At 32.9% G+C, this 144179-nt stretch overlaps 10 protein-coding genes, 1 long non-coding RNA gene and 2 pseudogenes across 12 annotated transcripts in view; 7 read left to right on the top strand and 6 right to left on the bottom strand.

The window, feature by feature from the left end:
• Positions 1-1197, top strand: part of LOC130495783 (uncharacterized) — a gene marked incomplete at its 5' end in the record, with an annotated part of 3612 nt that extends 2415 nt beyond the window's left edge. Inside the window, 4 exon segments of the mRNA XM_056987295.1 lie at positions 27-146; positions 225-401; positions 489-728; positions 811-1197. Of these exon segments, the coding sequence (XP_056843275.1) occupies positions 27-146; positions 225-401; positions 489-728; positions 811-1068 (795 nt within the window). The 3' untranslated portion in view covers positions 1069-1197.
• An 11667-nt stretch (positions 1198-12864) lies between these two features.
• Positions 12865-13644, top strand: LOC130495782 (secreted RxLR effector protein 161-like). Its single transcript, XM_056987293.1, has one exon. The coding sequence runs from the start codon at positions 12865-12867 to the stop codon at positions 13642-13644; it is 780 nt and encodes a 259-aa protein (XP_056843273.1).
• A 13936-nt stretch (positions 13645-27580) lies between these two features.
• LOC108807108 (indole glucosinolate O-methyltransferase 1) lies at positions 27581-29141 on the top strand. The gene is made up of 3 exons (XM_018579362.2): positions 27581-28157; positions 28252-28624; positions 28711-29141. The coding sequence occupies exons 1-3, from the start codon at positions 27709-27711 to the stop codon at positions 29017-29019; spliced, it is 1131 nt and encodes a 376-aa protein (XP_018434864.1). The 5' UTR covers positions 27581-27708; the 3' UTR covers positions 29020-29141.
• Positions 29142-35174: 6033 nt separating this feature from the next.
• Positions 35175-37006, bottom strand: LOC108809877 (early nodulin-like protein 9). The gene is made up of 4 exons (XM_018582014.2): positions 36654-37006; positions 36437-36552; positions 35530-35922; positions 35175-35426 (listed from the first exon to the last, which is right to left on the bottom strand). The coding sequence occupies exons 1-4, from the start codon at positions 36811-36813 to the stop codon at positions 35361-35363; spliced, it is 735 nt and encodes a 244-aa protein (XP_018437516.1). The 5' UTR covers positions 36814-37006; the 3' UTR covers positions 35175-35360.
• A 22043-nt stretch (positions 37007-59049) lies between these two features.
• LOC108809090 (protein MIZU-KUSSEI 1-like) lies at positions 59050-60221 on the bottom strand (annotated as a pseudogene).
• Positions 60222-72234: 12013 nt separating this feature from the next.
• LOC108809572 (uncharacterized) lies at positions 72235-73100 on the bottom strand. The gene has a single exon (XM_018581713.2). It carries the CDS (start codon positions 72992-72994, stop codon positions 72395-72397), a length of 600 nt encoding a protein of 199 aa, XP_018437215.1. The 5' UTR covers positions 72995-73100; the 3' UTR covers positions 72235-72394.
• Positions 73101-88577: 15477 nt separating this feature from the next.
• Positions 88578-93750, top strand: LOC108809932 (protein VACUOLELESS GAMETOPHYTES-like). Its single transcript, XM_018582066.2, has 2 exons — positions 88578-89148; positions 92921-93750. The coding sequence occupies exons 1-2, from the start codon at positions 88737-88739 to the stop codon at positions 93463-93465; spliced, it is 957 nt and encodes a 318-aa protein (XP_018437568.1). The 5' UTR covers positions 88578-88736; the 3' UTR covers positions 93466-93750.
• Positions 93751-98633: 4883 nt separating this feature from the next.
• Positions 98634-98757, bottom strand: LOC130497243 (5S ribosomal RNA; annotated as a pseudogene).
• A 1894-nt stretch (positions 98758-100651) lies between these two features.
• On the top strand, positions 100652-102527 carry LOC108806728 (cyclin-dependent kinase B2-2). Its single transcript, XM_018578913.2, has 7 exons — positions 100652-101006; positions 101152-101293; positions 101368-101541; positions 101646-101739; positions 101816-101885; positions 101961-102099; positions 102193-102527. Exons 1-7 carry the CDS (start codon positions 100777-100779, stop codon positions 102286-102288), a joined length of 945 nt encoding a protein of 314 aa, XP_018434415.1. The 5' UTR covers positions 100652-100776; the 3' UTR covers positions 102289-102527.
• A 7279-nt stretch (positions 102528-109806) lies between these two features.
• Positions 109807-113165, top strand: LOC108807130 (AT-rich interactive domain-containing protein 6). Its single transcript, XM_018579382.2, has 14 exons — positions 109807-109952; positions 110138-110390; positions 110488-110621; positions 110708-110747; positions 111082-111134; positions 111241-111286; positions 111492-111584; positions 111664-111786; positions 111869-111917; positions 112010-112073; positions 112188-112254; positions 112341-112391; positions 112683-112775; positions 112859-113165. The coding sequence occupies exons 2-14, from the start codon at positions 110142-110144 to the stop codon at positions 112952-112954; spliced, it is 1158 nt and encodes a 385-aa protein (XP_018434884.2). The 5' UTR covers positions 109807-109952; positions 110138-110141; the 3' UTR covers positions 112955-113165.
• A 5038-nt stretch (positions 113166-118203) lies between these two features.
• On the bottom strand, positions 118204-119767 carry LOC108806960 (AT-hook motif nuclear-localized protein 27). 2 transcript variants are annotated; one of them, XM_018579178.2, is made up of 2 exons: positions 119494-119767; positions 118204-119371 (listed from the first exon to the last, which is right to left on the bottom strand). In XM_018579178.2, the coding sequence occupies exon 2, from the start codon at positions 119258-119260 to the stop codon at positions 118358-118360; it is 903 nt and encodes a 300-aa protein (XP_018434680.1). In that variant the 5' UTR covers positions 119261-119371; positions 119494-119767; the 3' UTR covers positions 118204-118357. The 2 variants fall into 2 exon arrangements, with proteins under 2 accessions (XP_018434680.1, XP_018434681.1); XM_018579179.2 differs by having other exon boundaries at positions 118204-119350.
• Positions 119768-128923: 9156 nt separating this feature from the next.
• Positions 128924-131631, bottom strand: LOC130496585 (uncharacterized). The gene is made up of 2 exons (XM_056988777.1): positions 129592-131631; positions 128924-129486 (listed from the first exon to the last, which is right to left on the bottom strand). Exons 1-2 carry the CDS (start codon positions 131594-131596, stop codon positions 128939-128941), a joined length of 2553 nt encoding a protein of 850 aa, XP_056844757.1. The 5' UTR covers positions 131597-131631; the 3' UTR covers positions 128924-128938.
• A 9668-nt stretch (positions 131632-141299) lies between these two features.
• On the top strand, positions 141300-143641 carry LOC108809730 (uncharacterized). The gene is made up of 4 exons (XR_001942882.2): positions 141300-141603; positions 141757-141828; positions 141921-142023; positions 143530-143641. It is a non-coding gene; the product is annotated as an uncharacterized LOC108809730 (long non-coding RNA).
• The last annotated feature ends 538 nt before the right edge of the window (positions 143642-144179 follow it).

Raw genomic sequence — 144179 nt, 5'->3', positions numbered from 1 at the left:
TACTAATCAGGTTTTGTTTTTTCCAGCAAGAGTTCAACTGGCATCCGGATAACACGACGTTCATCCGCAACGCCTTCATCCACAAATGTATGGATTCATATTCCGGGCAAATATATGAATGGAAGCAGAAGTGGCTAGCGGATAAGGTATTTTCTTTTTTTTTAACTTTATTAATATATTTTTTTAATTCTATTTAACTTTAAAAATTTTTTTTTCATTATAAGGTCCCAAAGTGGATCAACATGACCACTTGGGAGGAGTTGTGTGTCCATTGGGACAAGGACTCGACGAAGCAGGTCTCTAACACCAACTCCGCCAACCGCAAGAGCGATCGTGGCGGGAAGGGCATGTACAAGCACAATTTGGGTGCTCAGTCTATTCCCACTCTCGCAGACAAGATGGTAAGTTCAAACTCCTTTTCTTTTTAATTGTAAATTTTTAATTTTTCTGCTTTCTAATGTTTTTTTTGAATTTATGTGTTTTCCTAGGCGCAAGAAAATGAAGGTGAGCCCGTGGGTGATTTCCCTTTGTACAAGAGGATCCACACCAACAAGACCACGGGCCAGATTGATGACGGTCTTGCGCAGGAGGTTGTCTCCCTGGTGGACAGTATGACACAAGACGAGGAGGCCCGTCTCTCCCAGATCCAGGCCGATCTCGATCTTGACGCCACATCTACTGAGTCCACTGCCCTCTCTCAAGTCCGAATCAACGAGCTTCTTGAATCGGTAAGATATTTTGTAAATATCAATTTACTTATTAATTTTAAAATTTTTTTCTATGATTAAGATTTTAAATTTTCTTTTTCAGGCGATTCCAAAGAAGAAGGGACGTTTGGTCGGTTTGGGTCGTCGATCCAAATCGGTTCCTCCTACGTCTCAGGTGCCAGTTGATCCTACTCTGATGGATCAACTGAAGGATAAGGATGAACGCATCCGTCAGTTGGAGGAGAAGATGGCGGCTCAAGAGAGAGCTAGAGAGGCAGACAGGAGGCGGAGTGAGAAGATGATGGCGGCCTTCATGAGGCAATTCCCGGACCAGAACTTCGACGTCGACGAGGACGAGTAGTTCTAACTTTAATTTATGTTTTAAACTTTATTTTTATTTTCTGTTTTGTATGAATATTACTTTTGAACTATTTATATTATGTTTTTTATTTTAATTTTCAATTTAATAATTAATTTTCGAATTTAATAATTAATTTTCCAATTTAATTAATAAGAAATAAATTAATATTTATTTATTAATATAAATTATATTTTACGAAAATTCCGAGGAACGAAGGCCCTCGGAAATTTCCGAGGGAAGTGTTCCTCGGAATTTTCCGAGGGAGTCTTCCGTCGGAAAATTCCGAGGAACATTCCCTCGGAAAATTCCGAGGAACAATTTCCTCGGAATTTTCCGAGGGAATATCCCTCGGAATATTCCGAGGGAGAGTTCCTCGGAATTTTCCGACAGTGTTTTCCGAGGGACATTCCCTCGGAAAATTCCGAGGGATATTCCGACAATGGGATCACCGTAGGTGTTCCTCGGAATTCCCTCGGAAAAAGTCTCCGTCGGAATTTCGTCACAAATTTCCGAGGGAATTCCGACGACTTACGTTATTCCGACGATATTATTCCGACGGATCATTTCCTGGGTTTGTCGTCGGAATACGTGAATTCCGACGACATTCCGAGGATATCTTCCCTGGGAATCGAGCAGTTTTCTTGTAGTGTATGTGTATACCAAATTCAATGGCTGGAGATGATGAAGTGAGCTGAAACTGTGAAGAGGAAATTTGTTCTTCAGTATCCCTAAAGGCCTAACAATACAGTATATATATGTTGATCGGTCGTACAATTTATACATTTTCTACATAGAGTAAGACATTTTCTTTAACAAAAATTAGATTGGCATATTTCTTATCTTCGTAAAATTGAGTTTCTTTGTTACGGTTAGACCGATCTATACACCGACGAATTATGAGCTCTATTCGAAAATGAATTTTAAAATATATATCGTGTCTTAAATATAATTAGAAACGCTATATAAAATGGAATTAGCGTAATGATGGTACCTTCCTGATTACTAGTATTACTATTGATATTCTTATTCTCACTGCTGTCTTGAATGCATAGACATTGATTAGATAGAAATTAGTGTAATGATGATACCTTAGCATTCTATCAATAGTACTAATAAAATTAAATCATGATCAATTGATAAAAAGTTACGTTCAATTTATTTAATAATTTTATCTAAATTATTATCTAAATATAGCATATAACCAACTTTAGTTATATACAAATTTGATTAAAACAACATAAATATAATAAAAAAAATTCAATTTTTAAAAACGAGATAAAAATAAAAATTATATCCGCCCTTGAAATCTAATTTTTTTTTTTGAAAATTAGAATATTGAATTTAGCAAAGATCTAACCGTTTTGGCACAGTGATTATATAGTTTGAAATGAACAAATAAAGTTTTAGAAATAAAATTAAAGTGGATTTCCGCGTACGATTGGTAAAGTGAAAAGCATACGATACTTAGCATAAATATACCCTAAAACCGATCTCAAAATTTTATTTTTTATTTTTGCAAAAATTTGGATCTCAATTGAAACGAACTACTTTTCTAGACAAAAAGATAATAATATTAATAATAATGGAAATACAACGGGAAAGAAATGTGAAAACCGCGTGCACGCACATTTGTTTTCTGGTTTATGTTTTTCTCAGGGATTTGTGTGTTTTGCCTGTTTATTTTATTCGCGAAGGTCAAAAATAAATAAACATGTGAGACCGAAAGGGGTATGCATACTTACAATATGAATTGTTCTAGCGTCTTCATGATTCATAGCCATGAATGAATCATGCACATGTCTTCTTGAGAGAAGATAAGATACACATTAAATAAAAATGAAATCCCAACTTCTAAAACTGTGACCTACCGGTATACGAAGTCTGTTGACCACTATTAAAAGTTTGTTAAACATATAATGATTTAGTTCATCATTTTCTCATATACTACCAAATACAAATATATGACAGGCTTTCTTTTGGCAAGTACATATTATCATATTGACTCAAAGCACAATATTCAAATTCCGAAATGCTTTAATTAATTTTTAAAAATTCAATTGAGCAAAAATATTCAGAAAGTGTATATTAACGTAAAATAAAAAGAGTTTCGTATCAAAGTTCTTACTTTGTTTTAAATTGTAGAATTTTAGTCGGGTTTGATTGGTGGTAAATCCACTTTTGCCTACAATAAATTTAAGAGCTTTCTAAAAGTTTCAGATTTTCTCATCTTTTACTAAATAAAACTGGTGATAACATTTTTTCCTTCGTTGTTTAATTCTCAAACTATTATTCATTGTGATGCTTAACTAATACAAACTTAAAAACATTAGTGGTCGGCTGATTTATTTTTCATCTATTTTTTTTTCCTTTTTCTTACCACACGGAACCTGTGAAAGCGTTTTTCTATAAAGAGAAAATCAACTCTGTCTTCCTTTTACTTTTCTGTTAGTTGCTTTTGTTCTCGACAAAGAAATGAACCCCAAACAAAAAGAGATAATCAAGCACACACACATACTGTCTGTATTATTTTGTTAACCGTTCTCAAGTTTCTTAGTGTTTGACCAAAAGTGATCAATGGATAATATACACATACATTTTGATAGGGCACTGGTTAAGTGTAATCATAATCTATTCAATATATATTTAACAAAAGATGGATTCATTATGAATGGATTAATATATACTGCACCACTACGTGAAGACGGACACATAATGGACAATTTAAATATCAAACAGTATAATCCGACTAGCTTATTATATGAAGGGAATCAAATTTGAATCAGATGCTTTTCACACTAAAAAACTTCGACCCAGCAATTAGAGCCATCTGCAAGCTAAAATCATAAACAACAAATTGATAGTAACCAGCGGGGTTGGCCTGGTGGTGTTGAGAGAGCTTCGGCCCCAATACGCACCCGGATTCGAACCGCTGGCCAGGTAATTGGGGTATCTAATTTCCCATAGTACCAAATGGTCCGCTTCGCGCCGAGGGGTTGGCCTCTGGGGGTGGAAGTCCCTCCAGGTTAATCAAAAAAAAAACAACAAATTGATAGTAGATAATGAACAAAAATATTACTTTTTCTTGATATATATAAGATACATAAAAATAGATGGATTGATGAATTGGAGAGCACTGAGAAATACATTTTGTATGGAGATAAAATAATGGAAAGAGTAGGATATATAATATAAAGAAAGAGGGAAGAGTGTGGTTGCCACACGAATAGCACTGCACTTCACCATCATCATCACTTGTTACAAATCTACGTATTATGTTTCTTGAGATGTATGCATGCATACGTAGTCGCCTACGTACATATATGCCAGCTCATTTTACCATTCGCGAATATTGAATTTGTATAACGAATAGTCCAAAAGGATATAACACATATATCAACGAACCCAACGGCTAATGGTTTTTGATTTGATAAGAGGACAAGGCGTAAACTCATTCAACTACTACCGAATACAAAAACACGTAACCCTTTCTAAAAAAACGTTGTTAGGCATATTCTGGAATTAGTTAGGGTCATGGCCAGATCACTGGAATTGTGAGATATATTCATAAGTCTTGTTATGTTAAAGAATATATATATTCATATCATCATTTATCTATATGAGCAGAAATTTGTTATTTATTATCTCTCACGTACCGCATTCCAATTAATTGTGGATAGTATTCGGCATGCTTATATTGTAAAAATCACTAAATCACAAAACAACAAGACCGCATTTTTATTTGATTCTGAATTAGGACGAATTTTATACTCGAAGTGTTAGGAAATTTTAAAATCAGGTACATTACAAATATGAAACATACTGATCCTAAATAATGTGAACGGTGAACCTGTACTGATCCCTTATTCCCCCCCACTGTAGTGAAAATGATGTTATTGTGCATGCCTTTTATATCGATGCCGATGGATATGGATTCCCAACTTTTACTCGTGTGGTGTTTGTCCAAGCTCTACTGAAGATGCAAGAAGAACTTGCAGATGTCAATAGTCTTCCGTGACTAACTAGGCGACGAAGTCACTGATGTTGGAGGCATTAGTCGTTACTACATAAGGCATGCGGAGTGGTGGGTTACCATGTAGATGTAAGAATATGCTGAGATGGAGAAGAATAAACTGAGGGTTTATGTCTTGACGTAGTCGTTGAAGTAGTTACTGATGCAGTGTGTGTCAGAGAGTGAACCAGGAGGCATGCGGAATGGTGGAGACCATGTGGATGCGAGATGCTGAGCTGGCGTGGGATAAACTTGAGGAGCAAGTTTATACCGTGGAAAAAAGGCAAGAGATAAACTTGGGAAGCAAGTTTATGCCTTGAGGAATAAGTACATTCCAAGAAAAGGAAAGTGTACTTATTAATATGGAAGTTGTCCATATATCCATGTTGCCTTGGAGACTAGGGTTTCAGGAACGTGGAGATCACTATAAAAGAGCTATGGAGTCGTGGGTATTCCAATAAGACACTGGGGCTATTGTTATAGAGGAAGGGTGAAAATCCCTTAGGGTGTTCTTGGGTCGTGCCGAAGCAGTTGCTGAGGTACTTGACGGTGGAGAGACATGAGCGGGTAGCTTAGGAATTGTTCAGTGGCGTGTGTTAGGGTGTAACACTAAACGTGTAAAGCTGATTAAGCAGAACTTGTAATTGAGTTGTACAGGGCGATTTCTAATAAAGATATTGGTGTGTGCTTGTGTATTATCTCTCTGATTTACCTTCTGCATTACTTAATTGTGGTGTCATCTTTGCACTTACAGTTAGTATCAGAGCGGGTCACCTAAGTTACTGGTGTGATCCTGAAGGTGAAGATGTACACGATTGTTTGATGCAGAAGACAATCATGTTGGATGATGGCTGGTGGTATGGTCATTGAAGGGCGCACATGAAGCTGTTGGTTTGAGGAATCAAGGAGCGTGCGTGGATAGCTGTGAAGACTGGGTGGGAGGAGCCTACCATATTTACAGCAGAGGGGAAGAAGCCGAAGCCTAAGGAGCCAAGACAAGGAGTGGTTCGAGAGGTAGTTCGAGAAGTAGTACGGCGGATGCGTCAGAGCCTGATGCAGTACTCATGAAGAAGCAGACGGGTGTGTCTGTGATGTTTGTATTGACATCTAAGCATCTGTATTTTAGCTTAGTATGCAATCAAGCAGGGGGAGAAGTGGTGACGTTCTGGTCCAAGGAGTGCATATCTCGTGGGGGAGAAGAGCATGGTGATGGACGTCCTGATGTAGATGGTGCATATCTCGTGGGGGAGAAGAGCATATCTATGTATGAAGATGAAGATAGTGCAAGTCTCGTGGGGGGAGAAAGGCATATCTAATGTGGAGGTTTCCAGGTGAGGAAACGTGGTCGTTGAACCAGAAGGGTTTTGTGCTTGATTGGCACACAAAGCTAAAAGGGGGAGATTGAAGATGCAAGAAGAGCTTGCAGATGTCAATAGTCTTCCGTGACTAACTAGGCGACGAAGTCACTGATGCCGGAGGCATTAGTCGTTACTACATAAGGCATGCGGAGTGGTGGGTTACCATGTGGATGCAAGGATATGCTGAGATGGAGAAGAATAAACTGAGGGTTTATGTCTTGACGTAGTCGCTGAAGTAGTTGCTGATGCAGTGTGTGTCAGAGAGTGAACCAGGAGGCATGCGGAATGGTGGAGACCATGTGGATGCGAGATGCTGAGCTGGCGTGGGATAAACTTGAGGAGCAAGTTTATACCGTGGAGAAAAGGCAAGAGATAAACTTGGGGAGCAAGTTTATGCCTTGAGGAATAAGTACATTCCAAGAAAAGGAAAGTGTACTTATTAATATGGAAGTTGTCCATATATCCATGTTGCCTTGAAGACTAGGGTTTCAGGAACGTGGAGATCACTATAAAAGAGCTATGGAGTCGTGGGTATTCCAATAAGACACTGGGGGCTATTGTTATAGAGGAAGGGTGAAAATCCCTTAGAGTGTTCTTGGGTCGTGCCGAAGCAGTTGCTGAGGTACTTGACGGTGGAGAGACATGAGCGGGTAGCTTAGGAATTGTTCAGTGGCGTGTGTTAGGGTGTAACACTAGACGTGTAAAACTGATTAAGCAGAACTTGTAATTGAGTTGTACAAGGCGATTTCTAATAAAGCTATTGGTGTGTGCTTGTGTATTATCTCTCTGGTTTACCTTCTGCATTAATTAATTGTGGTGTCATCTTTGCACTTACATCTATTCATGCTTTATATACTAAAGTGCAAGTATTTTTAAAATTAAAGAAAAAACATAAAACGCAATAAAACATTTTCGTTCGGTTATTTATCTCTGAATTGATTTTTATTTAAAACTACATCATCCTTGAAATTTCTCACACTATCATGATTTCACTATCTTTGGAACCGTTAATTTTTTCTCTATATATTTATAACTCACGATGCCATAAACTAAATCCATATCTATTTTCAGTCAAAAATTATAAATTCCAAGATTCTGTGAAAAAGTTCACGTCTCTCTGTAAAGTGTGATGAAAACTTCATATATACATACCTCTGGTTCAGAGAAAAAAAACCTCTGGCCAAACTGGCGAGTCTACAACTATAAATCCATATAAGCATAACCTCAGCAACAGTCATATAGAAAAAAAACTTTTTTCAATGAACTGAAAACACACAAATTTTCTGTGGACGGATAAGCGGAGCCTCCGATGAACTTAAAGTCCAGGTTAGTAAGATTGAAAAGCCCGAACGCTGCATGTTCGAATAAAATTTGTGTGTTGTTGAATTTATTTTCATAAAGCTCTATCCCTTCTAGTCTATTTTTTTTTCCTTCTTTAGATATTGGCAAAAGCTAAGTGATAAGGTAAATGTAAACACAATTCAACAACATTTCAAAAAAGGCCTAAACTGATTCTCAATTTTGTTAGAATAAGTTTATTTATTATGGTGGTGATAATTCAGGGAGGGAGAGTAAGAGTGACTCATTTTAAAGCACTCTTTACAAGGTCCTAAAGAAACTTCCTTTTTTTAAAACAACCTAAATAAACTTTGGAAGCAACACAAGAAGAAGAAAAATCTTTTGTCAAAAAAAAAAAAAAATCTGAAAAGTTGTGTTGTGGTGAGAACTAGAAGGTAACAAATAGAGCTTAATGCTTTCGAAAAAGAAGAAAAAAAACAAATAGAGGTTAAGAAGCTCGGGTGAGAAGAGAGACGAGAAAAGATTCATGTTTACTCTCTCGATCAAGACTAACCTAACCAGGTTGGTATTTCTTATATTTTATTTTATGTATTTATAATATTACAGAAATGTGGTGATATTGTTTTATGTTTACTTTCGGATCAACATGTTTTAGTTTTCTGTTTATGATTCACAATGGCAATTTAAGATTAAATAACAAATTTCAGTTTTCTGTTTATGATTCACAATGCCATTTGTTCACTGTAAATCCTCTATATATTTAAAGTATATATATATATATAAACAACGTATGCGTAACACGGGAAATATACTAGTAAAACGCTAAATCACATAAATCAGTATATTTATTGTTTTTTTTTGTCGAGCAGTATTTTGTTTTTTGAACACATGGCCGAGTAGTATATCTATATTATTAAAATAGAAGTACACCTATAAAATATCTCTAAATTTTCAATTTATTTACAATAGTATACCACTGAAGTAATTAAATGAATTTATCTTTAAGGAATCTTTGTCTTTTCTTAATTATTGAACCATTTCCTAAATCAAATTTAGCTTAATTTTGTATTTAATATGTTTCTTTAAAAAAATTTGCTAATTTTTAGGAAAAATTTAAAATCAATTTTAAAATATTAAATTTGGATAATGTTACCATTAATTATTTAAACAAATTCAAGTTTAAATTCAATATTAAACAATATTATGAATATTCCTCAAATATATGTTTAACTTACTATTAATTATTTTGAAAATAAAATATATATATGCTAAAATTTAAATATCTTTAAACAACTTATAGAACAATATGGAATATTTGTAAGTGAATATTATTTTTAATATAATCTCACCTATGATTATATATATTTCAAAAATTTCTAATATATACGTTTAATCATTTCTGTTACTATTAATTATTTTCAACAAGAAAATTTTAATGTTTATAACCAAATACTCTTTTTATAATGCATCTAAATTCACCATATAGTTCATATCTGATCAAAATATTTAAAATATAAACCAATAAACATTTAAATAATATTCATTTATATAAAAAATGAAAATACCTATCTGTGCGGGCGCACATATTAAGTTCTAGTTTATTGTTATTAGTTAAGACGGCACTAATTAAGTTGAGTATAAGTCAATAGTTAATATGTGTTTCACATAGATGGTACTTGAATAGATCAAAATTGTAGGCTTGACAAGGTTTTTCCCAATGATTAACAATATTTCCATTTAAATCTTAAATAATCAAATTACAGTTCTTTAATTTTCAGGTAGACAGAAAACTTGAAACTTAGTTGGGACGATTCACAAATGGGCTTATTATAAAATGGGCCGATCTTATGTGGTGGTGGGGATGATATACGAACATAAATTAAGCAATGGAAAATTAACCATTTTTAGAGGAGGGACAATAAGCCCTAGCAAATCACTCCATTCTAAGGCGATCACAAAAACAATAATAATATGTATCTAGTTTATTTAAATAGAAGTATAAATAAAAATTATTCCTCAATTTTATCACTTATTTACAATAAAATTTTACTAAAGTAATTAATAACACATCTTTAATATTTTTGTCTTTTTGTTCTATTGATGTATTTTTCCTAAATTAATTATTACTCAAATTACACATCATAATCTTCATTTTTTAAACAAAAACTTTCTAAGATCTAAATTACTGTTGAGAACCGAGAATATATGATCGACATAATCTCTTATTGTTATCTATAACTAATATTGGTACTTATCTTATGGTTAGATAAGTATACGATCTATGTATATATACTACTCTCTCTTTATGAAAAGACCACGCTTTCTATAAGTTACATATCACGTTATCAGCTCGTTTGCTCTGTGAAACCCTAGCTACGAGAAGAAGCCGCTTGCGACGAACCAGTCCTGCTCCGACGAGACCGATCAACCCTTCCGAGATCAAAGAATGAAAAATGGAATGGACTCATTTGTGGTAGACAGTGGTACCAGCCATACCATCCTGAGAGACAAACGATACTTCATAAATCTGATTAATAAAACAGCCGACATCACAACCATAGCTGGTACAACTAATCTAATCGAAGGCTGCGGCCAAGCATGCATTTTATTGCCTAATGGTACACATCTAGAGATAGATGATGCATTGTACTCACCTAGCTCTAATAGGAGCTTGTTAAGTTTCAAAGACATAAGACTTAATGGTTTTCATATTGAAACCAAGGGTGAAGGAAATAAAGAATTTCTTCAGATTTATAATATCACCCAAGGCAATAAAAGAGTCCTTGAGACTATACAAGCATGTGGGACTGGACTTTACTATGTTAAGACTAGTCTGGTTGAGGCTAATGCCGTGATGAACAAAGAACTCAAAGAAGAGTTCACTCTTTGGCATGACAGGCTGGGTCACCCCGGTTCAATGATGATGAGGAAAATCATAACAAATTCAAATGCCACAATTGGAAAAATAAAAGAGTTATCCCTAAATACCTCACATGTGAAACATGTTCACAAGGAAAATTAATCACTAGGCCATCACCAGCCAAAGTGAATAAGGAAATGATAAATTTTCTGGAAAGAATACAAGTTGATATTTGTGGACCAATACACCCACCCTGTGGGACTTTCATATATTTTATGGTCTTAATTGATGCATCTACAAGATGGTCACACGTTTGTCTCTTATCAACTCGTAATCTAGCACTTGCGAGGTTGCTGGCTCAGATTATAAGACTTAGAGCACACTTTCCAGATTTTCCTTTAAAGACTATACGTCTTGACAATGCTAGTGAATTCACTTCCCAAGCTTTTAATGACTACTGTATGTCCATGGGGGTAAGTGTGGAACATTCTGTAGCACATGTCCATACTCAGAACGGTCTGGCTGAATCTTTTATAAAAATAATCCAGTGGATTGCCCGATCACTCTTAATGAATACTAAACTCCCAATATCAGCTTGGGGACATGATGTGCTACATGCAGCCGAGTTAATTAGACTCAAGCCATCAAGTGAACATAAATACTCGCCATCCCAACTAATTACGGGTCATGAGCCAGATATTTCCCATCTAAGAGTTTTGGATGTGCAGTCCAAGTGCCTACAGCACCACCACAGAGAACAAAGATGGGACCTCAAAGGAGGATGGGAGTATATGTTGGATACGATTCCCCCACTATTATTAAATACCTAGAGCCAACAACTGGTGATTTGTTTAAGGCTAGGTTTGCGGATTGTCATTTTGATGAATCTAAGTATCCAGCATTAGGGAGATATTTTGGTAAGCTGGAAAAAGATATAAAATAGAATCAAACCATCCTTAACATGGCAGGATCCTCGGACTAGAGATTGTGATCTAGAAGTCCAGAAAATAATATATTTGCAAGAGCTAGCTAATAAATTGCCAGATTCCTTTGCTGACCCAAATAGAGTAACCAAATCATATATACCAGCTGCCAATGCACCGATAAGACTTGATGTCCATGAGGGACATAATCAAGCTGCTACTACGTCTAAACCACAGTTAAAACGTGGTAGACCATCAGGTTCCAAAGACAAAGAAGTTCGGAAAAGAAAAGGTGCAAAGAAATCCGAATCCTTTGAAACCCTAGACATGGAAAAGGAAACTCATGTACCACCAAAAGAAACTTGGGACGCCAAGGATCAAGGTATTGAGGTCCCTGACAATAATGAGATCTCAATAAATTATGTCATGTCTGGAAGGGAATGGAACAGAAAACATGTCGACATGGATGATATATTTGCATACAATGTAGCACTTGAATTGATGGATAATGAGGATCTAGAACCCACATCTATATATGAATGCATGCAACGACCAGATTGGTTAAAATGGAAAGAAGCCATTAATGTGGAGTTAGAATCATTGAAAAAGAGAGGTGTATTTGGACTGATCATCCGGACGCCCCATGATATAAAACCAGTGGGATACAAATGGGTTTTTGTGAGAAAAAGAAATGAGAAAGGTGAAGTCGTGAGATATAAAGAACGACTTGTTGCACAAGGATTCTCACAAAGACCAGGAATTGATTATGAGGAAACTTATTCCCCTGTGGTGGATGCTACGACCTTGAGATTTTTAATAAGTCTGACTATAAGAGAAGGTATAGATATGCGGTTAATGGATGTTGTAACTGCCTACTTGTATGGTCCACTGGATAATGAGATATACATGAAAATTCCAGATGGTATTGAAATGAAAAACAAAGAGAGTTCTCGAGAACAACATTGTATCAAATTGAACAAGTCTCTTTATGGATTAAAGCAATCAGGTCGAATGTGGTATAATAGACTATCTGAGTATCTCCTGAAAGAAGGATACAAAAACGACCAGGTCTGCCCATGTATTTTCATAAAGAAGTTCAATAAGGGTTTTGTAATCATTGCAGTATATGTAGATGATTTAAATATCCTAGGAACATCTGGAGAAATTTTCCAAACTGTTGAATATCTCAAGAAAGAATTCGAGATGAAAGATCTCGGGAAAACAAAATTTTGTTTGGGTTTACAATTTGAGTATGTGAAAGATGGAATCCTTGTGCATCAAGAAACATATACAGAAAAGATACTCAAGAAATTTAATATGGACCAATCTCACCCATTAAACAGTCCCATGGTCGTGAGAAGCCTTGGTCCGGACACGGATCCATTTGGTCCGAAGAAGGACGATGAAGAGATCCTTGGTCCAGAGGTGCCATATCTCAGTGCCATAGGAGCTCTGATGTATTTAGCTGGCCATACACGACCAGACATCAGTTTTGCTGTGAACTTACTATCTAGGTTCAGCTCATGTCCGACCCAAAGGCACTGGAATGGGATACAACATGTACTTCGTTATCTACAAGGAACGAAGGATTTGGGTCTTATGTTTACTAACCAATCTAAGGAAGGTTTAGTTGGTTTTGCTGATGCAGGTTACCTATCTGATCCACATTTTGGTAGATCTCAGACTGGATATGTTTTTACACATGGAGGGACATCAATATCTTGGCGGTCCATGAAACAGACCATGGCGGCTACTTCCTCAAATCATGCAGAAATATTGGGAATGCATGAGGCTAGTCGAGAGAGTGTATGGTTGAGATCCATGACACAACACATCAGTACCACTTGTGGTATAACCAAAGGGAAGGATCCACCTACCATCCTATACGAAGATAACACAGCCTGCATTGCTCAGCTTAAAGATGGATACATCAAAGGAGACCGGACGAAGCACATTCTTCCAAAGTTCTTCTTTACCCACGAGCTCCAGAAGGCAGGAGAGGTCCAAGTGTTACAAGTTAGTTCAAGTGAGAATTCAGCCGATCTTTTCACCAAGTCCTTAGCCACATCAGTGTTCAAGAAGCTCGTGCACCAGATAGGCATGCGTCGACTGAAGGATCTACGGTGATGCATTCATCAGGGGGAGTTCATGTGTTGTACTCTTTTTCCTTATCCACGGTTTTGTCCCACTGGGTTTTCCTGGAAATGTTTTAATGAGGCAACATCAAAAGCATGAATGAACCCTGAATCGGAAATGTCGATCAAGGGGGAGTGTTGAGAACCGAGAATATATGATCGACATAATCTCTTGTTGTTATCTATAACTAATATTAGTACTTATCTTATGGTTAGATAAGTATACGATCTATGTATATATACTACTTTCTCTTTATGAAAAGACCACGCTTTCTATCAGTTACATATCAATTACCAATAAATGATATTATTTTGGGTCCGACTTAGTTCCTAAATTCTAGATTATCAGTTGTCAATATAATATTCTTTATTTATAAAAATATACAACAATAGCATGTTAAGTATTTTTTACGTAATGATAAATGTTACATATGTTTTCAACCAAGTGGTCCAATAATTAGTTTATAAAAAACTAAACCAAACCGCTACGTTAAATAAATAACACAAACCGAAAATAGTGAGTCACATGGAAATAATATCTCAATATTTTATCTATCATTTCCGTTAATGAATAATTTCTAAAGATATTATATTCTTTGTCAAATTGTTAATATTTTATATCTATTATATTAAAAGAGAAGTCATGACCTTTTTCATGTGTGATTTTTTTATTTGGATCTTCCTTTAGAAAATTACTTAAATGAAATTTTGTATACATATTTGATATATTTTAGTTATTCTAAAACAAATCAAATAGATATTACTATATTTTCTCTCAACAATATCTAAACAAAAAAATTTCACACAATATAAATATAATATATTTCATTTTTTAATAAAAAACATTTTAAAATATATAACTAATTTTATATTTCAATATAAATTTCTGCATGCAAACTATGAAATTATTGTGTTTGAAAATATTATGTTAAACTCTAGCAATATGGTAAATATTGAAATTATAAACCACTAATCATGTAAAACAAATATATATATATATATATAATGAAAATAATCACCCGCACGGTTGTGCGGGTCAAGATCTAGTTTTTAATTAAATTACACACATTGTATTCTTATGGGTTTTATCTACTAGGTATAATTGTAACATAATACAACTATCAATAATATGAATGATATTCTAATATTCTATTATTATTTTCCATATTTTATCAACATTTAATAATGGTTTGACGGTTTATAATGATTAAAAACATTATTTATATTGGCATATTTACATGTTTGAAGTCTATTTTCTTTATGATTTCAGTACTCTATTTTTAACAACATCAAGTTCACTTCATGTGTAATATACATTTTGTAATATCAAATATTTAAATATCAGTGTACATGATTATTTTTAATATTAAATAAAATATAACTTAGAAATTGAAATTTATTTATAAAATAGATAAATACCCGGACAGGTGTGCGGATCAAGTTTTAGTTTTGTCTTATTTTAATTTTTTTTCGTCGCTGGATTGTATTATTAAGCCTTCAAGGCAAAAAGTTCTAAACATTGAGAACCAACAAAACAATATAGAAAAGAAATACACCATTAGGAATCCAAAATAAACTAACACATCTATTTTGCGTATGGATGACTAAAGATTTTTCATATAAAAACTTTATATTTGCTTCAAATATATGAATCTTGAAGGAGATAACCTTCATAGTAATCCAAAAGCACCACGCTTCAGAGCGAGTTAAAAATAATTGTCATTCTCTTTTTATTACTCCAGTAGAAGCCACCGAGATAAGACAACTCTCTATTGCTCTATTAACAGAGTCAAAAAGATTACCGTTTCATAGAACTTCATGCTGCCTTTCGAAGTAACCCTATTTTGAAGCAAAAACTCTTATCACAATCGAATGAAAAACCATCAACGATTGAAGCCGGTAATATCCGTCGCCACCATCCGTAATAGATCGTCAATTACCTTTTCTAAACAGTTCAAATGAACCAAAAGTTTTATCTTTCCAAACCAATTGGAAGAAGCATACAAAAGAACAATAGAAAACCTTGTCAGATTCAAAATAAGTTGACAATAAAACATTGACTAGAAACAAAACATATCAAATAAGCCGATGTCGGAGATAGGGAAGCCTCCGATCATCGGCTTGAAACTATAAAAGAATTTTTTTTTTCTCTTGACGGCTAGGTTTTTGTTTTTTTTTCTCTCACGCTATGTGCTTGTGAACGATTCTTATTCTAATTATCATCATTGATTTCTACTGCAAATTCAATCCATCAATGCTTAATGCAATAAACAATGAGGACACAGACAAAAGGGAGAGAGTCATGAGTATTCTCATCATAAAATATGGGAAAATTAGAAAATGGGACACTTTGAACTTTTGTTTGTCACAATAGAATTTTTCATATTTTTGGCAATTTTGGACATGTTTTACCAATTTTTAATCAGAAAATAGTAAATTGAATTTTAAAATGTAAAAAAAAAATGAAAACTGTTGGAAACATAAGTATATATATATGTTTAAACTTTAAAAAAAAATTGGAATCATATTTTATTTTATCTTCTAGCTACAATTAGAATATTCATTCTGGTAATCTACCTAGTTTATATGTCTGATTCTAAGTTTTAAACATAGATATATCAAGGGTATATACCGTAAACTAACATTTCTTCTATTTTTTTTTTGTCGACAACATTACAGACTCGTATAGACTCTGTAAACCAAACTGGTTGCTCGGTATCCATATGGACAATAAACGACGACTGTTGCCTCACACCACGTGCTAAGCGATCCGCCATAATGTTTTGCGTCCTTGGTATATGAATAATCTCTGAGCTATGGAAACTTCTTTTAAGACTCCTGATGTCTTCTAGATAGCTTGCAAAAGCCGGCCATTCTTCTGGTTCCGAAACCATCTTCACCAATTGAGAACAATCCGTTGCAAATGTAACATTATATTGCCGCAAATTCCGCATACATTCCATGGCCCAAATAAGAGCCTCCACTTCTGTATGTAAAGGTGACTGACTAGCCCTAGTATTTCTTGCTCCTAGAAGTCCTTCGAAACCTTCCAAGGTACTATACCATCCTTGTCCTGAGAAAGTTTCATCCGTTTTCCACGATCCATCCGTGAAACACCAACGTCCCGAACGCGCCGGGAGGACCGTATCCACTGTATGTGCAACAGGATTCTGCCGCTGATCCGCTTCTTTCTGCGCTTCCTGCCAAAGTAATGCCTCTGTTGTTGCTAGTTGTAGAGTATTCCTAGGATCCATATCCAAATTACTAAAGACCTTATTATTTCTTGCTTTCCATATATACCAAAGTATCCAAACAAATTGGTGATCTTCCGATGATGGCCTGATTCTCCAGAATAAGTAATCTATATTAGAAAATAAAGATTGTCCTGGAAAGTGATCATGATGCGTTGGGATCCCGGAGAGGGCCCAAATTTGAACTGCTGGTGGGCATTCAAAGAATACATGATTTATAGATTCCTCGGGTGCTCCACATCTATCACAATTAATATCCCCTTTAAGACCTCTTGATCTAAGATTTTTCCGTGCTGCCAAACATCCTGACACCACTTGCCATAGGAAATGCTTCATCTTTGGTGGACAACGTACTTTCCAACAATGAGCCTTAAGAGCAGTTACTGTAGGTCCAAACTCTACTATCCCTTTATCCCTGTCTGGATATGCTCGTTCTACCTGATATCCTGATTTAACCGTATATTTTCCATTTTTTGTAAAATGCCAGCCATCCCTATCATCTGTTTGTATCATGCTTAAAGGTATACTCTCGAAAGTTTTAATGTCCGCAGGATCCATTATATCCTGTAAAGCCGTTAAATTCCACGATCGTGATGCAGTGTTGATGAGAGAATCAACCGTAAGATCTGGTAGAAGAATATTTTGTTTTTTGTTTGCTGGTCTCGGGCGGTTGGTTGGGAGCCAGGGATCATTCCATACTGATATGGAAGACCCTGATCCCACCCTTTTGATTAGTCCTTTGCTAACCAGAGATCTAGCAGAGACCATACTACGCCAACCATAGGATGACGAATACGATCTGATCGGGTCCAGGGGTGACGCATTCCTGAAGTATCGACCTTTGAAAACACGAGAGAATAGAGTATTTGGTTTCTCTATTAGTCTCCATAGTTGCTTTCCAAGCATGGCTGTGTTGAAATCCGTGAAATCTCTAAAACCTAGCCCTCCATCCTCCTTTGGCTCACAAACCTTATCCCATGATTTCCAGTGTAAGCCTTTCGTATTTCCACTAAGACTCCACCAGAACTGGGCTACTGCACTGGTAAGTTTTTTTGCCACCGTTTTCGGGATACGATAGCACGACATAATATGATTAGGTAGAGCCGTTGCCACCGATTTAATAATTACCTCCTTACCCCCTTTAGTAAAAATTTAAATGTCCATCCATTAATTCTATTAGTTAATCTTTCCTGAACAAATCCAAAGACTTGCACCTTGGAGCCTCCCAAACTCTCTGGAATCCCCAAATATGTTCCCATCCCACCCAGATTCTGAATTCCCATAATGTTCCTAAGTTCCTGGCGGGTCGCTTCATCAATTTTATGGCCAAATTGAATTGATGACTTCTGAAAATTTATCTGCTGTCCCGAAACCTTTTCATATTCTTTAAGAATTGCCAAGATATCCTCACATTCCTCCTTCCGTGCTCTACAAAAAAAGATACTATCGTCTGCGAAGAGCAAATGAGATATTGAAGGACAGGCCCTTGCTACCTTTATTCCGGTCAACTTTTTGTCAAGTTCAGCCTTTTTGATATTTGCTATAAGTGCTTCCGTACACATGATAAATAAATAAGGGTATAAAGGATCCCCCTGACGCAGCCCACGATTTGGCAAAATTTGTCCTCGCGGTTGTCCATTTAATAAAACTCGGTATTCCACCGTAGATATGCATTCCATCATTAACTGAACCCAGTGATGATCAAATCCCATTCTTGTGAGTAAAGCCCGAATAAAGCTCAATTCCATCCGATCATAAGCTTTACTCATGTCCGTTTTTATGGCCATAAATTTGTTTTGACACGCCTTATTTGTCCGCAACCCATGGAACATCTCTTGTGCAATTAAAATATTGTCCGAAATCAGTCTCCCGGCCACAAAGGCCGATTGGGTTTCCGAGATTAAACCAGGTAAACAAGCCTTTAACCGTTGACACAACACCTTTGAAATTATTTTATACCCAACATTACATAGGCTTATTGGTCTAAGCTCCGCCATCCTTATCGGTCTGTCCGTCTTGGGAATCAAGCAAATGTTTGTTACATTTAAACGCCCATCCAACTTACCCGTAGTCAGGAAATTATTGACTAAGTCCAGAATATCCTTTTTAATGATGTGCCAAGAATGTTGGAAAAAAAGTGCTGTCATTCCATCTGGCCCCGGTGCCTTCTCCGGGTGCATCATAAACAATGCTTGACGCACTTCCTCCTCCGTGGCGAGCCTCAAAAGCCTTTGATTTGTTTGCTGAGAGATGGTCGGCCTAATTTCATCTAGCAACGCCTCAAATTCAGTAGGTGATGTAGTACTAAAAATTTCGTCAAAATAATCCACCGCAACCTTCTCAATTCCAGTATCCTCTACTACCCAGTTTCCGTTTTTATCATATAAGCCCACTATTCGATTTCTGGTCCTCCGTTGTTTTGTTAAGGCATGGAAGAATTTCGTACTACGATCCCCTGCCATATTCCATGTATTTCTACTTTTCTGTTGCCAATATTCCTCTTCATCCTTATAAGCCTCTTGTAGCTTCCGAGACACTTCCAAAATATCCTCTTGGGATCTATTATCATCCGTTTGCACCTCCTCCAATGCTTTTTGCAGTTCTGTTATTTTATCTTTTCCATACGGAGGATTGTTCTTGCGCCAAACTGATAGTTCATGTCTACAATTGGTAATCTTGGACACAACATCACCCTCATTCCCAACTGGATTCCTTATCTCTTTTGTCCATCCTCTGGCTATAGAGTCTAGGACACCGTCCTGTCCTATCCATCTTTTGTCAAACCGAAACTGTCCTCTGCGTTTAGTCACTTTATCTTCTAGAAAAGCGACGATCGGTCTATGATCTGACCCCACTAATTTTAAATATTCTGTATAAGACCTTGGGAACATTGAATGCCATTCTTCGTTTGCCAGTGCGCGATCCAAACGACATCGAATCATCGTTGCTTTACCATTTACTTTCCTACGTCCTTGCCAGGACAATTTATTACCCCTTGCCGGGAATTCCAGAAATCCACTATTCCGAATCATATTATTGAATGATACAAAGGTGTCTGCACCTCGTAATGGTCCTCCCTCCTTTTTATGGTTTCCGGTAATTTCATTTAGATCACCAATAATGAACCATGGGTCATCCCTTAAAATTCCATATCTGGTTAGTCTTTCCCAGACTTGGTCTCTCAATTTCTGTACTGGTTCTCCGTAAACAAACGTCATGAAGATTTTCTTCCCCGTTGTCTCCGCCTCTATATCAATCATCCTAGGGCTGGAGTATAAAACCCGAACTTGATATTCATTATTATAGTATAATGCTAGTCCTCCACTCGACCCATTTGGGTCCACCGTCACTAAGTTATCGTACCCAAAATGCGCTTGAAACCCTTGGACAAAAGAAAAATCTTGCTTTGTCTCCGATAAGAAAAGAAAATCTGGCTTGTATTGGTGCCATATTTCTCTAAGATAACTAATGGTCCATTTACTTCCCATCCCTCGACAATTCCAACTTATTACTTTCATTAAAAAAAGATAATCTTGCTCATCTGAGCCATAAATACTTGGGTATGAGGAGACCCATTACATCCATACATCCCTATACAGTCCCTTTCCAATATTATGACCAAATCAATATTCCGAAAAACCAAATTAACCTGCATCGACTTGACTTTTAAAGAGAACTCCAAGTCATACAAAAAAAATGAATTAAAGAGATATGTTTGTCTCGAAAATAAAACACTCATTTCCGTAGACAACTCAACCTCATATAATACTGACCCCTTCTTCCATAGAAACCAAATTAAAGATTCATAGATTCTATCACTTTGGATCCCTGTACAATCTCCAAACTCCCACAAAATACAAAACTCCAAATTATCATTGTCTCCCAAAGAACAACAGTAGTCACACACCTGATGAATAACAACTCCATAACTTGTCAATCCCCATTCTCTTGCCTGCCACTTTAATCGCCAGCGCCAAGCCTGAGGCTTATAAGCACCTCCACCGTACCCCAAGTCTCCCGATAGCACCATTAACCAAACACCTCCTATAATTATCTGAGCATTCAAGTATACCTCTGAACAACCCAAACAATGGCAAGAAAAAACCAATTCCCGCCCACACCTAATCACAACTAAAGGCCAAATGCTTAGATATAAAATCGGACAACAAAACCTAAACAAACTCACAGTAATCCAATCCTGAATATAAAGTGTCCACCACGATTCTCTGCTAGACAGGACCACCTCAGTTACCATAAATCCATGTACCATGAGAGAGACCCGATACCTTAGGTCCCCGCAGTAGCACCATATGAAACTGGAAAAAGTACATCTCAGAGACCATTCATTTCTTCCCTGTTTCCTCAAAAACTCAACCAAAAAATAAAAATATAATGGTATCATCTTTCCCAACCACCACTCTATCCAGTAACAAAAAAGATCAGTTTTATTCCATGATTCAACCCAGACAACTCGACTGCCAATATACCCAAGAGGGGAATAATAAAAAAACAACAGAGCCAAGACCAAATTCTCAGCTAAACAAACTATGCTCGTAGAGCTTATTAAAAATAAAACAAGATAAATAAAAACCCCACACAGAGAGACCTCCTGCTGCAACGGGTTAAGCTTCTTCTCGGTGTCTTTATCCATAAACTAAGGTAGTGGATGACTGGAAGCTGGGTTTGACGAGCCCTTTCCTTCCTGGTTGCTTCTGCCTTCTCCATTGCGGGTGCCTGTCTTAGCCTGAGTTTTCCTACGAGGAGAAGTGATCGCATTGGCCACTCGCAGCTTGTTGCTCGCCGCACCACTCGGAGGCGCCTTGAACAAACGTTTCTTAGTCGTTTGTTTTTTTATGTCTTCTTCACCGGCCTGCTCCTTTCTGTCTGCCTTATCACTCTCCTCCAAATTCTCCTGAGGAACTACAATTTCCTCCATCTCTTGGTTCAGAGCCGCCTCTTCTTCCGCAGTGAGATCTGGAAGATCATCCGCATTGTCCACATCAAACCCCTCTGCGCGACAAGAAGCCTTAATCACTTCCCATTCCATCGCTTCATCATCTCCTCCCCTAGTCTGATCTCCCCTTAGGCCTTGCAACTGTTGTAATCCATCCTCCATGTCAACCCGATTTGAGACCACCAGTGATCCCTGCGCCTGGGTCTCAGCCAATTGTTTCTGAAACTCCAGTGAAGGCGGCACCCCCTGATCACCCTTAGTATCTATAATCTCCCCTTCCTCTTGCAGTTCCTTCAGTGGGCGTCTCTGCTCCTGCTGAGTGCTGCCAGTAACTGGAGGGTTTGCATAGCCACCTGATTGTGCTCCCTCACGAGATAGTGATTGGCGAGGTAAACCTTTCACTCCACTATTAAAGTCCCCAGGCGCAGGAAGCTTCTTGTTTGATCTATCCGGAACTCTTACCCATCTAGATTCTGACTCCTCGTACATTTTCCCCTTGCCTTTACCATAGTACTCCCTTCCTTCCCTTTCACGGTTCTGTCGGTTGCCATTCTCATTGAGTACTACTCCCTTGTAACTCCTAGCACGATCATCATGTGCTCCACCTTCATGCCATCCACCATTCCCGTACTGGTTCTCCTTTTTCTCCTCCAAGCGCTTCTTAGGTTGGCCCTTAGCTAGAACGCACTTGGCCTCCTCATGGCACAGACTACCACAAAATGTACAGTACCCAAACAATTTCTCATATCTCAATGAGATAGCCACCTCCTCACCCTCATAGTATTCTCCACCTTTGAACTCAATTGATGTTTCGAAACAAAGCTCTGTGAACGCGTCCACCACCACCAGCACCCGCATCTGCTCCACATCCACCTCTAGAGTCTTGCCTATAGCGTCACCAATAATTGCAAAAGTTTCAGCCGTTCTGAACTCCTTCGAGACACCCAGAACCCGAACCCAAAATGGTATCTCCGCAGGGAAGGTCGGAGACCTTTTTGGCTGCCACTTAGCTATAGCTATCATCCAGTAGTCGAAATGATAGGGTTGTAGCTTCAAAACTCCCTCAATATCCTCCTCCTTATCAAAATCGAACTGAAACATGCCAATACCTAAGTCTTTCCCCGTCACATATCCCACCATATTCCAAATTTTTGGCATATTGGTAAGCAACGCCTGCATCTGTTGCTTCACCGGATTCATACACCTACCAAGTAGCACCTTCGAGCATGACTTGACCAAAGCCGTGTTATCAAAATGAGCCACCGTAATTTTCAACCTTTTGCGCATTCCTTCACCATTTATTTTCTCCCCCGAGGATCCCACAAGTTGACTCTGCGTCATAGTTAACGAGAGAGAATTATAACCTTTGAAACCAGAAAACAGAATAGATGAGAAAAATGTGATACTGATATTGAGATATCCCATCCCCTTATCCTTTATATAGTACACCGTAGTTTCCTTTATCTTTCCCACAAAATAATCCCCATGACTATCAAATCGGGAAGCAAATAACTGTGTCGATCTAATCAAATCGAAACCAATATTAATACCTTGATTCTGTGCCAAAATCCCCGTAATGGAAAGTAACCAAATCAATCCCAGCAACACCACATCCACACCTTTTTGATTCGTCGATCTTATCTTAATGATGACGAAGATGTCGATCCGACTCCTCACTTGAATAAAGAAACAAAATCCTCCTTCAATCTTCCTCGACGATTGAAAATCCAACCCGATGAATATCGGAATGATTCTCCCAATCAAAGCACCGCCCCATTTCCCCCTCGCAGAATCCAATCCAAACCCTTGCAGTATCCCGATTCCGGGATCCCACCATCGCGAACCCATAGAGTTGTAAAGAACCCTAGATCGCCTATTTCATCGCTTTCTAGAGAGCGTTTTTTGTTTTTTTTTTATATTCTAGCAAAGATAGAATCGGTTACATTATAATCAAGAAAGATGTCTTCGGTCTACCTACAGCTTGATAACGATATATAGCCACAACTCAATGATATAACTTGGTTATATTACGTGCCATAGTTTGTTCTGCTTTTTACCTTATATGATGACTACAAGAAGAATATGATTCTCACCTACTATAAGGTATTCTGCCTAGGTAGTATACATATTCTAGATAAATCGTGAAAATATAGAAACTTCCATATTCGGTTAAAAAGAATTTTTGTTGCAAAATAGAAATATTTCTGCACAATTGAAAGTTTTAAAATTAATTTTAGGAGCAATATATACAAACAGAAAGTTTTAGGACAACTCTTTGATTAGTCAAAAGTTTGAGGACCTGTTTTGCAAAACTACCTAAACGGGCCATTGGTGCTCTTCGACAAGCTTTCTTTCGATCTGCGACGACGAGGACTGATTCTGATGTAACAGATACATTGGAGTGAAGCAAATAACACAACGAGATTGGAGCCTTCAGATATGAGACGGAGGAGTGACATCGCGAGTTGACGCCGTGGAGGAAGCATGGTCACAGCGATTGGAACAGAACACGACCACGAACTTGACGAGGCGAAGCCGGAGACGAATCCAATCCAGCATGAAGAAGAGCATGGGGGTGAGGCGCGCACGCTAAAGAAGATTGGAAGTTTTTTTTACTTTCTGTTTTTTACTTTGTCGAAGAAGACGGTGGTGTGGATATCTTTTTTTTTCTGTTTTTATTTTTTTCTCTTTTTAATAAAAACTTAAATTAATTATAAAATATTAAATCAATTAGGTTAATTGAAGGGTATAATGGTATTAAAGGAATTATAAATCTTAGTTACCTAAATAATCTTCTACAAGTCCTATTGTGACAAACTAAGTTCAAAGTATCCTATTTTTCTAATTTTCCTATTGTGACAAACTATATTTCAAAGTGTCGTAATCTTCTACAAGTCTTATTGTGACAAAAGTTTAGGCATTCACATTCAAAAAGTAATGAGACGGTATCATAATTGCTTACTAGATTTTGACCCGCGCTTTTAAAGCGCGGGTTTATTTTCCTTTATTTTTTTTTAAATTAACAAATATTTAATAAATGTTATATTTTCATATATTTGTTTTTTTATAAAAGATTTAAGCTTTTTATCTTTCTTTATCGTGTTTCATTTTAAATGAGTATAGACCTGATCACAATATCCGGACCCGAATAACCAACCCAAAACCTACCAAAAATCAGGGTCCCGAACCCGATCAGACCCGGGGTAAATATCCGAATGAATTCTAAATTGCTATATCCGAAGAACCGATCCGAACCCGATCCGAATCGAGAATCAAATGAATACCCGAAGATACCCGAAATGTGAATATATATCTAAAAATATATGTTATAATTATATTTATAATTATTTTAATATTTTAAATTAATATCATAAGTTAACTATAGCAGTCATTTTTAGTATTTTTGAGTATTTGGATAAAATATGATAGTTTGGATAAAAGTTTATCCAAAAAAACTGTATAGAATGGATATTTTTGGTTACTTTTGAGTAATTTGGATACAAAAAATTGAATCGAATCGGATACTTTGGTTACTCTGAGTATAAATAACCAAACTCGTTTTAAATATTTTGGTTATTTGGTTATTTTTCAGGTTCTTATGCATGAGAACCGAACCCACCCGGACCCGGAAAGATCCGACTCGAACCCAATCCGAAAAAAATAAAAATTGAATGTGATTTGTTAATCGGCCCAAATACCCCAAAAGAGATGATGTGGGCAATGGGCTGGATTTAAAAAAAATGACCAAAAAAAAAAGACTCAATATAGATTTGTTATTAATATTACTTGATTACCCTTAATGAAATATGCAATGTTATTAAAGAAAGGGGTATTTTTAGTAAAAAAACCAATAGGATAATGCTTTTATAGTATAGATTTGGAAAATAATTCGGCAGAAAAAACTATAGTATGAGATGATGGATTTATTATTTTCTGGTCATTGGAGTATGATAGAAATTACATGCCAGCGTTGTTGGGAGATCATTTAGAATAATGAATGAAGAGTTTATTTGCCATATTTTGATACAATACATCTGGTATCGAATAATGGAAGATTATAATATTTTATTGAATTTATGGAAACCACCATCAATAATTCAGTTAATCAAAGTTGGAAGTTTATTTTTTTTTGTTGCACAAAAATGTTCGTATAACCGCTGAAAGTTGGTGGTTTTATTTTTTGAATCAATAGATTAGATTATAGTCCGAGAAAATTTATAATGCGACATGAACTTGAAGTTTGCAAAAATATTAAGAGTGTTGGTCCTTTGTTGATTAGGATGACCTCTCCAGAAAAATCATTTCCAGATTTTCTGCATATGTTTTATTGTCTTTTTATTATTTTAGTTGTGTTTGTTGTTTTATAACTTTATGTACTGTGAATAAATTGTTTCAGTTTATATAAATATAATCGTCGAAAAAAAAGAATGAGATAATGTTGACAAAAGAAAGAATGAGATAATAATTAACGTCCCCATCTTTCATATTAACATTCTCTATAATAATAAATAAAATAAGTCCAGTTGACAAGTTCCCAATATAAAATCCAGTTTGAGTGAATTTTCGTGAAAATACTCTTTCTATGTGTAAATTTCGGTTGCCATGGGCCATGACTGTCTTGACTGTTGAGCTAGATGGGTTTCCAACCTAAAATCAATTGGTTTTAAATGTGAAGTTCATCTAGTTTAACATGGTCAGAGTCTGATTTATGCAGTCCAACCCGATCCACATCGATCTGACCTAAAGTCGGTCCATCGATCCTTACCCAAATATTCCGAGATTGACGTTCAGAAAGCCATCATCTCGAAGGAACGTATTAGGGACAAAGTCCCACATCGGATATTAGAAGGGATCTTTAGCAATATATAAGATATATGGGTCACTCTTCTTATCACCGATTGATTTTAAGTGTGAAGTCCATCTATCTTAACATTGACTACCCACACATTTGCGCAGTCAAAATGAACAAAACATTTAAATAAAAGACATTTCAGATTCTCTACATCAACAGGAAATATTTTCCCCCGGAAAGTTTGTGAGAGGTACGAAGATGAGAAGGTTTTTCTCTTTTTTTTCTTTAATAAATTAATTGATATATCTGAAAATTTAGAAACGATTTAAAAATAATAACGGCTGATGGAAATATACCTTCGTTAGAGGTAGTCATAGGACTTTGATTTTAAGAAAATTTTTGGTTTAAATTTTAGAAATATATTTTTGGGTGCAATTGTTAAATAATTTTAGAAATATTTTCTTATATTTTTTTTCAATATTTTCTTAAATTTTTTGTCAATATTTTCTTATATTTATTCGTCAAATGGAAGGAAAATGACACAAAGTAGGGATAATAGAGGAAAATAGTTTCAGTTAAAAAAAAAGATAATAGAGGAAAATAATTAATAAATTAATTTAGTATCCAAGAAGAACTGGTCTTTTGCTTGTGTCACTCCGTGTTTTTTTTTTTTTTTTTTTTTTTTTTTTTTTTCTAAAATTTGGGTCACTCCGTAGTTGTCGTTGGCCCGTCTATAGACTATAATAATAAACTTAAGACGGAATGATCTCTGCTTTGAACTTTGACTAAATCCACTGACTTCAAACAAGACTATTCAGCGACTATTCAGCGCCCCAGATGGACCGGCGAGCCAACAATAATTTAAATGAAGTTAAATAAAAAGAAGAAAAAATCTCTAAGCTTTAGCTATAAAAGGAGAACGAAGGTGCATCAGAAATATACTCAATCATCATACCCGAACACTAAAAAGGAAAAACACACAAAGACTTTCTATCACTCTCTTGCTTCTTCTCATCAGTGTACGGTGCCTTGAAAGAGAAGAAATAAACAAATAAAAAAATGGGGTTCCCTTTTGAAGAAACCTTAAGCACTAGCCCTAAGACCCAAACTGTTATTGATGATGATAATGAGTTGGGTTTGATGGCCGTGAGACTAGCCAATGCCGCAGCCTTTCCAATGGTTCTCAAGGCGTCGCTAGAGCTAGGTGTCTTTGACACTCTCTACGCCCATGCCGCCAGCTATGACTCGTTCCTCTCACCATCTGAGATAGCGAGTAGGCTACCAACTAAGCCACGTAACCCTGAGGCGCCGGTTTTGTTGGACCGGATGCTTCGTCTACTTGCTAGCTACTCCATGGTCAAGTGCAGTAAGAGCTCATCAGTGAAGAGCGAGAGAGTTTATAGAGCCGAGCCAATTTGCAGGTTCTTCTTGAAAGATAACATTCAAGATATTGGATCCCTTGCTTCTCAAGTCATCGTTAATTTTGACAGTGTCTTCCTCAATACCTGGTAATTTAAAACCGATTTGAGTAACAATTTTCTTGTCATTAGTTTGGATCGTTATTTAAACGGTTACTAAATCTTATTGATTTGTGAACTATAGGGCACAATTGAAAGATGTGGTTCTTGAAGGAGGAGATGCATTTGGTCGTGCACATGGTGGCATGAAACTCTTTGACTATATGGGAACAGATGAGAGGTTCAGCAAGCTTTTTAACCAGACTGGATTCACCATTGCGGTTGTGAAGAAGGCTCTTAAAGTTTACCAAGGCTTCAACGATGTGAAAGTGTTGGTTGATGTTGGAGGAGGAGTTGGCAACACCCTTGATGTTGTAACTTCAAAGTATCCTCATATTAAAGGTATAAACTTTGATCTTACTTGTGCCTTGGAACAAGCACCTTCTTACCCTGGGGTGGAACATATCGCCGGAGATATGTTCGTAGATGTTCCAACAGGAGACGCCATGATCTTGAAAGTAAGTTCATCAACTTATCACTCACATATCTTGAATGTGTATTAGTATTTTGTACTTATATATGGTGGATTAAATTTGTTTTACAGCGTATACTTCATGATTGGACCGACGAAGACTGCGTGAAGATTCTTAAGAACTGTTGGAAATCACTACCAAACAACGGTAAAATTGTTGTAATAGAATTAGTCACTCCTGATGACGCACAGAATGGTGACATCAACGCAAACATTGCCTTTGATATGGACATGTTAATGTTCACACAATGTTCTGGAGGAAAAGAGAGGTCACGAGCTGAGTTTAAAGCTTTAGCTGCAGCAGCTGGCTTCAACCAGTGCAAATTCGTTTGCCAGGCTTATCACTGTTGGATTATTGAGTTCTGTAAAGAAGATGTGTAAAATATAAAACTAAAACCTCTTTAAATGTCGATTTCATCTTGGTTCCAATTCTCTGTTTCTGATGATTATACATTTGTGTGTGTTCAAGAAAAGTGAAATATAATAACAAGCTTTTTTGTTTACTTTCTCACTGTACTCTTTAAGAACCAACTTATCTAGTTAGCCACATGAAATTCTTTTCGAGAAGCTCACAAGACTCACACAAATGCTACTTCTCTAATTTAATGTTTCATTTTTTCTAGTATTGCAAAAAAACACGAGATAATATTATTATTATTTTTGCTAAATAGATGATATTTATTTATTTAATTAAAATCAAAAACAATTATTTACATATTAGATGTTTTTTTTTTTGACATCGAAAGGCTATTCTATTACTCAAAGAACATGAGGTGGTCTGGGTAACCAGATCGGAATAGAACAACCCATAAAATAAAGAGCTCTATGAAAAGATCTTGCAGTTCTAGCTAAAAAATCCGCAATGTGATTTCTTGCTCGCGGGATATAAGAAATCTTGAAATCCGGGAAGCATACTACGAGAGTTGCTATTCGCTCCAGCTCCGTTGCAAAGCTCGGCCACGCTTGAGGGTTCTTGATCATGTTTATCACATCCTTGCAATCCGTTCCAAAAGTCTGACATGTCGAATGTTGAAGCATATTCTCCATCGCCCACTTCAGTGCTTCCAGTTCCGAGTGTAAAGCTGATTCTTTCCGTATAAGATTCCTCGTTCCCATAAGCTGAACTTTTCCCAAGCCATCCATCCATACCCAACCACACCCACTATACTGATCTGTAGCCGTCCAGGATCCATCCACCATGCAAATATTGGTCAAGCCTATGACTTGAGTTTCTTCGTTATGTTCGTTCTTTCTATCTTCTTGCAGGTTTCCTTGCACCATTTCATTTGCATTAAACCAGGCCTGACACTCACTTTCCGCATATCTTACCAGTTCCAATGGATCTCTATCTATTCCTCTAAACAGGTTATCATTCCTCGCTTTCCAAATGTACCAGATTATCCAGGAATAAGGGTCTCTGTCTAATTCAGGTTCAACAATAGCACTCTTCCTCCAGAATAAAAAATCCATATTGGCATAGATACTATTAACCAGGAAAATATTCGGGTTTGATACATATTAGATGTTATATTGATATAAATATATATCTATACTATTATTTGCAAAGTGATTTTCGCAACAGAACTTCCACGTTAAAAGTTAGAGTGGTTAATATCAATACTATCCTTAATAAATTTGTATATATAATTAAAAACGAATTATTAATCACATTGTTGTTTTTTTAATAAGATAACTTATATAAAAGTTAAATTTTTTTATAAAACAATCTATTTATCTATACTATTATTTGAGAAATGAATTTTCTTATTTGTTATGCTTTCCATAATTATAGGTTTATTCATATTTTATACTTGATTATTAATATTTTATTAATAAATAATTTTAAAGATTTAAATAATAAATTATCATTATCTTGAAAATAATTAAAATATGCTAAAGATAATATCATAGCCAAACTTATACACTATAATTTAGTAATATTAAAGTATTACATATATGTTTATATTGTATTTTGATTAATAATATTAAACCGACTTATATATATATATATATATATATATATATATATATGACATAAGATAGAATAATAATTTATCTTTTACGATAAATATCTAAGACAATCAAAATCAATTATTGTGATAATTTAAGAAAAGTTGAATTCGAAATTATTTATACTATTGTTTGGAAAATAATTTGTTCACTCTCACGTTTAATTTTAGAGCGTTGAAAATCTTTATTATTCTTAATAAATAATTGTATATTTGTTAATATATAATTATCCATAAATTAAAAAAAATTCATTAGTTTGGTATTCATCATTATCTAAGAGATTCTATATTATATTATCAAAAATATTTTATATCGTACATTTTTAAAATTAATATAATTTATGTATATATAAATATTTAAAGTTTATTTTACGTAACAAAAGATATTTTACTAAAATAAAAGATACTGAATATAAAAATTAATAATTAGTTAATTAATAAATATTTCAAAAATATAAGAATAATTTTATTCAAAAGTTTTGAATTTATAGTATATTTTTATAATTTTTTTTAAACTATAAAGCCCGTTAGTGCAGGTAAAACACCTAGTATGAAATGAAACGTATAGTTTATATGCTTTTGGAAGAAAATTAAAAATAGAGGTTATCTTGTTGCTATTTCATAAATTAAAGCATTTTTCCACGATATATATTCAACCTTCTTCTTTTTAAAAATATATATTAAAGCTTCTTATCAACCGTATATACATTAGCCACGCAAAAACAAAGGCAATATATCGTTTGGACATTTATACTAACTTAGTTTGTAACTTGACTTGTTTTTTATGTGTTCTTTTTTTTTGAGAAATCCTTTTTATATGGTTGCTTCAAACAAAAGAATTTTTGTATATGCTGACTGAGTCCAACATGGTATGTTAATGAAGTTTGACTGTAATTTTTGGACTTCCTAGAATGATAGAAATTAAAAATTAAGATGTATCATGTAGGCCATAAAGGATACTTGTGATGTTACATTTTCGATCAAAATGGTTGTCCCCTTCCTTAGTCACACTCGTCCTAATCAAGTTGGAGTTATGTATATGCATGTCTGAGTATTATAATATTTCATGTTGGTTAAATTGAAGAATGAAATACTAAACAAACTGGAGATTTCCTAAGATTTTTTTTCTATAGGTTATGCTGATCTGAAAACATATATAAGATGAACTTATATAGTCACTTGGTTGCAATGTTGCATCATAGTGTTGAAATTAAAATGCCTGGACTTCTTCCGAGAAAATGACAACTAAAATTAATCTAATTGTTTCAGCCGCCAAAACTGGCTCTTACTTTTCTACATAAAATTAAATAATTATTGTAAAATAAATTAAAGTAAGAACATTTAGTTTAGACACATTTAGTTTAATAGATTTTAAATGGGTAGTTTCGGTAAGATCCATTTAATAAATGAGGTTCTACCTAAAATTAGTGGAGACCCTATTAATCCATTTAACTTAATATAATTAATTAATAATTTTCTTAAAATGTGATATCGTGGTTTTGGCAGAAAATTTTGATTTTAGGGGTTTGGCAGGAAAACTCAATTTTTACAGTTTTGGTATAAAAACTCGATTTTACGGTTTTGGCGGGAAAAATCGATTTACGGTTTTGACAGGAAAACTCAATTTTACGGTTTTGGTGGAAAAACTCGGTTTTGCGGTTTTGACGGGAAATTCGATTTTACGGTTTTGGTGGGAAAACTCGGTTTTGCGGTTTTGGCGGGAAACTCGGTTTTGCGTTTTTGGCGGGAAACTCAGTTTTGCAATTTTGGTGAAAAACTTGATTTTTACGGTTTTGGAGGAAAAACCCGATTTTTACTGTTTTGCGGGAAAACTTAATTTACGGTTTTGATGAGAAAACGAGATTTTATGTTTTGGCGGGAAAACTCGATTTTATAGTTTTGGTGGAAAAACTCGGGTTTACGGTTTTGGCAGGATAACTCCGGTTTTCATTTTTGCCAGAAAACTCGATTTTACGGTTTTGACGGAAAAACTTGATTTTACTATTTTGGCAGGAAAACTCGATTTTACAGTTTTGGCGGAAAACTCGATTTTGCGGTTTTGGCGGAAAAACTCGATTTTACGATTTTGACTGGAAAACTCGATTTAACAGTTTTGGCGGAAAAACTCGATTTTATGGTTTTGATGGGAAAAAACTCGATTTTATTGTTTTGATGGGAAAATTTTGCGGTTTTGGTTTAAATACATGATTTTACGGTTTTACGAGGACAATTTGATTTGCGTTTATATGATAAAATATCCGCTGAATTTTTTTATTTGTTTCGTTAATTTTTGTTAAGAAAATATAAAGTTAAAATAATTAAAAAATAAATCAATAATATTAAATACATCTAAATGGGTACATGTAAATTTCGCGGATTTTAAATGGATACCCCTAATAAACCTATTTTTAAATGGATCTAAATGGATATAAATTCTAAATAGGATGGATCTTAAATGGTGTGGATTTAAATGGGGTGAGTTTTACCATTTAACATCCTTATTCATACCCTAGGGTTGAACATGTGACCGGAGATATGTTTGTGGATGTTCCAACTGGAGATGCCATGATCTTGAAAGTAAGTTCAGAAACTTCCTTATCTTAGCACATATTTATTACTTTGTACTTATTTCATGGGTTTTTGTTTTGTTTTGCAGCGTATACTTCATGATTGGACTGATGTAGACTGTAAATTTTTTTAAAACCTGTTGGAAATCACTACCAGAAAACGGCAAAGTTGTTGTCATAGAATTAGTCACTCCTGTTGATGCGGAGAATGGTGACATCAATGCCAACATTGCCTTTTGACATGGACATGTTAATGTTCACCCAATCTTCCGGTGAGTTTGAAGCTTTGGCTGTAGCTTCTGGCTTCAACAATTGCAAATTCGTCTGCCAGGATTATTATTGCTGTATTATTGAGTTCTGTAAATAAAATGTATAAGAATACACTCCTAAATCTACATAATAGCCAAGTTCCATATATTTTTGTATTTTGTGATTGTAATGAATACTATGATACCATTTTGTCCTCTACCAATTATTGCTAAGAAAATTAAGCGTCTTATATTTATTTTATTGTACTCTTTAAGAACTTGCTAAAAAGCAGTGTTTTTTTTGTTTGACAAAAAAAAAGTAGTGTTTTTAAACCCGGTCCGACCACCGTTTTGTGATCGTAATGAATACTATGATCATATACCCTTTTGTCCTCTACCAATTATTGCTAAGAAAATTAAGTTTCTTATATTTATTTTATTGTATTCTTTAAGAATTTGCTAAAAAGCAGTGTTTTTTTTGTTTGACCAAAAAAAAGCAGTGTTTTTAAACCCGGCCCGAACCGGTGGTCGGACCGGGTTGAACCATAAACCATGAACCAACAATAATCCGGTTGGATTAATGCTAAAACTCAACTAAAACTGAACCAGTTAAAACCCCCTATCGAACCATAAAAAACCCAAGAATCAATGATCCAATGAATCTGCCGGTTTTTATATAAACCAAAATTTTGTTAATGAAATAATTTTATTAATTTTTCTTTCTTTTTAAGTAAAATTAAGATTTTTTAAAATTAATAAAATCTCCTCTCTACAACTCATAAATGAAAAGATTCACAAAGTTTAATATTCAGGTTAAGATATTGGTTTTGTCTACTTCTCACTTTGTTTAAATTTTGTTTCATGATCACTTGTTTTGAAGACTTTAAATAAATGAAACATTTACGTTTGTGAAATTTGTATTTCAAAATATAACTTTTACCTAAGGTGTATATATATATATTTTTTTAAAAGGTGATGAAGATTTAGAGTGATAAGATCTGCGAATAAAGTTTAAATATGCTTTCATATTGATTTTAGATTTTAATTCTATTTTTTTATTTTTAACACATCTATTTTTTTAAGAATATGCATATTATTATAAAATATCATTAAATTTGTTTTAATCTAATTGAACTCGGTTCAGATCCGGTCGAACCAAAATGATCCATGACCCAAAAGTATTCCGGTTCGCTAGCCGGTCCGGTTTTGAAAACACTGATAAAAAGCTTTAATAATTTTTTTTTGTAACAGCTTTAATAAAATTTGTCATAAGAAATTCATTGGTTTCCTTTTAAAGAGCTCACAAGTCACAAGTGCATGTTCATTACTAAGCGGTCGGCTACTTCCATTTGTTTCCTTCTTCTTTGTCTCAAACTTAACTATTCTCCTCATGCATTCACGATATATAACGGCTACTTCTCTAATTTAATGTCTCATTCATCCCGTTATTGCAAAAGATCAATAGAATGTCGTCCACATTAATCTTCATATGATTTTTAATCTAATGTCCCTCTATATCTGTCTATATTCTATTTTTTGGAATTTAAATTAAAAGGAAATCTCAGAGCGTATAGTAAAGGTCGACTAAAGCAAGCTATAGACTATATAATACATATGCTTATATTTCTTTTCAGAATGTTGTTACCGTAACAACGTTCTGAAAATAAATCTGAGACATTTGAGTGAGTAGCTTATGGAGACCACGCAGAGAATTTAGAAAGAAACCACATTGATTCATAGCACATCGCCCTAAGATTCTAACAAGAACATAAGAGCAAAAGGGAGAATGAATGATTACAAGACTAACGTTAAGTTGTAATTAGCAATTAACATCAGAAAACGTAATCATTCCTCTCCTGCAAAGCTACTGATACTAGAAAAAACTACTAACTCTCTCTCTACAGTAGAAGAAACAAGGCTAAACAAGACAAAACTAGCTTCAGCTTTACTGTCAGCATCATCACCTGCACACACACACAACATCAAACATTTCTATGAATAAATTCAATTCGTATTGAAAAGAAATATAATATTTATGTGTGTTTATTTTTGTTGCACTGAGTGTACCTGATGTGCTGAATTTGTGGAAGTGGGCAAAGGATTACTTGAAGTAGAGTCGACTTCTCCGGTGGGAAGTGGAACCGCAGGATTACTGTTGATGAAAGGAACTCCGTCTTCTCCGGGAACCGACACCGACGTAATTTCTGAAGGAGATGGTCCCGGAGAGAAAGCTGAACCTTCTCTTGGACCTAATGGCCATGGGTAAGAAGGAGAAGATGATACCACTCCTCCTTCCGAGACTGGAACAGGAGAGACTGCTGACGTTGGTGGTTTTGACGGCGGAGATGCATCGGCGAGGATGACTTGGACTGAGAGCTTCTGGTGGAGTTGGCAGGTCTTCACATGAGATGTGTTGTTTTTAAAAGAAAAGTAGTAAGAGCCTATTCTTGATGGGTACCACTGCATTTGAATTAAGGAACAATACAAATATTACTAGAGTGAAAGTTAACAAAACAATATTTGAAATTTTGAAAACTTTTAATAAGGTAAATGGAAGATTTGTAGTACAGATGCTTCTTAGAACATTTATCATTGAACCTTGAACATATGGGTTTTTGTGTATAGTTATTAAATTAATCAAACTTTAAATTCTGTTTTCAGAAAAAAAGCATCGGATTTAAGTTCTATTATTTAATATTAATCCACTGAAACTATTAAATCAATGACGAAAGAAAAGATGGTCAGACATAAAACAGGTGAAAGAGGGTCTTTCTTTGTCGATCTCAAGAACAGAGAGCAAAAGTAAACTTGTAAAGATCAAACCTTTGTGAAATTTCAGAGAAACCCATTTGAAATTCACACCCTTTCAAGCAATTAACCAGAAAATTTTCACAATTTGTAACGAATCAAGGAAATGTGAATGTGAAAAAGCAATGTGTGTATATATATATATATTTATTATATATATGTATACCGTGAAGGAGGTGGAGTTTGGTTTTGTAAGAAGAGTGGCTTGAGTAAAGTTGCACACATTGAATGCATCTTTGGTTCTGAAGATGTAGAGATCGTATCCGTACTTGTGACTGAAAACTGGAGGCATAAGAACAAACAGCAAAAGCAAATCGTTAACTTAAGAGATTATCTAGCAAAAACAGGACACATAAATGGACTGTACTTGTAAAGAAACTTACTAACGGAGTCGCCAACATGGACAACGGGAGTTTTCCAGACAGAGACACCATCGACGAGAAACGTGGCGGAGAGAGAAGGACGTGAGAAGAGAGAGAGGAAGCAGAAGAAGAAGACCAGCACTAAGGAGGAGAAAGAAAGATGTTTCTGAGATGAAACCATATTTTTTGCTTAAAATGGGTAGAAGCCTATGTTAAGAGATTGTGAACAGAAAAGAGGTAAAGAGCTTCAATGATGCCTTCCCTTTTTATCTTTGCAGGCTTCTCTTTCACTCCTAGTAGGTCAAAAGAGAGGTTAGTGTGCCTATGGAGCTTAGGGAGACGAGAAGAGATGAGAGAGAGAGAGAGAGAGAGAGAGAGAGAGAGAGAGAGAGAGAGAGAGAGAGAGAGAGAGAGAGAGAGAGAGAGAGAGAGAGAGAGAGAGAGAGAGAGAGAGAGAGAGAGAGAGAGAGAGAGAGAGAGAAGTGTGCAGTGAGTGTCTGTCTGTTTTACTTTTATGTGTGTGTGTTCAACAAATGGAGATAATTGAAAATTGTGAGGAATATTTTTTATTTTTTTGAAATTTTCCATAACTATACTATTGAATTAAGAATGAAAATGAAAATTATTTGAGTTTGAATTATGAGTACCAGGTACAAGTTTGCATATAAAAAACCATTCTGACTAATTTAAGTCTATAACTACTTTTCTTTCTTGGATTTTTTTAACAAGACTCTTAACTAGCATCTTCTATTTCATACGCTTCAACAGAAATTAATATAAAACAGTATTAGGATTACATAACTAGATGAGACAGATTGATTAATCTCTTGTTTGAACCAAACTTACACAGTCATGGTTTATTAGTTCAAGAAAAAGATTGGAAGGCAAGCAATTTATATAGAAGAGGTATAAATCTCATGGTAATTAGTTCAAAAATAAGATTAGAAGACAGCTGATCTATAGAAAAAGAGAGATTTCTGTAAGCAAGCAACTATAATGAATGGTTTAAGAAAAAAAAAGTGTCATTTCGAAAATTAGTTCTAAAGTTCTTCCTCTTTCTCTAAGGCCATCTCCAACCAAAACACTATTTTTAGTGTGTAAATTACACTATTTTAGTGTGATTTTAGCACAAATTTTCTTTTCATCTCCAACCACAACACCAAATTTTACACTTAAAATATATATTTTATATTATTATATTATTAAATAAATATTCTCTTAAGTATTTAGTATTTTTAATGATACCTATTATTCTTATAATATACACAAGTAATTATTTTAATGTAAGTAGACTATTTTTTTAAAAAAATAATAGTTATAATTATTGAATAATACTTTTGAAATACATATGAAATTAAAATAATTAAAAACATACAAACGAAATATATATATGAAATTAAAATAACTAAAACATACAAATAAAAATACATTACATAAAAATACATTACATCTTACTCATTTGGGTAATTTTGTAATTTAATTTCTTGTATGCATTTTTATGTTGTTTGGTGTTTAGTTGGGAAATTTTAAATAAATTTTATGTATTTTAAATCTATTTTATATATTACATTAGTTAATAATTTATATTAACTAAAATTTAGAAAATACATAAAAATTTATGTTAAATAAATTTAATATCATAATTACATCACAGTGGATTTTATTTTTTTTAAAGAGTAAATATAATCAATTAAAGTACCTAAACAATAAAAGATTTTTTTTAAAAAAATAATTTACCATCGCTATAGTGTCACACTATATTTAGTGTAACACTGTTGCAAAAAAACATCAAAACACTATAATGCAGTTGAGTATACCGTTCCATTGGAGAAGAACAATCAAATTTTGACACTATAATAATGTTTTCCCGTCCTCTTTGGAGATGCCCTAAGCACCCTCTTTCTTTCTTTAGCTTCTTTTTTTGCGGTACTGGTTGGCTCTGGCGACTGTCGTCCTTCTCGCGGTCATCGGAAGCACACCACCTTTTTGTTTTCCCTTTTCTCTGTTTCTATGGTTTTCTATGTGGTCTCTCTGTTGTTTGCGGCGGAGGTGAAGCGTCGAGGTCTCCTTCCCGGTTCAGATCTGAAGCTTCTTGAGTAGATCTGTGCTCGTCCTGGCGAGATGGAGTTGCTAGAGGACGGCATGTGCCCCTTTCCGTGGTTTCTATCCAGATCTGCTTCAGTGCTTTAGGTCGGGAGATTTTCTCCTCAGATCTCGACGTATTCTCGGTTAGCGCTGTATGGTCCGTCAGAGAGGTTTTTACGTCTCAGATCTGGGTTATCTATAACTCGGATGTCTTTGTCGTAGCTTTGTATCCACCATGGTCTGAGGTTGTTGCACGTGGAGTTCTTCTTCAGCAGTGAGATTTTCTCTTTTGTTAGGAGCTGGCTCCGGTGGCAGCGTGTGGAGATGTGTTGGCTCAGCCTCGTGGTAGGAGGTGTCTTGCGGGTTTGCTCTCCTCAAAGTTTGGATTTTTCCGATGGTGTGGCATTCACCGTCGCTTTTTTCTCTCCTTTGTGATGTTCTCTACGTCTCTTAGATGTCGTCAAAGTGATGAAGTTTGGTTGGTCGGAGACAGTTCTTCAGCTGGGCGCTCAGACTGCTTTCTCACTCCGTGAAGCTGCTCTGAAGGTGGGATTCCTGTCCGGTCTGCTTGTTCTATATGAGCTCTCAGTTAAATGGGTGTAACGGTCCCAGTTAAGAGGTTTAGAGGCGGTAATCTTCGGATGGTTTCTCTGTCTCGTGCCGCCAGGGTACGTGGATCTTGGGCTGGTTTGTATGTTTGTGCTTGTGATTTTTGGGGTGGTGAGTGTTCTGTAAGTGCTCTGGAAGCTGTAGGAAGTTGTAGCATCAGTATTCGAGAGCGCCCATCTCTCTTTTTCTCGTGGCAACTTGTTTGCCGTGCGGTCCTTACCATTTTCCTTAGTTCGAGTTTTGCTTCGTTGGCTTCCATCTCTATTAACTTTGTTTCTGATCTTTGTACTTTGCTAAGTTTGTTGAGTATAGCTTTGTTGTTTAGGTTGCATTTCAGTTTCTCTGCTACTTATATTCACCTGTAATTTCTGTCAAAATATACTTTGGTATAATCAATTTAATATTTTACCAAAAAAAAAGTAAAAAGATGGTGCCATCATTTTTATCACCGAAAATAATGCTCTACCGATGGAAATCTGACAAAAGAAAGTGAACCAAAAAAATATTCTCTCTGTTTTAAAATAGTTGATGTTTTGGTTAATGCACAAGAATTAAGACATACACTTTTACTTAGAATGTATCATTTAAAATATAAATAAAAATTAATTCAACCAATCATCAAAAAAACTATAAAAACATCATTGGCTACACAATCTTCAATAAACTAAAACTATTATAAAAATACCAAAATATCATGTATTTTGAAACATCAAAACTCTTCAAAACATCTCTAATTTGAAACAGAGGGAGTAAAAGTTAGTACAAGTTTAAAGAGGCATACAAAAAACAAAGAGAATAATATAATCAACAACGTGAGCATTATATAACGAGATAATGATGGTGATTGTTATTCTTAAATCATCAAGTCTGTGATTTAACCCCAACTTCCTTTGATTTTATAATTATCTTCTACAAAAAAGATTGCTTTTTTTTTTTTTGTCAACTGGTCACTTTTGGACCTTTTAATCCTCAAACTGAGGTAAGTAGGGGTCGAACCCCAGACGTCAGGGCCCGAAGGCAGAGCTCAGCAGCCACTTGGCTACGAACAACCAGACCTACAAAAAAGATTGCTATTAGAAAGTTTTCTCTCTTTAATCAAACTAAAACAAAGAAATGTAGCCAATTACTGTTGGACTCTCGAAACAACTTTTTGGGCTGGAGGCAATCAATTAAACGCATATCTTAGGCCAGAGGATCCATCAATGACAATCTTATGTTTTGTTAAGATAATGAGAAATATTAAATTCCTTTCGTTCTTATTTCTTGAAATTTCTGCATGCGATCTTTATGTTAGGTTCATCAACATTTGTCTACTTCTAATAATTAATTATTTCTGTTTAGAATTAACCCCTAATAGTAATATAATTTTTCAAGGTCTCAAGCTTATGCTTGATTTGCTTATACTCAGAACGGCTCTGAACATAGCTGTTGCAAAATCCAACATTCTTCTTAAAACCAAACAAAACAACAAACTTAACCTCAAGAGATCTGTCTTTGCATGAAGTGTACATTGTGTTAGATAACTAAATTCACTCTTATTTTTATTAGTGCAGGGTTTCGGTAAAATGAATAGTGTAATCGGTATAAAGTATAAACAAATGACACGAGCACGGTCCAGCTTATTTTATATTAGAACCATACAACCCGCACAGCCTTTTGATCACACGTCTCGTCGTATTTGTGTTTAGCTTTATGCATATGCTAAAACGACAAGTACTACGTGACAAAACGCGAGCTTCGGCCAAACCCCTCCCCAAAAATCCTTGCTGTTTCTTTTCATGTTTGAATTTTTTAAGCAATCAACGTGGTTAAAGCGCAAAATAAAGAGTACTAGCTAGTTTGCGATTGTTAATAACATAAATTCGAACCTGGACTCTTCAAAAAAAAAAAGAAAACAATAACATAAATTCAAAATAAATAATGCAAACATGGATTTTTCAGATATGTTTTATAACATAAAATTCAGAATAATGCGAACCTGAACTCTTCAAATATGTTTTGTTGATCGGTTGGCGCATGGTTGTAGGGGCGACCGCACGTTGTCAACAAAAGGTGCACGTGCACCCACAAAAATAATAAAGTTGACAATTTTATAGCCTACCTAAAACCAATAAAACTTGTAAGCTAAATTGCTAAAAATCATATTGTGCACCCACAGTTTTCAGGTTTAGTTCCTTTCAATTTATGTTTTTCTTATGAAATGATGCACCCATAGAGTACACCTTTTGGCTTTGCCGTGGTTGTGATCGTACCGGTATTGTGTTTGGTTAGTAGTTTTTATACGAAAAAGACTCAATGATAGGTACAGTCAGAGCCGGTCCTGACTTTTTGGTGGCTAGAAGCAAAGAGAAAAAAAGGCTGGTTCATAGTATGAATTAGGAAAATGATATCAATTAAGGATAGGTTTACACTTTAGACGTTAGAAGCTCTAAGCTTCACGATTATAATATAAAAAGTGATTAATTTAGGTTTAACCAAAATTTTCTCTTTGTTTACATAGTTTAAAAAAATGTGGCTTATGGGGTATTGAAGCCGGGACCGACCACATTTAATCATTATCACTAATCCATTCTACAACCAAGACACTTACAAATTTGTGGCCGAAAAATATTATAAATCTGTCGGCTGAAAGCCAGTGCTTGATTGGCTTATGCCAAGGGCCAGCACTGGGTACATTTATGTTTAAAACATGAGATCATATAAATGTAACTTGAAAAGTATAAGGTGCGGAAGTGGTTTATTAAAGTCATCATTTAGATTAGGTACTCTCATCCACACAGAATGTTGAGAGATGGTTGAATGTGCATTCCAGTGCATTTGGTTGAGAGATGTTGAAATGAGTTAACAAAACATTCACATTTGGTTGAGAGATGTTGAAATGAGTTAACAAACAAAACATTCACATTTGGTTAATTATGTTTCTTTATGTTTTCAAGAATTGCGAATATCAGTTGCTTCAGACTATTTCAGGTTCTTTCGATCTACAGTTTCAGGGATGCAATTCATGGATCTCTTTACGTCGAGCAAGTCCCTCCCTTTGACATTTATATCTCTTGTCTTGTTTTATCGTATTACTTTTGTTGTTTTTCAACTTACTTTCGAGGTTAGCTCCAATACAATCATTTGAAGAATTTATGCTTAATTAAAGAAATTTGTGCAAAAGGAACAAAACCAGTGCATGTGATTCCATGGTCTTTACTCTTTCGTAATGTAGGTCCTTTTGCAAATAATACAACGGCGACACAACAATATTACTTGGCTACGAAAGTTCTATCTTTTAGGGTTTGAGATCAATCACTCGTGCAAGCACGATCTTTTGTTTTATCTATATACCTACTACATATCAAAAATTCAAAAAATTATGATTTTTAAGAGAATGATAAAGACTTGATATACAAAATGTTTCTTCATGAAGAACGGAATTTAATGTACTAGACTTCTTCCATGTAGGGGAAAAATGAAATTGTCGCCAAGTGACATGTTGACACAACGAGTTGCAACTGCAAAATCTAAAGTTGGAATTCTCAGATACAAGGCATGAGCTTTCTTTTCCTTCAGACAAAAATCTCTCACAATATAACTTTAAATCTGAAAAAAAAAAATTTAAAAGTTGATTTTATAGTCATTTATATACTAAAGTGAATCGAATACTAACAGCTGGACTATTACAAAATTATATTTAAAATAATAAAATAAAGATTGAATTAAATAGAGCAAAAGATTAACATATTATTAAGGCTTAACAACCAAATTATGTGTCAGTTTACAGTATAAGTAATTAATAAATCATAATACTCCAACAGTTCTTTTCCACACCTCAACTCCACGATCACCGGTTACCAGCAATATCTGAAAAACTACATTTATTCCACCATTTATATTTGTGAGGTGTTGTTCTATGTTCGTGTAATAATTTAAAGAACATTTTCTCACCTACTCAAATCCACAAATATTCCAACGTCGGCGTGCAAGGTTTTTATCTGGCATTTAGTAATGATATCATACTGATATATGGTGTTTCTTAAAAAAAAAAAAAAATATATATATATATATATGGTGTTTCTGATATCATTGTATATATGTTTTCTAATTGGTTTTTGAGTCTTATCGAGTCTTTCTATTCTTTTTTGAGTTATTATAGGTTTGAAGTTACACTGGATAGAAGATTGACCAGTTGGAGTAAAAAAGATAGAAAACAATGTAATTTGGTGATTTTCACAAAAAACAATCTGAAGTGACTGTTCCTGATCGAGCGGAACACCCGTGCGCCTATTCCAAATGTAGAGATTTTTAAGAAAACTACAACTTATTTCAGGATTTTCCCTAATCTCCCTATTTTCTCTCCCAGCCGCCAGGGACATCCTTATATCTTATTTTCTGTTTCTGTTTATTATTCTACGCTATTTTAGTCACAAGAAACCAGACCCTAAGACTCCATTATTGGAATTTTGCTACTTTGTAAAGGGAGAAAACTCTATCTATCTCACCTAGAGAAGATCATCATGAACCCTCTTTGTTTCTGTTATCTTTATGCAGTATTATTCAGTATTGATGCTTGTATTTTCTTGTGTCATGTCTGAGTAGTCAACTTAGTTAGCCTAGGGTGTTATGGTGTTAGATCGTGAGTTAAACATAGATAAGTATCCATCGATTGTATTCATTCATAACTGTTCTTATTGCTTGCATTAAACTGGCCGCTTAATGTATGAACTTAGGTTTAATCTATTCATTAACCGTGTAATTGGTTGATGGACATATTATGAATGAGCATTGCATCCCTAATCAGCGAAAATAGATATTGGGGTGTTTTGTGAACTGATCGGATCTACTCTTAATATTTATCATCAGCTCTCAGACCAAGCGGTAGCTTAGGTTTTGAGGCTGATCGATGAAAATTGAGACACCACGACAGTGGGTTGATTTAGGATTGTGTTTCGAGTTCTAGAATAAGACCATAACTGAACTTGAATAATTGTTTGGCTCACAAGTATTAACATCCGATGAAGTAACCCTAAATTTGCTTCTCTTTAAATTGAATTCACATTTACATTATTTTGCTGCTTTGTATGTTACCCTCAAATCAAAACCCCTATATTGTTTTAGCTTGATATTGATCCTATAGTAATAAAGTGTAAACTGGTTCTCTGAAATTGAATCTAAAATATTACAACAACCACTGTTTAGCTTGCAGTGAAGCATTCAATTTTAGTGTATCACATACTCATTTTTTTTGTTTCTTGTTCAATTTCTCTGTATCTCACTCTTTTTAAACTACTTCTACTACATCAAACCTCGCTCGCACACATGCAAGTTTTCTAATTTGAAAAACTTATGGTTGTATGTATCTCATGTTTATACGAGACAGAGGAGGCCATATAATATCAAGGTATTATGTAAATATACACATCTCCATCCAACAAAAACAGAACCAGAGGTACGCTTAAATTACAAACAAAAGAAGGAGCTTTCTCTACAACAAACAGAACACAAGAGGAGAATCATGCATAATCTGAAAACCAGTGGTATACTTATTGGTTCTCTGATTCTCTCTCTCTCTCATGTTACTCTTTAAAAATCTCTATTTCGTTTTTATAGCCGTCATATACTTGAAGAAATCTCATCCAAAAGCTAACAAATAATGATGTGATGCAGCTTTCAAATTTTGGAGAAAGACAACCAAAAGCCTAACATTCTACTAGGGTAAAGGAGTGTGTCAGCAACTTCTATGAGGCAAATTGGGTATATAAAAATATGTTTGTCTTCTTTTTTGAACAACTCAAATATGTTTGTCTATAACATAGCATATTCTTCTAAAAACTAAGTTTCATAAAAAATTGTACATATGAAAAAAAAATGGAAAAATTGCCAAAAGGACCCAAAATTTGATTTTGAATACAAAAATGTACACCAAATTCAATCAAATTCAAAAGTAACTTAAAATGCTAGTGAAATTACAACAACTTCCTTATGACCAAACAAAAACATGTATTGAGTTTAATCATTCTCGTTCACTAGATCTTTGAAATAATTTAAAATTTTTATAAAAAATATTTTGATGTGGGAAAAATTGAAATCATCTAATAATAAACATTTCTAACTAATGCAAATTTAGTTTTACTAAAAATTGAACTATTTTCAATACAGATGAGTGAATGTGAATCGAGTCGTGATAGTTCTTGGTTTAGGGTTTGGTAACATATGTTATAGTATTGTTGGTATTTTTAGGGTTAGATTTTGAAATCTTATATATTTTTTTTAATTTAATATATGTGTTTAGTGACTATCTAATAATTTGATTTAAACACTTTTAAATATCTTTTAAGTTTAAGGAAGTATTTTCTTAGTTATTTGATTATAAGGTCTGGAAGACTCACATAAGACTTCCCAAGAAGTCTTCTGGCATATCACACCTAAATTTTAGTAGAATTTAGGGTTCCCGCCTAAAATTTAGAAGAATTTAGGTTTCTCATCTAAATCAAAGTCTTCCAGAAGTCCGCTAGGAGAGATCTTCTCAAGTGTTAGATCTTAAAAGTAATTAACAAATTTAAAAGGGAAAAAATCGAAATTATGTTTTCATAAACATTTCTAAATGATTGAAATTTAGTTTTAGTAAAACTGAATTATTTTTAACATATATGGGTGAATGTAGATTGAGTCATGATAGTCTTTGGTTTAAGGTTTGATAACATATGTTATAGTATTCGTAGCATTTTTACGGTCACATTTTGAAATCTTATTTTATTTTTTAATTTAACCAATATATATTTAGTGACTATCTAATAACTTGATTTAAATACTTTCTAAATTTCTTTTAAGTTTAAGAAAGTGTTTTTTTTTTTGCTATTTAGTTAGTTATTTGATTTTAAGGTCAAGAAGATTTCTTCCGGAAGTCTTCTTATCGAAAATATTTAACCTAATTGGAATTTTTTTTTCTATATATAAATAAAATTTACACATTTATTTCTTACTCTCAAATGACTGCAATAAAATGTAATGTTTTTCACTCTAAGACTATCCAACCCCTCTCGAATCTCTTTGAACATTAATACACCAAACTATATATCCATTTCTCTTTTTTTTTCTTATATCTTCTCACTAATTTATCTTCTTTTTGCACGTTTTTCATTACATGATTTTCATATTTTACTCTTTCAAAGGTAGATCTATAAAATTTGGATATGTATTTTTGTTTGTTTTATATGTTAAATTCTAAAAAACTATAGATTCAACCTAATGTGACTGTTTTATTTATTTTGTAAGCATAAAGTTTTCATTTTTGAAGTTTTTCTCTGTTTTGAAGCCATATGAATGTTTTGAATTTGCAATTTTTTCCAGATCTGAGATACACTTTGAAACACTTCTCAGAAGACTCTCGGAAGACTTATTTGAAGACTTTTTGGAAAGTCTTCTAATGCATTTTAAGCTAGAAGACTTCCACGAAGTCTTCTAAAGTCTTCTTTCCCAAAGTGGTACAAATTCTGGATATGTATTTTGTGTGTTTTATATATATATTAGATTTTAAGAAGTTATGGATTCAATCTAACATGACTGTTTTTTTTTATTATTTAAGCATAAAATTTTACTTTTGAAGTTTTCTAAAAAGTTATAGATCCAACCTAATGTGACTGTTTTGAATATGTAGATTATTCAGATCTGAGTCAGACCTTGGAATATTTTTTAAAGGAATCATGGAAGACTCTCGGAAGACTTCTTGGAAAGTCTTCTAATGCATTTTATGCTAGAAGACTTTCCCCGAAGTCTTCAGGATGTATTCTGAAGTCTTTTAAAGTCTGCTGCCCAAAGTGGTACAAATTTTGGATATGTATTTTGTGTTTTATATATTAGATTCTAAAAATTTATAGATCGAACCTAATATGAGTGTTTTGTTTATTATTTAAGAATAAATTTTTATTTTTGAAGTCTTCTCTATTGAGCCATTTGAATGCTTTTGAATATGCAGATTTTTCAGATCTGAGACTGATTTGAAAGACTTCTGAGACAACTCTTGGAATACTCTCGGAAGACTTCTTGGGAAGTCTTCTATTGTATTTTATGCTAGAAGACTTCCCACGAAGTCTTCCGGAAGTCTTCTGCCCAAAATGATACAAAAGGATGATGTCAAGTGGAGTCCAAGCTGATCTATGTTGAGAAACAATATCTAACTCAATGAGTAATAATTTTATTTATGGTCTGTTTTATGATTTGTATTTGTACTATTTTAGTTTTGAATTCTCTTGTAAACTTTAAGATGTGTTAATCAAAAGGAATTCGGTAAATGTGTTCATGTTTTGCCAAAAGTACTTGACATTATTAAAGTTATCGATACAAAATACCAAGAAATTGTTTTAATCATTCTACCTACTCATTGTTAGAATTTATTGAATCCATGTCCAACTTTATACTATCAGATTAGTAATATATTGTCCACTTTGGGCTTTAGAGATAAGCCCGCATGGATTTACTTTTGGTTTCTTTCCCAAAATGCCTCGTTTTGATTAGAATTGGACTTCTCTTTATATATTAGACATTTTTTTGTCTAATTCTCCAATGTGGGACTGAGTTTGATATCTCATATTCTCCTCCTCAAACTAAGGGCCACACTCATCTCGTGTGTTTTTCCTTTAGCGGATCATCTTGGCACCATCTTGTACCAGTAATCGCAGGGTTTCCTTTGAGAATGTATCATCTTTAACATCTATTTCCTTTGAGAATTTTCTCCCACAACATCACAGGTTCCATGATCTTCTGACGTTTCTGCCACAGTCCTCCTCTTCCGACTTGAAGAGTCCAATTCCTACTCGAAGGGTATTTTGGTCTTCTTACAGATCTTCGTCAAACATGCTCTGATACCAATTGATGGAATTTAGTGAGCCAATGTCCAACTTTATTTATCTGATTAGTATGATATTGTCCACTTTGGACCTAAGAATCTGGTCCGCATGGTTTTACTTTGGGGCTCTATCCCAAAAAGCCTCGTTCTAATTAGAGTTTGACTTATCTTTATATATTAGACATTTCTTGTCTAATTCTCCAATGTGGGAATTAGTTTGATATCTCACATTCTCCCCCTCAAACTAAGGACCACACTCATCTCGTGTTTTTTTCCTTTAGCAGATCATCTTGGCACCATCTTGTACCGATAATCGCAGGGTTTCCTTTGAGAATGTATCATCTTTAACATCTCGTTCCTTTGAGAATGTTCTCCCACAACATCACATGTTCCATGATTTTCTGACGTTTCTGTCACAGACCTCTTCTTCCGACTTGAAGAGTCTCATTCCTACTCGAAGAGTATTTTGGTTTTCTTGCAGATCTTCGTCAAACTGTTCTGATACCAATTGTTGGGATTGTGAAAGCCCTGTGTCCAACTCTATGTTATCTGATTACTACGATATTGTCCACTTTGGGCCTATGAGACAAGCCCTCATTGATTTACTTTTGGTTTCCTTCCAAAAGATTTCGTACTAATTAGAGTTGGACTTCTCTTTATTATATTAGGCACTCCTTATCTAATTATCCAATGTGTACTTATTTTGATATTTCACATTATCCCCTTTAAACTAAGGATCACATTCTTCTAGTGTCCCACAAATAACTTCCAGGATGTTATGACTTGATCTCTGCCACACACACCTCTCATTCCTAACTCATAAGATACACCATTCATCTCTCAAAGGGTATTCAGGTCTTCCTGCAGATTTCTCGTCAACCGCTCTGATACCAATTGTTGGAATTGCGTAATCTCATGTCCAACTCTTTATTATCCTCGATTCTTTCATTATCTCTCCTGACGCGGCTGCTCTCGATGCTAAACCTGAAAGTTTTCATGCGTAGTCATCCACCGTATATGTATCTGCCATCTTCAGTTTGTCGAACTCAGACATCAAAGTCTGTAACCTTTTTTCTCTCACACGATCAGCACCTAGGTTACGGGATTTGATAGCTTTCCAAATCTTCATCGATGTATCATGTTCTCTTATCTGAAGTATCAGCGCCTCCATGACTGATTGATATATTAGAGCAATCGCCATATTGTTCTTCTTTGCATCATCGCTCCCTGGATCAATCATATCCTAAACTTCGTATAAACGAAGTATCACTTTCATGCGCATCGACCATATAGTGTAGTTGGTCGATGTTAGCATCAGACATCGTATGTCCTTCTTCATCTCAAGACCTTTATTACGTGCTTGAGAAGTGACATCGTCTCCCATATTTTGATCGAATTACAACTCCTTTTGTTTCAAAACCTTGAGCTCTGATACTAATTGTTGGAATTTAGTGAGCCCATGTCCAACTCTATATTATCTGATTAATACGATATTGTCCACTTTGGGTCTTAGAGATAAGTCCGCATGGATTTACTTTTGGTTTCCTTCCCAAAAGGCCTCGTTCTAATTAGAGTTGGACTTCTCTTTATATATTAGACACTTCTTGTCTAATTCTCAAATGTGGGACTTAGTTTGATATCTCACACTCATAACAAAACCCAATAACAAAAAAATTTAGTTAAATGTTCTAAAATTAAGAGAGAAGACTTTTCAAGAAAATTTAGTCAAATTCACAAAAGATCAAAACTGAATTTTAAGTGAAAGTTGAAATTTTAAATCTCATGGAAGTTAAAAATTATATCTTATGATCTAAAAGACACATTAAACCACATGACTTTATATTTTTGAAGTTACTTAACATTTTTGAAAGTTAAAAAAAAATACCTTAAAGTTACTTAGCACTCTTGAAAATCTAACGTAGAAAACTTCTCTAGAATTCTTGTCTTAGAAGACTCCTGAGGAAGTCTTCAAAGATTAGCTAGAAACATTAGCAAACATGAATATTTGAAATCTCATAATTATCACCAAATAAGTTATGAATTTCATCCATGAGTTCCAATATTGACTAATATACATGAGCTAATAATAAAATATTAAAAATTTATTTTTAATTTGGAAAAATTGAAGTTTAATAAAAATGACGTAGAAGACTTCTTAGGAAGTCTTTCTGCAATTGCAAATTTACGAAGGAAGACTTCTTAAAAATACATATTCAGAAGACTTCTTACAAAGACATATTGAGAATACTTTCTTTGTAAATATTGGCTTACATTTAATTTTTAAAGATTCTCGAAAATGTCAGAAAAGGCTTCGAAAAGTCTTCTCGGATAAACATGTTAGTTTTGTAATTTACCAAAGTTTGTCAGAAATTTTACTTTTTATAGTAGATTTCTCGGGGATGTCTTCTTAAAGTCTTCCCAAAGTCTTTTCAATGTTGCAAGAAGTCTACCTGGAATACTTTTGCAGTTATACTTTTTCCGTCGAAAAACTTCTAAAGAAATCTTCTCTCATAACCAAAAATTTGACTAAAAATCCGAATTAAAATTGAGAAGTCTTCTCAATAAGATTAAATGTTTTACTATAGTTTTCAATTGGAAAAATAATTAACGCTGACTTCTTACGACAGTGAGAAGACTTCGAGAAAAATTTCAGAAGACTTTTCAAAAAGTCTTCTATAAAAAGTCAATTTTCTGACAAATTTTAGTTAATTGCAAAAGTAATATGTTTATCCGAGAAGACTTCTTCGAGAAGTCTTCTGTGAGATTTTTCGGGTATTTTTCTTAACAAAGGAAAGTTAGAAAACTTCTAGAGAAGTCTTCTTGATGGAAAACACATCTAGCGAAGTCTTCTGAAAGTCTTTGCGAACAGATCTGAAAAAAAAATGATTTCATACTTTAAACATGTGAGATGACTTGATTAACTTCTCCAAACACCCAGAACTTCACTACAAAAACTACCAAGTAGCTTTGCATGGTGTAGTTGTTATCATACTCATTACATCAAATGGTCTAACAGTTACATTATTAGTCTTGAAATTAATCAGATATATTTCAGGGAGTTCAGCATAGTAAATGCACTCAGTGTTATTTGTCTTCGTGATAAGTCTTTATGGATGAGAGCTTTGAATATGTAAGTTATTGTAACAGGTGTTGGGAGAGGCCTACCAAGTACTAAGTGATTCTGATCCAGGCCTATGACACACATGTGGTGGGAAGTCGGGGATTTCAACATTAGTGTCTTTTATCCTTCTCTCTTGTGATAGTTTCTCAGTTCTTGCTTGTGGCGTTCATTCTTGCAGTGAGATCACTGATCCCGCGGCAATATTTCTATATATGCTTTTTTGTGAGAGAACTTTTTGAAGACTACACGGGCAGCTTGCTATGGCATCAATCGCAGCTTCACATGATATCCTCTCGGAAGGGGATCAGATTGATACTAAAAAGATCATAGAAAAAATGAAGGCAAACTTATCATCTATCATTATGTCCTGCTTAAGAAAAGTTTTAGATCACCTTACGTCCTGACATACATCAAGCATAAAACAGGAGAAACTGTTGCACTAATAAAAACCCAGCTCGTTATTTTTTTTTGTAAAAGAAAATTTAATTTTTCTAGATAAATATGTATTTTTATAGGAAAAAGAAAATCGGGGTTTGAGGCTTCTATAAATATGGGTCCATATCTAAAAATTGTAAAATTATTTATTCACACAATATATACAAATCATAAACAGGTATACCTCAGTTCATTTTGCTCTTTATTCTTTTTCAAAGTCTGGTTTGTTGAGTAATCTTCAAGAGACTAGGAGATTAAGTTATCCTTAAAGGAATTAGGATAACAATAGCTACTAGTATTAGGAAAAAGGAAATACCTAGTAAATTATAGGAAAGGAAATCTATTAGTTAAATATAGTGATCATCAAGTCGTGATAGATATTAAGGAAGATAATAAACTTGTGTTTAGTTTTGAGGTAGTTTCTAAACTTAATAAAATGAAGGACATTATTATACAAGCTACTATATTTGGTATCATAACACCAGATTTCTCTGATTGAATAGTCAAGAAGAACAATGGGAGATACGAAAGCGCTGGTGAAGACATAGAAGCTGTGCCCGGTGCATTGGTTTGTCCGATGCTAAGCTCGACGAACTACACGGTTTGGGCAATGAGGATGAAGGTACTTCTACGAGTCCACAAGGTATGGGAAGCGATTGAACCAGAATCAGCTGAAGAAGGCAAGAACGACATCGCTACAACTCTTATGTTTCAATCAATCCCCGACAATTCGACATTGCAATTTGGTGAACAAGGTTCTCCTAAAGAGATTTGGGGAGCTATAAAATCAAGAAATCTTGGTTTAGAGCGCGGAAGAGAAGCTAGACTCCAGACCTTGATGAATGAATCCAAACGGCTAAGGATGAATGACTCGGATTCTATAGATACTTCCTCAGAGAAGTTATATGAACTTGCATCAAAAGCGGCCTCGTTGGGACAAAATCTCGAAAAATCTAAAATTATGAAGAAGTTTTTAAATAGTCTACCTCGAAGCAAGTATATTAAGATCATAGCCTCACTGGAACAAGCGCTAGATTTGAATAATACTAGCTTTGAAGATATTGTTGGGAGACTCAAAGCTTATGAAGAACATATACAAGACGGTGGAACCCATGAGCCACAAAGAAATCTTCTATTCTCAAACTTCGAGAACTTGTATGATCAGAGACGATCAGACATTTCGAGAGGAAGAGGGAGTGGATGGAATCATGGTCGTGGTCGAGGCAACAGAGGAAAAGAGCATGGAAAGAGTAACTCACATGACAGAAGCAAAGAGAAGGACTATTCTCACATTATTTGTTTCAAGTTAAAAACAAGGCCACTTTGCCTCTGTTTGTCCCAAGAAGAAACAACATGATCAAGAGCTCAACAAAGCTGAAACGGAGGATGCAGATGTTGCTCTCTATATGCATGAAGTTGTATTTCTTAACGAAGAAAAAGTGTTACCAAAAACGCTTGAATGGAGCAAGAAAGAAGATGGAATGTGGTACTTGGACAATGGTGCCAGTAATCTACTGGTGAAAAATCTTACTTCTCAGAGCTCAATGAGAATGTTAAAGGGAGGGTAAAATTTGGAGATGGTTTGTGTGTGGATAGAAACGGCACGGGATCAATTCTCTTTGAAGGTATAACGGGAGAACAGAAGCTACTAACTGATATATATTACATGCCGGAGTTAAGAAGTAATATACTCAGTCTAGGCCAAGCAACATAACAAGGCTGCAATGTTAGAATGAAGGAAAACTATTTACCATTAAGGGATCCAAGTGGAAGAATGCTGATAAAAGTGTTAAGGGCTTCCTCGCCTACTCAAAGTTGGAAGACCTACTTGCCTACTCGCAAAGATCAAAGAACTGTGGAGATAGCATGCCAGAATTGGCCACATCAGCTTCAAAACCATAAGATCCATGGTAGCTCAAGAGATGGTTCAAGGGTTACCTGAGATTCAAGAGGTCAATCATATTTTCGACTCTTGCTTGGTTGGCAAGCAAACCAGACATTTGTTCCCTCTGCAACATCGTATAGATCAAATCATGCACTGGAGCTGTTACATGCAGATCTTTGTGGTCCGATATCCCCGGAAACTCCTGCACATAAACAAATATATTTTTGTTATAATTGATGATCACACAGGTTACATGTGGTCCATCATACTTAAGAGAAGAGTGGAGCATTTGAGAGGTTTAATACTTTTAAGAATCTTGTTGAGAAGGATGTCGACAAGAAGATTCTAACACTTCGAACAGACAGAGGTGTAGAGTTTACTTCGAAGGAGTTTCAAGAATATTGCAACAAAGAAGGCATCATACGTCACTTGACAGTTTCTTATACACCGCAACAAAACGGTGTGGTCGAAAGAATTAGAAATCGTATGTTGATGGAGATGACAAGATTGAAGCATGTTAAAAGCGATGAGCGTTCCAAACTACATGTGAGGTGAATCTGTTCGTCATGCTACCTATCTTATCAACTAACTAAACAAATTATGTATTTTAAATGTATTTTGCATTTTAGCCCTTTAAACAAACTATACGATTGTTCATTAAATATGGCTTGTAATCTCTTTGATGAAAACCGGTAAACACACACAATAGTAATTACAAAAAATGATCCAAAAACATGTAAATGATTTATTGGTTTACATTTTTTTTTGATCAAAGATTTATTGGTTTACATGAGAACAATAGTTATATGAGAAACAATTCATTGATGAGTACACAATTGAATAATCATTATATATATTGCTTGACTTTATGTGCTAGGTTTTACACAAGTGGTGTATAATAATAGTTAATTAAATCTTGTATTATTGGATTGCATTCCGAAGACAAGACAAATCGAGATATAATTAGTTTTTAAAATCGTTATATTTAATGTAGTATGTCAATTTAATTAAACTGATTTAGTTATGCAGTTAAATGATCTATTAAAGGGCAGTGGTGTATAATAATGATAAATCTTAAGGAAAATGAGGTTTAGTTCTAAATTGTACTTTAGTTTTGATAGTTTAGATGTAATGTACTTCTATTTTTTTTTCTTAAAATCATAAGTCCATTACTTTTTTCTTATATTACTGCTATTCATGTTTCTAAACAACATTATATATTCTTTTTTATTCTCTGATTCATGTTTCCCAAACAATTTCTAAAGATACTTTTACCTTAATAAGATAGATATAGATTCCCACACAGTTTTAAAAACCGGTTGGGCCGGTCCGACTATTGATCCAACTATTATTTTGAGTCAATATCCGATCCGATTTTCAAAACATTGATAAATATATTATGTTGAGTTAAATGTATTATTAATATATTATGCTTTTTGGGACAAATTTTAAAATCAGCTAAATAGGTGATCGTCTTACAACTTTAATATTGTATTTACTAGATAGATATGGGGATATTGTAACTTTAAAATATTTAATAGTTGATATTATTTCTTTTATATACTTTAAATTGATAAGGCTGTTTAAAAATTTAAAAAAATGATGGTTAGTTAATAATGATTCATGTATAGCATATTCAAAGTCCTTCCTTTTTTGTTGGAAAAAATCATTTCTTGTACCAGTTAGAAAATATTTAGTTAGATAGATAATCTATACTAATAAAGTTGAGTTTTTTTTATCTCCTTAGGGGAAAAAATGCCAGGTGGCATTCTTCTTTTAATAATTAAAATCTTTTCTCAACTTTATTTAATGTGTTTTGGTGTTAATTGTGATTAAATATTAGTTTATTTTTGTTATTGACAATTTATTACAATGATGTTTTAATTTTGGATTGGAAGTTTAATTTATTATAAATTTTATGTCTTGATTCATTTTAGATTTCTTAACTCTTATGTTACATATTTTTTTAAAGTACTTTAAACTATTTCTTAATATTTTGTATGTCAAATAAACATACAAAAATGGAAACTAAAGTTAAGTATTTTCAAAAAATTTAAAACATAAAATAGATACATATCCAAACTATTACTTTATGTTTGAAAACATTTAAAATATTAACTTTATTTTTTATATATTTATTTTCATAGCTAATATATCATTATATAATAAAACTAATTCATTTTTAAACCGCGGTTCATCCACTGTTGATCACTTGATCCAGAGACTCGGTAAATCGTCTGGTTCAATGTCCGGGTCGGATGTCAAAACACTGGTTTATAGGATTTCTTTGTATTTGATGTTGACGATGGAGAATGGAGCCTCTACGATTATCCTTCTTTAAAGCAATCGATATAACCGTCATATAATCAATCTAGAAATTCCACCCATCCCACTCTAATAATGTTTAGTAATTGATGGCGATTCAAGTCCAAAAGAGTAACATTTGGTCTATTGGTATTGACACATAAACTCTATGTATCTTTCCATGTTACACTGTGTAAGGAAACCAATAACTTTCCTGATGCATGCTATCGGTGTTTACATTTTAAAAGCCGTGAACATGATTAATATACTCTTAAAAATTAACTAAAAAAAAGAATCATTACTTCCAATCTGAGAGAAATTGAAAAATGTTGCCTGATTGCTAAAGTTATTTAAAATTGATGTAAACCACACACCACCCTCACCATTAATCCTTTGCACCACACTAACCATTTATTGTCAAAACCATTACTAAATGCAACAAGTCAGCAAGACCGAATGTCACAGATAGTTAGAAATTGTATTTCTCATGATCGTTATAGATGCTAACATCTCATTTACTAATTAACAAATTGACTTTTTACTAGGAATATTTGGTGAAATTGTTCCATTCCGATTAAAATAGAAGTTGTCCATTAAATAGAGGAGTTTAGGAACCATTTATAGTTTTTAGATGAAAAACATATTTAGATTCATATTAAGATTCGTTGATATTCTAAATAAGGGTGGACAAACAAGAATTTCGTTATGAACACACACAAAATCTTCCATTATAACAAAACTAATATAGAAAATAATTTTATGTTTCTTATTTTAAGATACATCTTTTTGAGAGACCTTGAAACCAAATTAACACATACAACTCGCACCTCTATATTTTAAAAGTCAGCATGTAATTTTAAAAATATATATTAGATACTCACCAATTATTTTACCAAAAATTGACACTTCACCCTTATTTTTTATAAAATTTATAAAATTTGAAACATATTCCATCTTTCTATTATTTGAACTAAATATATTAGTAAAAGTGTTATAGTTCATATATAGTTATTTTAATAATTAATAATATAAGTATGTTCTCTATATAAAACATCAACTTTGTTTTATGTTTAAATTCCAACTAAATTAATTTTGTTATGACTATCGGCTTTTAATTCTATTTTTATTAAATCGATTAGTAACAACCACTTATGTTATTACACTTTGAAATAAACAACTTCAAACAAAATAATGCACTATGATCACTAACCACTATCAAAAAGATCAGAAAATATCATTTTTAATATATTTTTATTTTTATATTTAACATATTTTATTTGTTAAGACCATATAATAATTTATAAATTTATGTAAAAATATAACATACGAACCCGGCGCGTAGCGCCGGAAAATCACTAGTTAATGATAAATTTAAATGAATAGTTATTATTAAAGAGAATGTCACAAGTTGGTAAATAATAAGAGAAATTAAGGGTTATTATTTTTTATTTGTACTTCAACTTTTTAATAGGATAGACCAGGAAAGAAATCAATGGGGACGAGAGTACACGTGAAAATAGAGTAAAGGAGGTGTGTTGTGGAACCAACTATGTTTATATGTTAGGTTTATATTGTACCTCGTGTAAATCTCCCATTTTTTCATACCTTATCACTCACATATCCTTCCTTTTAATTTATTCTCTTCTTTTGTCAGTATTTAATCATTCATGATTTTGAGAATCTATAATGGAAAACAAGAAAAATCATACAAACAGTACTAACTCACACAAAAGAGGGGACAAAAGAACATATCAATGATAGAATAAGACTGTAAGAGCCGAACATACCTTGCTGGATATCACGATTTTGAATGCCTCTTTGTCATTTTCTGGGACGTCGGCTTCCATACAAGTATTTTAGTTTATTTGTTTGTTTTTCTTGATATCAATAGTATAGTTATGTCGAATTATTTTATCAATATTTGTGTACAATGAATGTATCTCAAGATATCGATCAACAGAAGTCTGATGTTTTCTTTTCCTGAAGTATCATGTGAAATTACTGATGTTCTTTGTTTATTGTACATACTTGCTGATAAAGTTCTTGTCTACATTCTCTGAACAATACAATGTAATATTATAAGTTAGACTATAGCGTGCGCCTATATCATAGTAATAGGCCAAATCTTATTCTATTGCACCCAACCAGAGGTTCAAATGACAAAGCTAGTGGGTTTTATTTTCTTAACATAATAAAAAGGGGAATGAGTGGCGTCAAAATGAAGCTCGGTGCGATCAAAGAGACAATAAAACAAACAAAAAGACAAAAGAAAAAGAGAAACGAGGTCCGACACTGGCACTACACCGAAGCTAGAACCAAGATACTCGATCATGTGGTTCTCTGTTTGGTCCCAATCGCACATTGCTTTAGCATGAAGTTTATGACGCACCGTACGTGCAATTGACATGCTTACGTTGTGGTCCCTTGGGATTAATTTTTAACGAATTACATATTCATGATGATAAAATGTAGCCGATTAACGCAAGTAATTCAACCATATTGGTAAAAAAAAATTATAGTATTGTTGTAGTCTTTATTAGTCTAATTTGCAAAAAAAACAAAATTGTAAAAAAAATGGTACAAATTATTAGATTGATCAATAAACGTCTAGCGTCACTCCCTTTCGAAGTTAACACCCCATATCTTATAATTATTGTTATTATCATCATTACCTTATTTGAGTATACATGAACCTTAAACTAGTACTCATTAAGGTCTCCAACATCAAAGCAATTCAGTTGTTTTGGGTAGTAGCTATTTCTCTAGTCTCAACAAAGTTCAAACCGTTATAGTGCGTGGGGTACTATTCCGTCTAATCCTGTGTAATTGTTTGCAATTGTCTAGTTGGTAAGAATCAATTACACGGCCTTAACCAAAAGAATGAAACAACAATTGTACCCGGCATATCGTAAGAACAAAAAAAAAAAAAGTTTGGTCTAAGAATCATAGCTGCCTTTAATTGATTTGCAGAGGTTTAAATTGTAGCTAATGATTTGAGGAGTACATGAGATCACGGGACGTCTAAGGCCAAACCCAATTATATCTTAACCTTTTAGAGCAAAAAGAAAAATATATGTACAAATTACTTACGAAAACATATGTACATATTACTCTTTTGGTAGTTTTACTTTACTATGTACACCAAAGAAACGCGAAAAGTAGCAATAATCTTATTAATATTGTAGCTACATTATACTCATGATACATGAATATTTTCACGATCTCAAAAGAAATATACTAAGCTCCTGTCCATAACCACCACCAGGATTCATCATATGAAACGATTCCGAGTCACTCGACCCAGTGACTCGCTCAAACCTCGCTCTTAAGTACAGCGTCTGCTCCTCTTTATCGACCGGCACAACTCCAGCTCCGACTGAAACAGACCGTATCATCCTCAAGAAAATAGCGTCGTTTTCCGTCACCTTTCTCCCCACGGCAGACCCCATTTTCCTTCCGTTACAATACATCAACCACACCGGAACATCAAAGATCGACGAAGGGCAACTATTGCTACTGCTGCTACTTCGACGCCGGTCACGCTCGAGGGCTATGCGTACAACACCTGATTTATCCATTTCCTTGGCTAAAGTCGCCGTGGGAACAGGGAACAGCTAACTCGAGGAGGAGAAGCGGAGAAGATCCCACGGCGGTGTCTTGAAGGCAGAAACTGACTCTTCCACGACGGTACCCGAAAAATGTTCCACTTACGATGCTGTTACCAGGGCCGGCCCTAAGATTTTGGGGGCCTGTTGCACTGTCTATGTAAAAAAAAATTTGGGGGCCTAAAAAAAATTTTTGGGGCCTAAAAAAAATTTTGGGGGCTTATGTCTATGTAATTTTCTTCAAAATTTTCGGGGGCCTGTTGCAAATGTTTCATGACGCATTGCTCAGGGCCGGCCCAGCCAACGGTAAGAAGAGGAGCAAGAGGAGGAGGAGGAGTGGTCTGAGGAGGAAGAGGAGGAAGAAGAGGAAGAGACAGAAACAGTGTCGGTGTGGTACGAAGGAGAAGGTTGTTGGTAAGTGCAACAGTATGGGAGCATGCATTGGATGAGTGAGCGGAGAGTTCGTCGGTGACGTAATTCACGAGCGCAGTCCACGGTGGTCGGAGTAGTTATAAGCTGCATGTGATGATGATGCTTTCCTAAATCGACCATCGTTCTCATATTTGTTTCTCTTCTCTTTTGGGAGTTAACTTAGTGAAGTCGAGAGGGAAATCAAAGAAGAGAAGTGTATTAAGTTTGTTTTTGGTGTGTGAAAGAGTCAAAGAGAAGACGAAGTTTAATGGCATATATGCATAAGAAGGATGTGCTCATGGAGAGCGGCGACTTTTCTTTGTTTTTGTTTTAACATTTATACAAATATTATTATTATAAGATATGCTATTATAATAATATTAATATCTTTCTTTAGTCTAGTGCACATTTCTTTTTTTTTATCTGATATTTTATTAATGGCACAAACGCCTGACAATCCAAGAACAAAAAACAAAAACATAAAAACCAACCCAAAGATAAACTGAGAATACAGGCCCAAAGCCCATTTCACAAACCGATCTAACTGGCACAAACACACGCGGCTTCAAGCTTGCATGACCGCCCACGTGTTAACTCTATCCATCCAAACGCTCCACGCGTCACCCGATCACCACATCGTAACCCACTTGCCGAGGCTGTCACCGGAGAAGACGAAAGCAATCCCTTGATTCACCAGAACACGCCGGAACTGAAACCACAACATCCAACCTCGTCCCTCCGTTTTCTTCACCGGAACTCTGACCACCGAAAGACGAAGACGTTCACCGACAAAGGGAGATAGCTCACCTAAGAGCACCCGTTGAGAAGAAAATCAAACCCGACATATGTTAACCAACCACCACCATAAAGGATGGTGATATACGAAAGACAAACCACGAAGACAGCACAAACCGACGAAGACAGCGCTAAGAAAGCCGCCGCTTTCCGGAGACAAGAGCCGGCGAAGTCGGCGCTAAGGGAGCCGCAACTTCCCGGAGACAAGAGCCGGCGAAATCAGCGCTAAGGGAGCCGCCGCTTCCCGGAGACACAAGCCGGCGAAACAGTGTTTCGGGAACCACCGCTTTCCAGAGACAATCATCTGATCTACTGATCAGACAAACAAAAGGATTTGAGTACTCATCATCATCACCTCCGTGAAAGATATTTAGAGAGAGAACGGAGGGATGAGAAAGACTCAATATTTGATAAGTTGTTATGTCTAGTGCACATTTCTATAACGCGGAAATTTTTTTTTATTGGAATAAATTTAGTATTTCAAAAAAATAAAGCGAAAAGGTTGATCTTATTTCACTACAAGAAAACAGCGTAATTCTGACTGACGTTCTGATGGAAAATGAGTTCCTCGGAATATTCCAAAAAATTTCCGAGGAAATTCCGAGGAACTCACTATCCGTTGGTGTTTTCTGATGAAATGCCGAGAAAAACATATTCCTCGGAATAGGATTTAAAGATTTGATTATAGGGTTTGTGTTCTTCGGAAAAGCCTCGGAAAATTCCGAAGAAATTGTGAGGAAACATAAGTTTTGATTATAAGTTTTGTGTTCCTCGGAATTTCTTTGGAATATTCCGAGTAAAAATAAGTTGTCCTCGGACTTTCCTCGAAATATTCCGAGGAAATTCCGATGAAGTAGAGTTTTTTTAACCGAAAACAACGTTTTGCGTTTTGTATAACATTTATATAAGCCTTATTAAGTGAAATTATGACTACTAGATTGACAAAATTTCTCAGGTTAAATATTTGTGATATATATTGTCTCTTTAATTATGGTGATATCACAATTTTTTCACGAAAATCATCTAGATAAATTAGTCATTATTTATCTAATTAATAAAAACTAGTCCATTTCTAAATATGAAACTAGCTGGTAAAAAATATTCAGAATATAAACATAAATACGAAATATATTTAATGAATTTGAATCAATGAATCATAATAATATTTAGTTTGATAAATAAATATTCAAAACACCAAAGTATAAGATTAAAAACAACAACTTGAAATTAATCGGAATTTGCTTCCGGAACACGAACTCTCGCGTTTATTGTTTATTAAATTTTTTTAATGTTCCTGATATAAATTACTATAATATTGGTCAAATTTAATTTTAGATTGGTGTCAATGCATATTTACATAAAAGAAATACATATATTTTTTACAAGTAGTGGGGTAAGCTCTTCTTCATTGTCTTCGCCCCTGTATTCAATATTTATAAGTAAAAGAAAAAAAACAGTATTCAATATTTATAGGTAAAGGAAAAATAATAATTAAAAGGGAGCATGCATTGATTGGGCATCTGCATCTGGTCCTCACGTTTTTTCCTCCTTCCTACAGGACATAAATTTATCACACAGGTTTGTCCTGCTTGCAGTACTATTTATTTTTTTACTATTTATTCTTCTGCATTTTTGTGTTGATTGGAAACTAAATGCAGATCAATCTGCACATCATTTTCTCCTGCTTTTCTTCTGCACTTCTCCAGCCTCACATTTAAACCCTATGAGTTATAACATATGATGAATGGCATTAAAAAAACAGTTCATCTGCTCGGCGTACGTCCTGCTCTTCTCATGCCCTTCCATTCACAACCTAAGCTGATCAAGTGCAGATCAAGCAGATCATGTGCAGATCATGTGCAGATCATGTGCAGATCAAGCAGATCATGTGGAAGAAAGAAAGATCATGCAGATCAAATAGTCTTTGACCATACTAGACATTGATTCGGTATTACAGTTGAGTCAATAGTCGGATTGGTCCATACCGATCCAACCGGTATTTTAATTTAATTTTAACTTGAAGAAAATCAAGATTTAATATCAAACTGGATCACTGGTTTTACTGAATTTGACCAGTTATGGACTGGGTTTACCAATTTTACTCAAATTAGATTCTTAACACAACTTGTAACCGGTTGAAGAACGAGTAACAGTCTGATCGGTTTGACCGGCAAGTCCGGTTTGGTTTTCAAAACACTGATTAGAGTTTAAATAATAAAAATTACAAAGATAAAATAAAATATATAAGTATATAAATACAATACATAAATAGTAATAAGTATACTATTATTATGTTACTGTAATTTATAAATCAGGATATGAAAATATTAGTAATAAACCAAATACATTTATCTTCCATTAATATATACATTTAAATAATTAAAAACAAACCATCATATGAATAATTCAGATAAATGTTCAATTTATATGAAAGAAATAAATAAAAAGAGATAAATAGAAAATTAAAGTTTTTTGTATTGTTCAAACTGTAAATAAAATCGAATGAAAATATACTATTTATAGAAGAATATTAAATATATTAATAATTTGTAACAAATTATTTATTGGTCAAAAAGAAAAAAAATGGATGAACATCACCAACATTGTAGTGGACAAAACTGCATGTAGGAGATCTACCTTTTTCAAAAAGACGAAAAAAAATTTAAACTGCATGCAAGTTTTCTTCCAGTTAAATTTTTAAAAACAGAAAAACATAAATGGTACCACAAATACAGTTCTCCTGCAATATTAGTGATCTGCCTTTCTCCTGCCATCTCCATTCATAATCTAAGTTGGAGTAAATCATTTTTCTCTCGTTGATATTTGCATGCGGCTACAATCTCCAAAGCTCTTCTCCATGCAATAGTCTACGAGTTTGTAATGAGAGAATATTTTATTACACTCCATACTTTCAGAGCATTTCGTTCAATTGTTCGAAACATTCAACAAACACTTTAGAATAAACTGATAGATATATCGACCGGCCATCCTCAATTAACATAGTTCCCTTATTTGTTGGTCACTTAATTCTATTTCACATTCATTTGATGTCATTAATTAGATTTTCCATGGGGTTCTCTCTTTTAGCATTGTTTCTACCAACTCTTCGATTGGGTATCTTTATTTTCAGATTGTCCCCTGAGTAGTGTATCTATAAATATAGAATGCATTAAAAATAACTATTACCATATACGAAGAGTTGGCCAGTCCATGTACGTAGAAGCGATTATTGAATATGCTATAACCGATTATCAGTTCTCATTTTTTACAACACATATATCATATATGTAGTATTTCATCACGCATGTACAAACCTATCACTGTAGAAGTACTGCCGATCATGTACGAGGACTTGCTATTTTTAAAGCGAAAGAAAAGAATATTGAATTCTTAACGTTCACACCAATCACCAATTGAGCACTCGTCGCAATATTGAAAAAAGTAAAATAAAACCATATATTATAAAATGTTACCGCCTCTTTCATTACAAAACGGTGGTCTTATAGTGGAATCTTTATGCTATGCATATCACGTCTCCGTTTAGGATCCATCAACACACATTTGAATTATTTTTTTTGCAACTTATATATTTTTTATTTAACAGTTGATTTTAGTTTATAACTTTATATTATATATTGATTCATCATATTTGTTTAGTACTAGTATTATGCCCCGTACTTCGTACAGGAAAAATAACTGATACATTTTTATGTTAAAATAGTGTATTATATTGCAATAATGCGTAATAATGTCTGTAGACAACAAATATATATATGTACTTAAGTTCTATTAGAATAACAGTAGCATTTTCTTCTTTTTACGAAGGACAAAGTGATTAGTAATTTTCTTCTTAATTTCCTTTTAATTTCTTTTTTACTTGGTTGCAATGTTTGTGTTAGCTTTTGTTATGTTCTTTTACAAAAGTTTAGAGATTTAACTCATGTAATCATTATGTTTAAACATACATAAACTATCTCATATTTTGTGAAGATTACTAAATTTAGAATTAAAATACATTTGGGACCATGACACAATGTGCCTAAATCAATTTACACTCAATTTAATTTTAACAAAAAGAAAAAAAAGTTTGATTACAACTCCACCATCGATGGATATCTACTTCCTTTATAAAAATACAAACTTATAAAATGGACCATATTGAATATGTGGATTGGAGAAAAAGTGAAAAAATGTTTTTAGTAAGAAAAAGTTATAAATTAACCTCTTGCAAATATAAATGATAAAAATTAGGTGGTTATTTATAGATTGTTTGTACGGTGATCGTAGTTTGAAAGAAGATTCAAAACAACCATTATTACGTTTAAAACATTATGAATCGTGCTTTAATTTAGCTGTATTTTTCAATTGTTTTTATTTTTATTTTATTTATTTCTTTTGTCCACATGTCAGCTTTTCATTCGATAGATGACTTGCGTTTTAATATATAAGGGATATGCATTAGACACGAAAACCCAACTCGACGATATGTTGAAATTTCTAAAAACTTACACTGAAAAGGTCTAAAACTGACACTGGTTTCTAATTAAGAACTTACAGTTATCTATTTTATTAAAAAGGAAAGAGTTTTGATAAATCTACCAAAGTTGTTTTGGACCCTTTTCTTTTTATATATATTTTTGTCTTCCCCTTTTTGTTATAACAATATGTGACAAGCATATATACATTAGTACTTTCCGTAACCTATACTTCCTAATACGACGTTTATAATACTTTTCCGTAACCATGAGTTCAAACATGTTTGTATTATATACATTAGTCAAAATAATAATTAATTCATCCACAAACGGTTATTCACACCTTTGACTACACAACATGTATATAATATACTTATATACAACTAACCATTTTTTAACAAACAATTAACATTAGTCTCATACTATTATTTAATTAGCACAATCAATTATTTGATGTTTATTTGCAACATAATTTGGAGTAAAAGAATGAAAAAATAAATATTTATGAAAAGTATCTCATAAAGGGAATGCATATATTTTTATACTAAAGTGTGTTTTTGTTAAAAATAAATATTTTTTAAAAAACTATTAAATCTCATATACCATTATTATTTGAAACTCTTAATTATAATATAAATTGATCTCAAACTAATACCTACACCATAAATCCTAACTCATATACTACTAACTGGTTATTTAAACTACAATATTATCAAATCTATTGATATCGATATATTTTGAATCGTTTATATACTGATTTAGTTACCGAACAGCTTTTAGGTAATAATTTAATATATACATGGTATCTAAAATTTAAATTCAAAGATATTTTAATTGACAAATGTAAATATATAATTATTTAGCTATGACAACACATGATTTAGTTGAGATTATAACCAGTTACGTCAATAACATTGAATTCGAATATAACCTGTCCAATTTTATATCTAACATCAATACTATTAAAATAGGATATTTTTTATTTATACTCTTAATAAAACTCGTAATTTTACCAGAACTATTCTTACTTTTATAAATGATTAATAAAATTATTGTTGACAAAAAAATTATTAATGGCATTTAAGTATTTTAGTTTTGAATCTACAAATACATCTAAATAAATATTAGACCTATATTAACCTTAAATCTAATACAAATATTTTAAGTTTAAATATTAAAGCTATATATATTGTAAACCCTATATAAAGTAACAAACATAATGGTATCATTCTATTATTACGCATATTTTCAATGCAAACCATTATTAGGGTTTACGCGTAATAATAGAATGAATAGAACAATTTTAATATTCTCAATTATGAATAGAACAATTTTAATATGAATAGAACACTATCCAGATCTGAATCAAATATTTTTTAAACTCAAACATTAATATAGAACAATTTTAAATTATCTGTATTTTAATAAATGAAAAAACGAACCAGCGCTTAAAAACGCGGATTAGATTAGTATTATAAATACTATGCTATGAAATTTGAACTATAGACTCCAATTGATCGAAAAAAAAAAAGACTCCAATTGAAAGCACAACTTTTTAAGTCAAACAATGTAGTTTTAAAAATAAGGAGTAGTACGTCCGGCCACAAAGTTAATCTAACCAACTTTTTAAATATAAAATCGACCTTAATTATGAGCACCACATATCTATATTAATTCCTAAAATGTCAATTAATTTTACGAACGCGCCATCTATGACGCTTTGTTTTTTTTCTTAGATCTAGAATTTCAAGGGAATATATCATTCAGAATTCAACAGCTTTATAATTGATGATGACAACATTTATAGCATTATGAACAACAACATTTAATAAGAATAACTATGTTGTATCTAGATCCGTTAACATATTTTTTATAACCTAACATATTTTGTCTTTCAGTAAAAAATTTATCAAGCAAAACCATGTACAGTATTTCTTTCTTGATTGGGTTTCACTAAATAGCACATCTAAAGTAACATATAAGTTCGAGCTTTTTCAAAACAAAGTAAGAACCACATATCAGTGCGATCGCAGACTAGGTGTGAGGCATTTCTGAAGCCACTATCCATGTTTATAACACCTTTTATAGATACAAGCATCATTTGTAGATATATAATTATATTATATACTAGAATTCGATCCGTGTTTTCATTGTTTATTTGTTGATTAAATTGATAGTTTTTATATAAAAAATATTATAAAGTTATATTATTATGTTTTTCATAAGTTTGTGTAAATCATTTATTAGTGTTTTTATTTTTACTCAATAGATCAAAATTTTCTACGTGTATAGAATATTTACTTGTGCTATAGATGATATTTTTAGTTTAAATATTGAACTTTTATATGAATTTTATTTTCTTTTTTTTTTAATATTTTGTTCAAATATGGTTTAGGTACGTACTTATTTAATAAAAACCTACAATTTGTATGTGTGTAATGGTTTTGGAAATATGTTTTTAAGGGATAATATGTATAGATTTCTTTTAGAATATTTACTTATTTATTTATTAATGTAAAAAAAAAGTCAGTGGCATGGCTTTGTAATTTTTCAAAAAACTAAGTACATAGTCCTATGAGAGATTCTGATTTAATAGTATAGATAAGTTGTACGAGATTAAGGTAAGAAACACATGTATTAGGTTTTCAAAAAGTTAAAACTAAATGATAATCCATGTGTTTTTATTTTAAATGTAAAAGCTCTCTAAGAACACTCCAGCAAAATTTATTTGGTTGTTTATAGCAGGTAAGCGAACTAGAAGACCTCCTCAAGAACAAATTTGACGTTTGCTTAGATAATTGGAAAAATTGCTAATAGAGAAAAAAAAAATAAGGATGTTGTCCTTTTGGTATAAATCATTTTTTGTCTAATTTTTCTTCTTTTTATCCTTTGTATTTCTGAAAACTAATGAAATAAATACTTTTGTGAATCAAAAAAGATATTAAAAATACAAAATTAATAAAACACCAATATACATATGCTGATATTTTTTTTTGTTTTCAAAAAGTTGATAAATAAGAATTTGAAAATACGTTCTACTAAAGGTAGAATGTGCCTTCTACGGAAAATGGTATAATAGAAACCGTTTTCTAAAATAAACATGTTCATCTACTATTTTTAGAACGTACATTCTACTATTTACTAATTTTCTAAAAAAGTGGAATGCGCATTCTACTAATCCTAAAGCTATCTACTTTTCGTACGGAAGCATCTTCTACTTTTATTAAGTATTCTAAATTTTGCGGAATATGTTTTCTAAAATGTACTCTTCCGTCTACTAAAAGTAGAATGCGTGTTCTGGATTTTTGTCAATGTTCTAAACTTTTAGAAGGCGCCTTCTACGGATAAGATTACCTGATTTTTGCGAAAATTAATGAAAATTTCAGTTATGAAAATATTCTAAAAATCTTCTAAAAATATTCTAACTTCCTAAAACGTGTTATTTTCGATTTTGCTTGTCAAATTTTTTTAAAAAAATAATTCTCCCTTGTCTTATTCATTAATCTATGGTTTTCTATAGTTTTTCTTTTGTTTTTTTTCACAAACTCTTGTTCACTATGATACATATCTATACAACATGTGGTGTTTTGAAATTAGGTGCATTTTTTGTAAAATTTTATTTTTACTTTATAAAGTTTACAAATTTTATTTTTATTAAAAACATTTTTAAAATTTATATTTTATTTAAAAAGTTTGATAAAATTAAAATGGTTACAAACGTTTTAAACTTTTTATAAAAAATAAAAATTTGTAAAATGTTTCTTTTTATAAAGTTAGTTTAAAGTTTTTATTAATTTTTTGTAAAGTTTTATTTTTATTTTATAAATTTTAATTTTTTTATTTAATTACAGTTTTATTAAAAAAGTTTTAAACTTTTTATAAAAATAAAACTTTGTAAAATGTTTTTAATAAGTTTATTTAACGTTTTTATTAAAAAAAATTGCAAATTGTTTTTATTTTTACAAAGTTTATTTTTATTAAATAAAATTTTAAAATTTTTATTTTATTTTCCCTTTTTAAAACATTTTAATTATTATTATTTTAAATTCTTTTAGTTTAATGTGTTTAATGAAAAACTTTAAACAAACTATATAAAATTTGTAAATTTTATAAAAATAAAATAAAACTTTACAAAAAGTTTTTAATAAAAAGTTTAAACAAACTTTATAAAAATACATTTAATTTTTTTTCATTAAAAATTTTGATAAAATTAAAAAGTTTACAAACATTTTAAACTTTTTATAAAAAATAAAACTTTGTTAACTGTTTTTTATTAGGTTGATTTAACGTTTTTTATTTAAAAAATTTTGTAAATTATTTTTTTGTTTTTATTAAGTTTTACAAAATTTATTTTTATTAAAAAAATAAAAGTTTTTATTTTTATTTTCCCTTTTTAAACGTTTTAATTATTATTTTATAAAATTCTATTAATTTAATGTGTTTAATTAGATTAATCAAGGATTAGTTTTGGGATTATGAAAGAAATTATACTAAAAGGACAACTAAATGATAGTTTTATACTATAGGGACAACCATGCTGAATTTTTGTTCCGTTTTGGCAATTTTCCCTAGATAATTCGATTGATAACTAAGTCTAAGTATAAGAAACTGGGTAAGCGATACTTACTGTAGCATATATACTTCGACTTCACAAGACTAATCATAAAAATATAGTCATTAATGGATTTAATTTGATTTGCTAGCTCGCTTTCCGACTATATAAAGTAGGTAACATAATCTTTGAATTCTGAAACTGAATAGCACAGAATTTCAAAGTTTGATTTTTTAACATAGAATTAGAACTACGTGCGGGTATATTTTTCTTTTTTTCAATGGATTAAAATTAAGAATAGCAATTTCTTTTAAAAAAAATTATGACTGCCTATTTTTTTTAATTTATTGGTATTATTTGCTTATATCGGTAATAAAACTATAAGAAAAATTTTAGCATAGTATAACTGATCATTTCCCATTTGATATATTTTATATTTTTAAAATTTAATTATAATTTATTATTAAAAAAAATAAATGAATATTAGTTCTAACAAAATAGTTGTAAATGCATTTTCAAAAATTAATCAATTTATATGGTTATTATCATTGAATAAAATTTAAATAGTTTTAATTTTCGTTTATAAATCACTAAATTAGTTTTAGATCTAATCATATTTTCTGATAAATAGAATTTAAATTATTAATTTTCGGAATTTTTTTTAAAAGCTTCTTAAAAGATTTTCAAAGATTTTGGTAGTTTTGTTTTTAAAATATTTATTTGCGTTTCAAATAAAAAAGATAAAGATATTGAAAAAAATATTCTGAACTAAACTATGTAAAATAATATAGTTTCTAAGAAATGGTCCAAATTTAAAAAAAAAAATCACTCATGAAAAAAATGATGACTTCTATTTTAATAGGTTAGTAGATTTTGATCTGCGCTTTCAAAACATAAATTAAAGTCTGAAACAAACCAAAATTTATATAATATAAATTTGTAGTTTTGATTGTGTATGTACATTTAAATGTTATACATGAAGTGTTGTAATGTTTTTAAACCCGACCAAGACCTGCAGTTATACCGACAAAACCAATGATTCGATATGTAATCCGGTTTGGTTTAAAAAATCATTGTTTTCAAATCATGTAAAACCTACAAAAACCGATAAAACTCGGATCCAGCTTCCAATTGAATCGATGGATCACCTGATATGTAATCCCATTTGACTTAAATTGTTATATTTAAATATTTTAGTTCATGAATGTTTAGCTGGACTGTGGAAATATTATGAATATGATGTTCCAATTTTACAAAGTTAGTTGCACAAATTTTCAGCCAAACTAAATTTTCATTAATTGTAAGCGTAATGAATCAATATTTGAGAGGATGCATACCAAAAATAAAAATAGATTTAAGCATCAACTAATTGTATAATAATGTCTATTACATTTTAGTGATTTACATTTGAAAAAGTATAATCTTAATTTATTTATTTAGTTTACTTTTATTGTCACAGGTTATTAGAGTTTTTGATGTTTTTTGTTTATTTGAAATTTAAAAGTTTATTTCATTATTAACTTTAGACATTTAAATATTTATTAATTATAATTTTGCTATATGTTTTTATTATATATCTAATTTCTCATTTATTACAGTTTGATATATATATATGTATGTAAATAATATTATAAAATTAATTAAACTATTGACCTATACTCTCTTGTATATGATATAATTGTATTAATATATTTGTTCACTTAGTTTTATATTATATGCATGTTCGAATAATCTATAAAAACTATATTCATAAAAATATCAGTTATAATATGTTTCATCATATATTAAATATTAATAGTAGCTAACTATTCATATTTATTTATTTATAATAATATATTTATATTTATATATATAATTATATCTAATTTAATACTTTTACTATAATAATTTTATTTTTATGTATTTGGTGAGGATCCTAAAGTATTTATTTCTTACATTTAAATTAATGTATAGTCGTACATATACGAATTAGTAGATAGATCATTATTTATTATATTAATAAATAAAATATAATTGATTAATTACTTAAAATTAACATGCACATAAACTGAATGCATTAGTTTCAAAAATAATAAATAAGTTATTCCGTTCCTTAATTTAATTTTAGGCATAATGTGTATTTAATAATCATTAAATTAGGTATATATAGAAATAGTATAAAATTAGTTAAATGTGATATTCTAACCTGCTATTTATAAGTAGATACAAATTCTTGTGTTTTAATAGTATTGAAGATACCTTATTCATAAAATCATATCCGTGAATTAGTACCTGAAATATTTTAGTAGTTTTCCGTGGTTGTCAATCGAAGAATTTAATTTGTTTACTACATTTTCAACTATAAATTTAAAACTAACTGTTAATCAAATCAATTATACTACCCACTTTCAATTTAAATTAAAATTGAATTTTACAAGTAATTTAGCTTCAGATTATACTTTCAACGTATTGAAGACAACCCATAAACAACCATTTAAACAAAAAAACATTTCATAACAAAACAACCACTTTCAAGGTTTATATCTTAGCACAGTATTATTATTAATCTTACGTATAGTTGTAAATTATGATTGTCTAATTATAGAAACATAGCCAATCATATGAATACTTTGTTTGGTGATTTCTATACAAACAAACAAAAGTTATATAACGGATCTAAACGACGGCGCCTTCATAGATGGTTGAAAGTTTCAACCTAAAGGATCGAACCGCCCACTTTGCTCGCTTAGAAGTATATCTTCTCAAATTACGCACCGAACCGGACCGGTTATAACCGCTCGATGCCTTTAACGGAACCGTCGATTCATTCACTTTTCCGTTAACAGCGGCGACGGAATCGTTAGGCTGAGTAAGCATCATCATCGGCGAGATCCTCCCCTTTTTACGCCGACGAGATTCTCTCCCCACGGAGTTCTGTATCGCGACGCTTGCTTTCACGGCGAGAGCCGCCATGTCGGAAGCCGTTAGACGGCTCTGACGCTTAGAGATGGGTAGGACGAAGTAGATCTGCTCGGCTTGAAGCGGTTGCTCCGGTTCTATCGCCGGTATGAAATCGTCGTAGCAGAGAGAATCTGAATCGCAGATGAAGTACGGTGAAGGTCTAGAGGAAGAAGCAGCAGCGGCTGATTCGGCTTCCAGGACTTGAGATGCTAGCACCGGAGCGTTGTATTCCCGGAGATCGCCGTTAACCGTCACGATCTTCACCGTCGGTGGAGAATTGGACTCTCTCTGGTTAGAGGACACGCAGATTCCCATTTTCGAGTGAATGTGAAAACTCCTCAAGAAGATATTTGAAATCGATTGTATTTTGATTCGACGCGTGGAGCAAAAGAGTCGGTCAGTGTGTCGGGGTATTTATAGGAGCAGGAAGAGAAGACGTGAGTTAGTATTCCAAACCAGATGATTAATTCGGAATTTACTATTCCGGTTACGGTTCAACTGTCTTTAACCGTTAGCTGACACGTAGGTCCCCTACCTAAGTTGTATGTCCGTTAGTAGATTCTCGCCACGCATATTAAAGGGACATTTATAACATTTTTCTAATTACAGTGTGCCTCCCAAGCCCTAGCTAATTAATTTATTTTTCATAACCTGATCTCTTTGATTATCCATATTTTAAGGAAAATTTTATAAACACGTATACATATATATAGATCAGTGAATACTAATACAGTAGTGGTTAGTTCTAATCAAGAAACAATAGAACCAATTTTGGTTGGATTAATTTGTGAATGACGCGTGGTCAGAAAAGCATGGCCGACCAAACCCGATATGGGAAGGTTAGCTGCATGGTGCAGTAGATAAGGCCCACTAAGCTCAACTCTCGGAAGGAGTCTCATATGCAACAACAAAATACCAGGCTTCACGTGTTCATACGGTGACTTATTCGGTTGATCAAGCTATTTGCACACTCGTGATTTGGCAGTTCAACTTCAACATTTAATATCTGGTTTTCATTTTCTGTATGTGAGGACCGAGTAACTTGCCAAACTTCGAAGTTTGGGGTTGAACTTTCATATACGGTCAAACAAACAATATCGCAATTCTACGACCAACGATACCATGTTCACATTTTCTTTTGGTATATAATGCGCCAATATTATGTTAAATCACCAAATCAAATAATTGCTTAGCATATAGTATTGTTATTACTTTAGGGTACACTCGACGCAAGGTTCTCACTAAATGTTCAGTAATTGAAGAAAAACCAAATAAAAATAAAAAAATTGCAAAGATAACAACAAAATTTTCACATTTTGGACTGATGAAAAACTTATCAGAACTTTTTTTTCTTATCCATAATCTTTTTGAGGGTCCAACCGATAAAATTGTTTTAGGCATCTCCAACCATGATACCAAATTACATCAAAATTGGTATTTTGGCACTAAATTTCACACCAAAATAATATTACATATTAATTGATGTTTTAAATTTTAAAATTTTCAAAATTTTAGTATTTTTAATTGTTAAATAATTATTTTGTCATATTTACATTATTATTTATATTATTATTTATATTATTATTTTATTTGTAAGTGATAAATAATAATATTCATTTAGTGATTCATTTTGAAAATAAAAGTAAAAGTGTTAATTTTTTAGTTATGTTAAAATAAATTAAAAATAAAAATAATACAACATATTTATGTTTAATTGCAAATCTAATATTAGTTGAACTATATTACTAAATGAAACATAATAAAAGACGTCATTTAAAACTTTGGTGTGATAAATAGCGTTATACTGAATTTGATATAATATTATTCACATTATACAAAATTTGGTGGGATGATGTTTTTTTTAATTTAAATTTTATTTTAATCCGAGATAGGAGATTAAAGATCAGTTTACAAGCCCGATTTTATGAAAAAAATTCCCGGTTCAATCTATTACAAACATAGCTTCTCCCCCCCCCCACTAAACCCGACACATTCCGCTAATCTGTTTTTTGAAATCGTCAGGAGTCGATTGCCGTTCTCTACTGTCGACGATGACCTCGGGAAAGTGAGGTTTTCCCTCGGACGCCGGGATTTCCCAAAATGCCTAAGTAATAGCTAGCTTCCGAAGAACTCGTCGAAGCTTATTAACGTCTCTCTCGATGAAGTACTAGGCAGAAAATAGTAGTAAAGATTACTATAGACCCTTAACCGAAGAGCTTTGAATCTCTGTACACACCACCAAGCCGAGACGAACGATACAAAAAGCGGGTTGATTTCATACCACTGCTGAACCAAAGTGTCTTCAATTACCTATAAAGAAAGTCATAGCACACTATCGCAAGATCAAGCGAGCTACATGATACCGGGATGTGAACATGATCAAATGCTTGTCATGGCACGAAGACAAATCAATGACCCCTGAGAATCACCTTCACATTTGTGACCTCTGAGAACCAGAAATCGATGACTTGTGCTATAAACCCCTAAGCATGTGCTAACCCAGAAATAGGACAAACAATTGGACCAGGAAACTCAAACGATATGAAAATCATCGCCTCACCAACGGAAGAAACTGGAAGGTAGTCGGGAAGAGGAGTTTCGAGATGAAGCGGAAGGACAAGAGGTCTCTGGTAGCCATAGACGACCGTCGGAACCGCAGAAGAACAAGCAAATACAACAATTGGCCCGACCCGCACGAATGATGTTAATTTTAGTATATTGTTAAAAATAAAATTAATATTAACTTTGGTGTTTTTGGTGTTTTGTTTAGAGGTGATCTTGGTAAAAGGGGCATTTTTAGGGTGTTTGTCTATTTTTTCTTGGGTTTTGACCTGCGTAAATTAGTTAGTTTGGTTCTACTAAAGCTATAAATGAAACATAGCCATAACTATTAGAGATTTGCCATGGTTTTCAGAGTTTTTTTTTTCTTTTTGAGAAAATTTTCAGAGTTTAAATGTGGTTTCAAGTGTTTACAAGAAAGAAAAAAGTATCAAATATATTACTTCACCGAGAGCTCTTGGCCTAGTGGTAATGGAACTCCAGCTGGAGTACCTGTTTTGGGTTCGAGTCGCCTTGGCCACCTTTCCCCCTATAACCATGCGTACCCGAATGAAAGGCCTTGTGGGGATTAGTCTGGACTTACCGCCTCGGATCCCCCACGGTCAAAAGAACAAAACAAAACAAAACAAAACAAATATTTTACTTAATCCTTCTCAGACATAATTACACAAGACCCAACAAAACTAAAGTCTCGGTTTTCATATTGTTCGGTTTAGTAGATATCTATATTCTTAAAATTGAAATACATTTTAAAATTGTTTGAAAATATGTATAGCTGTACAAAACGGAGTGTAGTGTTGTTTGAAAATATGGATAGCCGTATATTAAAAAAAAGTAATGGGTTAATATTATTAAAAAGATTGAAAGTTCATTATATTATAAGAAACTATCTATATAGGAGGTTTGCCAAATATGACTCAAAACTTTGAGTCAAACACCAAAGTGTACCCCAAATTCAGTGAAATGCAAAAGTAACCTAAAGGCCTAGTGATACTACAACAGTCCACTTATGAACAAACAAAAAACATATATTCAGTTTTACCATTTTAACCCTCCATTAGAGAAGACTTAAAAAGAAGTTTTCCCTGAGAAGACTTCTTTGTAAGTCTTCTGGTTCAGTAGATCTTGAAAATAATTTAAATTTTTTATAAAAATATATTGATGGGTAAAAAATTGAAATCATGTAAAAATAAACATTTATCAATGATGTAAATTTAGTTTATCTAAACTTGAATTATTTTCAACATAGATGAGTGAATTAGATTTTTGAGAAGGAGTTTTACCAGTTTAGAGCTCGTTCATATACCTCGGACACAAAATAAAAAGACGGATAGTTTAGCACGAAGTGCTAGGAAGCAAGTGTCTTTTGTCGTCTATATGGATGCGGTGCTCCTAGTTTGGTTTACATAGTCTATATGAATCTGTTGTTGCTGACAAAAAAAAAATTTGTTTTCAGTATATATAAGAAAAAATACAATATAAAACCAAATTTTAAACACCAAATTAAATTATGGTTTTTTATTTCACATTAAGTTTATAAAATATAATATATGTGATTATTTTTATAATGATACATATAAAATACTATTAATTATATAATTAATTATATCATCATGTTACGTATAAAATACGATTAGTTATATGATGTTACGTATATATATATATATATGGTGACATAAAAAACAAATAACAACATGTTTTTGAAAAAGTACATTCACACAGTAAATTAGAGTCTAGTATTTATTAAAACTATAACTATTATATTTCTTGTTCAGTGCAGTTATACGTTAATGTTCAATCAACTCATCCCTAATAGAACCTGTTTTAAAAGAGCAATAAATTACTCGGGAAGTATAACTTATTCTGAAGCCCTTTCACGAAAAAGGGTATAACTTATTCTTATTGTATTTATGTATATGTTCTTTTTCTCGATTCTCTTAAATACTAGTAGTAATGTTAAGTAAAAGGTACTTATCAAATTCATTTGTCTTCACAGGGTGTTTAGTTTTACTTTCGTCGGTGTTTAGTACATTTCTATAATTAGCGAATCAGAACATGTAATCAACATGTATCTAAAACATCAACAAGGAGTATATAAAAATAGCGGCATCAGCAAATAATGGCCAGTCATACATTCGAATTCGGACATGAAATCGCTGGTTACCCAAAAAGTTATTTTATAAATATTTTAAGATGTAAATTCAAATAAAGAAGCTCGAGTGTACCTAATACTAATAAGCGTATTTTTATTTGTTTGATAGTTTGATTATTTGGAACGATTGATCGCTTATATGTGTAAATTAGTCCGATATGCACATGTGTGTATGATCATAGTTGCTTTTATTCGCGTGTAGTGTGTGTGCAAATGCGGCCACACCTGACCGACGACTAAACAATCATATTCTCACGTTATTCCTAGCGTCTTCGTGTGCATTGAGATCATTCCCAATAAATCTACGAGGACAGATCTTCACACTAATCAAATCAATATGCAATATTTAAAGTTCATAATTAGGGGGCCATAAAAGTTAATGTGATTCGCGATATGTCGTATGATTAAGTGTAGACGTTCACGTGTTTTCGTGTGCATTAAATCATTTACAAGAAATCCACTCCAGAAAAGATCTTCACCCATATCAAGTCAATATGCAATATTAAAATCCATAATTAGGGGCCATATAGGCTGATTTGTTTTAGCCAGTTATTAATGGGCTCTAATGAGCCCAACTTTAGGTTTACTTCCATCATTATTTGCACCATGTCCACCGATATTCCTTTTTATTTTCTCTTTTTTTCCACCTTATGATTTCGTTAAAGGCTTATAAGCCTTTTAAAATTTACAATGGATAAAGATTACATAATAAAACCCAATATAAATCCAACATACAACACCAAATCGGCTTCAGCCAGCACACATGTCCACTCTTCAAATGCAAATGATGGCAAATTTAGTTTATGATAATATTATTTTATTTTTTTTCATGTGATTGTGTATAAAAGTGAAAAACAAATTCAAAAAAAATTAAAATTAGATTTATATTAAGGATACAACTATTAGTTATTTGTTTCTTTGTTAAAAATAATAGAAGGGACATGTTAGAAACTAAATTAAAACAAACTTTAAAAACATGATTCTATTTTTGATTTGTAATTTTATTTGTAAAATAATAGAGAAATTTTACGTGATAAAAATATAAAGTTAATTTAAGGGCACGATTCGTTTCCGTCAACGTGGAGATGAGATTAGGATATGGTTTATGTTTTTGGTTATTGACACTTGATTTGGTTAGGTTAATGTGGATAGGAGATTGGAATCCAGTTTATGTTTTTGGTTTTTAATTGACATTTGATTTGGTTTTTAATTGACATTTGATTTGGTTAATCTGAAAGCCAATTTTCAAAAACAAAAACAAAATGATAGGAAAGAAATATTTTTAGTCAAAAGAAAAAACATATATAATATCAAATGTTCTGATTATATAATATAAAGTTTCGTTGAAAAATATTTATTAGATCCCATAAAAAATTATAAAAAGAGTTCAAATATATACAAAGCTTTTAAAGGTTAAACTATCACAAAAAATACAAACAAAAAATTCAAATATCACAAAAATGTTTACATCAATGTAAAATAAAATAATTTCATACTCAAAAAATATTCAAATTATTTATTATGCATACTATAAATAAAAAATAATCATAAATTTCACAAAAATATATAGTTCAGAATACAACATCCAACTAAATAATTATTTACAAAATATTTGAAAATCAAAATTGTTTCGGGCGTAGCCCGGGTTAACCCCTAGTACTAGATAAAAATAGAGAAATTCTTGGGTTTACCCCTAGAGTGAACATTTGGTTTCACCCAACCAATAAGATTTCGTTATTTCATATTCGATATCTTTAAAAAAATGAAATAAAATATTGTCAAGTTATAATATATTTTTGGATTAAAAATAAAAAAATAGTATTAATTGTAAACAAAAACATGTTTTAAAAAAATATTTTTAATACCGTCAACCAAACACTAAACCCTAAAACCTAAATCCTTGGGTAAACCCTAAACCCTTGGTAAATCCAAAACACTTGGATAAATTCTAAATCCTAGAGTTTAGGATTTAGCCTAGGGTTTTAGGGTTTATCCAAGGGTTTAGGGTTTAGTGTTTTGCTGAATGTGTTAAAATATATTTTTTTTAAAAATCTAAAAATTTAGGATTTATCCAAGGGTTTACCATGTATTTAGGGTTTATGATTTAGAGTTTAGGGTTTATTATTTTGCTGAAGGTATTTTAAATATAAAATCTATTTTCGCGACTACTATTATTTTCTATTTATTTTTTATCTTAAAAACATAATAAAACTTTATAATATTTGTTTCTTTTTTTTAAAGATACCGAATATGAAATAACGAAATGCTATTGGTTGAGTGAACCTAAAAATTTCTCATCTATGTATTTAATGAGCCGTGCTTCCATTGCCCAAAAAGAAACATCCGCCTAGGGCATCAATTTTTTTTTAAAAAACACTTAATATTATATTTTGTAAGTCGGTCAATTTAACAATTTTCAAAACTTTCATTTATGTTTATAGACCATTTTGGGTCTTTTTTTGAGTCCATCATTTTCCTTAAATGGCCTAAAATGTTTTAATGATTAACTAAATGGACCACGTACATAGTATAATGTATTTTGGTTTGAAAATTGTTAAATATTCAAAATTAATTTTAACCATCATTACTTTCGTTTAAAGTTTTGCTACAAATCCAAAAACTAAACAAAATCCAAACAAAAATATTTATACTGAATCTGAACCGTAATTGGTTAGATTTTCGAAATGATTCAAAATTTTGGTATGTACAGAACTAGAACCAAAGTCGATCCAAAACAAAATATTTCAGGTATTCAAATATATCTGAATCAGTTTATATAGTTAAATATATTAACTATTTAGATTTAATATTTAAAAAAAAATCAAAATATATAAGATGTTTTTAAGTTGGTCAAAATACTTGGAAATATATAAAATTGTTAAAAGTACATGTTTAGAATAGCTAACGATATTCAAAATACCAAAAATAATTAAAATATCTATTGATTTCCTATCTAAAAAATAAATATTTAAGCCAAACCAACTTATATGTTAGTTTAAGTATTTTAGCATACATTATTCAAAATTTTATGTTATATATTATTTTATTTTTAGATTTATAGAATTAAAGTATATAAACTTTAATTTTAAAAAATAATTTAAACGGATTATCCAAACCCGAACCAAGCTCGCAAGAATCCAAACCGAACCTAAAATGAAATTTATAAATACACGAATATCGCTAAAGTCTTTAACCCCAAAAACCTGAAACCCAAATAGACATAAAATTACATGAAATCCGAATATATCTGAATGGTATCTCTAATCAAATATATAAAAAAATTATCAATAAAAAATATGTATTGTTTATAATATTAAAATACAATACACTTAAAAGCATTCATTCCGTATAAGGCGTGGATTATCATCCGGTTAAAGTACATTATTTATGATTGAGAATTAAAAGAGATTCACTGTTCTTATAGCTAAATATTCTTTTATTCGCTTCTCTATCTTAACTATTTAAGTTTTTTTATTTCGTCTAATTGGAAAGAATAATTAATCCGGAGATGAAATGACAGAGTGGAATAACTTGTGAAATTAAACAAAGTGAAACAATTGGCTAGAATGAAGACTTGTACTCAAGCTTTGATGTGTTTTATAGACTTTTAATTGAGTGAGAATCTTAATCGTGGTGTCAGTCCTCTGTTGTTCTTTGATGCCTTCTTCTCCCCTTACAGCGCATACATAGCTGAAAGTTGTTTGCATTTTATAAAAAATTCATGATGGCTGGAAATTTATAAATATTTTCAAAAGTGTACTAAAGAAAAGGTGAGTGAGTTTTTCTTAATTACCTTCATGAATAGTATGTACGTTCTGATAAGAATATTACTTATTCCCACGATCGACTGGATCCAATATGCATGATCTGGTGTGGTGATAAATGTTGCTCATATTCAAGTTATTGAGAATTTTGTTTTCTATATTTTATTAATTGATCCACGCAAAATGAAATTCTTATGCATTAATCCCGAAATTTAATTAAAATTATATTTTGAACAATATTTATATGTGTTCAAAAAAAAAGAACAATATTTATATAAAATTCTTAATGTTTAAAATTGGCAACCATAATTGAATTTTGAATTATAACCATAATTGTATTTTGAATCATATCATATAATTAAGAATGACCACGTGTTTAAGCAAAAACACCTTTTCTTAAATCGACCACTAATTTTTTTGTGTTCAATCGACCACTAAGTAAAACATTGCACAAAAGTCAATGAACGAATACTACTTTTAAATTGGTTATTATAATTGATCTTTTGGGTTTGCTTGGAAACTCACTATATATGTTTGTATGATTTCTCGAAGAACCGGAATTAAAACGGGTCCCGATACATTTCTGTGATATATAAACGGGTCCCAATACATTTCTGTGATATATTTCGATGCTTGAATCCGCAGGGAACTAAGCATTTCTCGTTATGTGATTTAAAAACAAAAATATATTTCGAACCATTACTTTTCCCTTCCTTCTGTGCACACACTCAAAACATTGTGTGTGAAACAAACGAAAACTTCAACGCGTAATTTGATTTTGTGAGAATACATTCAGGGGAGAATGTTTACAAGAGTTCTCAAAAAGTTATAAACTATAGTTTATTTTAGGTATCTCAAAATTATAAGAATTTTATTTAAAAAAATCTCAACAAAGTTTTGAAATGAAATTATGATAATTTAAAGTACTTTTAATACTGTAGACATATATATATATATATATATTTGAGAAACTTAGTTTGAGAACTTCATTGAGATTGCTCAAAAAAGATTATTGTTAAAGGGTGTGGAAGGTCCAGTCCAAAAGAAAGGTAACTAATGTGTTTACATTTTTAATTTAGAATCTTACTGAAAAACACTGACATTTCTAGATTTCTGGACATATCATTGTAAAATATATATATTAGAATAGAATAAAATATACAATCATTATCTATACTATTAAAATACAAGGGGCTTTTTTGAGACCACCTTGAAGTTTTGAAGTATTTACAACTTCATGCCATTGGTATATTTTTAGTCTATGTTTTTTTATTAAATGCTTTAATATTTTATAAGTAATGTCAACTTTTTTTTAGGAACTCTCTGGTATATTTATTTCTATATTACGGTAATTTTAAATGATTTGAAAACACCAGTAATATAGGAACTTCTCTAACTAGACGAGTTTATTTCTAAACTACACGATTTTATTCCTAAGAATATATTGTCCATTTTAACTAAAAAATCGCGTATGAGTACTATAAATATGAACAAGCTATCGAGATCATAGCCACCACTCCGAGCAAAACAATTTATTTATTGAGCCATGTCTCATATTAAGCAAAGGAAATCTAGATATTTAGTCATGTCTTCTATTTTGATTTTCTGCAGGATATCAAAATGAAGGTTCAATATGCAGGAAAGAAAAGAAGAATATATATGAAGTTCACAAAGACATATAGTAAGTACTGAGTCAAATTTAGTAGTGTTTGTTTAAAAAAATAAATTAACATGTTGGAGATCTAATTATACAGTTTTCGATTTTGTAGTGATCAATGCTAATATGTTGTCTTCGGGAGAAAAATTTGCTAAAATTCTCCATCAGCATGGCAAGAGCCAAATGAGAGCATAGTAATATGTTCACTGACATGAGCCATAATCGGAGCTTATAGGGTAAATTTATCCGTTCTAATTATTTATATATATATATACAGACTATTGCTATCACTGCCATATTAAACCAAACCAACATTATTTTGAGTAGAACTGTTTGGTATGTACTTACCGAAGCTCGTGTTGAAGGAAACTCCAATTAGAAGAAGAGTCATACAAACAGATTTAAGCATCCATATCAACTAAACAGATAAATCTATTTTCTTTATATTTCAAAACTGATGTTGATTAATTTGTTTTTGTCAGCTGATGAAATTTTCTTATTTTTCGGTTCATTCATATTAATACTTGCCAAGAGTGTTAGAGTTAGGTTCGTGAACCCTATTTTTCAATAAACTATTATTTTGAAACTCTCGGATTTTTCTCTAAGGCTAATCTTGATTTTTTATTATTTTAATAGAATTATACTCAAGGAAAACTAGATGGTTAGCTCCGTAAAATCATTTAATTTCAACAAAAAAATATATACAAACAAATCTTACAACATAAAATCTACGTCCCTAAATACAAGTCAATATTTACTAAGCATATTCTCTTAACAATATTGCAACAGAAAACATTAATCACGCTAACCACCCGAAACTGTATTAACCAAATATTCCTCTTCCAAAAAAAACATTTTATCTAAGCATTTTGAAGTTTCTTTGGTTTAGTTACAGCAATACCATTATTTTTTAATGTGAAATAAAACTAAATGAAATATTTATCATATACCAAATCGTGTAATCTTATTTACCTTATGCACACACTGACACACACATATACACTGCATTACCGTTTAGCTTTAGTTTATTAATTTTCTATTATTTTGATTTAAATAAACTATCCTTGACAAACCATTATCACTTGGTTTTGTTGTGATTCTTATCACACTGTTTCATATCTTATTTAAACAATATACGACTGTAAATCTATATAATATAACCTTGAAAAGTCATTATATCACCTTTATTTGTTGTGATTATTAAAAAAAACAGTTTCATCTATACTAAAACAAATGAATGTAACTATATATGATTTAAGTTTCATATTATCAATATATACCATCATAGGCTTTGACTTTACTATTAGTTCATCAAAGACAGTCGAACTATAATTCATGTAAATAGAATTAAATATTTTTATACTATTTTTTGTACTTCAATATTATCAAAAATTATAAATATTTTCATACATAAAAGATCTAAACCAACAAACAAGAAAATTTTAAAACTTTTAATTTAGACATATTCATTTAGTTGAAAAATAAATGTAAGCAAATTCAGATTTTGAATTTTTTTTAAATATTGAAAATGACAAGACTTTGTGTCAAAATTTAACATTTCTTTTACATTTTGAAATAAATGTGATCAAATATAATAGTTTGAATATAATTTGGATAAAATTTAAATTTAGATCTTCAATATTTAAAACTCAAATATTATTTTAACAAAGACTATGAAAAATTAAGAAATATATAACAACTTTGAAAATACCCCTCTAAATTATCACTATTTACTAAATATTTGTTCTATATAAAATATATTTCACATAGTGACATATTGATGGTATTGATCTATATATTCTCAATGAAATTTAATTGTAAATCAAAGTTATAAACATCAAAACATTTAAGATATTTATAATTATTTATTGGATATTTGCAATAGTTTTAATACGATAGCAAACTTATAATTTTTACTTATAAAATTTATCATTAAATATAAGCTTAATGCACTTATTTATAAAAAAACAAGATATAATATATAATTAGATCTAGGCCTCAGCATATATATTGAGAACCGAAAACCAAACTTAAACTGAACAAAAAAAACAAAAAAAAAACAAAAAATGAATAAATATTTACAAATATCTGAACGATAAATCCATTAAATTTTGAAAACCAAAACCAAACCGAGTATTGAATGGATAATTCAAATATCCAAAACACAGTTTATATACCTAAAAATCAATAATATATAGTTTTAAAATTATTAAATATTCTAAAATAATACTTAAAATAGAATTAGCTAAAAATCCGGATTACCTACTGCTTTTATCGAATTTATTAAAACTTATCATAATTTCTTGAATATTTTCTTATCTGAAATATTTGAATCTATCAGAGTTATCTGTGTCCAAAAAATCCAAAATGTGAATTTTATTTGAATTATTCCAAAATATCTGAAAGAGAATAACCTAACCAAAAATAAATTGACCTTGAAATTTTATCGGGTTCTTAACACTGTTATCCGAACCAAACCGAAAATCAAAATAACCAAACTGAAATCCAATTCAAATTCATAAATAATCAAACGGTACTTATATCGTTTGAATCGAGAAATAGAAAACTGGAACCAAACCAATAAAAAAAGAAACAAACTGGAACTGAACCAAAAAACGAACGTCTATACCTAATTATATTAATGAATAAACAGACGGGTTAATAAATTTATCACAGAAAAAAAAATCGCGTTTTCAAAGCGCGAATCAAAATCTAGACAAACAGACGGGTTAATATATATATATATGTTGGACCAAACCAAATTTATTAACGACAATCGATCTCAACCCGGATACTCATGCCTAAACACACTTATGAAAAATCAAACAACAATATAAATTTAAAACAAAACGATTGTCCCGCCCTCTAAAGGGCGGGTCAAAATCTAGTTTAAACTATTAAAACTGAAGTACAAATATTATTTAGTTCTAAATTTTCTTCAATAATTATAATTGAATGTCACTGATATTTTTTTTTTACAACAATTGAATGTCACAGCCGGTAGTCATTCAAAAAATACATAATTAATGGATTTTTCGGCACCACCACACAAACTACACCCGTGGGTCACAACCAATGCCTTTTACCCTCAATTTTTTCGCAACCGGAATAGTACCTTTAGTAAATTGCCAAATAAAATGTTGAAATTTCAGCGGACACCTCAATTTCCAAGTATAGCCTAATAACAGGTTAATATCTGGTCCAAAAGTGATTTCATGAACGGCTTTATCTGGAAATTGCAATTATGTCTTGTAACCTGATTTAACCGTATATTTAATTACCTCAATCGGTAAAAGCCCAGCCAATGGTATCTGCCCTAACCAACCTACTAATTGCCATCCCTTGTATAAATGTGACATCGTCAGAATGAAAATATGCATTAAACAAATCCACATTCCAAAAAAAGTGGTCGGATCAATAAGTAGTCCTCTTTAAGAGATGAAGATACAGACATGGATATATTTTTCGGGATTGCTGACCTCGAGCGAAGAGTAGGAAGCCACGTATCAGTTCATACGGAGATAGATTATCCATTCCTTACTCTTTTGATTAGCCATTTTTTAATCAGAGATCTACCTGAACATATGCTTTTCCGGTCACTGATCTTTAATATCAAAATATTAGAACATTAATAAACTACCTAAATTTAAGCCACGTATTAAATAAAGACCAACGTAAACTAAAGTGTTGAAAACCCAATTATTTAGTGGTTAGTATTGGTTAATATTTTCCGGCAAAGTAAATCCAATCTATCAAAAATTCAACTGACTGCTATTATATACCAATTGTGTAACACCTACCACAAAATCGATCCAATACAATCATGATAATTCAACCAAATCATAATTATTTAAGCATGTGATTATACATGAACTGTTTATCATCTAAGTATTATTTTAATAAATAGTTCTTTTTGTTGTGTGCTTTTTGATCGTTCTTCAAACAATTTACAAACTATTTTTTATGAACAATTGTATGGTTTGTGTAATACATTTTTCTGATTTTCTGTTGTTCTTCAAACTATTTACAAACTATTTTTATGAACAATTGAATTGTTTGTATGATATGCAAAATATATTTATAATATTTTATTTGGTTAGTTAGTATAAAAAAAGATATTTTCGGTGCACCAAATCTAATCTAATAATTTCATACGTACATAAATTAAAATCAATAACATTCTGAAATCTTTTCCTATTTTAAAGCAATCATCATAACTAACAATAACAATCATATTATCACTATATTCATATTCTGTTTTAAAAACTTGCATGATCACTTATCTATCCGGTAGCTTTATGAGGTTCCGGTGCTATATTTACGATTTTTTTTATTAAACCTATCCCACTTGGATCAAACATATATCACATGCCTTTAATCAATATTCTCTCAAACATTTTTAATCATTTTTTTTCTTTGAAAACATTTTGGTGATAAAAACTTAAAAGTGTTATTGAGAAAATTTCTCTTTTAAATATTAAGATTTGAGCACAATATAAAAATTAGTAGAAACAAAAAAATATAATTATTAATACATAGATGTATTAGTATTCACTTATTTTTGATACAAATACATTCAATACGATAATAATCAAACAATAGTCTAATAACGTTTGATCACAATTAATAAAATCCAGTAATTACCGATGATTTATAAGATAACAATGATTCTACAAGTTAAAACAACAGCCGCACCGGCGTCCATATCAAATTCTATACATGTATTTATTTATACTTTATATGAACTTTATATATAAATTTAAATCAAAAATTTTAGAATATAATTTAATAAAACTTAAAAGTATATCTAAATCTAAAATATTTACATTTTATTGTTTAATATATTAAAATAAATTGAATAGAAGCCCGCATAATGCAAAAGCAATCATCTGCTATTAATACAAAATTTCTAATAATTAGGAAGATAAACGCACTGAACAAGATATACAAATATCAAAACTAAATAACATATTAATCTAGAACATGAACACAATAAAAATCAAGCTGATAAAATTATCAAAGATTAGAATATACAGGAACAAAACATAAATACCGGTGCATGCGCATAGATCAAACTCAACTCTAGTTTAGTTTAAGAGTTATTCTTGGGTTCACCCCCTAGGGTGAACCTTTAAATTCACCAACCAATAGGATTCAAGTATTTTATATTTAATATTTTTTAAAAAAGTAAATAAAATATTGTTAAATTATATTATGTTTTCAAATAAATAGCTAAAAATAAATAAAAATAGTTGTAGTTGCAAAATTTTTTTTTAATAAAAACTCTAAACCCAAAATACTAAACCCTAAACCCTTGGGAAACCCTAAACCCTTGGGAAACCCTAAACCCTTGGATGAATCGTAGTTTTAAAAATTAAAAAAATCTTTTTTTTCAATTATTACTGTTTTTGTTTATTTTTAGCTATTTATTTTAAAAACATAATATAATTTAAGAAGATTTTGTTTATTTTTTAAAAATATATTAAATAAAAAATACTTGAATCCTATTGGTTGGTAAACCTAAAGGTTCACCTAGGGGGTGAACCCAAGAATAAGTCTTAGTTTAAACTCTTAATTAACGTAAAACGCACATCCAATTAGTGACAAAGTAGTCCACGAAGAATCTTCTTTTCTTTATAGAACCCTAAAAGCAAACCATACACCTCTCTTCTCTCTCTCTTTTTCTGAAAACCTGTCATGTAATCAAAACAGTTTCCGATATTTTGCCACCATAAATAAACTCTCACCTCCACCTCTTTAACTCCACCACTCCAATTGAGAAAATAATTTATTTTTAAGAAATTCACCACTCCACAAATTTTATACCACGCAAACAAAAACAAGAAATTTTTTATACCACTCCCATAAACCCTAATTAACCACAACTTCCATCACCAAGTCAAAGCTTTCATTTTCCAAAGAAGAATGAGCAGAAGCAAATCCATAGTCATCAATTCCAGTTCCGAAAATAATATCTCCACGGTCGCTGCCTCAGCTGTAGCTATGAGACGTTCTGCTTCAAACGCAGGCGCCCTGGTACATGCTAGTGATCATAACAGCAAATCACGGCGACCACGGCCAGTAGAATTTCCAGTATCTCCTCAACTGCTACAAGGGAAAGAGATGGTCCATTTCGGACATCCACAACACGTGCTTGTCAAAGTAGAATTGCCGGATATCTACACGTGTGCAGGGTGCAAAGAAGAAGGAGCTGGAATTAGGTACGTGTGCCAAGAGTGCGATTATCAACTCCATGAGTTTTGTGCTTTGGCTACTCCTCTACTCAAGTCGCATCCTTTTCATTACCAGCATCAGCTTCTCTTCTTTGCCAAACCTGGTACGCTTATTTTACTTGTCTCCTCTTCAGATGATCTTATTTGTCGGAACTTTCTGAATAAAAAACAAGGGTAGTTTTAGTATAAATTTTGGAAATGGCTGGATTTGGTCGGTTTTATTTTCTTTAGGCATCTTTTCCTTTGTTGATGCTAAGCTAATCTTATATGCGCTTCTGTTTTTCAGATCAAGTACTAGACGCACAACAGTATAAAGAAACCACACTTATTGTCGATTATATATTTGATTGCTTTATATAGAATAATAATTCTTTGCTTTACACAACATAAATATCGGGTGGGTATCACCGTTAAGAATTAAATCTTGGCTACGTTGAATAACATAAATTAAGCTTTCCAAAAGATCTAAAGTTACAAAAATTGAACTTAAAAATCATAGTTGTGGAATTAGAATGGAGTCACTAGCTAATAGTATAAAATACTTAACTTAGATTAGATTTGTCATTACAATATATGTGAAAAAAGTTAATGGCTAAACATCTATCTCTGTAAAAATTGTCTGCTGGGCAACACGCGGATTTTACAATTTTACAGAAATTATTAAAAACAAAAATAACTTATTTTAGTTTGAAAAAAGGAAAAATGATCGCCAGCTACGTGAAGTATTAGTCATCACATGGCTAACCATGTAAACTAAACTAATGTATACCTAACTACACGAAGTATATATTATGCATGACAACATCCCTCAACTTAATGATATTATGTAATTAACATCACGAGTTTATTTTCATTCATCCAAAAATTGATGTAGATGACATAGACCATTTAAATATCTCGTTTCATCAATTAAAATATTATCAATATGACCTTAATTTATGTAAAATTAGATTTTAAACCGCGTTTTAAAAGCGTAAGAATTTTTTAACAAATTTTAATTTACAAAATAAATATTTTTAATATTATTTGATAAGTAATATTTTAGAATTTTTATTTTAGTGTATTTGAAAAGTATATAATTATATTATTTATATTTATATAAATTTGAAAGTCATATAAAATATTATATTTTTATTTTTAATTATAAAACTTATTTAACGTCAATCTGACATTTTATTTGTTTAAAACTTATTTGATGTCAACTTAAACCAAATATTATCTTGTGTATATAGTTATTAATAATATACTTTTAAGAATAAATGTAATCTAATAATACAAATCTAATATTACAGTTTTACTAAGTTTAAGTGAATGAAATTTTTGTTTATGAAAATATAGATAAAATAATTCATTAATTTAATTAATTTTGTATTAAAAATAAAAATTTAGAGTTAATATATAAATAGACATCAAAACAATTATCAGATAAGTATATGTCACATAATTAATCAAATGAATTACAGAACTATACTAAATTTTAATAATAAAACAGATTAAAATAATTTAAAAAATAATCTTATATAACTTCAAATTTAATAGGAACAAAATAATATAATTATATAGTTTTCAAATTCACTAAAATAAAAAGGTAAAACACTACTAATCAAAAAATATTAAGACATATTGATTTTGTAAATTAAATTTTGTTAAAAATATTCCTACGCTTTTAAAACGTGGTTTTAAATCTAATTTTAGATAAATTACGGTCATATTGGCTATATGTTAATTGATAAGATGTGGTATTTAAACGGTCTTTGTCATCCACATCAGTTTTGGGATGAATGAAATTAAACTCGTGATGTTAACTACATAACATCATTAAGTTGAAAGATGTTGTCATGCATAACATATACTTCGTGTAGCTAGGTATGCATTAGTTTAGTTTCCCATGGTTAGCCATGTGATGGCCAATACTTCATATAGCCAACAGTCATTTTTCCTTGAAAAAAGCCAAAATCCAATGTTACCATTCAAACTTAAAAAAACTAAAATCTATATAAAAAAACAAAAAGTAAAATTCAAAATCTAAAATCTAAAAAAACAAAAACTAAAAGCCAAAAACTAATTGTTTGTAGTTTTCAATTTTTGGATTTTGTTTCTTATTTAAGAAAAATTTTTTTTTTATCCAATCATGATTTTAGGCTAAGTAGATTCCCTAATTTTTAGGGAAACTAGTTTTTCCTTTGTTTTATTGCTTTTTGTTAGAATCTAGAATACTTTTTTTTTTGGTTTTTGCTCATGACAAGCATTACTTCTTTAACTTCTTTTTATTTTGTAAAAAAATTAATTTTAAAAAATATCTATCATATAAAAGCTACAATTATTTTACAAAAACACATGAATAAAAATCACAAATTAATAATTTTCTTTAAAAGTAAAGTTATTAGAGTTGTTTAGATAAATTAATTTTATAATTAGTTAACTAATATGTTACTAATATGTTATACTATAAATTTATATAAAGTTAAACTAATTTTTGGTTATATATTATTATAAATTTTTGTTTTTCTAAAAAATAAAAACTAGCTTATTATTTTATGTTAAAATATTTGAATTAAATAATTTTTTTTTTCTCACGATAAGCATTAATTCTTTAACTTTTTCTTATTTTTCAAAAAAAAATATTAATTTTTTTAAAAATATACTATATAATAGCTACAATTTTTTTGGCAACAAAATAATAGCTACAATTTATTCTACAAAAACACATGAATAAAAATCGCAAAAAAATAATCTTATTCAAAAGTTAAGTTACTAAAGTTGTTTATATAAATTAATTTTATATTTAATTAAGGGGAAATTTAACTAATAAATTATACCATAAATTTAATTATTTTTTTGTTATATTTGTTATACATATATTACATTTTAATTGTGTTTTTAAAATTTAAAACCTAATTTATTAGTTTTATGTTAAAATATTTGAATTAAATAAATTTATGTATTTTACCATCTTTTAAAATATAATTTTAATTTTTATAATATAATATAATTATTAGTTAGCTAAAAGTAAATTTACTTTGAAAGCAGTTATGGATACATATATTTTGTTTTAAGAGCTTAATTATTAATTGTGTACTTTCTGGAAATATAAATCAAAATTTATTGTTAAATATCGCTATTAATATTTATTTTATTATATAATTTAATTTAAATGTAAATACAATTTTATTTATTGTTAGTGATAATAATAATAATTTGTATTTATTGTATTTAAAAGGATAGTTTATTTGTAATAACTTATTTTAATTTGAAAAACGAAAAAGAAAATCTAATGTCACCATTCAAGATTTTTGAAAAACTAAAATCTATAGCAAAAACAAAAACCAAAATAGAACATCTAAAAAACAAAATCCAAAAACCAGAAACTAAAATCTAAAACCTATTTAAACAATCATCACCCTAAACAATCATCACCTTATACTCTTTTATTTTCAATATATTTATTTAACTTTTAAATATTTATTGTTATATAAGACAATTATTTATAAAAATACAGTTTTATATAAGTAGAATCACACTTTTATTTAAATAATATTATTTAAAAATTTAGTTTAAACAAAGTTATAATTTTGTGAAAATCTTGTAAAATTTTAAAAATAAATAGGCTTAATTAGTTATTTTATAGAAAACATTGAAAATGGTCTAATAAATATAGTTTTAGGTCTCACATTAGTAAGAGCATCTCCAACCACTCCATTTTCAATGTTTTTATTTTTTGGTCATCAATCCATTTTCCACTCCATTTTCAACTCCATTTCTCAATTTGGAGTAAATTATGGAGTGGGGTTGGAGATATCCTAAGGTATACTTTCGAGGATGAAATATTGCTTTACTAATTTAATTTTTATTTTGATTATAAATTATAAATAATAGGGAAAGGAGGGATAATGAAGTCGAAATGCGACGTGTGTGGAAGATCACCAAAAGGTTACACCTATAGATGCAAAGCTTGCAGTTTCCAGATGCATCCTGGCTGCGCAATGTTATCTCCTTCCCTCTCATCTTCCTCTCTCCATCACCACCCTCTCCAACTCCTCCCCTCCTCCTCCTCCTCTGCCAACACCACCAGCGGATTCCTCTGCGGAGAGTGCAAGAGAGGTAAGCGAGTCGGGAGGGTGTACCGTTGCACCGTCTGCGATTACCACTTGCACGCCGTATGCGCCAAAGACTCCGTCGTGAACGGCCTCCGTGCAAATGGACACAAAGGGAGGGATAGGTCTCCGGCGGTTTTGGGCACGGCAGCGAGGCTGGCGTCGCAGGTTGTGATAGATTTTCTCGGTGGAATGATGGAAGGTCTCGGTGAAGGTGTTGGTGAAGCCATTTTGGACGGTGTAAGTAGAGGCGGTGGTGGTGGTGGCAGCCGCGGAGGAGGAAATGGAGGTGTTACTGGGGTAACTCCACGTGTCAGAGGAGGCTAGTTATGGAACTTTAGAGATAATTAGTTATGAGTGTTTATATGAATATGGTAATGATTGTATTGCTGCTATGTGTTGATTGATAAGTACATATAGATAGACTGGAGTGTTGGTATTTAATATTTATTGGTTGGGTTGGAGGGATATATAATTTTGATTAAATTTCGGGATAAAGTAATAAGAGTAAGAAAAATGTGTAGTGTTTAATTAGTTTGGATACAGTATATAAAAGTACTGTTATTGTATAATGTTTGTGTGCTGTTCAGTTATTAATAATTCAAGAATTACGAGTAGAATATCTTGCGTTTCACGTGTAGAACAGTAGATGCTTAACTGAATACATTGCAACTAAACTAATTAACCAAACGCATATAACCTTTATGGTGTATTTTGAAAAATATAAAAGATGTGTTTATAGTTATTGGCTTACATAACAAGACATAGAAAGAAAGGCAAAAAGCTAATACGTAATGCTAATAGCATCTTGGAAAAGAGAGGCACCTCAGCTGCAACTCCCATTCAAATATATAGTGACAAGTGAGACCCACCACTCACAGTTATCTCCCATTATTCAATTTTTGTTTTCGGAGGTTAGACGTATAAGTATAATATGTTGTTCCCATTTTTTTCTTGAAAATGATATTGTTCCCATTTTTGTTTGTATAAATTAACACTTAAAATACACTACAAACCTATAAAAATTGCATTACAAAACCACAGATTGTTCAAACGGACATGCAGGGCAATTGTTGATTTTATCTGTCGTTTAACTTTTATTACGTTAAAACATGCATTTGCTAAATGCTTAAGTAACTAATAATTGATCAACCAATAATATATATTTTAAAAAATAATTAAATCAATCTATCAATAACCCAAAATAACGGAAACGACACTAATATCAAGAATCCTGTAGTACTTTATGAGTAGTGACTAGTGACTCGAACTATATAGTGACTTGTGATATTTCAAGAAGCTCGACAATCCACGTGGGAATCGTTAATATGTCATGGCCTTTGGGCTCAATGCGACAAGATTCCTATTCTCAAACTGTCATGGTTTCCTCCTCTCTTGCTTTTCCACCGATCTTGTTTCATATCATATACATAGGTTTTTAAATGGCTATGTAGAAAATCAACATGATACCCTAAGGATAACGTATTGACATATATTAGGAAAATTGCAATCTTCTCGTCACCTCCAGTAAGTAACTAACACTTAGTTATGGTACGTAAGTCTACAGATTTACACTAAAGTTACCACTTACAATATTATGAGAACTACTTGTACAAAGTACAATATACAAAGATAGAACCAAAAAGAATGTAGTAAATTAATTGCTTATGAAGCAGTAGGTTATTATTATATTAGTCAAAATAAAAATAATTATAAGTAGAAAATACACAAAAATTTAACCAACCAAAAGAAGAAGAAAAAAAACTCCCAACGATGAAATTCTCCTTTGTTTTTGATCGGAGCACATGATCGTTGTCAAGTCTCTGAGCTTTCAGAATGCCCTCTCCTCTCTCTTAACTTTTCTCTCTCCCGAAACCAGTCTCTGTTTTGCCTCCGGCAAGTCCGTGCTTTTTTCTAGTGTCGGAGGGCTCCTCCTCTTTCACTTCCATGTTTTTCTTTTTTCCTCTCTCTCCTCCTCTGGTCAACCCCCTATATGTGGTCGTCCCTGGAAATTGAGCTCTCGCCGGAGGAGGACCTAGGCTGAGTCTAGCGCTTGGCTTGTGTCTCGGGTGACTCTGCGAGGTGGTAATATTCCATGGCTTTGACCCGATTTTAGCAATGGTATATAGGAGTTTTATGATAGATTTAATACGTTTTGGAATCTAGATAGCATATTTATAGGTTCATGAACAATCAGAGAGAATATGGTGATTTTGGAGCATTTTGGAGCAATTTAGAGATTTCACCTGAGATGACCATATCGACCACCACTTGAGGTCGGCGAGGAGAGAGATATATCGATCGTTCCACACTCAGTGACATCGGTTGATGCACACTCAGTGACATCGGTCGATGCACACTCAGTGACATCGATCGATGGGCATGCAGAAGCCCTGTTTGGTCTCAGCCGACTTAAAGCATAAGACTCCATCTAATTACCGAAATGCCCCTGACGAGTTTTAACCTAATATTTATAATATATATACCTTGCTTAAGTGTTTGAAGCAAGAGAGCCGTTTTTGTGAGTTGAGAGAGTTTTACAAAGTTGTGAGAAAGAGAGTTACTATTGAAAGCTTTGTTGTACTCCATTACTTTCTATTCATCTATCTATTCTATGTAGTTTTATTTAATGTTTATGATGTTTTGCTTAGCTATGTCTGAGTAAATACCTTGTTAGATTTAGGGTTCAAATAGGTTTTGAAAGATTAGCCTCAAATATGAATACTTGAGTTGTGATATTCATCTTTGAAGATTGTTCTTAATTTTTGTCTAAGATTAGCTAACCTATACATGATAATAGTAGATTTATCCTTGGATTTATCTTCTCTGAGCTAGGACTTGCTAGATACATGCGACAACTGCTTTAGCAAACTCCTAGTGAACTGTTATCAACCCGCGATTAAAGCTTACTAGAGGCGCATCGATCGATTCTCCTATAGAGACATCGATCGATCCGACGCAAAGCTATGTCGACCGATACATCTGACATGACATCGATCAATGCTTTCCTACTTATGACCTGCGCGTGTAGTGAATCATCGAATCTTGTAATAGATAACCCAGAAAACGAAAGTAGTACGGTTATTGTTACCGTTGGGTTCTTTAATATCATGCAATCATCTCATATAATCATATATATCATTGTAATCCTGATAACATGAATAAAAACTCTTAGTCTAGCACTTCATCATAATTGTTAAACCCCAAATCAAAAAAATTTCTTGTTCACTGCTTTAAGTTTACTTGCAATTTACTGTCTTTGAAATCTTCAACCTAGCTTAGTTATACTAAGATCTAGTGTGTTCCCCAGCTCCTTGTGGATTTGATCCCTAAGTACTACAACTTGACCTTTTTTGATGAGAGCAAAGTTGCTCTAGGGTAATTTGAGCACGTATCAGGTGGGTGTAGCGGTGGTTTGAGGTTGTGGTCGGCTTTTCGGGTGGGGTCTCGTTAGAGGTTCGTTTTTCCCTTTTTAGATCTACGACGGCTCCCTTTATTTGATGACGCGTGACTTCATGAGGTGGCTCCTCCATGCCGGATCTGCTCGTCTACCTGCTTCTTCTTATCTTCCACTTTCTCGGTGGTGTGGCGCGGGGGCACGTGCTTCTCTCTTTCGCTCGGAGTCTTCTCGGAAGAGGTTTCGCGTTTGCTACTGCACAAGAGGTTTCAGTTTGGATTCTTCCTCATCGATGTGTTCCATGGAGTTCCGGTTCTCGTCGTGTGGCGAGCTGGTGGCTGCAAGTTTAAGCGTGTGCACCTTCGACTACGTTTAGGACAACGAGTCGTCTACGGCTTTGGTTCCAGCATACCTTGAGGCTTCCTCCATGTCATCCTCCTCTCACGGCTTCTCTCTCTCGTAGCGCTTGTGGTGGTTCGCCGCTATTGGTTTTCTCCGGTCCTCCTCCTTGCGGCTGTGCTTCACTGTATAATGTGTTCCGTTTTGCCGATCAGTCCTCTGGTTTTCAGAATCTGTCCATGGTGAGTCCCTATCTTTCCCGCTTGGTCATTCGGTTTGGGTAGGTGCTCGTGCATCCATGTTGTTGATCACATCCATTCCGCATTGGAATCTTTCGCCTTGGCGTTTTTGTGTTCTTGTGGATGTGCTCTTTCGGCTCGTTTGGTTGGTCCAGAGTGCTCCGTGCAGACTTGGTGGCTGTCTCTCGACCCTCGTTTGTATAGGTTCTATTGTTCTCACTCAGGTTTGTCTCTTGGCAGCTTGTATTGGTGTTTTTTTTTCTGAATAAGGCTCGGCTGTCTTGTGGGTGTGTTTGGTCTCTGGTCTAGCGGTTTTTGCGTGTTTGAGAATTGGATTAGAAGATCATTAGCGAGCTATTCTTGAATGGACCTATCTTAAGGACCTGTTCATCGGGTATGCCAACTTTTACCAGGCTCAGGATATGTCACTAGATGGTTTCCTGCGCCTGCGCATATATAACATCTATTAAATTTTATTTTAAGTAAAATTATTTTAAAGAAAATTTTAAATTTTATTAATTTTTTAAAAGTATAAATTAATTGATTTTTAATTTAGATGGTTTTTTTAATCTGATTGTTTTAGATTTAATTTAGTTTGTTAAACTATTTTTATTTTCTAAAATATTTCAAATTTTCTAAATAGTGATATTTGTATTTGATTTTTAGATTAAGTTCCAATGAATAATAGTTTTTCTACTTAAAAGATTTAAGTGATAAAATTTATCTATTAACCTAATGAATCGATCGACTCTCATTTAAATAATTTTTTTGCTACCATATTCAAAATAGACAGAGTAAATTAAGAATTTGATTAGTCATATATTTATTTTAAGTAATAAATTTAAATAGAATTTTAAATACTAAACTACAACACTTGATTTTTAGTTGCTATCGCCTTTGTTTATTTTTATAAAAATTAACTGATAAATAAATATAAGTATTTATAAAAAATATTTTATATTATAATTTCAGTATTTTTCTATATTTTAAGAAATTTAAAACATTAATAGTATATAAAATATTATAATCATGAAACATAATTCCAATAATGATATATTTTCTTACAAACATTAAAAATATATATAATACCAATAAAAATAAATATTTTTAGTTTCTTATTATTATCTTGTTTACTACGTTAATCTCTTTTAATATTTAATTTTTCTTGCTCAGCTTTTTGTTATTAAGGTAATAACTAATATACTTATTATTTTATATTTGATTTTCTATAATTTATAATTCAATCATGTATCATAATTGTTTCAAGACATGTCACAATAAAATATGATCCACGTCATATTTCTGAGTAGCCATGCCATTATTTTTTGTTTCAAAAGATTATGGTAATAACACCTAAGAAATCACTTGCTAAATAATGTATAGGGGATTTGCCACATTAACTCAACCATTTGATCTCTTACGCAAAAAAAAAGGTTGATATTTATGAGAATTACCTCAGGCATTTGAAACCAAAAGTGATTTTTGTAGTACCAAACTTTTTTTTTGATCAAATTTTAAAAGGGGTGCAACACGAGGATTTCCCGGGAAGTCACCCATCCTAGTACTACTCTCGCCTAAGCATGTTTGACTGCAGAGTTCTGATGGGATCCGGTGCATTAATTTAGTGTTGGTATGATCGCACCTGTAGTACTAAAATTAAAACTTAATATTTTTCACTACGAAACAAAATTCTGATTTTAAGTAAAAATCTTAGTAAATGCCTGAAACCAAACTTATTTATCCTAAATATTTTAAGCAACATAACTAAAAACCCCCATATATGGTTCCTAAAATTATTACAGTAAATTTTAAAAATTTTAAAATTGATAACACATATTTTGAAAAAAAATCGAATAATATTTTTAAGAAATATTTTAAAATATTGTTATCATAACAAAATTGTATAGTTTTTACATAACTAAAATTAAATAATTACATAATTAATATTAAATATATGATAAATCAATATTAATTTGAAGTATTATCTAGATATGAAAAATAGATAATACGAAAGTGGGTCAAAATATAACTTAGCTCAATTTAATTTGATAATATTGAAAATTAGGAATAGATGGATTAGTTTTTTGAGAAATACCTTGCATAGTACTAAAAAGGTTTTTGTCGTAAATATAGATTCCAAAGATCAAAACGACCAAAATGTTTTACTAAAGAGATAAATATACACTTATACTCCTAGGGTTAATTATTCTAAGGGCAATTCTCTCAAATAACCTTTTTAAAAAGTTTTTGTCACAAAAATAGCAATAAAAAAATAAAATGACCAAAATACCCGTTTTTGCTTTGAAAATTTTAATACTTTTTTATTTTTTGAAATTTGAAACTCATATCCAAAACCCACATCTTAACTCTAAACCCTAAGTCTAAAATAGTTAATTCAAATGGTATAAATGCATATTTTACCCTTTAATAAAACCTATTTTGGTCATTTTTCCTCTTAAAGTTAAGGGGTGGGGTTTTGGGATTAAGATTTAAAATTTTATAAAATAAAAAACAATCTGAAACTATAAAAAAGTACTTTTTTAATTTTTTTTATTTGTATTCATATATACTTTTTACTTATTAAATGAAATATTTTGATCACTTTGTTTTTTAGGGTCTATTTTTGTGACAAAAACTTGAAAATAGGGGATGAGAATTGCCCTATTTTTTAATAAAACAACTAAAATCAATAATATATATATATATATATATATAAATTTAAAATTATGTTCCATAAAAATATTGTCTTGTAAAAAATAAAGTAGCGTTGGTAAAAGAAATGTAGCGTCTATAGTCGAGATACTTTTATGTATTTTGACTTAGATTCTTTTAAACTTAACAAGAAACACAAGCCTTAACTTGGGTAAAATATGCTTGGTGGATGGTTCATGGACCTTTACATCACAGTTTAATGGAATTGAATGGGCTTGGAAGGACAACTTAGGAAATATACAGCTTATGAGACTACGAAACATGTAGAGGAGGAAGTCAGCAGTACATTTAGAATTGGAAGCATTAAAATGGGCTATGGAAAGCCATGTTACAACATTTAAACTTCCAGAAATTTGGTACAGACTGCAAAGATATAATAGCGATGGTATCAGAACCTCAGGCATGGCAGAAACTTTCTACTGAATTAAAAACAATTCAAACACTCAAGATGTGCTTTCCGAAGTTCGAGATCTGCTATATCTCAAGGACACAAAATAGGATAGCTGATTCGTTAGATATGACTGCTCGTAATTTCCAAGATCTCTTTATTAGTTTGGTTGTTCTATTCCGGTCTATTTATCCTGACAATATCATATTTGAGTAATAGAATTGTCTTTTGATGTCACAAAAAAAAAAGATTTAGATTCTTTAGTTTGGAATTTTGACCCCAATAAAAAAGAAAACACTGAGAATGAATGGAATTTTTTTGTTTAATCGGAAAAAAAAAATATAAATATTTTATAATATTGCGTATGGAAAACCCTAGTGATAGTGACGCTCTCCGGTTTGAAATTTGAAAAAACAAGGAACCGTTGTGACTTGTGAGACCCCCTTTAAACAAAATCGGATTTCTATCTATAAAACCGATCTTATCTCTCAATCCGCCTCCTCAAACTCAAACATCATCATCATCTGAGATTGATTGATTGAAAGAGAGAGAGGGAGAGAGAAATGGAGAACAATACTAAGAGCGGAGGATCGGCGATGGAAGCGTTCGAGAAGCTAGAGAAAGTAGGAGAAGGGACATACGGGAAAGTGTACAGAGCAAGAGAGAAGGCAACTGGTCTCATCGTCGCTTTGAAGAAGACTCGTCTCCATGAGGACGAAGAAGGCGTTCCTCCCACCACTCTCCGCGAGATCTCCATCCTCCGCATGCTCGCTCGCGATCCCCACATCGTCAGGTCTCGATTCTTGATTTTGATCTTAGGCCGCTCCCTATTCTCTCTGTTTCAATTTTTCGATCTAGGGTTTAGTTCCTGATTGATTGATTGATTAAAAGTGGTAGAGATTGCGAGTCTTACTCGTCATCATCTTATTCTCCTTCAGGTTGATGGATGTTAAGCAAGGATTGAACAAAGAAGGCAAGACTGTGCTCTACCTTGTCTTCGAGTACGTTGACACTGATCTCAAGAAGTTCATCAGGAGCTTCAAGCAAGCTGGCCAAAACATTCCCCAGATCACTGTCAAGGTTTTGGATCTTTTTTAACACCATAAGCCCTCTTGATCAGTGTTGCTAAAAAAAACAAACTCTTTTGATTGCAGTGTTTGATGTACCAACTATGCAAAGGCATGGCTTTTTGCCATGGCCATGGAGTGTTACACAGGGATCTTAAGCCTCACAATCTCTTGATGGACCGTCAGAAAATGACCCTCAAAATAGCTGATCTTGGATTAGCCAGAGCCTTCACTCTCCCTATGAAAAAGTATACACATGAGGTGGTTTATTATTCTCTCTCGTTTTAAATTCATTATACATCATCCTATCTTTGACTTTATTATTAACTCAATAGTGTCTTCTTCTTCTTCTTTCATTGCAACAGATACTAACTCTATGGTATAGAGCTCCAGAAGTCCTTCTCGGTGCAACCCATTACTCAACCGCTGTTGATATGTGGTCTGTTGGCTGCATTTTTGGTACTGTTTCTTCTCTTGTGTAGCTTCCTTGCTTTCACTTCATTCTAACTGTTTTGTCTCCTTTCCGTGTTTGTAGCTGAACTTGTGAACAAGCAAGCAATCTTTGCTGGAGACTCTGAGCTCCAACAGCTCCTCAGTATTTTCAGGTACTTCTTCTTCTTCATCATTCTCTAACATGACCATTTTGCTTATTCTGTTTTCTTCATTACTCTGAAACTCAGGTTGCTGGGAACACCAAACGAACAAGTGTGGCCTGGAGTGAGCAAACTCAAGGACTGGCATGAATACCCACAGTGGAAACCTTTGAGCCTCTCAACAGCTGTTCCTAACCTTGATGAGTCCGGACTTGATCTCTTATCAGTAAGTCCCCAATCTCTTAGACCTTGTTTCATTAGTTGAGAATCACATAGCATAATGTAATTAGCGTTTTTTCTCTGTTTTGTTTCTAAACAGAAAATGCTGGAGTATGAGCCAGTTAAACGAATCTCAGCTAAGAAGGCTATGGAGCATCCTTACTTCGATGATCTACCTGACAAATCCCTTCTCTGAAGATCTCTTTATGAACGAACTCTCTCTCTCTCTGTAGTCTTGTTTGTTCCAACTTTGTCATTGCTTGTCTCAAGCACCTTATCTTGCTATCTTAGTAGGATGATCAACCTTTTCAAATTTCCCTTGGCATTGGGGTCTATGTTCCCAGTTGTATAACCCCTCAACTTCGTTAACATTGATAGAACACAATTTGCAAATGTTTCCCGTTTGTTTCAGAATATATCAGTTGGAGTTTCCCTCGCTAAGATTGTATACATATATGCCTCCGATCTAATTTAAACTATCTCAAAAAACGTTTTACTTGTTATAAAAAACCTTCATAGTAAAAGAAAAGTATTAAAAATGGTCACATGCCGCCATTGAAAGTATGATATAACCTAATCCATATTTCTCACAAGTCCAAAGTACTTCCCTTCTCATTCGTTGCATATAGCTGGGATAATGATAAGTGGCATATTCCCAAAATTTCATATTGAATTTTACATGTTCATTACTGATCATTTAGATTGAAGAAAGAAACAAATGTTGTAGCCTGTAGGATGATATACACTGAAAGTTTACCAGAGCACATCAACCAACTATAATACCATTGATAGAGCTAATGATGAATGTGAGCAACACATTAAGTGGCTTGTATAAAGATGGTCTAGGATCCTTTGCGTGATTCAATAAAGAATTTAAGAAAATATGTCTCAGGATTATATAGCCATAATTTCAAAGAGTTTATGACCAACCTCAAGACAGATGCATGTCAAGACTACTTACAAGACAGTGAAAAAAATATATCTCTAAAACTAGAGCAAAGGAAGCAGCGGATTGATTACGAATCAAGCATTGAAAGAAATCTATAGATCATCTTTATGAATAATCCATTAGATTGGGTTTTTGTTTGTTGTTCTTGCGTCAGTTGCTTTCTTGTATCAAAACTTTGGTGGTTTTTGTTAGGTAGTTTTTGTTAAATTAATAAATTTGACGTTCTCTATATCCATCATGCTACTTCTAACTACGTATATCCAATGACTAGTAGTCTTCTCTTTTTTTATATATTTAGAAAATGTTTGATGATTTTTCCACAATAGCAATATTTCACCAATACCTTTTGACCGAGTTAAGTTGTGTCATCATTGTCAATGGAAGAATCTGATGTCTAATTATTTCATCTACTTACATATATATTTAGAGTTGGATCGACAATTGTGGATTCGATGGAGATGATGAATCCGTTAAATGCAAGCTTTTTATACATCACAGTGAACTAACTCTGATGAATGAAATTGTTTATCTTCTTGGTTGAATCCATGTAATTGAAATATTGAATCTATATGTAAAAATGACTCCTTAATTATTTGATTGTTTTTGTTGATAGGATTTCAACATCGAAGATTGATGTCTTGCATAATTGCATTGTTTCACCCATTCCTTTTCATGCATTTTCATCATGTAGGTTAGATTCTAGCCTTGTTTAGGTTGCATTTTGCATACATGAGTCCTTATCAGGTATTGGAGCATCTTATGGAGCTTTTGGAGACATTGGGATGCATTTGGAGCTCAAAAGATGTGAAAAGAAGGATGATTGGACGAGAAGAGGCTGGAGCGACCTGCAGAGGTCGCTGTGAGACCTCGCTCCAGCCGGAGCGACCTTGACGACCAAAGCTAGAGCGACCACTCCAAGTCGCTCGGCTTTACGCGACTCAAAGACGAAGAAAATATCCCGGAGCGACCCCTCGCAGCGACCATCCGAGGTCGCTCCCAAGGGCCAGAGCGACGTGCTGGAGCGACCTGCGGAGGTCGCTGCGTGTTTCTTATTTGCAATTTCTTTTTAATTCAAGGACCTTTTTGCAATTACTTATGTCGTTTTGGCACTCTGAAAACCTAAGTTTAAGACTGATGGTAGCCACTTTTGGGCAGATTATCTTTTGTTGAAGAGAAAACCACAAAATACTCTTGGAAAGTTCATCTTTTGGATTCATTGATCTCTTGTTATTGATTTCTTATTGATTTCCTGTGTTCATCTACATGTTTAATCTGAAATCCAGTATGGGTTTAAGGTTTGACATGAAGATTAGTGAGTAGTTCCCTTTTGAATTCATGGGTTAGGGAGACTAGGGTGATTAGGTTAGATCAAGGATGTTTTTAGTGTAGATCAATCTCAAGCCTTGCTAGTAGAGTGTTCTTATTGCCTCTTTCGATTTGATCATTCGAAAGTTGATCTCTAGACATTTCCCACCCAAAAGGTGTTTGTTGAAATGTCTGAGACAACTCTGCTAGGCTCTTAATGCATCTTGCCAAAGACATTTGTTGTTAAGAGTGTTAGGATAGCTAATAAACTTGTTCTTACTGATTGCCTTCATATCTTTCAGCCAAAGAGATTTGATGTTTGAGATGTGTTAGCAAATGAGCATTCATCTAGATATAGAGCTTGCTTAGGATCGTGTTTAGGCTTAAGGTCATTTGTTTGATTCATCATTTGTCATCCTTGTTTGATACTTGATCACCCGAAATCATGTTCCTATACCCATGAGTTCTCTTTTATCATATTTAAGCAAGTCATTCATTTACTGCGCCTTAATTAGTTCTTGTCATCATAATTAGTCATTGTTACTGAAATCATCTTAAATCATTGTTGCATTTAGATTAAGTAAGTGCTTGCATTCTTAGTGCTTGAAATCCCTCAGAACTGGTTCGACATTTTACTTCCACTTACTATCATTTGACTTAGGAGCCTCAAAACTCCTAACATCAAAGATATCATAGGATCACAAGGTATGGCTGGATTGATGTCGTCGACTGTCAAAGTCTCAACTGTTGTTGGTAGCTTTGGATTTATTTTTTTTCTGTAACTTTTTTTCTTTGATGCAAAAACTACTTTTTTCATTGATCTGATGTACTTACTACATACTGATGCAACATCCTCTTTTACCATTGACTCAGAATGATCCCTTCACAAGATAAAAGGACTTAGACACAAAAGTTGAACAAACTCCAAGTCTTACCCATTGCAAAGTGAAAAAAATGCTTTAGACCTTTTTTCCATCACGAGAAAGATTACATATAATAATATATGATATCCCTCCAAGAGCTTCATGTTTCACAGCCTTTTCCCTGCAGAAAATATGCTGAAGCTGTAAGTTGATGCAAGAAATAAGAACATATTGTTGCTATTTGATGAGATCGAAGAACAAACCAAACACAAAACCTACATTAACCTAAACTTATAGATACTTTTAACACTTGTTAAAAATAAACTTTGGGAACTTCAGAACTTTTAGCACACACCTCGTGATTTCTTGCCTGTTAAAAAACAGAAACTAATATCCATAAGTTTGAACTTTGAGGTTATGTAAGAAAGAAAATAGTCTGCATGCAAGCATAAAACAAAGTAATTAACTTTATTTTACTACCAATGATGTTAGAACTCTCAACTTAATATAAAAGAGAGTAAATGAGCTCATATACACCTAACAGTTTTAGTTATCTGATTGGGCCAAAACCCATAGGTTCAACAATTTTCCACTATTTTACAAAATATATAGATTAATGTACCATATTTAATGCATGATTAAAACCATCTCCAATGTATTTTCTTATTTTTTTCTCTATAACAACTCTATAATAGAGATGTGTTTTTCTTCAATATATTTCTCTATTTCTTCCTCTAAAAAGGAATATTCATAAAAGATTCTTTTATTATCTTACAACTAAGACATTTTTATTTATAAATGTTGAAAATTCACCCAATCATGTAATCTTTTTAATTTTCATAAAATTGCAATATTATTTAAACTAAAAAAAATTATTACAAAAAGCTATCATATATAATAAAATAAAATAAAGTAGACATTACCTAACCATAATACTATATTTTCACATAAATAATTTGTTAATGCATTTCGAAGTGAAACATAAATATTGATTAATATTTATGTTGAACTTAAAGATTTTTACTAATATGTTAAAGATATGTAAAACTTTTAATAGTTAAATTTTAATTTTAATTTTAGTTTCAGTTAAATGAAACGTTAAATTTCATTTGTTAATTTTTTTTTCAATTTTGAATAAATTAATACTATTTTTATTTATGATTATTTATAATTGTGAAAGTTTAAAAATTATTATGTAAACTAAAATTGTGTTATTATATGTAAAAAGAATTATATTTATCTATAAACATGTATTTTAATTATAATCACAAAAAGTTAAAGTATCATTTTGCAAATAAAAAGTATGCCTCTATTATAGAAGAATGCTATTTTTTCTCCTAAATATAGAGATGAAAATAACAAATCTCTATTTTAGAGGAAGAAATAGAGATGGATTGGAGTAGATTTTACTCTATTATAGAGTATAGAGGCAAATATAGCATAGGGTTGGAGATGCTCTAATAAACGAGAATAATTTAAATAAAAATCTATTGGTTATTCAAAAGAGTATAAAATGAATTTAATATACAAAATTACATTAAAATTGTAGAATGACATTTAGTTTGAAACAAAATAAAAAACTTAAAGTGACACTTATTATGAAACAGAGAGGTACTTTTTACAAAATATTTTTGCTTACATACATTTTTAAAAGAAAAAACTAATATCCATAAGTTTGAACTTTGAGGTTATGTAAGAAAGAAAATAGTCTGCATGCAAGCATAAAACAAAGTAATTAACTTTATTTTACTACCAATGATGTTAGAACTCTCAACTTAATATAAAAGAGAGTAAATGAGCTCATATACACCTAACAGTTTTAGTTATCTGATTGGGCCAAAACCCATAGGTTCAACAATTTTCCACTATTTTACAAAATATATAGATTAATGTACCATATTTAATGCATGATTAAAACCATCTCCAATGTATTTTCTTATTTTTTTCTCTATAACAACTCTATAATAGAGATGTGTTTTTCTTCAATATATTTCTCTATTTCTTCCTCTAAAAAGGAATATTCATAAAAGATTCTTTTATTATCTTACAACTAAGACATTTTTATTTATAAATGTTGAAAATTCACCCAATCATGTAATCTTTTTAATTTTCATAAAATTGCAATATTATTTAAACTAAAAAAAATTATTACAAAAAGCTATCATATATAATAAAATAAAATAAAGTAGACATTACCTAACCATAATACTATATTTTCACATAAATAATTTGTTAATGCATTTCGAAGTGAAACATAAATATTGATTAATATTTATGTTGAACTTAAAGATTTTTACTAATATGTTAAAGATATGTAAAACTTTTAATAGTTAAATTTTAATTTTAATTTTAGTTTCAGTTAAATGAAACGTTAAATTTCATTTGTTAATTTTTTTTCAATTTTGAATAAATTAATACTATTTTTATTTATGATTATTTATAATTGTGAAAGTTTAAAAATTATTATGTAAACTAAAATTGTGTTATTATATGTAAAAAGAATTATATTTATCTATAAACATGTATTTTAATTATAATCACAAAAAGTTAAAGTATCATTTTGCAAATAAAAAGTATGCCTCTATTATAGAAGAATGCTATTTTTTCTCCTAAATATAGAGATGAAAATAACAAATCTCTATTTTAGAGGAAGAAATAGAGATGGATTGGAGTAGATTTTACTCTATTATAGAGTATAGAGGCAAATATAGCATAGGGTTGGAGATGCTCTAATAAACGAGAATAATTTAAATAAAAATCTATTGGTTATTCAAAAGAGTATAAAATGAATTTAATATACAAAATTACATTAAAATTGTAGAATGACATTTAGTTTGAAACAAAATAAAAAACTTAAAGTGACACTTATTATGAAACAGAGAGGTACTTTTTACAAAATATTTTTGCTTACATACATTTTTAAAAGAAAAAAACTCATATCCATAAGTTTGAACTTTGAGGTTATGTAAGAAAGAAAATAGTCTGCATGCAAGCATAAAACAAAGTAATTAACTTTATTTTACTACCAATGATGTTAGAACTCTCAACTTAATATAAAAGAGAGTAAATGAGCTCATATACACCTAACAGTTTTAGTTATCTGATTGGGCCAAAACCCATAGGTTCAACAATTTTCCACTATTTTACAAAATATATAGATTAATGTACCATATTTAATGCATGATTAAAACCATCTCCAATGTATTTTCTTATTTTTTTCTCTATAACAACTCTATAATAGAGATGTGTTTTTCTTCAATATATTTCTCTATTTCTTCCTCTAAAAAGGAATATTCATAAAAGATTCTTTTATTATCTTACAACTAAGACATTTTTATTTATAAATGTTGAAAATTCACACAATCATGTAATCTTTTTAATTTTCATAAAATTGCAATATTATTTAAACTAAAAAAAATTATTACAAAAAGCTATCATATATAATAAAATAAAATAAAGTAGACATTACCTAACCATAATACTATATTTTCACATAAATAATTTGTTAATGCATTTCGAAGTGAAACATAAATATTGATTAATATTTATGTTGAACTTAAAGATTTTTACTAATATGTTAAAGATATGTAAAACTTTTAATAGTTAAATTTTAATTTTAATTTTAGTTTCAGTTAAATGAAACGTTAAATTTCATTTGTTAATTTTTTTTTCAATTTTGAATAAATTAATACTATTTTTATTTATGATTATTTATAATTGTGAAAGTTTAAAAATTATTATGTAAACTAAAATTGTGTTATTATATGTAAAAAGAATTATATTTATCTATAAACATGTATTTTAATTATAATCACAAAAAGTTAAAGTATCATTTTGCAAATAAAAAGTATGCCTCTATTATAGAAGAATGCTATTTTTTCTCCTAAATATAGAGATGAAAATAACAAATCTCTATTTTAGAGGAAGAAATAGAGATGGATTGGAGTAGATTTTACTCTATTATAGAGTATAGAGGCAAATATAGCATAGAGTTGGAGATGCTCTAATAAACGAGAATAATTTAAATAAAAATCTATTGGTTATTCAAAAGAGTATAAAATGAATTTAATATACAAAATTACATTAAAATTGTAGAATGACATTTAGTTTGAAACAAAATAAAAAACTTAAAGTGACACTTATTATGAAACAGAGAGGTACTTTTTACAAATATTTTTGCTTACATACATTTTTAAAAGAAAAAACTCATAAATACAGAAAAAACTATATAAAAATTTTCCAAGTATATCAGGTATTATGAAATTTATTTGGTAAAAATTTGAAATTATATTTAGTCAATACCAAATTTTATCACCATTACATTTTATAGTTATCTTAACTGTTGGAGTCAAACATTTCCAAGATTTTATAAAATATTTTCCTTATATATCTGATTCATATAAAAAAAATCTTCTCAAATCTCAAAATCTAGAAAAATAATTAAAAAAATATATTCTCTAAGTTTGTAAACTATATACTTGGTAATAATATATACAAATTTTACCCTGTGGTTAGTCAAACAATGAATTTAGTCACCAAAATCTATTATTTCTTTTTTTTTAAAGTTTTTTAAAAATAAAATCTGACCTATTTAATTCCTTCCCCTTCCGCCATTGACAAAGATTCTTCTCCGCTTCAAATAGTCTTTCCCTCTGTGTCTGTCTTCCTCAGCGCCACCACAACGGAACTCCCTATTTCTCCTTCCAGTGTTGTCTTCGCCGGGCGCCGTCACTGCAGAAACAGGCAAGCTTGTCTCTTTTGTTTCCCTGCTCTTCTTCAGTTCTCTTGGGTGTATCAAAGCAAATACCTTTACTCTTTGTTCTGTTCGAAAGCACCAAACTTTAGTTTGCATGTCTCTTTTAGCTTTTTGGGTTTTTTTGTTTTGTTTTGATGACGTTGTCTTTGCTATGACTACTGACTTACTCCAGATCGATGGAGGAGGATACCACCGAAACACAGTTGCGAGATGTGCCTTGCGTTGCTGATGATGCCCTAAAGGAGGAACTTGGGGATGAGGCAGATAAAGATCAAAACTTTAGTGAAACTCCCCTTCTTCTTGGCCAGGCGTCTAATGCAGCTGTTGGTCACTCTGAAAAGAAGAAGAAGATGCAGTTTTCGAGTCCTGAGACTGGAGATGGAAGTGTCAAAAAGCGCAAGATTTGGTTGCTCAATGACTCTGAGGTAACAGACCGTAATCTCCTGATTGAAATATCACTGTATTGAAGTGGTAAAGATCTCTTTCTCTTACAAGTTCAGTTTTTTTCTTTTTTTTTTCAAGGCACAGGGAGATGAAGAAGCAGGGACGCCGGAAGAGCAGCAGGCGTTTCTCATAGAGTTGGCGACCTTTCACAAAGAGAACTACCTGGATTACAAACCTCTCAAGTTTTATGGACAGCCTCTAAACGCTCTCAAGTGAGTTCTTTTAAAGTACTTAAAACCCCCATATCTCTGGTTAATCAGTGCTTGACTTTTTGTATGTTTAACTTAATGTAATGTAGGCTGTGGAGAGCAGTCATTAAACTAGGTGGCTACGACGTGGTAATTATCCACTTTCTTTAGTTTTAGTCTTAAACTCCAAAACTGCCACTTCATTTTTAGTTCCTTGGTTAATTCTTCTAGGTCATTATTTACCTTGACTTGTATGATCATCACCAACTTTTTGTTTGATTGGGTTGTGGATAAAACATGTGAATTCTATATGGAAAAGACTTTCGGATGGGAGATTTTTTTATTTTTTTACTCAAATGTGATTTAGTTATGTAGATATATTAAAGAGTTTTTGATGTTCTTCCGGGAAAGAAACGTTTGTTTACAGGTGGTTGCTTATATTTCTGGAATTGAATGTGTATTGGTCCTTTCTCATGTAATTTAGGTCACCACATCAAAGCTGTGGCGGCAAGTTGGAGAATCATTCAATCCTCCAAAGTATGGCTGATGTTACTTGCCTCTTATACTCTCCCTTACTCTTTGCTTATTTTTTTTGTGATGGTAACTTGTTAAATATTTGGTTTTAACTATCTCTTTTAATCAGGACATGCACAACTGTCTCCTACACATTCCGCATTTTCTATGAGAAGGTGAGTTTCTTTGTTGTGAAATAACCATATTATATATCTTATCTTGGCTTCAGTTTTGTTTATCCACCTTTTTTGGTATGATAGTCTTATTTAAACTACTTCTTTTGGCACATTGAATGAACTGGTTATTGTTTGAGTTATATCTTATCAATATAGAATCATAGATGCAAGTACATTATGATTTATGTCTTTGCTTCGATTGCAGGCACTTTTAGAGTATGAAAAGAGTTTAAGGAAAAATGGCGACCTTAACATTCCTGATTCAACATTCAACCTGTCTTCAAGCCTCCAGAAAGAGGTAATCATTTCCTCTTCTCCTGTTTTTCCTCCTCTTCAAATGTTTTTCTAATTCGCTGATATAAGGACTTTGATGTCAGGTCATTAGCCATCAAGGTTCAGGATCAGGCAGGGCACGAAGAGATTCTGCAGCTCGTGCTATGCAAGGTTGGCATACACAGCGCCTTAATGGATCTGGAGAGTTTACTGAGACTACTGCTAAGGTTTCACTTCAAATTCTTACCCCCACTTTGTAATTTCTCACCTGCAGAAGCATAAAGATGTTCTGTTCTCCTTTTGTTTCAGGATAAGGGCTCTAACTCAACCCCAAAGCATAAGAAACTCAAAAGCATTGGTAAAATGATTTCTCAATGCTTTGCTATTCTTGTCATATTAAGCAAAGGGTTGCTTAATATTTGTGTGTGTGTGTTTAAATGGTGTTTCCAGGGCTGCCGAAACCTAGAGCACAAACTTGCAATGACCTTGTTGTTTCACAAGAAGCAGAAAAACAGTTACGGAAAGCTTATTCTCTCTTTCCTTGTTTGCAACTTTGAGATAGTATAAGGTTTCCTTTTTCTGTCTTGACTCTAACCAATGCAATTGTAATATGATTTTGGCTTCTTAGGTCGGTTGCTGATGTTGTTGATGATGGACCCCTTGCTGACTGGGTTAAGATAACTGTCAAAGAAACTGTGAGTAACTTCTACTTGTTTCCCATCTGAAATCTTACCAAATCTGTTGTTTTCTTAAAATTCTTTATCATTTTTTAAAATCACAGAAGAACTCCTTTGAGGTATTTGCTTTGGTACCTGGACTTCTTCGCCATGAGGTGAGCACTCTCTTCAAACTCTATTACTGAAAAAACTACTTGAGAGAAGTCTTTGTAATTTTGTATGGCAAGAACATAGAGATCTTTTAGCTACCAAAGCAGCACCGTTGACTATTATTTCTAGGATGTTCATCTGAAGTAGGGTAGATTGTTGGAATGTTTGACCTTTAGTTACATAGAAACTTGTTCTAGTTTCAATACACAGTTTTGTTGGCTAGATGTTTTTTTTTCTTGTGAATCCATAACAGAGTTTAGAGTTCATGAACATCATCAATTTTTCTTCGTTCTTAGGTTCGAATTCAATCAGATCCTGCTGGAAGGTTGATTATAACAGGAGAGCCTGATCAGCTTGACAACCCTTGGGGCATTACACCATTCAAAAAGGTAAATAATTTTCTTACACCATTCAATATGCATATTCATATTGGCATACACCGTCTCTTATTTTGATAATATCATTTCACCAGATTGTTAGCTTACCAGCAAGAATCGATCCGCTGCGCACATCTGCGGTCATAAGCTTGCATGGTCGGGTGTTCATACGAGCTCCATTTGAACAGTGACTGATCTTCAAGAGTGAGCTCCTTGTTTTGTTCTTTAGAAATTCATTTATATCAGAACAAAATTGTTAGGCGGCTGAAGCAGTTTTAACTTGTAATTTAGTCTGATGACTGAAGTTAAAAGCAGACAACCAAACATATTGTATCTTGCTGTATGATTTTTCTTTTGTAGAAACTGCTCCAAATCTTATTTTAAAGCCTTTTTAGGATGCAATCAACAACAATGATATGTTTGGTCTAAAATTAGAATCTTAAGCTTTTCTTATTTATGTTTTTCTTTTATAGATATGAATAGTTTTACCTATCAAATCTACTATAGGTTCTATCATGCGTCTTTTCAGGTTCTCATGCTTTTTTCTGTTTTCAAAAAGTACTCCTGAGATGATTTGTTTTCAAAAAGTGAAAGAAAAGTTTGAATTATGTTTGGTGGTGTATAATATTGAAGGGGAAAACAATAGTAACAAAAAAAAACAATAGTAACAGAAACTTTTTTTTTAAACTCTTTTTTCACATTTTTCCTGAATCTAAAAGGTTAATGATTATACCTTAGGAGACATGATAAAAAGTACAAATTAAATGACTGATCATGACATAAATTTAAGAAACAAGAAACCACTAGTTTGGTCTGAACAATCTTATTATATAAAGCTTGGTTCTTTAAAGTTACTAATTAACACGATCACGACACATGACAATTAAAAGTTTAAGATTGTGACATGTGTTTTAAACTAAAATCAATTTGTACAATATTTAACACTAATTTTCCTTTTCTGAAATCATAAAGAAAAAATAAATGTAAAAATATTTAATCGTAATTATCCTTTTTTAAAATATTAAACCAAAAAAATATTAAAAAAATTGCTTAATGTTAATTTTCCTTTATTCAAATCATGAAGAAAAGATAACTGTAAATAAATAAATAAAACTGTCAAGAAATATTTGATAGTAATTATCTTTTTAAAAAATCTTAGACCAATAAATCTTGATTTTTCAAATTTACTAATTAACATGATCATAACACATGGAAATTAAAATCTTAAGATTGTGACATGTGTTTTAAACTAAAATAAATTTGTACAATATTTAAAAATAATTTTCCTTTTCTAAAATCATGAAGAAAAATTAAATGTAAAAATATTTAATCGTAATTATCCTTTTAAAAAATCTTAAACCAAAAAAATTGTAAAAAAAATGTTTAATGTTAATTTTTCTTTGTTCAAATCATGAAGAAAAGATAACTGTAAAGAAATAAAAAAACTGACAAGAAATATTTGATAGTAATTATCCTTTTTATAAAATCTTAGACCAAGAAAATGTAAAAGACTATATAATGTTAATTTTCCTTTATTCAAATCCTAATTAAAAAGATCATAAACCAAAAGGAACTACAATTATTCACATATATATATATATATATATATAGAACTAATTTCCTTCATATTTGATCATCAAACATAATTATTGACTCAAGACAAATATAAGGTAGGGTTCTGTATCCTAATCTTCGCATGTTCTTTTCTTCTTATAAACTTATGTTGATTTCTTTTGTCATTATTATCATGCTGCCTATGTAAATTATTACCACAATAATTATTAGGCGTTTGTACAGGAATAATTATCACTCTATAAAGATATTTGTTTATTAATGCAAATGTTGTTTCTTAAAATAATTATTATTTTCTTAAAGACTTCATATATAATTTTTATATATATGTAAAAATATTAAACCTAAACCCTTAACCTTACCCAATTTCCCGACTCTAAATCTTAAGTTTAGATTAGTTAACCTTAAATTTTTTGGTCGATGTTAATCGTAGGATTATAATTTTTTTTCCTTTTTACAAGTGAAAAAATAATAATAGTTAGTGTAAACATGTAGTAGTATGAATGTAGTATTTTTGACAATTTTTATTTATTTAGAACTAGAAACCTTACGTGCTGACGTATTCACTGCTCCATAAAATATGTTATATCAACAACATGAATATTTGATAGTTTTTAGTTTTATCTTAATAACATGTATTAGAAAAAACACATTCAAAAGAGATGAAAATAACGAAAGAAAAGAAGATAAAGAAAAAAATAATTTAGTAAATGACATTAGTCTAACAAAATTTAGGATAAAATGTGTATTAAAAACTAGAGTAAATAGAAAAATATTTTAATTAGAAAAATTAAAATATTATTAAATAAAATATTTTACAAATATTTTTTTAAGGATTTTAGAAATGGAATTTATCTTAAAATTACTACTAAATATTTTAAAATTTAAATATAATATTTAATAATTTTGAAATACTTTTTTAGAAATTAATTTATAGTTTAGTAGTATATATATTTTTAATCATAAAATATTTTAACAAATGTAACAATATCATCAAATATTATTTTGCAATTATATTTTGTTTAAAATTATAAATTACTATTAAATCATATTTATGATAAATTATTAACAGAAATCGTTTTTGTTATCTTAGTATATATTTATTTATTTATGAGATAGTTTAACTCATATCACAATTTTAAATATATAATTGTCATGTGCCACAATCATGTTAACTATTAACTTTGAAGAACTAGGCTCAATATAGTCTTTTATGATAAGATTTCATTAAGATTTTAGAAAAAGAAAATTAGTATTAAATAAATTATTTTTCAAATCGCTTATTTTTGGTTAATTGAAAAAGGAAAATTTCTACAATTTACTATTAAATAATTTTAAAATTGTTTTTTTAACATTAAATAATTTTTAAAATTAGTTCTTTCAAACTTCGTTTTGTTTTTCATGGTACATATATTTTCAATCATTACATATTTAAACACATGTTGAAATATTAGAAAACAAATTATTATCAAATAATCTTTTGCAATTATCTTTTGGTTAGGGTTTTAAAATTGGAAATTTACTATTAATAATTTTAATAATTAATTTGTTTTTTTTAAATTGGTTATTATCTTAGTATATATACTTTTAATTATGAGATATATTATAACAAGTCATATTTTTAAATTTATAATCGCCATCATATTAATTATCAACTTTGAAGAACTAAACAACTTTGTAAAAAGTATTAAACAAAAAATAAATTAGAAACTTCAACAATACAATAAATTATTTAATAAAAATCATGAATAAAAACTATCTATTAAATAAATAAATAAAATTCATCTATGTACCTTTATTATAAAATACAAATTTTAATTTGAACTTATGTAATTTTTTTAATTATAAAATAAATCTCACACACCATATGCAAATCAATCATAAAATTATAACAAAATTATAATTATTATTTTATGTTTTTATTAAATTAAAACATCAAACAAAACCCGTTGCAACGCAACGGGCTCATATCTAGTGGTTTATAAAACATCATAATGAGTTACTTTACAAGATTAGAGGATAATGTATAATATCAAGTGAATAATCTTTTTTTTTTTTTTTTTTTGCTTAACGTATCAAGTGAACAATCACATACTGGAGTTATATGTATGTAATTATGTTGTGTGTGTGTGTGCAAAAAAGTTAGGCAAAAAAAAATTATGTTGTGTATGTGTCTTTTATCATGCAGAAAGTTTCAGGAGAAAATTATAAATAGAAACTCAGTTGCGTTTGATCAAAAAAAAAAAAAAAAAACTCAGTTGCGTATTTCAACTTGGGCTCAATTGCGTGCAAGTCAAACATGAGAATTTGATTATATATACTTATATACACAATTAGGTATTGCTGCCAAAACAAAAATACAATTAGATATTTTTATTCGATTTCATTTTTTTGGCAAAACAATATTTCTTGCTGAATGAATATACTACCACAATTGAAATTTTAACGTAGAGAGAGAGAGTTATTTGGTTGAATACTAGAAATGGATCTTTGTATAGGAATCATACTATACATATATCATAAAATCTTAATTGCAAGTACTTTGCAAACCCACTTCTCTTTTGGAGTTGATATTGGTTTATCTAAAATATTTTGGTTGTAATTTTTCTTTGTTAAATACATTGGTATTTTTTTACCCAAAAAAATACATTGGTATCTTTTAAATAAATATTTAAGCTTCATCTTTTTTTCCTAGTCAATAAATATGTCCCTAGGGAATTGAAACATTCCTCTTTTTCACATGTCTTGGTAATCAAAATCCCTTTTTGTTATCTTGCAGCAGAAACTGACGCTACAAGTCTACATATGATTCGTGTTCCTAGTTAATTTTCCCAAGTTAAGGTCACTAATTCATACGTAACCCACGTGAAATAATATTTTACTTAATATTTCTAATGGGCTGTAACGGTTGTCTTTAAAGGTTTTACTGGTGTAACCGCAGCGATTGTGGGAGTTTGCGGGTGCGGATGATTGCAGTTTTAAGCGCTTTTTTAAAGATTTGTACGACTGGTACAGTTGTTAAAAATTGTTGCGTTTATGGGATTCTTATAAATGGTAAACTACCAAACGCCACATCTGTTAAATAATAATTTAACAATTTTATGTAATTATAAAAATATTAAAAATCATAATAATATGATAAATATAAAATTTATATTTATAAAATCATATTATTAAATTTTAAAAATTTATAGAAAATATTTTGGTTTTAAAATTTTATAATATAAATTAAAATATAATATGAATACATTTTACAATTTCTATTATTTCAATTTAAAATTTTTGTTGGATATTTTTAGTATTAAAGAAAAAATATTTACCCTCCCGCAACCGCAAATACTACTGGAACCAGCTTTTGATTTTAAAAGATTCGGAACGGTTCAAAACGATTTGCAACGTTTTCTGTGATTGTTTCGAAACACCAACAACCGCTATAAACCGCAAAAGCTGCGTTTGCGGGTGGTAGCGGGAAAACCAGTCAGCCTACCTTGGTCCTTACCTAAAACTTCAAAGCAATTCTGCATGATCTCGTCACCAAATATCATTTGTATCTTAGTTTTTCTTAACAAAGTTAAGTGAATGTGTATTATACTGCAAATAGTTATGGAAGATCGTTTCGGCCTATGCGTTGTCATGTTGATATAAACATCAAAAACTATAGTATATTATACTATGCTTGTGGGAACTTAATTGTATAAAGTATTCATATAAGAGAGATGTACTCACATATTTCATCAAGAATATGTCGTAAACCTCAAAATTCCTTAAAAGAATCGAACTCTTTATTAAAATAGACCTATATATATATGTATTAAATCGAGCTAATAATAAGATTAGTAAATAGGGTGCAGCACGAAACCCTAGCAAATAAATAAAGAAATACATATATGGATTGGTCCTTTTCTAACAAGCAACAAGACGAAAGACAGAAAAACATTAAAACGCAAATATGCAACTACAAAAATAATTACCAAAGATTCCAAATGAAAGACGACTCTACAAAATGATTAAAACACATAAATTCAATTAAGAGGTGGTCTTGAAGGTGTACCAGCTCCCCATCCATGCAAATGTGGATCACCGGAAAACCCATAACCACCGACATTACCTCCTAACTGTCCGTGACGAGTCACTCCCGACGGCGGAGAGGCTGATGTAGCTTGCTGCATCTGCGGTGGTCCTCCTCCTCCGCCGCCTTCTCCCTCCTCCTCCTCCTCGATAGGCAGTCTCTCGAAAACCGCATTTGAAAACGAAGTAGCCATTAGTATAACCGGAGCTGATGCAACAAGCGGAGCCACGACGCTTCCTCCAACCACCTGACCTTGCCCTCCGGCCAGAAAAATCGACAGACCACCAGCACCAGGCGGTGCAGGTGGTGGCAAAACGGTTCCCGTTAGTGAAAGAATTTCAAACCTTCCATGTAAAGTCACAACTCCCTCAGCTCCAACACCACCGCCATTTCCAGGAGTGGCTGGCTGACGGAGAGTGACGTTGGAAACGGTGCCGTTTCCTCCTAAAACGGAAACCCCTCTGCCTCTCCGCCTAGCGTAAGTGGAAACACTCTCAACTATATCAGCCCCAGGAGATACTTCAAGGACGTGTGATCTAAGCGCATTGGGGCTGTCACGTGTCACTACGATCGGTGGCTTATCTTTGTTCTTAGATCCTGGTGGACGTCCACGTGGACGTTTCCCAGGTGCTGAGCTTGATGTAGCCCGGTCTGATGAATCTTGTCCACCCGGTTGATGATGATCTTTGTTTGAGTCTCTTGAATCATCCGACGGTTGCTGCTGCTGCTGATGGTGATGCTGGTCAATCAAGTTGATCCCGCCTTGCGGTTGAAACTGTTGATGGTGAATCTCCGGTCTGAAGAGGTTATGGAAGTATCTAGAAGCTCCACCGCCTTGCTCATAACCGCCCTCCATCGCGGTAGCATCTACTAGTTCCCTATCCCACCACTGTTTATTCGCCAGCACAAATCAACTTCTTGATTCTTGATCCTTCTCGCTCGTATACTGATGAGAGGTGAGGAAGATCTTAAAGAGAGAAAAGAATATCAAAATTCAAGATTTTGAGGAGTCAATATTAGCTAAAGAAGGGGCGGAAGCAAACAAAGAACAGAACTAAATTAAAGACCAAGCTAAGAGAAAAAGGTAACCTATATATGTCAGATGATCTCTCTCTCTCTAAGGTGCGGGAAAGGTAAGAGGGAAAACCCTATAGTTAGGTAGCTTAATTAGGGCAAGAGAATAAGCAGCTTCTTTTTGACTACAAGAGCGATTCTGACGTGTTCTGGAAAAGGAGAGAGAAGCTTGCGATTCATGTGCGACTCTGCAATAAAATTTTGGTCTTCTCATTGAACGAGGAAAAGGAATTAAAAGCAAAGACGTAGACCGAGAATTTAGCGGAGACGTAGACCGAGAATTTAGCGGAGACGTAGTTCCTTTATTATATATTTTAGGGGGATACTAATTATTAATATTATTTAATATAGTTATACAATTACGAATAAAAGTTTTTGAAGTGTATATAACGCACAGAAACCGACAAAAATACGTGTTTTAATGGTTATCCTTACACGAGATTCCAAAGAAAACTAGGCGTCGTCGCGGTTTTTCTTTGGCCCCATATAAATAAAATATGAATTTTGTGAATTTTTATAATTTGATAGCCTGAGATAAGATTAACAGGAGGAAACAAAGGGCGATTTGTTTTCGGGAAGCTATATAGACGAAATATAGAAAACGCATCATTTTCGACCCAATGTCAAGTGGAAGTTGGGTACAGATAAGATAAACGAATCCTACAAGGCAACACTCACTTTAAAGGAAAAAAAAATGTTCAAAGAAAAGAAAACAGTCACTTGGCGCGTGACTAAACCTTGGACCTCATCGGACCGTGACTGGTAATCCTAATTTTCAAAATGCACTGCACCCGTATAGTAAGACACCTAAAGCTCCTCAACGTGGACGCATGTGGGCAAAACCATGTGGAACCCCTTTGAAACTGACCGGAACCGTCCTTCCTCATGGCTTGCGGGACCCACGAACCATGGTTTTCGTCAGCGCAACCTGCCGAGACTCAGTGCAATGTACTTGAACCGGACACGTTAACTTAATCCGCACGTGTACAGACAAAAGTCACGTGCGGTCAAAAGGTCAGAGCATGAAAGTGAAAGGCAAGCAGTATGATCACGTGGAGGCGGTCGGAGACATCGGTACTTAGCCAATACCTTATCCAATCGCACTCCCCGGAATCTATCCAGCTCACCCATATCAGTCACTCACTCTTCCTTGATAATATGATCCTACTGATTCAGATCGGTCAACCCATTTCTCTCTAATTAATCATATACTATGTATCATTGAAAATTTTATTATTTTTATTATTATTTTTCTTTTATTATTATTATTATTATTTTCAATTAAAATATTATATTAAGTATAGCGTATATAGAAGTTATAACTCACCCTTTAAACAAAATCTACAATACTAAAAAGTTATGGCATCTAATTGAGAAACCAAATACCTTATTTTCGAGAGTTTTTTAAAAACGGTATTTCAGGAATGTCTCATCCCTGAAATCGATTGGAACATACTCACCATCATATAGCTGGCGGAACATTATTTCAGTTAGATCTCTGGTTAGCAAATGACTAATTAAAATGTTGGGAACAGAATTATATCCATATCAATATATCAGTTTTACCAGTAACCCCAATCTTACAGTTGATCAACTTATCGATCCAGAGTTGCGAATCTGGAAGTCACATGCAATACATGCTTTAGTGGATCCCTAGGATGTAAAGATTATAGAAAGTATACCACTGAGTAAGATTCACAGAGTGGATAGAGATGGATGACACTTTACACAAAATGGAAAATATACGGTTAAATTTGGGTATCAAGTGGAACGGGTTTATCTAGATAAGGCAAAATCTTTAGTAGTATTTGGACCCACTGTGGATTTACATAAGGCGTATTACTGGAAAGTTCGCTGCCCACCAAAAATTAAGCATTTTTTTATGGTAGCTGGTATCAGGGTGTATATCCGTGAGAAAAAATTTAAACATGACAGGGCCGTCAACGGATATAAATTGTGATAGATGCGGCGTTCTGGAGGAATCGATTAATCATGTGTTTTTGGAATGTCCTCCAGCGCGTCAGTTTGGGTACTATCTCAGATTCCTTCTAACACAACAATTTTCCCCACTGAATCCTTTTTCACAAATATGGATTATTTATTCTGGAGATTTTTTTCCGAAATTGGAAAATCATCAGTTCGCATGGATTTTATGGTACATTTATCAAGGGAGAAACAATAAGGTTTTCAACAATTTGGATATGGATTCTAGGGATACCCTTCAACTTGCGGAAACATAATCAAAACTTTGGGCTGAGGCACAAACATTACCTACACTGGTGACAGATCGACAACAACTGAGTCTCCCGTCCATTCCAGGACGCTGGTATTTTATGGATGGGTCTTGGAAGGATAACAAAGTTTTTTCAGGTCAGGGATGGTATAGTACTCTTAAAGGTTTTGCGGGTTTAATGGGAGCAAGAAATGTAATGGCTTCTCTCTCTCCTCTTCACTTCGAGGTGGAAGCATTACTTTGGACAATGGAATGTATGCGGAATTTGCATCAGTTTTGGGTCACGTTTGCAACAGATTGTTCTCAATTTGTAAAGATGGTGTCGGAACCAGAAGAATGTCATGCGTTTGCAACTTATTTGGCAGATATAAAGACCTTGTAAGAAAACTTTCACAGCTCAGAGATGATTCATGTCTCTCGCCCACAGAATTTGAAGACCGATAGCTTAGCACGCTGTGTTAGAAAACAAACGTCATTTATCGTGCACATGGATGAAGAGCTACCAGTTTAATTTACAGAGTCTACATGAGTCTGTATAAATCGATGACAGAAAATAAGTTATATCTCACGATTGATAATATAATGGTTAATAATATACCATAAATAATTTATGTGGTGACTAATAACTCACGGTTATCTACAATACTAAAAGAAAGTTTTAACTTGGAAAACTTATTTCACCTGTGGTGACTAATATTATAATGGTTAATAATATACGATAAGTAACTTGTATGTTTTGATAATAATTTTCAGTTTTTTTTTTCCAAAATTTAAGCACTTCAATAGGCTATCGAATTTCAAAGATCTTGATTTTGAAAAAAATCTTCAGTTCTATAAATAAATCATCGCCATTTATTTGTGAATCCATACTATTTTGTAAATAATTGATAAAAAACATAAACTCATATATTAAAACTTATAAAACAATAACAAAAATTTCTAAAGTCATTTATTTTGACTTACAAAAATTATATTACAAAATTTAATAAAATTTTAAAAACGTTTACAAAGATTCTGAATAATTTAGAAGATATAATAAATTATTTTAATATATAAAGAATAAAAGGTATATTATTTCTAATGGATATTGCAATAGTTGTATCTTAGAATGTTCTCTCTCTCTCTCTCTCTATATATATATATATATATATATATATATATATAATACTTAATATTTTATAATTGATACAATATTTACTTTAGTTATATGAAAATAATTATTTAAACTTTGCTAAATAACCCCAAAAATTAATATTTAGCTGAAATTTCTACAAATTTTATGTGTTTAAGATAATAATAATAATTTTTTTGGAAAATATATATTTGTAATTTGGATGTCCTAATAAATGGTTTGGGTGGCTTGCCCTGTAGACTGGCCCCTGAACTCACCACACCAACGGAAAAAACTCACCACTCAGGTCTCATCATATAATAGATTGTTGTGTCGTTGACAACCGCAAGAGTTATCTGTATGCCTGTATCAATAAACCTGGAATAAATCAGATAATATATTCCGACGTAACCTGATAAAACAATAATTAAGGTGATAATGATGCAGCTTGTCTAAAGAAATAATAGCAAAGATTTTTGAGGCTGTGACAAAATTAAAAATTTAAGATCCTAAACTAAATTTCCTACTCCCTTTAATAGTAGATTAATAGTTACTAACCCTACGCACTTGATATGACATCATTTAAGACGCCCAAAAACTGATGATTACAGGAACCTATTTATCAATTATCAGTGCGTATCTTTATATCATTTTTTTTTTAAATCACTATACGTATTTTTATATCTAAAATTTGATTTTTTCCGTATCAACCAAACGACAACGCTGTTAGCCCACAAGCGACATTACAGGCCCAAACCCAACAGCCACAACGGTCATCTCCAATATTATCGACTTACAGAAGAGAAAGAAAAGCAGAGGAGTGTACGACGAAGAGTTTTGGATTTACTCAAAACATATTTGATCTTCTCTTATCCATATTAGCTGCCTAATCTACTTTACAGCTAGCTAGTTAAGAAGATCTAGATGTTTCTATCAAGTCTGTATATATATCAAAGCTTGTAAACGTTATTCATTATGTTGAGTTAATAAAATCAGTAAAGTTTCTTGTTGAGTTTCACATGGTATCAGAGCCGCTATAACCTTAACAGGTGCTCCAATGGCGGATCTGGTTAACCTTTATCCTTTTCCAAGCAAAGTTCATGTCGTGAGCTCCGTCACTCTCAAGCTCACTGACTCCAACTACCTCCTATGGAAGACCCAGTTCGAGTCACTCATGTCCAGTCAAAAGTTGCTTGGGTTTGTCAATGGTGCTGTTGCGGCGCCTCCAACAACGCGTGTAGTCACCACCAATGAAGTCGAAGCTGTGGAACCAAACCCCTTGTACGAGTCCTAGTTCCGCACATATCAACTTGTCCGTTCATGGATCTTCGGCACTCTCTCAGAAGAAGTCTTGGGGTCGGTTCATTCTCTCACCACCTCAAGAGACATCTGGATCTCTCTAGCAGATAACTTCAACAAGAGCTCGCTTGCTAGGGAGTTCTCTCTTCGCCGAAGCCTCCAACTGTTGATCAAGAAAGACAAAACGTTGTCAGTGTATTGTCGTGAGTTTAAGTCTCTGTGTGATTCTCTCAGTGCGATTGGGAAGCCAGTGGACGGGTCACTACAAGAAAACAAATGTTTAACGAGGGCCATTTTCCTCGTTAATTCCTCGTAAAAGGAGGTTTACGAGGAATTAACGAGGAAAAGTGTTTCGTCGTTTATCGTCCGTCGTAACAGAACTTTCGTCGCCATTTCCTCGAACACCAGCGAGTCTTCTCTTTCCTCGTAAAGACGAAGTTAGTATTTCGTCGTAAGATCCTCGCGGTCTTTCCTCGTAAGTCACTCGCGGGGTTTCCTCGTAGAAACCACGCGAACAACGCGTCGTTAATTACACGTAATATCATTGAAAATAAATCCTCGTAATTTTGATGTAACTTCCTTGAAAATGTTTCCTCGTGAATTCCACGTAGAATCCTTGAAATATTTTCGTCGTAATAACCTCGTAAAGCTTTCCTTGTAAATTCCTCGGAAATGTTTTCGTCGTAAATAACTCGTATAGTGCCAATTTTCGAATTAATAAAAATATTATTTGAAAATATAATAATTATTAATTTAATAAAATAAAAGTATTTAAATATTGGATTTATAAATAAATTTTAAATAAAATTCAGAAGCAACAAAATATTTTATATATAAATAAGTTTTGGATTTTATAATACATAAACCAAAAAAAAAACTAAAAAAACTAAGGCTCGTTCATCGCCTCGTAGAATTCCTCGCTCCTCCTCGTAACATCTTCCTCGTTATGTGTGCCCGATGACTCGCCTGGAATGGGATTTTGTTGTTTCATGTTCCTCAACAAAGTTTCCCATTCCGGGTTTGTGGACGCTATAACGTCGATGAAGGCCTCGAGTCCACTCACACGGCTTTTGGTCGCGCCCAGCTCGGAACGCAACTGAGTGACTTTTTCGGTCTGTCTCTGAGCATAAGACGATGTCGCTCTTGGGACATCATTGACGGAACCGATCCCCAACGTACGTCCCTTTTTCTTAGGGACAACCTTAAAAAAAAAAAAAAGATTTGTTAGTTAAATTTAAAAAGTAAATTTAATGAATTAATAACTAAAAAGATATAATGTAAAAAATTTACCTCCTCGTAAATCTTATCCACTTCAGTTGTGGATAAGGTAACCGGTAATCCGTCGGCGGACTGCTGGGTCAGGTGAGTCTGGCGCTCCTCAACCCGAGCAACTACGTCGTTGTAGAATTGCTCGGACTTGCCATCTAAAAACTGGCCCGCCTTGTTCTTGTGGGTCCGCTCGTAAAGTTCCGGAAGAGTCGGGAGACGTCCCAACTCTTTGGCCTAAAAATATTTAAGAAAATTGTTAGAAATATATTTAATTATATTAAAAATGATAATTAAAAATTTATTATTTAATTACGTACCATTTGCAAACGGACACCGGCATGGGGTTTTTGGCCCGTAGAGTGTTGCATCGGGCCGTTACCGTGCTCGTCTACCGTGTTACGGGCGGCAGCACAAATATTTGCGATCCTAATGGAGTTAGGATCCTTCCAGTAACGGATCAGGCCGTCCCAAACATCCGTGGTAAGCTCAGAGGGTTTGCCACGGGTGTACCCCTTGATGGTCCAGTCAGCCTTCCAGTTGCATACCGTGTCCGCCAAGCGAACTTGCGCCTTCGCGTAAAACGCCTTCCTCACTCTCTCACTGACCCCGATAGACCAATGATATTTTTGCTGCAAAAAAAAAAATTAATAATCTGTTATTTAAAAAAAAATATAAAATAATTAATTAATAGAATTACTTACAGCGTAAATCTTGAACCACGTCTTTTTGATGTAGATCGGCGTCGACTTCCAGTTTGGATGCGCCATGGAGAAGTAACCTTTAATCGTCTCGGTTACATCTGTCGCAAGGCAATTGTCAACCCCAAACCTGGAAAAAAAATTAAATTATTTAATGAACTTACAAATTAAAATAATTAATTAAAAAATAATGCACTTACCACATAGTCCCGTCGGGTCTGTCGGGATCTATGATTGGTAAACCAGCTCTGCCTGGCATACCGAGAATATCCTCGACAGTGTACTGCGAGAAGGGAACTGTAGGTGGCACCATGAGATCGGAATGAACAGCGGCGGGGATCTCAGGAGGAGGCACCGGAGGAGCCACCGGAGGAGCCACCGGAGGAGCCACCGGAGGTGCCATCGGATGAGCCATCGGAGGAGGCATGGGAGGGAAGAAATGCTGAGTCTCGGGAACAGACTCCTGATCTGAAGAACCGGAACCACCGGCACCTGAAGAAGAACCTGGCGGGTCTAACTGACTACCAGGCTCACCGAACATCTCTCTGTAGTGAGCACTAAGCAAATGCTTGCGAACCTGCAAAAATATTTTTTTTTTAGTTTATGATCATCAATAATTAAAAATCAATCATCAATAACTAAAAAATCTATCTAACGAACATAAAATCCGTAAACCTATCTAAATTCCCTAAACTAACCACCTAAACTAACGACCTACCTAAATTCCCTAAAGTAATTACGGAGGCGAGGAAATTACCATTTTCGAAGGAGAGAGGAATGGGGGAGGAGTTGGAGACGAAATTGGGAGGAAATGGAGAGGAAGTTGGGACGAGTGGAGAGTGTGAGGTTTGTGTGGTTGTATATATAACTTATGGAGGTCTCGCAATTTCCTTGTAGGTTTACGAGGAATTAAAGAGGCCCGTCTTTCTTTTCCTCGTAAAAACCTTGTAAGCTTACGAGGAAATTGCGAGGCCCGTCCCAAATCCAACGAGAAAATAGCGAGGCCCGTGTTTCTTTTCCTCGTAAAAGCCTCGTAGATTACGAGTTTTTAACGAGGAAAATTTGTAAACCTCTAAAATCGAAACCCCAAACCCTAAACCCCATCTTTCTTATATTCTACTTCATATATTCAAAACCTATCTTCCTTTTAACCTCAATATCTTCTTAACATTTCCAACCTCAAAATTTAAAACCACAATTCTTTAACTTCTAATATCAATCTCTTCTTTCTAATATAAACTTATACAAAATCAAATTATTTATTTAAATTTTTTATTTTGTAACAAAAATATAATTTTTTGAAGATTTGAAAATATAATCTTTTGAAAATTATAAAATTATTAATGGGGTTTGGAGTTTGGGATTTAGAAAAAAATAGATAAGAAAGATGGGGTTTGGGGTTTAGGGTTTAGGGGTTTAGACAATAAATATCGTTAAAACCTCGTAAACTCACGAGGAAATAACGAGGAAAGGAAAAAAAAACTAAAAGCCTCGGTAAATCCACGTAAGCTGACGAGGGCTTTACGACGATTTTTGCTTACGTGGAATTAACGAGGCCCGCGTTTTTCTTTTTTTTTTATTTTTTCGTTATTTCGTCGTAAACTACGAGGAATTAACGAGGTTTTCTTTCTAAACGCCTAAAATCAAAAACCCCAAACCACAAACACCATCTTTCATATCTTCTACTCTTCATAATCCAATCCCCAAACCTCAATCTTATATTTTTCATTCAAAACCTCAAACCTCAATATTTTTTTTTCTTTATAAACATTCCCAAATTCTTATAATCTCAATACATTAAATAGTTTTCATGATTAAAATAATCGAATTACATGCATTAAGTCTGAAAATCAATCATATTAAAACACAAATACATCAATCGGATACATTTTCGTCATCACTAGAAACATCATCATTTTCAATAAACTCGTCTTCGACAGCTTCGTCTGTGCCATCGTCGGTAAGATCTTCATACTCATGATTATGCGGATCAATGAGAAGAATGTCATCAATTTGTTGTTCAGGTTCATCGACTTCATTTATCTGTTCTTCTTGCAATGGTGGTTCTTCTCCACTAATGATTCGTCCTCGAGGTGTAACTTTGATCACGGATAACCAATTTATTCCCGATTCTCTCATCCGAGGGTATGGAAGGTAGCTAACTTGATCTGCTTGTGAAGCTAAGATGAAAGGCTCGAATTTGTTGTACCTGAAAAAAAAAGATAAACTTAGAAGTAAGCTTATTCTGCTAATGTATGGCAAATAAAGAATTTGTTGTACCTTCGTCCACCATTGACATCAACTACACCGAATTTGTTAAACCGAACACCTCTGTTGACGACGGGGTCGAACCACTCACATTTGAAGAGGACGCATTTCAGCTTCAATATCCCTGGAAATTCCACTTCAATAATCTCTGTCAAGATACCGTAGAAATCGGTTTCCCCTTTCACACATATTCCATAGTTACTGGTCGCCCGCTGTCTACCATACTCATATGTGTGAAAAGTATAGCCTCGTGTGAAATACATCTGTGAGGTGGTGACCTTTACATGTGGAGATTGAATTACTTCGTGTAACCACTTAGGATAATCTGCATCGTCGTCACAATCAACCTGCAAAAACAAAGTGAACGTTAAAATACAGATCATTTATGAATATTGAGTTTGAGTTAATACCTGATTCTTCAACCACTTTATAAAGTGTTGATCTTTCCTTTTGTCTACGTCAGTTGTGGATATACCTGGGAATGTTTCTTCGACTTGTGCAACAAATAGGCTGTAAAATCACATTTTATATTAATTAATATTTGGCAAAGATATATATGTGTTAATTTATATACCATTTATGTTACCTTTCAAAATAACGAATCAGTGGATCCTCACAATTGAGTAGAATATAGGTGTGTGCACTATGAGCGTCTTCTTCACTCGACCACCAAACCTCTTTTGATTTCCCACCCAGTCGCCCAATCTGGCTAAAGATGTCTGGAACACCAGCAACTGCGTATGTTGGCGCGACACCACCATCATCATATCTCCTTGGAGCTCTTTTCCGGGTACGTACTTTTGACGCAAAGTAGTACGATGTGAAGTGAGAAGTTTCTTCCGTCAAACTTCCAGCAATTATAGAACCTTCAACCTTTGCAAGGTTCTTTGCTTTTCCCTTCAAATATTTCATGGCTCGCTCATACTGATACATCCATCCGTAATGTACAGGTCCACGAAGCAATGCCTCATATGGGAGGTGGACAGCTAGATGCTCCATGACGTCAAAAAACCCAGGAGGAAATATCTTCTCCAAGTTGCACAATAAGATGGGAATGTTCTCTTGAAGCTGTTCCACGACTTCTACTTTAAGAGTGCGGGTGCTCAGATCCCTGAAAAATGCTCCAATGCCTTGTATATTCCAAAAACAATTATACACATTATTAGTCATATATTATTTCAAACTAAATCATTATATATAAAAATACTGCAATAAATAATATATATATATAGTACCTGCAAGTGCTTCATGTACGTTTGTAGGAAGTAGCTCCGCAAAAGCAAAGGGAAGTAGTCGTTGCATAAAGACATGACAGTCATGACTCTTCATCCCGGAGAACTTTTGACCCTTTTCAACGCATCTAGACAGATTTGAAACATACCCATCGGGGAATTTCACTTCAGATGCTACCCAGTTGAACAACACCGACTTTTTTTCTGAAGACAATCTGAATATCGGAATAGGAACTTGCCCATTGCTGTTTATATGTAACTCACTTCTTGAGCAAATATCCGGCAAGTCTAACCTCGATTTTATATTGTCTTTTGTCTTCCCCGGGACATTCAATATTGTATTCATGATGTTCTCAAAGAAATTCTTCTCTATATGCATCACATCGAGGTTGTGGCGCAGAAGAAGATCCTTCCAATATGGCAACTCCCAAAATATACTCTTCTTGTGCCAGTTGTGATGAACACCGTAAGAATCAGGCATATTAGGGGGGACATGCCAATTACCACCACAAGGAACTGTTTCCACAGCTCCATAGTAATCGATTTGCTTTTCAGTTTCTTCTCCAGTTAAATATGGAGGAGGAGTGTCTCTCACAACCCTTTTGTGCCTAAACAATGTCTTATTTCTTCGGTACGGATGGCCAATGGGAAGAAATCGACGATGACAATCGAACCAACTTGTCTTCCTCCCATTCTTCAGTTGAAACGCATCTGTCGCTCCATTACAATATGGACAAGCTAATCTCCCATGTGTAGTCCATCCCGACAACATCCCATATGCAGGAAAGTCACTTATGGTCCACAAAAGCATCGCTCGCATCGTGAAATTCGTCTTCGTTGAGCAGTCATACGTTCTCTCCCCTGTTGACCACAAATCCTTCAACTCTTTTATCAGTGGTTGCAGGAAAACATCCAACGACCTTTTAGGATGTTTCGGACCAGGTATTAATATGGTCAAGAATAGCAACTCCCGTTGCATGCACATCTCCGGTGGCAGGTTGTATGGCGTAAGAAAGACTGGCCACAATGAATATTGTCTCCCTGACATTCCGAATGGACTAAATCCATCTGTGCATAATCCGAGATACACATTCCGGATATTGCTCGCGAATTCCGGATATACTTTGTTAAAATGTTTCCAGGCTCTTGCATCTGATGGATGTGTCATCTCACCATCCGTCTGAGTATGCTCGGCATGCCATCTCATCTTTCCAGCAGTCTGCTCTGATTGGTACAATCTTTTCAATCTGTCTGTAATTGGTAGGTACCACATCCTTTGGTACGGTACCCTATTACGTCCCCGTCCTTGCGGCTTGAATCGTGGCTTCTTGCAGAATCGACATTCTTCTAACTTCTCATCATTTCCCCAGTAGATCATGCAGTTGTCGATGCAAACATCTATCATCTCCGAAGGCAACCCAAGACTATAAACCAGTTTCTGAATCTCATAATAAGAATCAGCAGACACATTGTCTTCCGGCAAATACTCTTTAAACAAGTCTGCCCATTCATTCATGCAACTTTCAGGTAGATTGTGATCAGTTTTAATATTCATCATTCTAGTAGCCAACGATAATTTAGAGAGACCTTCTCTACAACCACTGTAAAGTGGTTGATTCGCCGCATTTAACATTTCATAAAATTTTTTTGCATCTATGTTAGGTTCTTCATCTTCATCATGAGCTACGAATGCATCAGTTACCATATCATGAACCCTATCAAAATCTACCATCTGCTCCTCCTGATGGTAACTATGTTCATTATGCAAATGATGAGCAACCGGTTCTTCCTGAAAATTGCTATTACTACTACTAGCTTCATTCTGATCATAATTATTATAACCTTCTCCATGTTGAAACCAGATATAGTAATTTGGCGTGAAACCTCTATTTATTAAATGCTTCCAAACATTTTCACGATTTGCCAATTTCGAATTGTTGCATTTCCGACATGGACAGAACATCTTACCGCTTTCTAGGGCGAGCGGTGTGGAATCTGCTTGATGCATAAATGTCTCCAATCCCGCAATGTATTCTTTCGTCACTCTCCCGTTAGCATCTCTATGCATATACATCCACCTCCGCAACTCGTAGATATTCCCGGAGCCTGACATTTTTTTCCTTTCACGTTTTCTTTTTTTTTGTTCTTGTTGGTGTGTTTAAAATGATGTTGAAACTCCATATTTATAGAAAATTTTCGAATCTGGTAGTTGAAGTTTTGCGATGAATTTGCGAGGAACAGGTAGGTAGCAAAAAAAAACGTGCTTTATATTTCCTCGTTAAGTTCACGTAAATAATTTCCTCGTAAAGAAGACGCCAATTTACGTCGGTTTAACGAGAAATGTATATTTCCTCATTTCCTCGTAAATATAATGCAAGTTTTACGTGGTGTTTACGAGGAAAGAGAATTTCCTCGTTAAAACCACGTAATGTGACGTAGATTTTACGACGAATTCTTTTCGTCGTTACTTTACGAGGAAATAACGACCATCCCTTCTTTCTTTGTAATTTCCTCGTAAAGTCGTCGTAATATTACGAGGATTATATTTCCTCGTTAATTTTCCTCGCTATAATGCTGTTTTCTTATAGTGGGTCCATGAAGATCTTTGGATTCCTCAATGGACTTGGTCGAGAGTACGATCCCATTACAACGGTGATACAAAGTTCGTTGTCTAAGTTCCCGGCGCCTACGTTTAACGACGTTGTCTCAGAGGTGCAAGCGTTCGACATAAAGCTCAAGTCCTATGAAGATGCTACAACAGTGTCTCCACACATGGCGTTTGCAACTCAACATAATACTCCACAGTCATCTCCCCCACCCTACAATCCAAACTACAGAGGCAGAGGTCGAGGTTTCTACAGAGGCAGAGGAGGCTATTCAAGTAGAGGTAAAGGGTTCGCTCAACACCAAACGAACCCACAGAGTCAAGGAGATAGACTGGTTTGTCAAATCTGTGGTAGACCAGGACACACTGCCCTCAACTACTACAACAGATTTGACAACAACTACCAACCTCAACAAGCCTTCTCCTCCTTACGTGTTGCAGACAACAACGAATGGGTCCCAGACTCAGGAGCGTCTGCACATGTTACTGCTTCGCCATCGAACCTCCAGAACTCCCACCCCTACGAAGGAAATGACACCATAATGGTGGGTGATGGAGCTTACTTGCCCATCACTCATGTGGGTTCTGCAACCATTTCCTCTGCTTCAGGTAATGTTGTCTTGAATGAAGTCTTGGTTTGCCCCACTATACAAAAATCCCTTCTGTCGGTTTCAAAATTATGTGACGATTACCCGTGTGGAGTGTTCTTTGATGCTAATAGTGTATATCTTATTGACCTACAAAAGGAGAAAGTGGTACTAAAAGGACCTCGGGTTATACATGCTGAAGAATCAGGAGTTTGAAGCATTCTTCTCTGACCGAAATGTATCAGCATCTGAAGATACATGGCATCTCAGACTTGAACATTCAAGCTCTGGAGTTCTTCAGCATCTCAAGTCCAGCAACACTATCGTAGTCAATAAAGGTCGAACCAGCCCTCTGTGTGAGTCGTGCCAGATGGGGAAGAGCAGTAGACTTAAGTTCTTTCAGTTTAGTAGTAGTGTTTCTCAACCGTTGGGTAGGATCCATTGTGATTTGTGGGGTCCTTCACCTATTGTTTCCTATCAAGGTTTTTGGTATTATGATGTTTTTGTGGATGACTTCAGTAGATTCTCTTGGTTGTATCCACTTCATAATAAAGGATATTTTTACTCAGTGTTCAAAAGCTTCAGAAACCTTGTGGAGAATCAGTTTAATGCGAAGATAAAAGAGTTTCAAAGTGATGGTGGAGGTGAATTTATAGGACAGAACATGAAGCAATACCTGTCTGAAAATGGAATCCATCACCGCATCTCTTGCCCGTATACTCGAGAGCAAAATGGTGTTGCAGAAAGGAAGCACATACACTTCTTGGAACAAGGGCTCTCCATGATGTTCCAAGGTCACCTTCCTCTGCAACACTGGGTAGAAGCATTCTCCACGGCTAGTCATATCATCAACCTGCTCCCCTCGTCACTCTTGAACAACAAGAGTCCGTTTGAAGTGCTTCACAAGAAGAAACCTGACTACAACATCCTGCGTGTCTTCGTCTCGGCGTGTTACCCGTGCCTACGACCTGTAGGAGCTCACAAGTTTGAGCCGAAGTCGCTACAATGTGTCCTGCTTGGCTACAGCAATCAATACAAAGGCTATAGGTGTCTTTACCCACCAACTGGGAAAGTCTACATATCTAGACATGTGGTGTTCAATGAAGATTGTTTCCCTTATAAGGAATAACTAGATTTTGACCCGGGCGTCCGCCCGGGTGGATTTTTCAAAAAAATGTACCTATTTGTTTTTCATGTCAATATTAGGACTTGATAAAAAATTCAAATTTGAAGAACCGAACCGATCACAATCCGAAAGAGTAGTACCAAACTGGAATTGAAATTGATTAAATATCCAATTATTCAAACTTTTGATATTTAGAGAACCAAAACGAATCCAATCCGAACCGAATTATTTCGGATACCCAAATATATTTGAAAAAGATTTATATACTTATACATATTAATTATTTTTAGATTTAATGTATATAAAAACATCTAGAATACATACAATACTTTTAGGTTGGTTTAAGTACTTGAAAATATATACAAATAGTCAAAACTAATATATAAAATAGTTAAACTATACTCTAAACACCAAAAATAGTTAAAATAATTATTGATTTTCGATCCAAATATTTAAACCAAACCAAATTATATGTAAAGTGTAGGTATTCCAACATATGTTATTCAAATTTATATGTAATATATTATTTTGTTTATAGATTTGAGAAATTTAAAGTATATAATGAATTTCACAGTTTTTAAAATATTAAATAGGTTATTTGAACCTGAACTGAACCTGCAAATATCTGAATAGAATTTGAACCGAAATTTAGAAATATCTAAATGAGACTGGAATTTTTGACCCCGAAAACCCGAAAGCCAAACAAATCGAAACCGAACCCGAATGAATACACAAAAACCCACCCCTAATCACTCTATATCATATATATATGTCATCGTATAATTAATCATATTTTATACTATACCATCATATAAGTAATCATATAATTAATAGTATTTTATATGTACCACCATATAAATAAGAATATATAATATTCTTAAAATTTAATTCGAAATATAAAAACCATAATTTAAGTTGGTATATTTGATTGGGATTCTTATTCTATTTTTCTTATATACATTGAAAACATTTTTTAATAAATATTATTGGAAAATATTTTAGTAAAAATAAAATTTTGAATTTGTGCTTATTTTTAATAATTTTTGATATAAATCAACTTTAAATTATCATTTTGATTTAATATATGTATATAAAGTTTTAAAATTTTATTTTATGATTATTTTAGACAAAAAATGTTATTAGATAATTAGATTAGTCTATTTTCGTATATGTTAAAGATGACCCAAATAGATAGTTTTTCATAATATAATGGACTTTCAATTTTTATTAATAAAATAAGCCCATTATTATTTTTTTTAATATACTGTTATCCATCTTTCTAAACAATATTTTTTTTATACTGTTATTCATGTTTCCAAACAAAATCTTTTTAAAATTGCTATCCATATTCTCAAACAATTTTTTTTTAACCACTATCTATTTCCAAACATTTCCATTTTGTATTTCAGTTTTAATAGTATAGATAGATATTATAAATGTTGGTATGCATGCTTGTAACAAAATGATTCAATTTTGGTTGAGAATGATTATATATTTGTAATAGTGTTTTGGTTCCGGTATGTGCATGTAATTAAATATTATATCATACATATATGTAATAGAAAACGTGAAAATAATGGTGTTGATACATTTTTATTTCGTATTTGTTATATATGTTCAATCAATTGGTTAGCAACGGGTTAGCAGATTTTGAAACATTTCGTTATTGATTTGCTGTGTTCAGTTTGTAAAATACTTAATTTAATAAAATGTTGGGCCGTTAACAATTTCTAAGCCCAAAACAATATATTATTATATCAACGACACCAAAACAAAAGAGTTGGTTGTCGAGCCGTATGAGGTAGGAAACTCTCAAGTACGGTTCTCAGGGAGGGAATTGACCCGCCTATTCCGACCGTGGAGAACAGGCCATTCAACAAGGAGATTCTGAAATAAATTTTGTAAAAAAAAAGAAGAAAGGAAAGAGACAGAAGCAGTGGCATAGAACGTAATGTTTATGCAATTTTCAGGGCTAATTTATTTTTGTACTTCCCCTTTAATAGTTTAGATACAAAGCTCTGGTTCCTCGGTATGACACAACTCTCGTCAAGGCGTGGCAATCTACAACAGATCATGCAGAACAGGTTACTGCAGTCCCTACTAGTGCAGGTCCTCAACTCCTACCTAGTCCTCTCCTTGATCCTATTACAGTGCAACCGGCTCCAGGTGAACAGCCACAACAACCTGCTCCTGCCTCTCCAGTTATTGTCGAGGAGAATGCAGCTCCTGACATCCCTCCGCCGGTTCAAGTGATCAATCATCACCCAATGCAGACCAGAGCTAAAGCAGGAATCATGAAGCCTAATACAAAATATGCTTTGCTGGTTCCTAAATACTCTACAAAGATTATTGCTGAAGCCATGCAGCATCCTGGTTGGAACAAAGCAGTCAGTGAGGAGATTGGAAACATCCACATGTTACACACTTGAACTCTGGTTCCTCCTACAGAGGATATGATCCTCAGTAACCGTTGGATTCACACAGTGAAGCTTAATCCTGATGGAACTCCGCATAAATTAAAGTCACGTTTGGTAGTGAAGGGATATGAGCAAGAGGAGGGTCTAGACTACTTGGAAACGTTCAGCCCAGTGGTCAGAACCGCTACAATCAGACTAGTGTTGGATGTGGCTGTTGCTAGAAGGTGGTCTATCAAACAACTAGACGTCACCAGTGCATTTCTACATGGCGAACTATAGGAACATGTCTTCATGTATCAACCTGAGGGCTTTGTAGATGCACAAAGACCAAATCATGTCTGCCGCTTGACTAAAGCCTTATACGGGCTGAAGCAGGCTCCATGAGCATGGTTTGATACCTTCAGCAACTTCCTTATAGACTACGGTTTTGTCAGCTGCAAGTGTGATCCCTCCCTGTTCACTCTGCATCATGGTTCTGTCTCGATGGTTCTGCTGCTCTACGCAGACGACATTCTCCTAACCGGAAGCAATGATCAAGCTCTGCAACAGTTTCTTGAGATACTCTCCAACCGATTTGCAATGAAAGACCTCGGAGTTCCCTCCTATTTTCTGGGCATTCAGATTGAAACACACGCAGATGGGTTGTTTCTACATCAATAAGCATACACAATGGACATTATATATCAAGCGCAGATGCTGTATTGCAACCCAATGCCTACTCCTCTGCCTTAACGCCTCGAAGATACTGACACAACTCTCTTCCCGGAACCAACCTACTTTCGGAGCTTGGCTGGGAAGCTTCAGTATCTCACAATCACCAGACCAGACATACAGTTTGCGGTCAACTTTGTGTGCCAGAGAATGCAACAGCCTACTATGTCAGATTTTGGCCTTCTCAAATGGATACTACGCTATCTGAAGGGTACATCACATCTTGGGTTTCACATCAAAAGGAACACCAACCTATCTCTCTCCGCATATTGTGATAGCGATTGGGGAGGTTGTCTAGACACCAGAAGATCAACAACTGGTTTCTGCACTCTGTTGGGAGCCAATTCTTATCTCATGTCCGCAAAGCGTCAGGACACAGTTTCAAAATCTTCAACAGAGGCTGAATATCGTGCTCTGACTGCTACTGCACAAGCGATCAGTTGGATTTCTCTGCTGCTGCGAGACCTCAAGGTTCCCCAACCCCATGCGACTCTCCTTCTTTGCGACAACCTCTCAGCGGTGTACTTAAGCACCAATCCGGCACTTCACAAGAGATCAAAACACTTTGATACTGACTACTACCACTTCATCTGTGAGCAAGTTGCTCTTGGCCTGATCGAGACACAACACATTCCTGCTACGCTCCAACTGGCTGACATTTTCACAAAATCCCTCCCAAGAAGAAGCTTCGTTGACTTGAGACACAAACTTGGTGTTGGCCCTCCACCCACCACAAGTTTGAGGGGGGATGTTAGCCCACAAGCGACATTACAGGCCCAAGCCCAACAGCCACAACGGTCATCTCCAATATTGTCGACTTGCAGAAGAGAAAGAAAAGCAGAGGAGTGTACGACGAAGAGTTTTGGATTTACTCAAAACAGATTTGATCCTCTCTTATCCATATTAGCTGCCTAATCTACTTTACAGCTAGCTAGTCAAGAAGATCTAGATGTTTCTATCGACTCTGTATATATATCAAAGCTTGTAAACGTTATTCATTATGTTGAGTTAATAAAATCAGTAAAGTTTCTTGTTGAGTCTCACATGGTATCAGAGCCGCTATAACCTTAACAGGTGCTCCAATGGCGGATCTGGTTAACCCTTATCCTTTTCCAAGCAAAGTTCATGTCGTGAGCTCCGTCACTCTCAAGCTCACTGACTCCATCTACCTCCTATGGAAGACCCAGTTCGAGTCACTCCTGTCCAGTCAAAAGTTGCTAGGGTTTGTCAATGGTGCTGTTGCGGCGCCTCCAGCAACGCGTGTAGTCACCACCAATGAAGTCGAAGCTGTGGAACCAAACCCCTTGTACGAGTCCTGGTTCTGCACATATCAACTTGTCCGTTCATGGATCTTCGGCACTCTCTCAGAAGAAGTCTTGGGGTCGGTTCATTCTCTCACCACCTCAAGAGACATCTGGATCTCTCTAGCAGATAACTTCAACAAGAGCTTGTTTGCTAGGGAGTTCTCTCTTCGCCGAAGCCTCCAACTGTTGATCAAGAAAGACAAAACGTTGTCAGTGTATTGTCGTGAGTTTAAGTCTCTGTGTGATTCTCTCAGTACGATTGGGAAGCCAGTGGACGAATCCATGAAGATCTTTGGATTCCTCAATGGACTTGGTCGAGAGTACGATCCCATTACAACGGTGATACAAAGTTCGTTGTCTAAGTTCCCGGCGCCTACGTTTAACGATGTTGTCTCAGAGGTGCAAGCGTTCGACATAAAGCTCAAGTCCTATGAAGATGCTACAACAATGTCTCCACACATGGCGTTTGCAACTCAACATAATACTCCACAGTCATCTCCCCCACCCTACAATACGAACTACAGAGGCAGAGGTCGAGGTTCCTACAGAGGCAGAGGAGGCTATTCAAGTAGAGGTAAAGGGTTCGCTCAACACCAAACGAACCCACAGAGTCAAGGAGATAGACCGGTTTGTCAAATCTGTGGTAGACCAGGACATACTGCCCTCAACTGCTACAACAGATTTGACAACAACTACCAACCTCAACAAGCCTTCTCCTCCTTACGTGTTGCAGACAACAACGAATGGGTCCCAGACTCAGGAGCGTCTGCACATGTTACTGCTTCGCCATCGAACCTCCAGAACTCCTACCCCTACGAAGGAAATGACACCAGAATGGTGGGTGATGGAGCTTACTTGCCCATCACTCATGTGGGTTCTGCAACTATTTCCTCTGCTTCAGGTAATGTTGTCTTGAATGAAGTCTTGGTTTGCCCCACTATACAAAAATCCCTTCTGTCGGTTTCAAAATTATGTGACGATTACTCGTGTGGAGTGTTCTTTGATGCTAATAGTGTATATCTTATTGACCTACAAAAGGAGAAAGTGGTACTAAAAGGACCTCGGGTTATACATGCTGAAGAATCAGGAGTTTGAAGCATTCTTCTCTGACCGAAATGTATCAGCATCTGAAGATACATGGCATCTCAGACTTGGACATTCAAGCTCTGGAGTTCTTCAGCATCTCAAGTCCAGCAACGCTATCGTAGTCAATAAAGGTCGAACCAGCCCTCTGTGTGAGTCGTGCCAGATGGGGAAGAGCAGTAGACTCAAGTTCTTTCAGTTTAGTAGTAGTGTTTCTCAACCGTTGGGTAGGATCCATTGTGATTTGTGGGGTCCTTCACCTATTGTTTCCTATCAAGGTTTTCGGTATTATGCTGTTTTTGTGGATGACTTCAGTAGATTCTCTTGGTTGTATCCACTTCATAATAAAGGAGATTTTTACTCAGTGTTCAAAAGCTTCAAAAACCTTGTGGAGAATCAGTTTAATGCGAAGATAAAGGAGTTTCAAAGTGATGGTGGAGGTGAATTTATAGGACAGAACATGAAGCAATACCTGTCTGAAAATGGAATCCATAACCGCATCTCTTGCCCGTATACTCGAGAGCAAAATGGTGTTGCAGAAAGGAAGCACATACACTTCTTGGAACTAGGGCTCGCACATACACTTCTTGGAACTAGGGCTCTCCATGATGTTCCAAGGTCACCTTCCTCTGCAACACCGGGTAGAAGCATTCTCCACGGCTAGTCATATCATCAACCTGCTCCCCTCGTCACTCTTGAACAACAAGAGTCCGTTTGAAGTGCTTCACAAGAAGAAACCTGACTACAGCATCCTGCGTGTCTTCGTCTCGGCGTGTTACCCGTGCCTACGACCTGTAGGAGCTCACAAGTTTGAGCCGAAGTCGCTACAATGTGTCCTGCTTGGCTACATCAATCAATACAAAGGCTATAGGTGTCTTTACCCACCAACTGGGAAAGTCTACATATCTAGACATGTGGTGTTCAATGAAGATTGTTTCCTTATAAAATTTATCACAATTTCATTGCAATTTCATATTTGCAATAATATATAAGCATATTGCAACAATATATCACTATTGCAATATGACTATTTTCTTGTAGTGTTTTGCTATTGCTATATACAGTAATTCATTTTTACTATATTAACAACAAAACATATAAAGAACTATTCCAACCCTGACGTTTTTGACTTTGATATGACATTTTATTACATATATAATTAAGGGTTTATTTGCTATCTAACCATTTTCGAAATTGAAATTAAATAGATACCATTGATTTTGACATATTGAAGAATTTAGCATTTGTACCTAAAATGAACTGGTTATATTTTTTCTATTTGCAGTTAGCTGGTAAACATGATATGTCACAAATAAATATACGATCACAAGTGAAAAAAAAAAGAAACGTCCACATTACACTTTATACGTTTGTTGATCACATACATATGCATTAGATGTTATATTCCATATTTTCAAAGTAATATAGGAGAACTAAAACCACACTCACAGTCCTTAAATACTAAACACTAGGTAGAGACCCGCGCCTTGCGCGGGGTGAGACTACGTTTACATTTTTTAATAAAATATTAAATCCTAATGTAGTAATTTTTTATATCTTAATAATATAATTCATTTTTATGTTATAACTCACGTACATTTGTAATAATAAAACTATTGGTATTTATTTGCAATAAACAAAAGATATTTCTATATATATAACTAAATTCGTAATCAAATGCGTTGTGCTAGCCTTTCGTTTTTATATAAAATATTTGGATCTTATATCATGATTTGGACCATGAAAGCATCATAAATAAAATGGGCTGCTAACAAATTCGTATGGGCCGATGGATTTGGTAAAAGTTGTATGTTTTTTTAGTATTACCCATTTTTTGTTATTCGGACAACTTATGTCGATCAAACCGAAGAAAAAAGATGCTTCGTCTTTCATTTCCTGAAAACAAAAAAGGGATTAGGTTAAATGGATGAAACTCTTTCTTTCCATCTGTGATACAGAACATTGAAACAATGATTCTTATGTCTATTCTCCACTCTCGGGTCTCTTTAATTTCTCTTTCACTCCATCTTTTTGTTTTTTTCTCTTGATCGAGCATCTCTTTTGTCAACAATTGATAATTGTATTATTTTGAGTTTTCAATCCCCTTAGTATTCTTAGTCTTCCTTTGGATCGATTACCGTGTAAGGGATTCGATAGTCTTCTCGATCTCTTCTTTGAAAAGGTGAAGACTTTGGTTATTTCAGATATGAGTTACAATCAATAACGATACTTGCTCTTCACATATTAGTTCAGTAACTATTCGTATAGTTTATTTTCTAGATGTCCAGATATTCATATAATATCTTCTATTTATCATCTATTTCTTTGTTTACAGAAGATTGGCAGCTTATACTACTTCATGGCTGAGATTGGAAGACACCTATGTACATGGACAAATGCAAAAAATGTAAGAGAATAACTTTAAACTGAATTGGGTATTGTTTATGAATATTATTAATGTTTAATGATTTTTTACATTTTCAATCCTCTGTTATTCAGATCATATCCACAGTGCTGAAGAAATTAATATCAAGATTATATAAGAAAAAGCGCAGATCTAACGTTTTGGAAAAAACATAACAATCGACTATGAAGTTCACAGGTACACACTCTCATGCCTATAAGACAGTCTTATAGATTAGCTACGTATACAAACTATGTAAAATTCTATACAATATCCGACATAAAGGAAAAACATAAGAAACAAAATCATACGGTTACCCATTGATTGTTTAAAAGTAGTGGCTTCAAAACCGTAGTTTATTGGATTTAAAAATAAAATGTAAAAGATACTTAAACAAAAACAAAGAAGACTATAACCAAAGCTCTAAAATGAAAACAAATATAAAGAACAACAAACTTCAGTTAAAGGATAAATAAGTCACTACTCTGAGATGACTTCCATAACAGCTTCGTCCACTCAGAAACTCGAGATTAATTTGTATCTTCTCCAATCTCTTAATAATTCTCAATTTGGAATCCTGAATACAACAATAGGATAAATCAGATTAAGTTATACATATAAAGCATATTATATAGCTAATAACAATTTCCAGTAATCCCACTAAGTATGATTAAATGATACCTCATTCTGAATGCTTGAATTTCGGGAATCTCAGGTTCAAACAAAATTCTGGATAACCCGTCGAAGTTTCTCACATGATCCAAGCGTCCTGGTTGAATTGATAAATAAACTTCACACAATAGCAAAATACCATATGTTATTTCAATCTAAAAACTGTCTATAAGATACCTTCTCCCCATTCAATACACCAAAACTTCAAAACACACAGTACCACAGTAGCAACAGTAGAGTTCCAATAATGAAATAACTGCACGGCTATGTCTCCATAGGCAACACATCTGATTTGTTCAAACCTATCAATAGTATGAAAATAGATTGACATTATACTTAACCTTTATATTTATAGATTTTTCACAGTCATAGTCAGTTCTATATTATAAATAACAAACCCAATATCGACCAAAGAGAATTGTATTCTTTGGTTCAGTCCACCAGCAAACACATCATCCATTTCTTCTTCGAATATCTCCAACTCACCTACCCCAACCAGAGCTCCATACAGATCTACAAATTGTTATATCAAAATTAAAAAAAAATTACTAATAAAAGTTGATGGATTTTATCAACACCATATAAAGTAATGAATGATATAGATTAAATTATATCATACCTATAGAGTACTTTGGATGGGCAAGACCACGATTGATGTTAAGAAAATCTGCAAAGCGGTAGTAGTTGCAATGGGGAAGAGGTTGAATTTTCTTAATAACCGAAGTCCGGTCCATTTGAATATGGTATCGGTTTGTGGTGAGCCTTTTCAAACTTGTAGCATGAATAACTTTGAAATGGTGGATCTCAAAACAATCACCTTCATCCATCGTGATAAAATCCGAGGCTTCCAACTCTTCATACAAAGTTGCCTCAACTGTGGATCCCTGTTTTTTACATAATTAACGAATTAATCAAACCAAAAAACTACAATCTCTTATTTTCAGTAGAATGAAAACTTAATTGCAACATATACACGATTTCTTACTTTCTGGTCTCCAAAAACCATTGCTGATTTTTTTAGCATTGTGGCAGTGATTGTACACAACTTGGTTAGCACGGTAACCCGGACTGCAAGCTTATTGGTGGAGGGATATAAATCTCCGAACAACGAAATAACAGCCATCGAAGACAACAGATACTAAGGTATAAGCGAGAGCTTCTTTTTCTTTTCTGTATCATGTTTAAATCTGCATCTCTTACTTATATATACATATTTTATTCAAAGCATTAAAGTTAACCTAATTTGATGATCAATCGGTTTCCATGTACCGCTTCGAAATCAATTACGAAATGAAATTTACATTAACTTTATAATATTTCAATGCCATTGTTTGCTCTGAAGTTCATAACTCCGGGCGAGATAGCCGTATATAAAGTTAATGTCAATTTGAAAGAATCTTTGTATTGAAGAGGGTTGTCATTTACTTTCTCATTTCAGGAAATAACAATCAATTACAGCTCTTCTCAATAAATCAGCTTTAATTAGAGGGAGAACAATAATAGCTTGTCTAACTCTACTGAGATAAGTATCCAAAACTTTCCTTTGAACTAATACTCTACTAACACAATTTTCTGTTTCTACTCATTTAGAGGAAAAGACATTCAATTCTTACTGTTTATCTTTTATGTTCGACAGGAATTTACTACAGAGCATGTTTGTAAAAGTAAAAAAATGTGGTTCC

This window comes from Raphanus sativus, chromosome 6 (assembly GCF_000801105.2).
Source record: "Raphanus sativus cultivar WK10039 chromosome 6, ASM80110v3, whole genome shotgun sequence".
Taxonomy (NCBI): domain Eukaryota; kingdom Viridiplantae; phylum Streptophyta; class Magnoliopsida; order Brassicales; family Brassicaceae; genus Raphanus; species Raphanus sativus.
The sequence above is the reverse complement of the archived record's forward strand: the minus strand, read 5'-3'. Positions and strand labels throughout refer to the sequence as shown.

Excerpts from the sequence above, each read along its gene's own strand:
- LOC130495782 (XM_056987293.1), top strand. The coding sequence starts at position 12,865 with ATGGTCGTGAGAAGCCTTGGTCCGGACACGGATCCATTTGGTCCGAAG.
- LOC108807108 (XM_018579362.2), top strand. The coding sequence starts at position 27,709 with ATGGGGTTCCCTTTTGAAGAAACCTTAAGCACTAGCCCTAAGACCCAA. Across the intron at positions 28,158-28,251 it reads AGTGTCTTCCTCAATACCTG|GGCACAATTGAAAGATGTGG; the intron begins GTAATTTAAAAC and ends TGTGAACTATAG. Across the intron at positions 28,625-28,710 it reads GAGACGCCATGATCTTGAAA|CGTATACTTCATGATTGGAC; the intron begins GTAAGTTCATCA and ends TTTGTTTTACAG.
- LOC108809877 (XM_018582014.2), bottom strand. The coding sequence starts at position 36,813 with ATGGTTTCATCTCAGAAACATCTTTCTTTCTCCTCCTTAGTGCTGGTC. Across the intron at positions 35,923-36,436 it reads CAAACTCCACCTCCTTCACG|TGGTACCCATCAAGAATAGG; the intron begins GTATACATATAT and ends ATTCAAATGCAG. Across the intron at positions 35,427-35,529 it reads CCACAAATTCAGCACATCAG|GTGATGATGCTGACAGTAAA; the intron begins GTACACTCAGTG and ends GTGTGTGTGCAG.
- LOC108809572 (XM_018581713.2), bottom strand. The coding sequence starts at position 72,994 with ATGGGAATCTGCGTGTCCTCTAACCAGAGAGAGTCCAATTCTCCACCG.
- LOC108809932 (XM_018582066.2), top strand. The coding sequence starts at position 88,737 with ATGAGCAGAAGCAAATCCATAGTCATCAATTCCAGTTCCGAAAATAAT. Across the intron at positions 89,149-92,920 it reads TCTCTTCTTTGCCAAACCTG|GGAAAGGAGGGATAATGAAG; the intron begins GTACGCTTATTT and ends TATAAATAATAG.
- LOC108806728 (XM_018578913.2), top strand. The coding sequence starts at position 100,777 with ATGGAGAACAATACTAAGAGCGGAGGATCGGCGATGGAAGCGTTCGAG. Across the intron at positions 101,542-101,645 it reads TGAAAAAGTATACACATGAG|ATACTAACTCTATGGTATAG; the intron begins GTGGTTTATTAT and ends TCATTGCAACAG. Across the intron at positions 102,100-102,192 it reads CCGGACTTGATCTCTTATCA|AAAATGCTGGAGTATGAGCC; the intron begins GTAAGTCCCCAA and ends GTTTCTAAACAG.
- LOC108807130 (XM_018579382.2), top strand. The coding sequence starts at position 110,142 with ATGGAGGAGGATACCACCGAAACACAGTTGCGAGATGTGCCTTGCGTT. Across the intron at positions 111,918-112,009 it reads TAAGAAACTCAAAAGCATTG|GGCTGCCGAAACCTAGAGCA; the intron begins GTAAAATGATTT and ends TGGTGTTTCCAG. Across the intron at positions 112,776-112,858 it reads GCATTACACCATTCAAAAAG|ATTGTTAGCTTACCAGCAAG; the intron begins GTAAATAATTTT and ends TCATTTCACCAG.
- LOC108806960 (XM_018579178.2), bottom strand. The coding sequence starts at position 119,260 with ATGGAGGGCGGTTATGAGCAAGGCGGTGGAGCTTCTAGATACTTCCAT.
- LOC130496585 (XM_056988777.1), bottom strand. The coding sequence starts at position 131,596 with ATGCATCAAGCAGATTCCACACCGCTCGCCCTAGAAAGCGGTAAGATG. Across the intron at positions 129,487-129,591 it reads CGTACATGAAGCACTTGCAG|GCATTGGAGCATTTTTCAGG; the intron begins GTACTATATATA and ends GGAATATACAAG.